The sequence below is a fragment of the Bos taurus genome, chromosome 12 (genome assembly GCF_002263795.3).
Source record: "Bos taurus isolate L1 Dominette 01449 registration number 42190680 breed Hereford chromosome 12, ARS-UCD2.0, whole genome shotgun sequence".
In the NCBI taxonomy this organism is placed as follows: Eukaryota; Metazoa; Chordata; class Mammalia; order Artiodactyla; family Bovidae; genus Bos; species Bos taurus.
This window is the reverse complement of record NC_037339.1, coordinates 85,429,636-85,572,257: the sequence shown is the minus strand read 5'-3', so window position 1 is coordinate 85,572,257 and position 142,622 is coordinate 85,429,636. Positions and strand designations below refer to the sequence as shown.

General features: G+C 54.4%; 2 protein-coding genes and 1 long non-coding RNA gene across 13 annotated transcripts; 1 reads left to right on the top strand and 2 right to left on the bottom strand.

Annotated features, from left to right (window-relative positions):
- The first annotated feature begins 16,155 nt into the window (after positions 1-16,155).
- LOC112449145 (uncharacterized) lies at positions 16,156-17,951 on the top strand. Its single transcript, XR_003037640.2, has 2 exons — positions 16,156-17,000; positions 17,654-17,951. It is a non-coding gene; the product is annotated as an uncharacterized lncRNA (long non-coding RNA).
- A 1,918-nt stretch (positions 17,952-19,869) lies between these two features.
- On the bottom strand, positions 19,870-29,966 carry TEX29 (testis expressed 29). Its single transcript, NM_001076461.2, is given in 6 exon segments — positions 19,870-20,036; positions 20,751-20,914; positions 21,670-21,739; positions 28,198-28,308; positions 29,706-29,800; positions 29,880-29,966. Coding segments are annotated over 5 exon segments (444 nt in total). The 5' UTR covers positions 29,764-29,800; positions 29,880-29,966; the 3' UTR covers positions 19,870-19,995.
- A 4,605-nt stretch (positions 29,967-34,571) lies between these two features.
- ARHGEF7 (Rho guanine nucleotide exchange factor 7) lies at positions 34,572-137,184 on the bottom strand. 11 transcript variants are annotated; one of them, XM_024999877.2, is made up of 22 exons: positions 136,822-137,184; positions 108,706-108,792; positions 96,018-96,102; positions 93,096-93,226; positions 87,688-87,889; positions 81,361-81,449; positions 70,923-71,017; positions 70,622-70,717; positions 63,024-63,146; positions 58,998-59,136; positions 58,263-58,322; positions 57,436-57,582; positions 56,436-56,522; positions 54,048-54,126; positions 53,735-53,874; positions 51,570-51,794; positions 49,838-49,931; positions 48,129-48,218; positions 45,446-45,622; positions 37,946-38,045; positions 37,701-37,755; positions 34,572-36,862 (listed from the first exon to the last, which is right to left on the bottom strand). In XM_024999877.2, exons 1-22 carry the CDS (start codon positions 136,984-136,986, stop codon positions 36,740-36,742), a joined length of 2,589 nt encoding a protein of 862 aa, XP_024855645.1. In that variant the 5' UTR covers positions 136,987-137,184; the 3' UTR covers positions 34,572-36,739. The 11 variants fall into 11 exon arrangements, with proteins under 11 accessions (XP_024855645.1, XP_024855650.1, XP_024855647.1 ...); XM_024999882.2 differs by lacking the exon at positions 136,822-137,184 and adding an exon at positions 108,975-109,033; XM_024999879.2 differs by lacking the exon at positions 45,446-45,622.
- Between the last annotated feature and the right edge of the window lie 5,438 nt (positions 137,185-142,622).

Sequence of the window (142,622 nt, the reverse complement as noted above, 5' to 3'; positions counted from 1 at the left end):
GGTTCCTCTTTCAGTATCCTATCATTTTGCCTTTTCATATTGTTCATGGGGTTCTCAAGGCAAGAATACTGAAGTGGTTTGCCATTCCCTTCTCCAGTGGACCACATTGTGTCAGATCTCTCCACCATGACCCACCCGTCTTCAGTTGCCCCACGGGCATGGCTTAGTTTCATTGAGTTAGACAAGGCTGTGGTCCTAGTGTGATTAGATTGACTAGTTTTCTGTGAGTATGGTTTCAGTGTGTTTGCCCTCTGATGCCCTCTTGCAACACCTATCGTCTTACTTGGGTTTCTCTACCTTGGGTGTGGGGTATCTCTTCAGGGCTGCTCCAGCAAAGCACAGCCATTGCTCCTTACCTTGGACGAGGGGTATCTCCTCACCGCCGCCCTTCCCGACCTTCAATGTGGGATAGTGCCTCTAGGCCCTCCTGCGCCCGCAGAGCGACGGCTCCTCGGACAAATATTATATATATATATATATATATATATATATATATATATATATATATATAAATTGCATTTTATATATATATATATAACTGTAGACAAACATGCATATCCCCACACACACGTTCTATTATTTTATTCCTCCAGAAAAACTATTGAAAATTAGTCCCTGACTGACACACGAATTTACACATTTTTAATAAACGTGACTCTTATCTTCATCCTCACAGACACCTGGTTTTACTCACTTGAGAGCCACCTGGATAGATTTGTTCATCACTAAAGTCCTCCCTGCCCCACACATTTCCAGCAGCTGCATCGAACTGTACAGAAACGCCAGTTACTCAGCCAAAGATCTGCTGATTTTCCAGATGAATCAGCTTGCCCACCCTTCTCCAGTGTTTCTTCTAAAATCCCTTCCAACGTGGCCCAATGGGAACCACCCTCCTGAGGTCCGGCCCCGGCTGCCCTGCCCTCCCCTGGTCAGGCGCTGGGCGCAGAGGGGCATGCAGAGCCCAGGCCCTCCCGTGGGGAGCCGCACTCCCTTCATGGACGTGCAGAAGGCGGCTCCCAGGCAAGCGTGGCCCCAGCCACGGTCTACACCTGGCAGTCCTCACGGATAATGTCATTAGCAGGAGAGTCCTAGGCTGCACACACAGCATTTTCCACCATTTATCACAATGTTGATCTTTATTTTAAATATAAATCAGGCAATCATTTATGTCTTTTATGTTCTTTGTATTTATTCAAGAATATTTAACTGTAGACAAAAGGTGACTTATTCATTATTCATCCTGAACAAGGCAAGTATGGCAATTTGAAAAGGCTGACATTTGAGCTTTTTGCCAACACTCGCAAAATTATATCCTTCCCATTGTAAATCAATGAAGTAGAATCATCGTGCACAAAGGAATTAAATTGCCTTGTCACTTTAATAAGGCCACCTTATACACAACCTTCCGCCAGCGCCATTGTGCAGAGAGATGGCGCCCGTCCCCAGCCGCCCGGGTCTCAGCTGGCTCTGCGATTACACGAGCATCCTCCAGGTCCCTCTCCTCCCGGGAGACGGTGTCAGGATGTCACGGGCACAGCTCGCTATCAGCGACGTGCATGCCTCTGAGCAAATTAGCACCCAGCTACAGCCGTGCTGCGGGCATTCTGTGAACTTGGCCCTCTCCTTGGGCCCTCCGCTCTCATCTGCCTCCCACCCACTCCTTGCACCCACACACACACACACACACTTACAGAATCACACATACACTCATGCCTCGAGAAATAACTCTACCAACTCGTCCTTGTTTTCACCGAGAAAGGAGGCGTTTTTGTAACAACTCATGACGGCCCTTCAGAGGCGGCATCTTTGTTGCTGTTCAGTCGCTCAGTCGTGTCCGACTCTGCAACCCCACGGACGGCAGCACGCCAGGGCTCTCTGTCCTCACCATCTCCCGGAGCTTGCTCAAACTCACATCCATTGAGTCCGTGATGCCGTCCAACCATCTCATCCTCTGTTGTCCCCTTCTCCTCCTGCCCTCAGTCTTTCCCAGCATCAGAGTCTTTTCAGATGAGTCAGCCCTTCACATCAGGTGGCCAAAGTATTGGAGTTTCAGCTTCAACATCAGTCCTTCTGATGAACACCCAGGACCAATCTCCTTTAGGATGGACTGGTTGGATCTCCTTGCAGTCCAAGGGACTCTCAAGAGTCTTCTCCAACACCACAGTTCAAAAGCATCAGTTCTTTGGTGCTCAGTCTTTGTGGACAGTTGAAAAAGAGGAAGGGCTGGGGAGGTAAACGTATAAAGCACAGGAGCAGCTGGACGGCGGCAGAGAAGGCAGGTCCGAGTGGCTCAGGAGATGAGAACATCCTCTCTCCCTGCTCCCCAGCACTGAAGTCATCCCTATAGAACAGAGGTGGTGCTCCCCAGTGGAACAGGAAAGGCGTTGATGGCAGACTCAAGGCGGCAGTGCATTTTTGGAGGATGGAAAGCAAATTCACAGTGGCCACTGACAGAATACAGCAGTGATGAAACCTGGGTGCCGTCAGGATGGACAAAGCAACAACACTTGGCTGCTCCCCAAGGACCCCCGAAAGGCTCGGGAGCGGGGACACCCGAGTCTCCCGAGGGGGGATGTGGACTGTGGAGGGCAGGCCCCTTCCCCACCTTGAACAGGCAGGAAGCCGCCCCCAGCCCACTGCAGCCGGCTCTGAGGAGGCGGGATCAGTAGCTTCTGCGATGCGGGAGCACAGGCACAGCCGGGTGTGGAGTGAGACACCGTCCTCACAGCTGGCACAGCAGGGCGAGCGCACGGGGGGCCCAGCGTCCTTCTCGACGGCCCCGGCCCCAGGGCCAGGTCTCATCCGGCAGGAGGCAGGAGCGCTGTCTGGGAAAACCCACACGCCAGTTTATTCAGGCGTCTCCACCAACTGCGCTCCAGCCCCCTCTCCGTCCAGACCTATATCCGGTGTCAGAGTCTCCAGGCCCCTGGGGAAAGTCCCTGACACAAAACCCAGAGGCAGGAAGGTGGGAAAGAGGGAAAAGAGAATTAACTCAGAGGAAATAGAAATAATAAAGGCCGCAGGGGACACATCTTTAAAGTACAGTTAACATCAAAGAGATAAGAGACATTGATTTTATGGACAAGAATAGCATGCCATAAAAACACATTGTTCAGAAAATGCAGAGAACACTAAACCTTTTTTCCTTTTCAACTGAAGGAATAGAAATAGAGAAAATCATTTGGATAATGAAAAATACAGAGATGAAAGTTCAGAGAGAAAAACTTCAAAGATTGATTCAGGAATTTTAATACCTATTTCCAGTTAGAATTTTTTTTTAATAAAAGAGCAGATAAGGGTGATGAGATTGCCCCCAACCCCAAGAGCTGGGGCTGAGCCCTCTTGGGATGTGGTTTCTGCCTCCCAGGACAGAAAGAGGCTGTGCCTGGGGCCAGGCCTGCCCCCTGATGTCCTAAATGGGGGCCTGGGGCACCCACCTCCCCCTCTGGGCCTCGAGTGTCACACCCCAGGGCTGGGGTCAAGGCCAGCCCCACACCTTGCAGATGAGGAAAGGAGGGTTCCTCTGAAGGACACAGGACAGCTGTCCCCAAGAGGAAGACTTTCGCTTTGGCTGGCGTAGGGCAGGGGTGGAGTCACACCTCCTGGGCGAGCGAGCGCGTCTGGGGACAAACCGAGGGGCCAGCTCACCCAGGAGGTCAGAGGGAGAGGAGTCAGACAGCCAAGCTAATACAGACAGGGGGTGATCCAGTGGGTGGGGGGAGATGAAGGCGTCATAGAAGTGTCCACATACAGGCCGACCATCGATGCAAAGAAACAAGTTACTGGCAGAAAAAGAGAAAAGAAGGAAAGCAAACAATTAAAAATAAATAGAACGTGTCACAATACACACAGTAACCACAACACTTCACCACAGAATACGACTGACTCAAACGTGACACTGAAAACTGAAGGTTTCAAATGCTTCACAAAGTAAAATCAAACCGCACGTGTATCCAGGAGACGCAACCAGAACAACGTGTCTCCTTCTGCCAAAAGGGCAAACAGTTTCGGCAAATGCACAGGCGAGGAGAGCTGTGAAGGGTCATGTGGGATTCCGGGGCAGAAACGGCATTAAGACAGACGGGAAGGACGCCTTGGGTGCTTAAAGCGACGACTCACGATGCCGAGTCTGCTGTGAACACCCTCGTGAAGCACAGGAACCACTGTGATGCAGGAGCGTCGAGACGCAGAGAAGGGAACCGCTGAGCTCCAGGAAGACCGCTCCTCTCGGTCCAAGAAAGGTCAAAGGGCAAAGCATCAGGAAGGAGACAGAGATCCTGGTGACGAGTAAGCTTCAGCTCTGGACACAGGACACGCTCCCTCTTGAACCCTCACGAAACAGTCACAGAGACGCACCACATTTAGCCACAGGGAAGTGTTTAATAATGAAATATAAACATAGATGTCCATTAGGAACACCCAAAACCTACAGCACAGAATCTTAAGTGCTGTACCAAAAAGCCCTTTTTTCTTTTTCTTGGGGGGAAAAAAAAACTCTATAATAAAAAACAGTAATTAGCTGAAAAATACAAATAAAAATTGTAGGATTACTAAAAATCAGGGGCAATAAAGTGCTGCACACCAGAATGTATGCTGCTGCTGCTGCTAAGTCACTTCAGTTGTGTCCGACTCTGTGCGACCCCACAGACAGCAGCCCACCGGGCTCCCCCGTCCCTGGGATTCTCCAGGCAAGAACACTGGAGTGGGCTGCCATTTCCTTCTCCAATGCATGAAAGTGAAAAGTGAAAGTGGAGTTGCTCAGTCGTGTCCGACTCTTAGCGACCCCATGGACTGCAGCCTACCAGGCTCCTCTGTCCATGGGATTTTCCAGGCAAGAGTACTGGAGTGGGGTGCCATTGCCTTCTCCACCAGAATGTATGGGATACAGTTAAAACAGTGATCAGGAAAAATTGTGTAACTTTAAAAAATTATACCAATAGAATAAAAGAATAAAAATAAAGGAATTAAGTTCCCAACTCAAAACCTGGAAAGACAGCTATAAAATAAGTCAAGAAAAAGCAAAAGGAAAAAATACTAAAGATAAAAGTAAATGTGACAGAATAGAAACCAAATTCGTATTTGCTTAACATTTGCTTAGTAATTCTGAACATGACTCTTAATAGAATACAGTAGAAAATTAAGCAGAAGTATTAAATCAAAATGTCGTTTCTCTTAGAAGAGATGAACACATACTTCTATAATTTGCCTAAACAAGAAAGTAAAGAAAAAAAGAAAGGGAGAAATAACAAAGAAAAATATGAGCATAAAAAACTAAGAACTGTTTTGTACAACTCCATGCAGATTGATTTAAAAATACAGATGAAACAAACAACATCCTGGTTTAGTCACTCAGTCGTGTGACTCTTTGTGACATGACGGACTGCAGCCCGCCAGGCCCTTCTGTCCATGAGGTTCTCCAGGCAAGAGTACTGGAGTGGGCTGCCATTTCCTTCTCTAAAATAATATCCTAGGAAAACACAATTTTCTAAAATTGACCCAAATAAAGATAGAAAGCTTAAACAGACCTACTCCCAGAGACAAAATACAGAAAGTTATCTAAGAGAACTGTTCCTTTAAAAAGAAAAAAATCTCAAAGGTTTATTGGGAATCTATTATATAAATACAAAATAATCTCAACATTATTTAAATTGTTGCAGAATATAAAAAGACAGAAACCTTCAAATTCTTTTTTGAAGCAACTATAATACTGATCTCTAAACCAATAAAGATAGCCCAAAAGAAAAACCAGAGACCCATATTTCTTACAAGTATCAATGCAAAAAATCCTTCAAAACTTATTAGCACACAGAATCCAAAAACAGATTAAAAAATAATACATCATGTGTAAGTAGAATTTATTAGGAATGTGAGACTGGATCAATATTAGAAAATCGATTAATATAATTTGCCACATTAATTAACAGCTTTAAGGAAGAAATGGTATGATTTTCTCCATAATACTAAAACAGCCTTCAATAAAATTCAGCAATTTCAATAAGAATTCATGGACATTTCGCTAAATACACAGACACACGTACAGACTTAGACGTGTGTACAGATCTATCTCCATTTGTATCGGCACGCATGTGTGCTTGGTCACTTCAGTCATGCCCAACTCTGCAGCCCTAAACACTACAGCCCGCCGGGCTCCTCTGTCCATGGGATTCTCCAGGCGAGAATACTGGAGTGGGTTGCCATTTCCTCCTCCGAGGGATCTTCCCAACCCAGGGATCAAACCCATGTCGATGTCTCCTGCATTAGCAGGCTGGGAAGCCCACATTTGTACTTAAATACACACATACACACGTATATACATGGACTTCCCTGGTGGCTCAGACAGTAAAGCGTCTGCCTACAACGTGGGAGACCGGGGTTCAATCCCTGGGTCGGGAAGATCTCCTGGAGAAGGAAATGGTAACCCACTCAGTATTCTTGCCTGGAATATCCCATGGACGGAGAAGCCTGGTAGGCTACAGTCCATGGGGTCGCAAAGAGTCGGACGTGACTGAGCGACTTCACTTTCACACAGATACACACGTATATACGTGGAAGTGTTAGTTGCTCAGTTCTGTCCAACTCATTGCGACTCCACATGCACAGATGTAAAGTCAGCCTGCAGGCTATTACCTTTCTTAATAGGAAAACAATAGAGGTATTTCCCACTAAGGTCAGAAAGAAGGCAAGAATTCCCATTCTCCACACTACTATTTTGGAAAAGGAAATGGCAGCCCACTCCAGTACTCCTGGAAAATTCCATGGATGGAAGAGCCTGGTAGGCTACAGTCCATGGGGTCGCAAAGAGTCAGACATGACTGAGCGGCTCACACACACACACACACAATTTAACTCTATATTGAAAATATAATGAATATAATTGGATCAGGAAAAACCATTACAGGGTTAAAAGTTTGGAAAGAAATAAAACTTTATATGCACATGAGGTAAAAATATACTTGGAAAACCAAAGAGACTCAATAATGAAAATAACAAAAACAATAAAAGAATTTTTTTAAATGGGAGAAGGTAAAATGAATCCCCAAAACCAACAGCCTGTGTCTGTGTGTGTGTGTAATGGGAGAGAAACCCACTATTACAAAGGCAACAGAGAGGGTCTAGTGCTTATGAGTTAACCTATCAAGGAATATGCAGAATGCTCGTGAAAATAAGGTCGAACCACTCCCGCAGAGCACAAAAATGACTTGAGCAAATGAAAAACAAATCCATTGTTCTAGCAGAGGATAATTCAACATTATAAAAAAACATCAATCCTCCTTAGAGACACTATATAAATTTAACAAAATGGAAATAAAACTCCCAGTAAGTTTTTATTGTGAACTTACACAAGTTGATTCTACAGTTTAAATGAAAAATTAAGCCTTCAACATAATTATATTGCATATTATTCAAATGTAGCTAATAGCTAGGAAAATTCTAAAAGCAGAGCAGTGAGGGAAGATTAATCCTACTCGATATTAAAACGTACTAAAAAGCCTCAATAATTAAAACCGTGATCTTGGCAAATGAGCAAGCCAACCAGTTGAACAACGAGTCCAAGCAGAGAGCCAAAGTCGTATGTGAATACAGTTCATGGTGAGGGTGACATCTCAGATCACTGGGAAAAGACAGCGTCTGTGATAATAAAGGATGTTGCTGACGCACAGCATACCTACGGTCCTTCTCCCCATGTCCTCTGCCTGCATTTTGTCTGTGGAAAGACTTGAGCCAAAGAATAAGCTTAATCAGAGAAGTGAGGACATGCAGAAACAAAGGGACAGGGTCAAAGCAGACCAGATAATAGCAGTGTAGTCAGCAAGCAAAGTGAGGGTCTTCAGTGCCTCCTCAAGGGCTACGGATAATATTCTGAGCCATGCCCTGTAGATACTGCAACACCAGGGGGAAGAAGTTAATGACATGATGACCAGACTCAAGCCATGACATAAGCTGCCGCGATTCTGGGAACGGGCCTCAAGGAAATGGGAACAAGATGACCATGGCCCCGAAGACCAGCTGTTCTGAAGACGACCGAGAGACACTGGGCAGACCACCGATGACTGGTTTTGTGGTGACTGTCAGAGCTGACTGTGCTGTTTCTGCATGGAGCCCTCTCCCTCAGTCTATAAAGCCCTGGACCACTGGCTGAGGTTGGCGGGGGTGAAGGTCAACCTCCAGACAGGAGTCTGCCCTACCCGCCCCCATCCCCAGTTGCCAGCCTCCAAAATAAAGCAAACTTTCCTTTCCACCAGACTTGCCTCTTTCCCGGCTTTTGAGCAGTCAAATGGACCCCACTTTCAATAACATTGTGATCATTGTGTAGCTGTTTAAAAAAGGCATAAATGAGTCTATCCTTCACACGATATACCAGAATAAAGACCAAAGAGACTGGTCATCTACATAGGAAAACTTCTAGAAGAAAATATGGGTAGATTCTTTTAGAAAGATGTGAAGGAAACTTTTTAAACTATGATATAATGTATATGCAGTAAAAGCCACAGCTGGACCACAAAGCAGGCTGAGCACTGAAGAACTGATCCTTCTGAATTGTGGTGCTAGGGACTGCAAAGAGATCAACCAGTCCACCCTAAAGGAGATCAACCCTGAATATTCATCGGAAGGACTGATGCTGAAGCTGAAGCTCCAAGAGTCTGGCCACCTGATGCGAAGATCCAGCTCATTAGAAAAGACCCTGATGATGGGAAAGATTGAAGGCAGGAGGAGAAGGGAACGACAGAGGATGAGATGACTGGATGGCATCACCGACTCAATGGACATGAGTTTGAAGAAAATACAGGAGATGGTGAAGGACAAGGAAGCCTGCTGTGCTATGGTCCATGAGGTCACAAAGAGTCAGACACAACTGAATGACTGAACAACAATAGAGAAATTTCCAGGATATACTTTAAGTTATAAAAGCAAAATACAAAAGATTATAAAAAAGGATACTACCTTCTGTGTACATACAGAAGGAGATTAAATAAGAAATACAGGACTTCCCTGGTGGTTCAGTGGTTAGGAGTCTGCCTGCCAGTGCAGGGGGCACGGGTTGATCCCTGGTCAGGGAAGATCACACATGCTGAGGGACAACCAAGCCCGTGAGTCACAACCACTAAGCCTGTGCTCGAGAGTCCGGGCTCCACGGCGAGAAGCCTTCACACAGCAGTGGAGACCCAGCACGGCCAAAATACAGTAGATACATAAAGGAAATTTTCAAAGAAATATATATATCCTGTATACATCTATACTCTCAGATAGAGACACACACATATATACATATGTACAGAAGGGCGGCAGCTGCGACGGACGGCACAGACCGCGGCCGAGAGGAGCTACCCCACGCCCGAGGTCAGGGGCGACGGCTGCGCTTTGCTGGAGCAGCCGTGAAGAGATACCCCACATCCAAGGTAAGAGAAACCCAAGTAAGACGGCAGGCACTAAGAGAGGGCATTAGAGAGCAGACACACTGAAACCACAGTCACAGACAACTAGCCATCTGATCACACGGACCACAGCTTGTCTAACTCAGTGAAACTAAGCCATGCCCTGTGGGGCCACCCAAGACGGGCGGGTCATGGTGGAGAGGTCTGACAGAATGTGGTCCACAGGAGAAGGGAATGGCGAACCACTTCAGTATTCTTGCCTTGAGAGCCCCATGAACAGCATGAAAAGGCAAAAAGATACGACACTGAAAGAGGAACTCCCCAGGTTGGTAGGCACCCAATATGCTACTGGAGATCAGTGGACAAATAACTCCAAAAAGAATGAAGGGGTGGAGCCAAAGAAAAAACAATACCCAGTTGTGGATGTGACTGGTGATAGAAGCAAGGTCCGATGCTGTAAAGAGCAATATTGCATAGGAACCTGGTCCATGAATCAAGGCAAACTGGAAGTGGTCAAACAAGAGATGGCAAGAGTGAATGTTGACATTCTAGGAATCAGAGAACTAAAATGGCCTGGAATGGGTGAATTTAACTCAGATGACCATTATATCTACTACTGTGGGCAGGAATCCCCTAGAAGAAATGGAGTAGCCATCATGGTCAAAAAAAGAGTCCAAAATACAGTACTTGGATGCAGTCTCAAAAACGACAGAATGATCTCTGTTCGTTTCCAAGGCAAACCATTCACTATCACAGTAATCCAAGTCTATGCCCTGACCATTATCACTGAAGAAGCTGAAGTTGAACGGTTCTATGAAGACCTACAAGACCTTTTAGAACTAACACCCAAAAAAGATGTCCTTTTCATTATAGGGGACTGGAATGCAAAAGTAGGAAGTCAAGAAACACCTGGAGTAACAGGCAAATTTGGCCTTGGAGTACAGAATGAAGCAGGACAAAGGCTAATAGAGTTCTGCCAAGAGAACGCACTGGTCATAACAAACACCCTCTTCCAACAACACAAGAGAAGACTCTACACATGGACATCACCAGATGGTCAACACCGAAATCAGATTGATTATATTCTTTGCAGCCAAAGATAGAGAAGTTCTATACAGTCAGCAAAAACAAGACTGGGAGCTGACTGTGGCTCAGATCATGAACTCCTTATTGCCAAATTCAGACTGAAATTGAAGAAAGTAGAGAAAACCACTACAGCATTCAGCTATGACCTAAGTCAAATCCCTTACAATCATACAGGGGAAGTGAGAAATAGACTTAAGGGACTAGATCTGACAGACAGAGTGCCTGATGAACTATGCATGGAGGTTCATGACATTGTACAGGAGGCAGTGATCAAGACCATCCCCAAGAAAAATAAATGCAGAAAAGCAAAATGGCTGTCTGAGGAGGCCTTACAATCGCTGTGAAAAGAAGGGAAGTGAAAAGCAAAGGAGAAAAGGAAAGATACACCCATTTGAATGCAGAGTTCCAAAGAATAGCAAAGAGATAAGAAAGCCCTCCTCAGCAATCAATGCAAAGAAATAGAGGAAAACAACGGAATGGGAAAGACTGAAGATCTCTCCAAGATAATTAGAGATACCAAGGGAACATTTTATGCAAAGATGGCCTTGATAAAGGACAAAAATGGTATGGGCCTAACAGAAGCAGAAGATATTAAGAAGACGTGGCAAGAATACACAGAAGAACTGTATAAAAAAGATCTTCATGACCCAGATAATCACGACGGTGTTATCACTCACCTAGAGCCAGACATCCTGGAATGTGAAGTCAGTGTGCCTTAGAAAGCATCACTACGAACAAAGCTAGTGGAGGTGATGGAATTCCAGTTGAGCCATTTCAAATCCTAAAAGATGATGCTGTAAAAGTGCTGCACTCAATATGCCAGCAAATTTGGAAAACTCAGCAGTGGCCACAGGGCTGGAAATGGTCAGTTTTCATTCCAATCCCAAAGAAAGGCAATGCCAAAGAATGCTCAAACTACTGCACAATTGCACTCATTTCACACACTAGTAAGGTAATGCTCAAAAATTCTCCAAGCCAGGCTTCAGCAATACGTGAACCATGAACTTCCAGATGTTCAAGCTGGTTTTAGAAAAGGTAGAGGAACCAGAGAGCAAATTGCCAACATCTGATGGATCATGGAAAAAGCAAGAGAGTTCCAGAAAAACATCTATTTCTGCTTTATTGACTATGCCAAAGCCTTTGACTGTGTGGATCACAATAAAATGTGGAAAATTCTGAAAGAGATGGGAATACCAGACCACCTGACCTGCCTCTTGAGAAACCTGTATGCAGGTCTGGAAGCAACAGTTAGAACTGGACATGGAACAACAGACTGGTTCTAAATAGGAAAAGAGTACGTCAAGGCTGTATATTGTCACCCTGCTTATTTAACTTCTATGCAGAGTACATCATGAGAAAAGCTGGACTGGAAGAAGCACAAGCTGGAATCAAGATTGCCAGGAGAAATATCAATAACCTCAGATATGCAGATGACACCACCCTTATGGCAGAAAGTGAAGAAGAACTAAAGAGCCTCTTGATGAAAGTGAAAGAGGAGAGTGTAAAAGTTGGCTTAAAGCTCAACATTCAGAAAACTAAGATCATGGCATCTGGTCCCATCACTTCATGGGAAATAGATGGGGAAACAATGTCAGACTTTATTTTTCTGGGCTTCAAAATCACTGCAGATGGTGACTGCAGCCGTGAAATTAAAAGACACTTACTCTTTAGAAGGAAAGTTATGACCAACCTAGACAGCTTATTAAAAAGCAGAGACATTACTTTGCTGACAAAGGTCGTCTAGTCAAAACTATGGTTTCTCCAGTAGTCATCTATGGATGTGAGAGTTGGACTATAAAGAAAGCTGAGTGCTGAAGAATTGATGCTTTTGAACTGTGATGTTGGAGAAGACTCTTGAGAGTCCCTTGGACTGCAAGGAGATCCAACCAGTCCATCCTAAAGGAGATCAGTTCTGAGCATTCATTTGAAGGACTGATATTGAAGCTGAAACTCCAATACTCTGGCCACCTGGTAAGAAGAGCTGACTTATTTGAAAAGACCCTGATGCTGTGAAAGATTGAGGGCAGGAGGAGAAGGGGACAACAGAGGATGAGATGGTTGGATGGCATCACCGACTCAATGGACATGGTTTTGGGTAGACTCCGGGAGTTAGTGAAGGACAGGGAGGCCTGGCGTGCTGCAGTTCATGGGGTCGCAAAGAGGTGGACATGCCTGAGCGACTGAATTCAACTGAACTTACAAAAAAAAGTCAGTTATAAATGTAGGAGGAACAACAGAATTAGAATATCTGCAACCACAGTTGAGGATGACAAAAATCATGGGTGAAGGTTGTTGGGGGGCTGGATGTTCACACAACTTCAGTGTCTCACCCCACAGATTTCTTATCATTTTCAGAAAGGGGCACGCAGCTTATGCTGGGCAAGCCTGGTAGTCATCTCAGCCAAGTGATTAGAGCTAGACAATGCAAAAAGACAGGAGGGACACAGATCATCTGTGCAGCCCTCCCGCCGAAACGTTCGACCTGAACTGAATCCTGAGGAAACCAGCACGCAGTCCAGGCCGTGGACACCACTCAAGACAGCTCAGCTGGACTGTGTGGTGTCCATGTCGTGAGGGGAGGGGAAAAGCGGCTCGAGACTAATGGAAATGAGAGAGGTGTTAGAACAGCCATAACACGATCCTCAAGGGTTTCTGGATTGAAAGGGTACGTGAAAGGCATTTTGGGGCTGACTGGGAAAACTGGAATACAGAGTGTTTCTGATGTGCAGGGGCTGGAACAGCACTGGCAAGTCGGGGCAGCCTCGTTCCTGGGAAGTTCACGCTGCAACACCCACCGGGTGAGTCAGGATGGTGAGAGAGAGAGAGGCAGAGGGCACAGGAGAACACGGGCATCAGTGATGCAGACAGGGTGCTGGGAGGAGGGGCACAGAGGCTACGAGCGGGTAAGCCTGATCCTCCAGGACAGGAAGCCAGTGCGCAGGGGACAGAGCTGCCGCTCCAGCCACACGGCAGCCCTGGGTCGAGGCCCAGCCCTGCCGCTTCCTTGCTGTGTCTGCACCAATGCCTTAACTCCTCTGGGTCTGTTTTTTCATGGGTTCACAGATAGTACCTGCTTCCTTGGGTTACTGAGAAAATCAGGAGTTAAACGGCGAAAAGAGCGCTTCCAAGACCTCCTGGTACATAGTAAGTGCAGGCGAAACAGCTCCTCAAGGAGACTGTTTAGAAACAGGCAGGAAAACCCCCAGGTGGCCCTGAAATGGTGGGCAGTGGCCATCCCGGGGAGGTCTGGGGTGGGCAGGACGCGTATGTCCTTCCGAGGCACGCAGGAGCATGTGCGTGTTACACTCGGCTCCCTCGTGGATCTGATGGAGGGTCGTCACTAAGAAGGAAGCAGAGTGGGCCTCAAGATGCAACTTTAACTCCGTGTGGCTAGAGACAAGCTCTGAGACACACCTCTGTGTGCTTGTCTCCCTCCTGGAAAAGGCAGAGGAACCCAGTTCAGAGGGTTCTTACTCTGAAAAAACAACAACCTACCACCCAAGAGCGGTTACATAAAACTCCCAAGGGTCAGTGGAAAACAGCAAGAAAGCATGATCCGTTGTGTGACCCGCCCCGGGCCCTAGCAGGACGCCCACGTAGCAGGACGGTCCGCCCTCCATGGGCGCCGCACGTGGGCTTTGGGGCTCCAGGGCCCCTCTGCCCGCAGGGCCGTCTTACCCTGGGGCTCCAGGCTTCCTCCAGGCCCGCCAGGAGCAGGGCGCCCGTCTCCACCTCAACCCCCACCGAGGACCGGGAACCGGCAATCAGTCACTCCCAAGAGCCACTAAGGCACACACTGCAACCACTGACCCAAATACACATACTTTCTCAAATTTGAAGCACGCATACACATGTATCACAGTGTGAGAACGCTTTCTCCTCCCAACATGCAGTCCTGTTCTGAGAGTTTCCTGAAATTGCAAGCCTGAAAACACGCAGGCACGGGGAATGTGTTCTTCCCATCGCTGACTTCGCTAGGTTTAGTCGGAAAATGTTAATACTGAATGACCTTTCTCTGAAGGGTATTTTAAGGAGACAAAGCAATTTTCCGTAATATGGTTACCATAGTGATTGGCCCTTGAAAAGGCGGGGGGAGAAATGATGTACATCTGCAATCAACAGTCACTGCGGCAACAAATGGTTCGATAAAGCAACACAGGGATTAATGTGAAGCAGAAGAGATACGCAGGGCTTTTTAAGTCACCAGAAAAAAGCAGCAGCAGTGCAGTGAGGCACAAGGCCTTGGTAACCAGCAGGGACCTCTGCTCAGGCGGAGGGGAGGCCCTGGGCAGGTCCCCTGCCCTCCTGGGGCAAAGGTGTCCCATGGGGGCCAGCGGGGGTGGAACCCTGCGACAGCCTCCTGCTGCGGGTGAGGGAGGAGCCCTCTGCCCCCGTCACAGCCGAGTGTGTCTGCGGCTGGACCCTCAAGTTGAAGCATAAAGGGGGACCCACTAAAGGAACCCAGGGTCCTGGGAAAGACGGCCGATCCCGGGTCTGGACCTGGATACTGCATTATGTCAGAGAGCAGGAAGCTTCTCCTGGAGCAGTGGGGACAGGCCAGGGGCACGAGCTGCCTGCAGGGCTTCTCTGGCTGAATACGGAATTCACACATCAAAGTAAGTGATGGTGGAAACAGAACTGCTGTTCAGTTGCTAAGTCATGGTCAACTCTTTGCAACCCCATAGACTGCAGCACGCCAGGCCTCCCTGTCCATCACCAGCTCCCGGAGTTTACTCAAACTCATGTCCATCCTGTCGGTGATGCCATCCAACCATCGCATTCTCTGTTGTCCCCTTCTCCTTCAATCTTTCCAAGCATCAGGGTCTTTTCAAATGAGCTGGCTCTTCTCATCACGTGGCCAAAGTATTAGCGCTTCAGCCTCAGCATCAGTCCTTCCAATGAATATTTAGGACTGATTTCCTTTAGGATGGACTGGTTGGATTTCCTTGCAGTCCAAGGGACTCTGAAGGGTCTTCTCCAACACCACAGTTCAAAGGCATCAATACTTCAGCACTCAGCTTTCTTTATAGTCCAGCTCTCTCACATCTGTACATGACTACTGGAGAAATCAGAGCTCTAACTATGGGGGCTACACAGTAACAGAGCATAGCCCTTTAAACAATCGCACCATGAGTTCACGTGGATATGGGTGAAGGAATGAATATATAAATGGGAATTTTAATGAGGACACTTACCTAATTTCAGAGTATTTATATGCAAAATACCAAAAAGGAGAAGAGAGGAACATGAAACGGACATGCCTGGGAGGTGTCATCCTAAGTGGTTAATGATAACAGACAGCAGTCACGGGGCTGCCCAAAGGTGACTCCTGGGAGAGGTGGTGTGATGAGACCCGGCCCTGCTCCACGCAGCCTGAATGTGCTGTGAGGAATCACCAGATGAACATGCAGGAGGCACACTCTTTAGTAGCCGGGCTGTCATCTTCAAGAGAGCCTCTCTCGTGGTCTCCTAGGACGTCCGAGGAGGCTCCAGGGTGAAGGAGCGTCGCGGCTCAGGGGGAGACGAGCTGAGCCGGGTCCTCCTGCCTCCGCTCCTCCCCGCCCTGCTCGCCTGGCCCGGGGCGGGCAGGGCCAGCTCTGCTCTTACACGCACGCCCGGCCTCGACCCAGCTGGCGCCGACACAGGGGCCTGCGTCTCTAACGGGTTCCCTGGCGGAGCACACGGGGCACCCAGGGCCCGAGACGGCGAAAGTGCAGTGGCCTCCTCTCCTCACAGGTCCTCTGACGGCCCCGAGGCCAGAAGCCCAGCACGAGCCTCTCCGGGCCACAGCACGGGCATCTCAGGGCTGCGCCCACGGTGCCGGAAGGGGCGGGCCCTCCCGCTTCCGGCTTCCGGAAGCACTGCGCCCGCCGGTTCACCGCCGCTCCACCGCGCGTTGGACGACTCGCTGCCCCTCCTCGAGGGGGCGTCGCCCTCTGACCCCACCCGGAGAGCCCCGGCTTCTCAGGACCCCCGTGGACACTCAGGACCACCTCCCGACCTCAGGGCCCGTAACCGTCACCCCGTCCTGGGCTCGGCTGTGGGCGCCTGCGGGCCGTCTCCCTGCCCCCTCCCCGGCCTGCCGCCCCGCTGGGGACGGTGTTTCCCGCGGGAGTTAGCAGCTGTGCCACCACCGCCGTGTCCCCGGGCGGCACGTCCTGCCCCGGCATCCCCGGGGGAGCTCTGGGTTTCGTCTATCTCACCCAGAGCCTGGCACGTGCAGAGGCTTCCTGGAAACCAAATCCTTCATTCAACAGAAAGGACTGGTTTCCGTGCTCCCTCAGGATGAAACTATGCGTGGGCTGTCGGGTCAGGCGGGGCTCCCCGCGGCCCAGGCATCTCCACAGCCTCGCCTGCTGCCCCTGTGACGCCCCAGACACCCCGGGCCAGTAGGCCCGGGCTGAGCATCCAAGCTCAGCCACTCACTCTGGTCCCTCTCCATGTCCAGACGCGTCTGTGACCGGGAGACACGACGCCTCTCCCAGGGCGCCAGCCAGGCTCCAGAAGGAAGAGGCCCCCACGTCCCAGGTGGCTCAGCTGGTAAAGAATCTGCCTGCATTGCAGGAGACCGGGGTTCGATTCTTGGGTCGGGAAGATTCCCCTGGAGAAAGGAACGGCTACCCACTCCAGTATTAGGGCTTCCTTAGTGGCTCAAAGGGTAAAGAATCTGCCTGCAATGCAGGAGACCTGGGTTCAATCCTTGGGTCGGGAAGATCCCCTAAAGAAGGAAATGGTAACCCACTCCAGTACTCTTGCCCAGAGAATCCCATGGACAGAGGCGCCTGGAGGGCTACGGGCCATGGGGCTGCAAAGAGTCAGACACACTGAGCAACTTCACTTTCACATTCACACTTTCACCGCATGGAGGGGGCACAGAGCCTTCTGCCCTCAGAGTGACCTTTATCCTAAGTGTGTGCATGCGTGCTCAGTCACTTCAGTCGTGTCTGATTCTGTGACCCCAGGGACTGTAGCCCACCATGCTCCTCTGTCCATGCGATTCTCTGGAGTGGGTTGCCATGCCTTCCTCCAGGGCATCTTCCCTACCCAGGGATCAAACCCGCGTCTCTTGTGTCTCCTGCATTGGGAGGCAGGTTCTTTACCTCTACCAACAGACCCCCACTTAATTCCTAAAACCACACTATGGAGACGAGAGATGAGGATTCATTTTTAAAACCCACTTGCTTGCAACCTAGAGACAAGCACAAGAAAAGCCAGACTAGAAATCATCACGGGAGCGAAGGGAGAGTTTTGAGCCAAAGAAAACACTCTGACTTGAATTCTCTTCTTTGTGGAGAACCAACAGCAGCCTCTGTGTGGCTCGGACCCGGAAAGCTGCCACGTGCCGGCGGAGGCACGGCCACGCCCGTGTGCCCGCGGAGAAGGGGGCGCAGGCTGACTGCGTCGGGCGCTTACAGGCGCTGGAGCCAAATTAGGACTTATCAGCACGTTCATTATCTAAAAATAAACCAGCTTTTCTTTGCTTCATCAAAAGATCAGATTATAGAGTACGCTGCCTTACTTGGAGAATAAAGTGTTTTTATTCTTAGACAGTGAGGACAATGAGAACTGTTACATAACCTGTCAGCGTGTGGATGGGCCGGTTACGGAAGCGGGTTGTTCCCTCTGATGAGGGCTGTCTGGCTTCCCCGCTGTAGAGGGGCAGTGGATAGCCGCGGAGAACACACAGTCCCGAGATTTAGGATGCAAGACAGGGCGCGGCTCTTGCCAGTCTTCTAGACCGGTGGCTCTCTGCAGGATGGCCGCTTTCCCTCAGACACCCGAGACCAGGACTGGTACCCTCTCCACCCAATCTGCAGCCAAGGGGCCGCATTCTGTGCATTCACAGAGCAGGCCTGCCCCCCTCCCCGCGCCAGGGCGGGCGTCCTCCTGACCCCAGCGGGGAGCAGAGCTGAGCCCACCTCCCACCCAGGGAGGTCACTGTGGTGAGGAAGGGGTGGCCACACCGCACGACCGGAGGGACCAGCCGTCCCCTCCAACACCAGCCATCATCCCGGGGTCCCCGGAGTGCCCGTGCTCCAGGCCAGCTGGCTGCACCCTCGGGGGCCTTCACAAGCACCCTCGTGGCCCACAATCTGCTAGAACAAGTCACAGAGCTCAGGGAAGCACGACTCCCACGATCACAGGTTCAGGAAAACAAACGGATGCGTCTCTTCCTTTCTAGCCAAGGCAGGCACACGAGATGGGGTGGGAGCGTCCACAGGTGGTGCAGCCCTGTTGTCAGGACACATCACCCCCTGCCTGGTTGACGGGGTCCCTGCCCGAGGCGCTTGGCTCAGCCTCAACCTCTGAGTGTGTGCGGTGGCTTCATCACAGACGTGGCTGAATCGCTGCCCGATCTCCAGCCTTCTGTCCTCCCAGAGGTCAGGCTGAGATCCAGGGCTGGTCTCTCTGTGGCCAGTCCCCCACCCGAGTCACCGTGTGGGTATGACCTAGGCCCAGCCCCCTCGCCCCATCACAAGACACGCCTATACTTGGGACACTCCATGGCTCAGCAGGGACCTCAGGCGCCAGGTCTCTCTTTGGGCTGAGGCCAGGTTCTCTACTACCCAGCTGGGTCCTGGTCAGGTTCCCCAGAGGAACAGAATCAGCCCGAGACCGACCGACCGACTGACTGACAGGAACTGGGGGCGGACACATCCCGAGAAGCGCCAGCAGCCCTGGCCCAGCAGAGTCTGTGCCGCCCACGCCAGGCTGCGTCCGTCAGGCCCAAGACCGGGGCAGAGCCGTCTCAGCTTGACTCCGAAGCAGGAGAAAGATGATGTCTCGGTTCAAAGGCAGCCAGGGCGGGCATGAGGAATTCCCTCGATGGGAGGGTCAGCCTATTCCTTCCTCCTTCTGTTCAGGAAGGACCGCAGAGGCCCACCCAGGGAAAGAATCTGCCCACCATGCGGAAGACCCGGGTCCCATCCCTGAATTGGGAAGATCCCCTGGAGAAGGGAATGGCACCCCACTTCAGTATTCTGGCCTGGAGAATCCCACGGACAGAGGAGCAGTCCACAGGGTTGCAAAGAGTCAGACACGACTGAGAGACACTTACACCTTCACCCTCACTAGGGAGGGGCTGTGGTCCCCTCAGTCCACCTTCCCCACCCAGAAACCTCATCCAGAAATATCCAGAATAACATATGACCGTGTCCCTGACACCCAGCGGCCCGTCAGGCTGACATGTAAAATGGGCCAGGCCTGACTTCCCTGTGGGTCTGAGTGACCACCCGTCTCGAGCCGGCAGCCCACCCTGGGTGGGGGTGAGCTGGCACCGTGGGCTGCCTGGCCCAGGTTGGAACAAGCTGAGCGTCGAGAACGCAAGCTCCTGGGGCCCAGTCTCAGCTCAGGGGTTGCTCCCTCCTGAGGCAGAAAAACAAGCTTTGGGGACCCAACACAGAGCACAAGCATTTCAAAATACCTTTATTTTCTCTCACCGGTGGTCACTCTACAAAATATTTCGGCCGTTCCCCGGCCGCCCCACCGCGGTCAGAGTTTTCCTCCCGTCATCACTCAGCCTCTGTCTCGCGCCTCAGTCCTCTGTTTCCTCCTCCTCTGTTACTATGAGACTCGCTGGATTTAAAGATAAAACAGAGAGAAGTGGGTTTTGAGTGGGACTCTCGGCCACCCAAGGGGGAGACCCTCCAGGGCCTGTGGATGCAGCTGCAGGGATGCGATTCACTCAGAAGCGTGCTTGGCAGCTGGGTCTCTGCCTCCCCCACTGGGGTCTCTCCGCTGAGTCCTGGGGCCAGAGCCTCTGCAGCCCCCGAAGAGCACCCCCATGGGAGGTGAGCACCAAGCCTGCAGGCCCCCCAGGGCTGCAGCCAGGTCCCAGAGGACAGCCAGGCAGCCTGCTCGCTGCCCCTTGGGACAGTGAGAGCCCGAGGCTGACTCCCACCGACCACGGCCCAGGACAGCTGGTCACCGCAGCCACGTCTCCTCGAACCTGCCAGGGGCTCCGGCCAAAGCTGCCTGCCTGGCAGGACGTGTCCCAGGCGGCGGTGCTCTGAGACTGCCGGCTTCCAGCCAGCTCCTGAGAGAGGTCAGCCCACCGCCCTGCGCCCCCTGCCTGCCAGGCCTGGGGGCAGGAAAGGGAGGACGTTGTGGACGGAAGCCACGCCACGGGCGGAGCCCACCTCACAAGCCCACCCTCCGGGTCAGAGAAGACAGATCCTGCTCCTGTTCAGGCTAGCAGGCGAGCAGCACACGCGGGGCCGGGGTGGAGGCCGAGGGTCTCCAGCAGAGGCGCTCTCGGCAGAAGTGAAGCCGGCTGGCCCGCCGCCTTACCGTCCTCCCTGCCGCTCTCCTTGGACTGCGGCCTCTCCACGCTCGGGGCCTTCGAGCCCGCCCCCGCGCTGCTGGGGGGCTGCGTCTCCACCTGGACGCTGGACTTGGCCGACACAGGCGCCTCCGTGGGGACTTCCTTTTCTCTCCGGCTCTCCTGGATGACTCTGATGGGCAGAGAGAAAAGGATGGGGACCCCGAGGGGCCGCCCGGCCTTCCACCGGGACACACCCGCAGCATCACAGCGTTCACGACCCTGCCCGCGGGTTTGAAGGAGAAATGCTCTGTCGCCTCAGCTTTGTTTCACACAAGCTCCAGACTCACCGGGCGCGTGGCACCCAGGCTCCCACAGACACACAGGGAGCGGGCCGGGTGTGCGTGGGCCACGGTCACGGCCAGGCCGGGCCACAGAGGTGCCACCCGGCTCCACTTGGAGGAGGAACATGCTTTTTCCTCGCCGTTGGATGGAGTGGTTCAACCAGCCTCACCGGCTTCCATTCACGGGACAGGGGCCGGGGGCCCGAGTGCAGGCTGCAGTCCGGCCCTGCCTGAGGACCTGTGGCAGCTGCGGGGCCTGGAGGGCGGGTCCTGACCACTAACACGCACCCCCGACGCATGCCTGAGCACAAGCCTGCCGCGCAACAGCGCAGGCCGAGGGTGGGGCCTGGCGGCCTGCAGACCGCGCTCACTGGCCGTGAGGCTGAGATGCGAGGAGCCAGGCTGGCACCAGCGTCCTTCAGTGCCGCTGGCATCAGCCCTGAGGGTGCTGGGCAGGAAAGCGCGCACCCTGGCCGGCTCATGAGCAAAGACGGCCCTCCTCGTCGCCCACACCGCAGCAAGTCTGGGAGCCGCCCGCCCACACAGCACCCTGTTCCTGTCCCCTCGGGCCCGCAGGTGAGGTTCAGAGAAGGAAAGCGCTGACCTGTAAATGATGGTGATGACAAAAGCCCCAGCGATGATCACGATCAGGGCGGAAAACACCTGCACGTAACCTGGAAAACAGTTCCTGGGCGTCACTGCGGGCCAGCGTCTCCCCAAAGCCGCCTGCTTCCCAGCGGCGGCCACGCCCCCCGCCCGCCGCCGGCCACGCCCCCAGCCCGGCTTAGCCTCTGCCCCTTCCTCCCCCGGAAACGCATCCAGGGACCCGAGCTGGCCCTCGTGAGGGCCCCCTAGAACCGTCCCCTGAGGACAGTGATGGGGTGGGCCGTCCATCTGTCTGGATGTCTGTCCAAACATTCTGTCCATCTGTCCTCCAGAATCAGCAGCACCCAGCCTCCTGGGACCTGGGCTGCCCCCTGCCCTGGCCTCCCTCTGTCCTGGCCTCCCTGGAAATGGTCCCTCAGTACACAGGTCAGTTGTCCCAAGACATTAGGAGGCGCTTTCAGGTGACAAATTGCACAGGTCTGACTGCAAATTTCAGTCTGACTCCTTTATCCATGAGGGGTGGCCACTGCCCCCAGTGGCTCCCACCTTCTCCAGACTAGCCCCCAAAGGAAGGCCCGGTGCTTCTCAAGGTGACTCAGGGCAACCATGCCCCCCGAGTGTCCCTGTGCAGGAGCACCCCTTATGGGTGTGAACTCTCAGCCCTTGTCCACTCCTGGGAAGGAGAGGGAGGGAGGAGTTGGGCGACCCCCAGGCCTTCCGGGGCGGGGGGTGGTCCTCCACCTTGGGGGCCCTCTCGGTGCCCAGGCTCACAGGCGGGTCCAGGGGGCCAGCCTTCCCTACGGACTGATGCTGGGCCTCCTTCCGCCAGCCAGCTCGGGACTCGGACGACTGAAGGGCAGGACCCACGTCCCCGGGGCCTAGGAGCTCCGCGTGGAGGCACTTGGACCGTCTCCCCCTGGTTCTGTCCGCGCGTTCTCGTGAGGCTCAGGCCAGGATTTTAAGGAGCGAGGCAGGCAGGTGGGCCTGCACAGTGCCCTATGCAAGGAGCTTGAGCCCTGACCCTGGCTGGGCCATCAGTATGCTCAGCTGGCCTCCTCGCCGACCCTTTACCCTTTCTCCAAGCAAGGGAGCAGCCGGCTGGCGAATGCCGACCCAACGTGTGACGTGACCTCTTCAGTTCCCTCGCTTCCTCCTTCCTCTGAGCCGTCTGCCCCTGACCCAGTAACAGCAGCATCAGACAGCATCCTCGCTGCTGGTTCCCTGGGGCCGCGGGGTCCCAGATGTGAGGCTCGAGTCAGGAAACGGAAAGGGGCGACGCCACCCAGCGCGGTGAGCAGGGGCTGAGTATGCAGCAGGCTCTCACGAGCGAGTTCACAGGCAGAGGGCGTGGGGGTGCTTGGGGGCAGCCGCCGCCCCAGGACCATGACCGGCTGGGAGCTTCTTGCTGGAGGCGCCTCCTGGCAGTTGGCTTCTTTCTGTCCCCAATGCCTTGGCTGTGGAAAGGCGTTCCCCTGGGCTCACCTCCTCGCCTCCAGGACTATGATAACCTGCCTCATGTTTCTTACCCCCAGTATGAACGCAGTGGTGTAGACACTCCCGTGGTGACCTCTGAACTGGGCACTGCAGGGGGACGCGACCTCCAAGGTCAGGGTCACTGCGGCTGCGGCCCAGCTCATGGTCCGGCCGCTGGCCTCGGGGAAGAGCATCTCACAGCATCTCACAGCTGCGAGCTGACCTGTGGCGTGGAGCAGGCTTCTGTGCACACCCAGTGCTGCCCCGCAGCAGACTGAGAGCCTCAAAGCAGCTCGTCCAGCCCCGGGCTGGCCTCAGACAACCACCCCCTCCCGAAATCTTAAATGCGGTCTCGTGAGCCACCTGAGCCCAAACCACCCAGCCAAGCCTCTGAATTGCTGCTTAAAGCCATTAAGCTTGGTAATTTATCACCTGGTGATAGATAATACGGGGCAGTTCCTAGACCTCCGTGCAGTCAACGCGCTTTAAACGGTGTCGAATGAACGGAACTGAAACCAAGCCTAAGAGTGAATTAGGAGCTTCCAAGCGAAGAAGAGGAAGCCCCTGGGGCTCAGATGGTAAAGAATCCGCCTGCAGTCCCTGCGTCAGAAAGAGCCCCTGGAGGAGGAAATGGCCACACACACTCCAGTGTTCTTGCCTGGAGAATCCCATGGACAGAGGAGCCTGGTGGGCTACAGTCCACGGGGTCACAAAAGAGCTGGACATGACTGAGCGACTAAACCACCACCCAGGGAGAAGACAGCAGCCCACATGTTCTTGCATTCCCAGAAGCAGCTGTTCCTTAGTGTGATTTGTGTCCCGTTTCATGAAAGAAATTCAGAATCTATTTGTGTCCTGGTTTATGAAAGGGATTCAGAATCTAAATGTAAGTGGATCCCTGTTAGAGAGACACGTGGATTTAGTTGGTTAAAAGTTTTAGTTTTCAATTGTCGGTTGTATCTTCGGTATCTTGGTGCAAGTACTTTTCTTTCTTGAGGTCGAGCTCTTGAAGGCAGAGACTGAATCTCAATGATTCTCTCTGCACAATCTCCAGCCAGCATCCATCAGTGGCAAGCAATATGTGCGATTTATCATATAACACATATTATGATTGATCACTCAGAAACAGCAGCAATTGAAAAAATATCTTGGCAAAGCCTCCCCCAGATAGTTAAACAAAAGTTTTGAAATTGTCTCAGCAAGTCCCACAAAGTAACTGAAGTCACATACTTAGCGGAAAAAAAAATGACAGGTTAAATGGTGTACCTGAAACTCAAGCTGAAGACTGAAAGCAAGTCATTCTCTTTGAGTTCCCATTTCTTTCTCAAAGATCTAATGCTAATTCCCCAAGTTCACGTTCTTAATAATACAGATTATGCCATAACACGAAGTGCACTTCAAACCAGTCAATTTAAGAAGTTGGTGAAAGGTTTTCATAACATGGAATTATGAGCACAAAGAGCTCATAATACCCTGTCACGGAACACTACAACTTACAGCACAAAGGTTCACGTGCCTCTTAAACGAGAAAATGTCAAAGAAACGAAAAGTACCGAGGGCACAGTGAGAGCCCAGTGCAGGGCTCGCTGCCCAGGCTCTGCCCACAGACGGGCCACGCTCGCAAACGCGAGGGAAGTCGGAAGAAAGGCCCAGCTCACACGACTCGTATGTTATAACCGAAAGGATGGAAAGAGGCTCAGTCCTCGCCTCCATGCAAAAAATGACATACCCACTTGTAGAACAATGAGCCCTCTTCAAGGACAGAAAATTCCTGGGTTTGTGTTCTTTTCTAGGTTCCTTAGAGACACCAGTAATTTAGGTGCTGAAAAGAATAAGGCTTATTTTTCAAATAAGTGATAGGTGATGGTACCAATTTACACTATGTCTCAAATACAAACATTTACAAGTGGCCAGCTCCCACCACGAAATTCTGATGAGAAGATGCTCAGAGACGGAACAGATGAAAGAAGAAAAAGCATCAGCTTGAGTTTCTGTTCTCTCGCTGGCTGCGATCTTCCTTGAATGATCCGTGTCACTGCTTCATGCTATTAGGGCTCCATTTCATTAGGATGTGAGCACACAGGGATGATTAACGGCCAAAACGACGAACCGATGCTGGGAAAGACTGAAGGCAGGAGGAGAAGGGGACGACAGAGGATGGCATCACCCGCTCAGTGGACATGAGTTTGAGCAAACTCCAGGAGTTGGTGAAGGACAGGGAAGCCTGGCGTGCTGCAGGCCATGGGGTCGCAGAGTCAGACACGACTGAGCGACTGAACAGCAGCAGTGATCTGTCCTGGGACTTGACCTGGGAATTTAATGTCTTTTGCATCTTTATATATAGAAGATTGAAGAGCAAACCCACTACCCTTGGGTGTTAAAGTTTCCTGCTTTTAGGAGCTTCCCACGGTACACGTCTCAGAAAAACTAAGCCGCATATGGGCTTAGGACACCAACATCCTCTAAGAAGAGAAACTCCATGATGGAGACGAAGTGAGCCAGACTGGCTGCTCTCCACAGAGTGAGATGTGTCCAACCACCAAAACCGCAAAACGGCAACAAAAGGATGGAAAATGCCAGAAGCAGCAAATTACGGTCGGCTGGAAGCAATCAGAGGCGACTGTCGAAACCACAGCGGCTGACGTGGTTGACAGCAGCTCGGGGCAAACAACAGGCTGAGCAGAAAGCTTCGCGGGAAAGCCTGGGGAGCGGTCGTCTCCAGGGAGACTTGGAGAGCTGTGATGCGGCCCTTGGAAGGCAGGGAGCAGCCCTAGGCGAGCAGAGGCGGTCCCAGGCTCACCCTGCTGGCTGAGCTTCAGGTTCCGTGCAAGCAGGAAGCGGAGACTAAGGCAGAGCTGGGGACCACCTGGGTGACACGGGGTCCCGGCCCACACACAGGGCCCTTGGCGGAGGCTGGGAGATGATTATTTCCGGGCATCTACGGAGGTTTCTGTCCAGACACTAGCTGACCACTAGGCTAACCAAAGAGAGTCTTCAGTGAGCTTCAAAGAAAACAGACGCTACAGAATCCACTTAGAAAAGTACTGTTAGACAATGACCCAGCCCCAGCGAGAGGTTTAGGAGAGGTTTAGGAGAGGTTTAGGAACCTGGTTTTCAGAGTCACCACATTATATAATTTAAATGTCTGGTTTTCAACAACAACAAAAAAGATATGACACATGCAAAGTAACACGAAAATATGGCCATTGTACATGATATGAAAAAGGCCATCAATAGAAATGGTCTCTCAGGAAGCCCAGATATTAGGCTTACTGGGCAGAGACTTTATTTTAAACAGGCTCAGAGAACTAAAGGCGGCCATATCTGAAGGACAGAGTATGAGAATGATGTCTCACCAACAAAAAGAGAGAAATTATTTAATTAAAAAAGGAACCAAATAGAAATTCTGAGGTTGAATGTATAATCCTGGAAACTAAAGTCTCACCAGAGGAGCAAACTGGTCGATTTGAGCCACAAAAGAAAACAGTCGGCAAAGCCAAAGATAGGTCCACCAAGAGCGTGCGGTCTGAGGATCAGAGAGAAACAGAGTCAGGACGAATTAGCAGAGCCTCAGAGATCCTGGGACACCAGCCCAGTCGTGTCCAACTGTGCGACCCCACGGCCTGCAGCACGCCAGGCCTCCCTGTCCATCACCAGCTCCTGGAGCCCACTCAAGCTCATTCGTGTCCATCACGTCGGTGATGCCATCCAACCACCTCAGCCTCTGTCGCCCCCTTCTCCTTCTGCCTTCAATCTTTCCCAGCATCAGGGGCTTTTCCAATGGAGTGTCCCAAATATACAGCCTCTTTTCTGCCTCTTTTTTGAGCCAAACTGATGCCTCTTTTGACCTAAGTACCAAATCTTCACCCCACGGGAAGACACTGCTCCCCATTTGACTGAACCCAGATCTTGCCAATGCTTTAGCTTCTTGAACTGTTTTGCCTAGAACATCACTTTCTTGAAGGCGCTGGAGTGACGTTTTAAGTGGGACTGCCTGCCCCCTGGGGCAGTGGCTTCCAAGCTCCAGGAACGAGAAGGCAGGTCTTGGGGGTGGGGGGCTGAGCCCCCCTGGGACCAGAGAGGAGACCTGGCGGGCTGCAGAGCACAGCATGCCCCCCGGGGGGCAGGGGCCCGGGATACATTTCCCAAAGCGTCCGAGCTGTTGAGGGTCCGCAGCCAGTGCCCGGGGCTCTTTCCTGCGTCTGATGAGTCCTCCTGCAGACTGCCTGTTCCCGAGACCGTGTGCCCTTCCCCAAAGTCCTCAAGCCCTCACCCCTCCTTCTAAAAGGGAGGCATACGGGCCAGGAAAATGCATGTACCACCAAGTGGAGCTTGAGGGCTCAGAGACACTAACCCACATGAGCAGAGGCAGAAAATCCAGAGAGCGCCGTGGCAGCGTCCCTTGGGGTCCAGGCATCGTGGCTCACCTCCTCCTCCCCACCCCCCACCTGCTTCAGGCCGCCCCCCGAGTCCTGCTTCCCGGGGTGCCCTCCACACTGCCTGGCCTGGGGGTGTGGCCACTCCCCGGCTCAGGCCCCCACCCTCCCGGGCATCCCTGCCAGTCTCACCCTGACCCCCAGGTCCGTCCCCGGGCTCAGGATGGGGAACAGAGTTGTGTCGGGTTGACGTCTTATTCTGACCCTTGACGGTGGCCCGTCCTGGGCCCTTGCGGCCGCGACCCCCACCGGGTCAGGTGTGTCCCTGCGCACCGTGCAAGGGGCCCCGGCCCGAGCCGGCTCTTTCTGTGGACCCAGGGGCTCCAGCTCAGCCTTCTACGCCCCCAGGATGGAGGGAGCTCAAAGAAACCCCTGCAGTAGTGCGTAAGCCCTCTGGGCAGTGAACGTTCCCCGTGGATGAAGGCCCCCAGCCAGCCCCTCCAAGCACTCTTTTCTGGGTGGCACCAAGCAGGGTGATGTGGCCAGGGGACGTGGAAGGAGGCCCGTCCAGCAAGGGGGACCGGGGCGAGGCGGGCAGGCCGTCCCAGGCCCGCAGGGCTCTGCCACCCCAGGCCCGCGGGGGCTCTGCTGTCCCAGGCCCGGGGGGGCGTACTCACTGGGCACAGCCTTCTCGTAGCAGATGCCTTTATAGAAGCAGCAGCCAAGCTCCTTGCAGCGATCCCTGCTGACGTTGTAGTCACATATGTCGTACAGCGGGATGTCGCACACTGCAAAGCAGACATAAGGAGGGCATCCCCTGCGGCTGCAGCCCCCGTGGACTCCGAGGAGTGCAGGGCAGGGACGCGCGGTGGGTTTTGCTACGATTTTCACTGCGTGTCACACAGACCTCACTCTGAGAGTCCGATCTGGAAAGAAATGCAATTTCTTAACAAATTAGCGTCAAGTTAATTACACAGGATAACGCGGGGTCCTCCAGTGACTAAGAACTAACGCATCTCGGCAAGAGCTCGCCAGGCTCCGCGCTCCACAGAGAGACCGGGAATGAAGGTCTGACACCATGGGCGCCGGGAGCTGGGGCAGGAAGTGTTACCAAGTCAGGTGTAAGCACAGGGTGTGTGAAAGCGATGATGCCGTGGGTCATTTCAGAATTCAGAAGTCCTCTGAGAAGGACAGAGCTCAGGGCCCGGGGCAGCGTGAGCTGCACGGACGGGCAGGACCCTCGAGGGCCACAGCTGCCCCACTGGTCCCCTCCCCGCCCTCCTCCGGTCTGGCTCCTGCAGTCGGGAGTCCTGCATCCTGGTTCCCAGAGGTGAAACCTGGGCTTAGAAAGAGTCCAGAACCAGACATGTGCCTTGGGTGTGAGAGCCGCTCACGTCCTGCGGGCCTGCATCAGGGCTGCCCAGACAGACAGGTGGCGGGGGCTCCCCAGATAGAAGGGAGGGGGTTGGAGGGGGCGGGTTCCCCAGACAGACGTGGGGGACAGGCTCCCCAGACAGACCTGGTGGGGGAAGGATCCCCAGGGACAGGCTCCCCAGACAGATGGGGGGATCAGGCTCCCCAGACTTGGGGGAGGAGGGCAGGCTCCCCAGACAGACCCAGGTTGGGGGGCAGGCTCCCCAAACAGATGGGGGAGGAGGGCTCCCTGGACAGCCCAGGTGCAGGAGGTTATCAGGGTACCCCGTCCCAGGCAGAGAGCCTCCTGTGGGGGGAAGCCCACTCGGGACATCCCTGGGAAACCAGATGTAAGCCATCTTAGGGGGGTCTCCTTTATGTCCAGTCTCCACGGCAGTGAAGCGAGGGTTTGGGGACGCCAACAGCTCCGACCTGGCCTTCCTGCCTTGCTGCTGCTGCTGCTAAGTCACTTCAGTCCAGCCTTGGGACCCTCTCTGACCTCACCTCGGCCCGCGGCCCCGCCCTCCAGCTCAGGAGCGCCCCGCCCTCCCAGTGTGGAGGCCGGCCCCCAGGTCCCTGGGCACGCTGGGGCGAGTCCTCCGAGGGGCCCCTGGACGGGTCACTCGATGGAGAAGGCAGAGGTGTGGGCGTGGTTGGAAAGGCCCGGCCCTCAGGGCCCCTCGCTGTCCGCGTGTCCCCCGTTGTCGGGGATGCACAGTCCCCGCCCACCCCGGGCCGGGCCGGCCGCCGCCCCTGCAGGCTAGCTAGTCACCTGCAAATTTCTTCAGGAGGTGCGAGGGGGACTTCTTGAACTCGGGCGCATATCTCATCGTAGCAGCTGAAGGAGGGCCGAGGGGTCACGGGAACCTGGGGAGAGAGCTGGTCAGTGCGGGGCCCCGGCCTGGCCGGCACGGGACGGGGGCGGCCGGCGGGGGCCCGGGCCCACCTGGCAGGCATGTCCTGGCCGAGCCCCGGCCACGCGCCTCGCGACACGCTCCACGTGCACAGCAGTGCTCGGACCAAGCAAAGGACTGCCCAGCGCCCCACCCACCTCGGCACCGGCCAGGGCAGGCCCGCCTGCCGGCTGTGACGTCACACAGGCCCCGTGACGTCACACAGGCCGAGCAGGGGGAAGCGGCCTGCGGACCCCGCCCCGAGCCCCTGCCTGCACGACGCCCGTCCCGCTGCCCAGCCAGTCTCCTCTGCAGAACCGGGTCCCGCAAGGCTGAGGCCCCGAGGCCCTGGGGCGAGGCAGGCCTGGTGAAGCTGAGAGCCCTGGAGGACCCGGCGTGCCTGTGGACGGCACGCAGTTCAGTTCAGTTCAGTTCAGCCGCTCAGTCCTGTCTGGCTCTTTGGGACCCCGTGAACCACAGCACTCCAGGCCTCCCTGTCCATCACCAACTCCTGGAGTTTACTCAAACTCATGCCCATTGAGTCAGTGATGCCATCCAACCATCTCATTCTCTGTCGTTCCCTTCTCCTCCTGCCTTCAATCTTGCCCAGCATCAGGGTCTTTTCAAATGAGTCAGCTCTTTGCCTCAGGTGGCCAAAGTATTGGAGCTTCAGCTTCAACATCAGTCCTTCCAATGAACACTCAGGACTGATCTCCTTTAGGATGGACTGGCTGAATCTACTTGCAGTCCAAGGACGGCAGGCGAGGGGAGGCCAGAGACCAAGCAGGAGCAGGCAAGCGGGTCACGCGGGGCTTTGGCCTTCACACGGCGTGAAGCCAGGCGACAGAAGAGGGTCTGTGCAGAGCAGAGTGAGCTGTCTTCACAGTGTCATCTGGAAGGACCGTCAGGAGGCAAGAGGCAGCCTGGGATAACATGATCACCCAGGGAAAATTAAACGAGGGCCACGACCAAACACGTTTCGTGTTGTTTTAATTACAGTTGGTGACTGGTAGCCCGACAGGACTTGGCAGGAGGGGAAACCAGGCTGGAGGGGCGGGCCCTGGGCTCCGAGTGGACAGGCAGGCTAGCACAGGTGCAGTCCGGCTGGGACTGCAGTCCCCAAGAAGCTGCAGGGCGGGCCCTGGATGGAGCGGCCTCGGTGCGTGGGTAACAGGGGGTGCGGGTGGGAGAGGGGGTGTCAGTGTCGAGGGGAGGGGGGGACAGAGGGGAGGGTGACCCAGAGGAGGACAGAGAGGAGGGAACGGTCGGAGGATAAAGAGCAGCTCCGGCCCAGCGGGTGAGGACAGGAGGGAGCAGGCAGGCAGGCCGAGGGTGGACGGGAGGCTCACGGGGGGAGCCGCAGCCCATGGGGAGCAGGTGCCGAGTCCAGGGAAGCTGAGGTCACTGGAGGTCAGGGCCAGATGTGACGAGGCGCAGGGAGCCCCGGGGAGGGGAGCAGGCAGTCGGTCGGCCGGGGCCGGGTCAGGGCCTCTGGGGCGGGACCGCCTTGACCAGCGCCTGGCAGAGCACCGAGCTCGCCCCCGCTCTTGTGAGATGAATAGGCTTTGCTCCCCCGCCCCCCTAACCACGAGACCCAGCCTCTCTCACCCCGCTTTCCTCACCTGAAAGCAAGGTGATGATACACACACAGGCACGAGACTGTCCCGTGCTGGGTGCCCAGCAATGAGCCCACGTCCAGGGGCTCGGAGGGTCAGGCTGGGCATCCGGCAGCGCCTGGGGCCAGGCAATCCCTTATGTCCAGTGGCGCCCAGGGCCACGCTGCCATCCACTGGGTGTAGCTCAGGCATCTGGAGTGTATGGTCCAGGGTCCACAGCATGCCATCAACCCAGGGAGACCCCTGGCACCGTGAGCAGGCACCCCCACCCTCCCAGAGGGGTCTCTAAGCCACCCCAAGCCCAAATTTGCCTCTGGACACGTCCCGTCCATGGAATCTCACAACACGCAGACTTCGGTCTGGTGTCTCCCACCTGCCGCGTTCAGGATGCATCCAGGGGGCATGGGTGCCAGACCACCCCCTTCACGGCCCCACGACAGCCCTCCACGTGGCAGACCTTCTGCTGATCCGTCCGTCCACTGATGGACATCCGGGCTGTCCCACTTCTTTGCCCGCTACGTGTAACACCGCTGTGGACGTCCACGTGTGGGTTTTGTGTGCACGTGGGTTCCCACCTCCCTCGGCCACCTCCCTGGGTCAGGCAGTGGCTCCAGGCTCAGATTCTGAGCGGCCGGGCTGTCCCCAGAGCGGCCATGCCAGTTCACACTGCTGCCAGGAGTGCTGGCAGCCAGGTACCCTCCTGGGAACTGACTTCACACCACCGTGCAGTAGGTTCAAGTTCACCGATGGACCAGCTTCCCGGGAAGCAGTGGGCAAGGTCACATGCGGCCGTGTGAGGGCTGGGTCAGCACAGGGAAGCCGGGGAGGTGAGGGCGCTCAGGAGAGACCGCCAGGGCAGGGCCAAAGTGCTGGCTCAGGTGGGTGGGGCAGGGGGCGGGGTCACCACAGCGCTGGCAGGACCCAAAAAGAGCAGACAGACCATCTCCCCCCTCTGCCCGGGGATCCCAGGGTCTGTTGCCCACTTTCCTGACCGGCCAGGCCGGCCTGCAGGGGTCCACGGGGAGCTCATGCGGGCCTGGGCTGGCATCTCCTGTTATTGGCCGAGCCTTTTCCTTTGTGACGCGATTTTAGCCGAGAAGAAGACGCGGTCTGTCCTGGACCCAGAGGTCTTCCCGTGGGAACCGTGGGAGCCGCCCTGGCTTCTCTCAAACAGAAGACGCTCCTCCCTGGTCAGTGCCAGGGAGGGGAGGGTGGGTAGCTGGGAACCTATCCACATGCAGGTGGCCTCTGCGAGGGGAGGTGCCCCAGGCCAGCAAGGGGACAGGCCAGTGCTGGAGCTGAGTCCACATCCCCCGGGGACAGGTCGAACGGTATCTCCTGGAAAGTCCATTCCAGTCCTGACCTCGAGTACCCGTGCACGCGCCCCCGACTGAAGCTGGGCCTTTGCAGACGCCGTCGGTTTGAAGTCTAGCCCAATGTGACAGGCTTCCCTCCAGGGAGAGGAAACAGAACCACAGGAGGAGAGCCCAGAGTGGACAAACGGACTCATGCCAACAGAGGCTGAGCCCGAGGCCCCGGGACATGCCACCACGGGGGCTGGAAGCGGACCCCCAGGGCCAGGCCTCCAGAGGGACGTGCCGCAGACACGTGGGCTCCAGCTTTCAGGCCCTGAGACCCTGAGATGAGGCTCTGCCGTCAGAACCCACCCAGTTCGCCGCCCCTGCCACAGCGGCCTCAGGAAACCAGCGCCGTCATCCGTCTTGCTGGACAGTAACCAGGGAAGGGAGCCTCAGACTCTGGCAGACTCTAACCCGGCTCTTACGGGAGAAGACAAACCCAACGGCAGGGGGTTAGAGGTGGGGGGCCTGGGTCCCCTCGTGCACCCCACCCTCCCAGCCCAGGACAGCAGTCCCACGGCTGACCACAGGGACCCCCCCCAGCATCCACTCCTGCAGGGGCGCCAGGCGCAGGGGCATCCCAACTTCACCCCTCTTCCACTTCGGTGCCAACCATGTTCGTTCACAAGTAAAATCGAGTTAAATACTGCATCTAAGACAGAAACTTAAATGGGGTGACCGCAGCCCCGACGGAGCCCAGACCAGCGCCCAGCGGTGTGAGGAAAAGGCGTCTCAGTTGTCCCTGGAGGTCCAGTGGCCAAGACTCCATGCTCCCAAAATGCAGGGGGATGGGTTCGATCCCTGGTCAGGGAACTAAGCGCCCGCACACAGCATGGCGTGACCAAACAAAAAAAAATTTTTAAACTGAGCCAGAGGCGTGTTGGCACCATCTGCACTCGAGGAAGCCTTCCCAAGGGCAGACGCACCGCCACGTGCCTCCCTAAGGTCTGACCCAGAGATGACGACAGGGGCGCCTGGGCCGTCTGACAGAACACGTCCTCGAACGCGGAGCCCCGGGCCCTGACCCCCATGCCGTCAGCTCCGTCCTCTGTGGCGGAAGCTCCGGGAGGGGAGAGGGGCGGACGTCCTGGGAACACTGCCCCCCAACCTGGCCTGGCTGCTCCCCAAACACCTGCCTCCTCCAGCAGGACGGAGTGGAGGGAAGGGCGAGGCCACCTCCTCCTGCCACGCGACTCTGAGGGGCCCACAGGGTCCAAGGCAAGGCGTCTGCCGTCCATCAAGCCCCACATAGGGTCGACCTGGACCTCCTGGGGTGAGAGCCTTCAGCCCCCAGACGGCAGTCTTTCTTTCCCGTTTCCTTCCCCCAGACTTGTTCTCATTTTTCATGGGTGCTAAATCGCTTCAGTCGTATCCGACTCTGTGACCCCATGGACCATACCCACCAGGCTCCTCTGTCCACGGGACTCTCCAAGCAAGAGCACTGGAGTGGGCTGCCGTGCCCTCCTCCAGGGGACCTCCCCGACCCGCGGATGGAGCCTCCATCTCTTTCGTCTCCTGCATCGGCAGGCAGGTTCTTTACCCCCAGTGCCACCTGGGAAGCCCTTTTCCCAGACTTTGTTTTCTAACTTATCTTCAAATATTCCCAAACTCTAGATTTTAAAACATAAATGTGATATTTTCCAGCATCAAAAATTCACACCAGAATTTTAAAATACAAAAAAAAAACCAACCAAACAAACAAATCCAGAAGGATAAAGGTAACACACACACATGCAAAAAAAAAAAAAAAAAAAAACCACAGCCAATGAAGTGATGTGTTTGTAACATAAGAAAAATAGTCAGTTTAATAATAATTACAACAGAGCGTGAGTAGTCAAGACCAGGACACCGGGGGTCGTTCGTGGACCACCCCCACGGCTGTGAAAGGGGGCCCTGCGCGTCCTACGGAAACACGGGTGCGGGCACCGGGGCCCGTGGGGAGTCCGCGAGGATAGCTCAACCTGCTGCAGAGCACGCCTCCACAACAGCTCTGGTCCGTCCCCTCCCGCCCGGGCAAGGACGTGGCTCCGTCTCCTCGTCCGTGGAAGGTGGGGCAGAGGCGACTCCAGCAGGCAGACGGCCCCTTCCTGACGTCCCCTGGGACCCCGAGCTCCTCGAGGGTACCCCAAGACACGGGGGCAGTCCACTGACAACAGGGCAGGTCTGTAGGAAGAACTGCTCAGATGCATCGTCTCTGCTCCCTAGAAAGCTTAGTAAAAACCCTGGGGCCCGGGAAGGATGCGTCACACAAGCATGTCAACGGCCACCCCTCGGGAGGAGGGCTGAGAACACATGTGTGCCCCCTCGAGGCTCAAGTCAGCAGTTAAGGCAGGTTCTGCGGGCGCCCCGTCGGGCTGAGGGCGGCGGCACCACCCGCAGCAAGCGCTGGAGAGTCAGGTGAGGACGTGGTTCCTGAGTGAGAATTCGCTTGAGACAGCAAACTCCAGCACACGCGATCGGATTGTTTCCCACCACGAGGTCTCACGCCTCACCAGAGAGCCTGCTTTGAGAACGGGGCTCACCAAACACTCCCAGGGCCACCTTCCCCAGCCCTGCCGCTAACCAAGAAAACAAAACGCAAGCACAGGCAGCCGGCAGCTCCCGTTACAAGGTCAAGGCCGTCAAGGCCCCAGCCTCCCCCGAGCAGGGGAGGCTGAGGGCGGGGCCGAGGCGGACCGGGCGCCCAGATGAGCAGCTGCTCCGGCTCAGGGGCGTCCGGCCGACGCAGACACAGGAGCGCACGTCACAGTCGCGTCTGATGCCACACAGGCATTTCTGAGACGCCCCTGATCCAGGGGCTGGGGCTTGGGCTTTTAGGGACACGACACTTGTCCTCTCCAAGTTCATCTCACTTTACAAATGACCTCTTCAGAAGAGCGGGGCGGAGGAGCAGGTCCCGTGAACTGGCTGGACCCCGGGCGGGGCTCTAGGCACGAGGACTGGGCCCCTCCTATGGGCCCTGGCCATCTGGACTTGGCGTGGGGGGCCTGGTCTTGACCCCCACTCCTTGGGGAGTCTCGCGTGTTCTATTGCTTGATTTGTGCATAAACAGTTCAGACACTGCCTCCTCAGTGAGCACGGAAGGCCTGCCCGTGCCCGACGGGAAGACAGGTTTTGGGGTCAGAGTGGCCTCACGCAGAGAGGCCACCTGCGCCCAGCAGTGCGTCCTCACGGGCTGCAGCAACGTGCAATAAATAACACACTTTATTTACAGGCTTCAGGGAGCTGCTCCTTCTGGGAGGACGGGACCATGCACCTGGCCCAGTTACCAGGCCAGCCCCAGCCAGGCACCCTCCGCCATGCACGTGCTCACACGAGGTGGGCGTACACACAGCTGTCACGGGGCCCAGGGGCAGCAGACGTGGTTCCCGGGTTCGGGGCTGAGGCCAGGCCCCGGGTTCAGCCCCAGTGCTGCACGTGGACTGCGACCCCGCTCGACCGGGAGCCTGGAGGGTAGACGGGGCCCCTGCAGGTCTAAGCAGGTGAGCCACAGGCAGACACAGCGGGCGGTGTTTCTGGAGCACCGCAGCCCAGCAGGCACCCCCAGAAACACCTATGTGTCTGCAGCCTATGGTCCCCACGAGCGGTGAGCCCCAGGGCACGGGAGCAGAGAGGTTGAGTGCAAAGGGCCTGCGGCCCAGCAGTCAGCCCAGACGGAACCACCTCTCTGCGTTCAGAACGGGGCATTTACAGGGAACGCACACCTAACATTGACACGTGTTCACTCGGAGCCCGCAAGTCCAGACACCGTCACCGCGCTTACTGCAGAACGAGGTGCTGGGTGTGGGGGGGACGTGGTCTGGGCTCGGCCTGGAGCTCACGGCCGCCTGGCTGCAGTCTCCACGCACGGCCCCGCCCGCAGCCTGAGCGTCAGGGGCGGGGGTCGAGGGGCTCCGGCTCAGTCTCGGAACCGGTCTTAACGAAGCACCAGGACGCCCCTCAGAGGTTCGTCTCATCCCAAGCAGGGTCGTTCATGTTCTTGAGAACCTTCCTCACCAGCTTCTCCAGGTCTTTGCGGGCTCTCTGCTCCTCCTCCAGAGACTTCTTCATCTTCTTGTTGTCCTGCGGGTGAAGCAGACCGTAGGAGGTTAACCGCCATTGGCACCAAAAGGGACCCCTCCCCAAGGAGATGGGGCCCTGCTGAAGGAGCCCGCCCTGCACCACGGCCAGGGGCATGGCTGATGGGGCCCCCAAGGGTCTCAGACGCAGGGCAGGTCCTGGCAGATGGAGCAGGCCTGGCGCTCCGCTTACCACTGTGAACCAGAGAATCTACAGAACAGAGCGCGAGAGCGGCCGCAAGGAACGAGGCAGGGCTCAAGTCCCTCCCACTCTCCCACGCCCGCGACAGTCTCCACGGCACCAAGAAGGGGGCACAGAGCCCGGTGAGTCAGGGGCCCCGTCACCCCCACCACGGCCAATGCCAGCGCGGCCCCTGGGCGGGCAGAATGGCAGGCAGCCGGCCGGGGGCAGCTCTGGGTGCATGGCCGGTCCCCTGCCGTCCGTCCAGCCCGGGCCGGCCGCGAGCTGAGTCTCGCACACAGAAGCCACTGGCACAAACAATGCCGCTCACACACGCCTGCTTGGCGAGGCAGCCTAGTCTAACCGGCTTTTTGACGGGTCTTCTCAAGAACCTGGACCATGCTCCACCTGGTGACAGAGAACAGTCTCTGCTGGCACCTAACACCAGGGCAGTGGAGAGAATGCTTAACAAGTCGCCTTAAAGACGCACGTCCTGTCGCTCAGGTTCCCAGACCCCCTGCTGATCTGCTGCTGAGACCCAGTCCCCGGGAGGAGGCTCCCGTGCTGGCCTCATGGTACTCGTGCACAGCTGGCTTCAGGTCTAACGCTGTGGTTTCCTCGTCGGCCCCGTTAAAATGATTACAGATAGATGGCAACGCACCTGTCGTAGCTCCTGGACTTCATCTTTTAGTGCGTACACAGTGTCGACGAGACTCCTAGACAGAGAGGGGGCACCCTGAGCGAGGGTTGCGAGCACCCTACTTCGTCCCGCGCCCGCCGCCCGCCCTCCTCGGCCCGCACACCTGGGCCCAGCTCCAGCAAGGCCCGATGCCACGCACGGGGTATGGACCTCAGCCAGGAAGCCCTCCCGCCACAGACACTTTAAAACACTGAGACACAGCTTACTTTTCTTCTATCACTGTCTGACCATTACTTTTAGTCTCTTCAACTATAATTTTCTCTTCTTCTGGAAGCAAAACTTGCGGAGCAGATTCTTTGCGTGAACCTGTCATCGTTAAAAAAAAAAAAAAAAAAGAAACCCACAGGTAAATACCACGGCAGAACTAAAAGAACTTGACTATACAACACTACTTGATTATTAATATTAAATTCCAGGTGTTAATTCCAGTATGTTAAGAAATACATACTCTAGATAAAATGGGGATGGGTAACCTTTACCAACTTCCTCTCCCTCTGTAGACTGAAGCCAAGCCTTTTCAAGCCCCATAGCACGACAGGGCAAAGAAAAGGTTAGCGGGTTTTTTTTTGTTTTTTGATGTTTTTTTGCAATTTATTGAGCTTCAGTTTTTGGATCTGGATTATGGATGGTTTAAAAATTTTCAACACGTAGTAAAGTTGAAGATTCTGACCATATTGACTTGGGCATTTTGGAGGAAATAAACTACTGGGGGATATTCAAATCAATCAAATTTTGTGCCATTTTTTCCAAGAATCTTAGGAAGAACCATCAGATCACGCAGAAGACATATTCCTATATTTATCAAATCAGTGAACTGGTCCTTAAAACATTTAACTCCAGAGCAACAGCTAAAAGTGTTATATAGCACATGGTTAAGAAAAAGGTTATTACTGATCTTATGAAAACTGTATTTACATTCCCTGGAATATAAGCATTTTTCCACCAAAAGGAGGAACACTGTTTACAATATTAGAGGAATATTTATGTCATTTAACCAAGACCCAGCACAAAAGCTTACCCAGGACAGTGGCCAGAGAAACCATTACTGCAAAACAGGCTCTTCAGAAATTAACGAGACTCAAACCTCATTTAAGGGTGCAGGGAAGAAAACCACCTTTCTAAAGTTACACAACACTGACGTGCACCATTCCGCGTTTTGAAAATGACGTCAGATGCACATCCAAGGCAGGACGCAACCCACCGTGGCCCCTGCTGGTGGTCACTGTGATAAACGCAGCTTTCTCGCCAATACCATCCACCTGGCTGTTTGGTGCACACGCTTTAACCACGGAGACGGCGCTTCGGCGCGCCCGACCTCGTCTTCCCTGCTTGACCCTCTGTTCGCCTTCCCAAAGGTCCGTCACACTGGACGAGGGCCCCAGGCATCCTCACGTGGCGGGAGCGTTCGGTACAACACATGCTTTCAGGATGGGACTTAACGGTCCACCAGCATCTCATCTACCGCAAGCTCTCCCTCCTCTGAAAGAACAGGGCTCATGGCGGCTGTCGACGCTGCTGACACGGGGCTCCCACGACGCTCCTGACGTGGGGACCAAGCGCCCCCTTCACTCCTGGGGAGGCCAGCGACAGGGAGGAGGGTCTGGTTCACTGGGCCGGGTGCCCCCGCTGGCTGCCGTGTGGGCGTCTACAAAGCCCGGCTCCAGCCCCGTCCTGCAGACAGGAAGGCCAAGCTAAACCACAGCGTCTGGCCTGAGAGGGAGGAGGCCACCCGGCCCGGGGAGGGACAGCACCACTTTACAGCGCCAACGTCGGGACGGAGAGTCTCCTACACCAGCCAAGGCACGGCGTCTACATGGCCTAGGACGTCGGTGTTATAACCACGGGGACTGCTCGGAACCCTGCCACGGCCGGAAGGAGCTCCTGTGCCACAGCACGTCTGTATGTGAACTTGTCAGCTGCTGTTCAAGACGACCCTCCACTAGTGACTCTGTGCTCACACCGAGACGCGGGTCCCGCAGTGACGGCTCCAAGGGAGGGTGGGGGCGGGCAGCGCCCAGCTCACACCCCGCCCGGCACAGCGACCGGCCTGCAGGCTTTTCAGGTCCTCCAAGCCCTGGGCCCGGGGAGGGACACGTCCTGAAAGGCTTTGTCCTGCTGACGGCGATGACCGGCTCCAGGGGCCTTGTGCGGGGCTGCGGCCACGCTGTCTTCCGGGCCTTTCTCAGCACACACTTCTGGGATGTCTGGGCCACGTGCAGAAGTACTGCTTAGGGAGGAAACGCACACGGGAAACAGGACTGAGGCACAGAGGCCGCTGGGTTAAGACTCTGAAGGGCCAGGTGCCCGGACTTCCGACACCAACGCCAGCGTTGGTCATGCTCCTGCTGGGAGGAGGGAGAGCGTGCGATTTACCCTGAAAACAGGCAAGTATTCCTAAGGACTCTGCTGTGTGGACCACACGTCAGGGAGCAAAGGGCTCCGCTTGGTTTCCCTGTAAACAGAAGCAGGTGGGTGACCTGGGACCCCGGCGCCCCCGGGGGTCCCCACTGTTACCTGCTCTGCCCCGGAAGCTGTGTGCCGCAGTCGGGCCAAGGGCCACTAGGGTGGGCCGGTCACGGGCAGCCTGTAACACGTTTCTTCACCAGAACTAGCTAATGAGACAACAGGCTGAACGTGTTTTCTCATGTAAGTGCTTTAGGAAGATTAAATTCTATGTTTCTCAATTATTTTTCCACCTTCTAGCTTCGAAGCCTAGGCAACCTATTTACATTGCGCGTTGGCAGCAATGAAGTCTTCCAATGATACGCAGAACAGGAGCGCGGTGGAGGGGGCGGCGGTGTCCACTCTGAGGAGCAGGGCTGTGCAGGGGCTGGGGCTGCGGGCCTCGGGAAACTCCAGCCTGACACCGAAGCTCGGAGCCTCAACTCCATCAGCCGCAAAAAGAGAGCAAGGCCCACCGCCTCCACAGAGGCCACTTTGACAGCTATCTTCTGCCAGATGACTTCGTAACCACACCCTCCACGATGTGAGGTGACTGTGAGACCTGATCCAAGAGCTGCACGTGCAAGAAGGACCCCGTTCGCATTTCGGCAAATGCACTGAAAGCGCGCGAGAGCGGGAGAAGGCTACGTGACGGACAGGAGTGTCAGTGGCTGGGTTCCTGAAACACACCGACATGAGAAGGCCACTGAGGCCGTGCGTGGTGCGCCAGGAGGCTTGTGCGTGGAGATTACCCCTCAGCCTGCACGGAGCTCCACGGGCTGCCTAGTTTGAACATACTCTTGTGAAACAACTGAAAAAAAATTGCAAGTCTTTCAGCAAAACAACAAAAGAATATTCTCCAGCCAAGCTTTTAAGTGAGTCAACTGTTTCTACAAGAACAAAGCTCTAGAAAGTAGGCAGATTTAACAAGCTTTCTCCAAGATCAGTTCAGTATGTTTAAAGGCATCACAGCAAATCTCTGAATTAGTTAGGCTGGAAAAAGAATTCCATGGCAGAGCCTTCAGAGATGGCTGCCACTGTGAAAGCCCCCACTGGGGGCTGAGCCACAGGAGCGTGTGCTCACGGAGGCTGAGACACAGGAGCGTGTGCTCCCGGAGGCGCCAGCACACAGGGCCTGTGTCTCCCCAACTCTGTGCTCAACACAGGCTCTGTGTTTCCAGGAGACCACCAGGATTCTGCAGCGCCTCACTGTGGAAGATGCTGAAAGCTGTAGCCACTTCCTGGAGGTTCACAGTGCTTAAGATTTCCAGCAAAAATACCCATTTAACCTGAATTCAGCACTCCCTAAATCTGAGTGCTGAATACTTCCTCCATCATCAAGAGGAACATTTTGCAGCTTTCTGGCTAACATTCTGAGGAGTGTGAGCCAGCACACGACCCTGCACGTGTCTGTGAGTACACACACACGCACTGCGTGGATTTGCTGTGGCTCAGCACAGGGGTCTTTCCTCAGGGCAAACCCGGCCGACGCCGGCCGACAAGCATTGCCGCCAGCAGGGGTCGCTCTGCGCCCTCAGCTGGGGGTGGAGCAGGCGCTGGGGACCCGAGAACTCCCTGGGACGGGTGACCTGGAAGCTGGAGACCCACTGAGCACCTGTCCCGAGTTTGTCACAGGTCCCCAGGGGGCCGTGGAGCTCAGCTTGAGAACACAGACGGGTGCAGCACCCCACCTCGTGGACAGAGGGCTTGCCCGGACAGCAAGCAGAGGGCCTTGACCCGGGCGCTGTCATGGCTGGCAGGCCACCCCCGGTGGCACCCCCGATGGCCTGCAGTTCCAAACCCAGGGGCTGCGTTGTGCACGTGGGTCCGGGCTGGGGGTCGGCTGCCTGGAGACCCTGAAGACCGTGGAGGGTCTTTCAGAAGCAAGCGTCCGCTTCTCTGGCCAGGGGTGGAGTACCTTTACAGCACGGTTCACATGACTTCTTATAACTCACAGAAACCGAAGTAACTTTCAGCATAAGACAAAATGCGAACATTTAAAAAATTCTACTTAGTAAGATCTCTCCATCAGGCCACTCTGTTATTTCTGGCTGTGATAAGGTTCCAATTCGTTTTTCTCAGGAAAACACAAAAGAAAAACACAAGGCCCCCTTCAGAGAAGGATGCACACCCATGCACCATCTGCACCCTGGCCTGTCCCAGACCTGCCACAGGCAGTTCTTTCCCCCCTGTCCTGCTTTTCCTGGTCAGCTGGACATGCACTCTACAAATAAAAACTTAAAACCTGAGACCTTAGTCTACGGAAAAAAAACACTGAAGGGTGGGCTTTTTTCCATTTATGCGCACCCCTGACTCCACCAAAAGAGACGAAAGAGAGAACTCTTCTTTCTGAAGACAAACCTCCCAGTGAGCGAAAATTTCTTTAAGAAAAGAATTAGAGGGAAATAGATGACATAAATATGAGAAGAGTCGTCGTGCATCATCTAAAACATTTTTACCCTGAGAAAGTGCAGGCTTTGCCACCGAGGCAGGTACGAGGCGAGCACCGCCCCGCCGTCCTGCGGAACATGCTAGTTCCAAACAGCCAAACCACAGTAAACTGCAAATCCTGCTCCCCGACCCCAACCCCCCCATGTAACAGATATTAAAAGCCAGAGGCTAGCAAATGCAAAATTTATTTCAACTGTACATAACAGACGTTTCTTTTTGAATATAAAACAAACACTTCGTTGCCATATGCAGCCACAAACAGGAGTATGCATACTGTACAATGAACACTCAGGTACACGTCCGACTGGGTCCAGCGCGGCAGGCGCCCACGGAGAGCGGCCCTCCCGCTCACAGAGTGAGCACAGCACGCAGACTCTCTCCAAGGTCTTCACCGCTATACACACCCCTGTGTTTTGGCAGTTTTACGCAGAACACATGATACAGCTCATAGACCCGTGGCATCAGTTCAGTGGGAACACCATTTGAGCCGCTGGCCAAGGGTCTGGGAATGGCTTAAACCTACCTTCTAGCTCAGATTCTTCCCCCTTTCGTTATAATACTAACTGTACACAGAGATATTACAGAATGGCAGAAACACAGGTACTGGTTCAGCACGACTAAAGTTCCGCAAAAGTGGAAACACTGGCCATGGCACTCCTTCGCCTCAGCCCCGTGAGAATGGCTTTCAAGCCAGTGGTACGAACACTTCCAACTACGTCACAAGGGCAAATGGTGCCAGACTTCAGAATAAACCCAGACAGACAGACAGCCAGGTGGTCATTCTGTAGTGATCTTAGTTAGAATCAACAGAAAATCATTGTCAAAATGGCTTTAATTGGCACAAAGAGGAATTATGGGAAATAGGAAAACTTTGGTGTTTGGAACATCAATGTCAGGACAACCCATTTGGCGTTCAAGAGAAACCCAGGCGCACAGAGCACACAGCCTGCAAACCCGCGTGCTCCGAGCCCGGCCCGCCCCACTCACAGGCTCTGAGCAGAGAGAAGACCTGCACTGTGAGCGTCTGGAGAGCTGTGACATCGCCTGATGTGACGTGCAGGAAAACAGGCGCTTCTGAGTTCACTGCACGACACAAAGCATGTGAGCCTCGCGGTGACCGTACTTCTCCCATAACTCCATTTGCTACTTGGCTGAAGGTATATAATCTCCTCTTTCCCACAGATGAATACTGGGCTCCGACTAATTCTAAAAGTCTGCTCCTCAACTTTCTTATTTACACTAACTGATACAAAAATATGAACTCTCCAGGTGGCCTAAGCAGTTCAGTAGACACTCGGGGCCAGACGGACGTGTGCGACTCCTGGTTTTCCTAACGAGCCCCTGCCTGTGGCACTGGCCCTCCAGCACAGCCCCTGCCGGGACCCCGGGAGGGCCGCAGGGACCAGCACCGTGCACAGGGGACCAGCTGCCCGGGCATGGGGCACGGGGCACAGGGCACCGGCTCACGGCCACTCCGTGCAAACAAGATGGGAACCCTGCACACCTGGTGCCGGCAGAGGCGGGCGCTGAGGGCACAGCGCCACAGCCGCCCCACGGGGAAGTGGCGCCACCCCCACTGTCGCGGCATCTTGCTTTCCGAGGCTGGCTTCGGGCGTCCCTAACGCACAGCTGAGTGTGAGGGGAGGGGCCTCACCCTCCCGCCCAGCGTGGACCACGTGTGCCCTGGTGCCACAAGCGCGTGCCATGGGGCACAGTCAGTTTTTCGTGAAGCAGGAACCAATCCAAGGGAGGGCAGTGAGAAGCTCCCACAACAAACCCCAGGGAAGCAGGGGCACCCCCAGATCTGAGATATTCTCATAAGCGTGCTACACGGCACCTTGGTAAACTCCTGGGGACTCGCATCGCCCTGACAACCGAGAGTGAGGGCCATGTTCCACTGGGGCTGTGAAGGGAGTGTCCCTGCATCTGAAAACAAGCAAGTGTGCCCAGAGGCCGCGGGCTCGGACCTGGGAGTCAGGGCGGCCAGGCTTCTTGGGTACGTACACAGCCTGACCTACGCGCTCGGAGGCTGGACTCCCGCCCTGCACTTCAGGGGCACCGGCTTGCCAAGTGCCTTCTAAGAGAAACTCCTCCAACTAACAGAAGCCTGGGGGGTGACGTGCAGGAGTCTGGCCTGCGGGGAAGTGGGGCCCGGAGCTGGCCGTCTGCGGGGTGTGGACGTGCCCCTCGCGCGCCTGTGCAGGCCCGGAGCTCACACCCGCCGCGCTGACGGAGGCTCCTCCCGGGCACCCAGGGCAGCCGAGCACTCGGCCGTCCGGTCTGGACTCAGCTCTGGAGACAGGGCTCTTCTCGTCTCTCCACAACTACTGGGCCGCCGCGTCCCGCACACACAATTACGGCCCTGTACGGAGGCCAGAGTCTCCTCCACGTCGCTGGCACTTAGAGCACAAGCCTGTGTGGTTTCAGTATAAAATACAAAAGCGTTCATACAGCTGTACCTAAAAAGAAACAAGACAGTCGCTACACTGAGAATAAAAACCCTAACCATATCACGTGGAGCTGTGAGACCTCCGCTGCCCGTGGACAGAGGACCCTCGGTGTTGCTGTGTGCACACACCACTGCTTTCAACAGTCAGTCGCTTGAGTGGACACTCCACGTGGCCAGTAAGCCCCACAAAGTACAATGGGAAATATCAGAAACGCTCCCCAAAGTTGTTAAAATATCACATAAAAGAGACAAGAAACAGCAAGAAAACATCTAAGAAAAGCAGGCTGCGGTACAACAAGCATCGTTAAGAAAAGCTGAGAAGTGCGTTAGTTCTGGTGAGAGATATATGAGCAACAGCTCTTACGAGATGTAGAACCCATCCTGTAACTATGGGCTGTCCATATACTGTCATAGTCAGAGTCTTCCGAGAAGTCTGAAGGCTCCACACGGGAGAGGCTGCTGCGACGACCCAAGGAGTCTAGACTTGACTGGTCGTCGTCAGCCAAGACGTGATTATGCATCAGGTCAGTGCCTTGCCATGCTAAGACGGGTGGGGGTGGGGGGGACGGGGAGGAGGGGCAGGCAGAGGAGGGGCGAGCAGGAAGACGGCAGGAAGAGCCACAACCAAAACATGGAACAAACGCAAAAGGAGACGGGAAGAGAAGGGAGAGAGAAAAGAGCGTTAGAACACGGCAGCAACACGCGCGTCTCCTGATTTACGGCTGGGTTTCATCTACTGACTTACTCATTAGCACCGCCCTTAGAACACAGCTAGGCTGATGATTATTTAAATAATCCTATATCACGATACCATTTCCAAACTGCTCCTTTTTAAGCTTACTGCTATTAGGCCCTCATTTATGAAATCTTTTACGAATTAAGCCCACAATCACAAGAAAATTCTAAAGACATTTGAAAAATAACCAATTCCGCTGCGCATTAAATTAACAAATAGTCTCATTTAGGACACTATTTTAAAAGTAAAGTGGTTAACGTGCATATACTGAATGCAAAACACTTCCCCAGGATTCTGACTCACTTCTTCAGCCAGACTAGAAACCACCTCAACAATGGGGGTCTAAACTTACCTTGTGCAACTTTAACGACTGCGAGAACTTCGGACAGAGACGGTCTGACACGGGCCAGGGCCCCGCCCCTGCTCCCCCACCCTGCAGAGCACGCAGGCCCAGCCGGGAGTGCCCACCCACACGCATCCAGGGCAGTGGTCGCGCGGGAAGACACGTCTGGCCGGACGCCATCAACCCTCATGCTGACCATCCCCCTGACGCGAGGGGAGCCGCGAGCGGCGGGCCCGGCCGGGAGGGCGGCAGTGACACTGAGGCCACGTGGGCGACGCGGGCGTCCAGCAGCCAGGCGCGCTGCACCCAACTGAGCCAAGGCGGGGTGCGCACGTCCATGATCTCTGCTCCACGGGGACAGAGCCGCCCTGCATGCCAGGCCCCAGGCTCTGCAGCGCACCACCCAGCCGGCACGAAGGACACAACTCCCGAGCCCCCTGTTCCTGACAACCCTGAATGAAGGCCAGTCCCGGGCCTCAGGGCGGTTAGGCCGTAACATCAACTAAAATCAAAAACCACTGTGCTGGCCAACGTCCAGTGCTCTGCCCGCACGGCAGAAGTGGACACACAGGCAACGTGGCGGGACCTACACACGCCAGGGCCCTGTCCCCGGGGGCAGAACGAGGCCCACACGAACACACAAAGCTCACACCACTAGGCCCGTGCACCTGAGATGGCCAAGCTAAAGCTGCACTTCATACAGCTGATGTGGAGATGAGTAATTTTTAAAAAATCTCAAACTCAAAACCCAAAAAACTACAGGCACAAACAGCCTATCACCCAAAATACAGTCTCAAATAGGAAGCCGTCCTGTCCTCAGGGACGACGGTCTGCACTCACAGACTCCAGCCCTGTCACCTGCAGACTCCCTTCACACGCACACCCTGCTCTTCCTCACCTGCTCTGGGCACTGGTCACTACGGACAGGCGTTCTCACCAGACGGGGTGCAGAACAGACGTCCCAACATCACCGGCAGGACGTGGAAACTACGAGCCAGAAGGAAGGTTCCGGATCATCTGCAGCTGTACCAGGGGCTAATCCTGGTGGCCCTAGCCTCAGGCCTGCAGTCACGTTGAACAAAAGCTAAGTTAAAGCACCCGGCAGCTCCTTTTTCCACATCTTCTTTTCTTTCCAGCGTTTTTTTTTTACAACAGACGTGACACCGCTCGGAACCACCAGCTTACAGCGCAGGCGGCACAAATGAGATGGCGAGCGATTCACGAGTCGGGACGGAGATGGGACCAGAAACACGACGTCTGATAAAGGCCGGCCTTCACGCCGGGATCCGCGACGTCCAGTCCGAGGCGGGGAGCTCAGCCCCTTCTCCTCCTGAACAGACCACACCTGACTATATCCACCCTGCACTCCAACTCTCAAATGCTCAGGAATTTGGGGAAAAAAAAAATCCACTTTTTTCCTGTTCACACAACAGATTAAGATTTTTTCACATAAGACATTATAAATAAAATGCAGGTACACTGAGAGGTACTGAAATTTACCCAGTAAACTCACTGGTGTCTACAGCAAAAATTCTAAATGCAATCATTGGGGGGGGGGGGGGGGGCGGTGAGTTGCTATTAAAAAACAGAAACAAAAACAACTCTTACTCTAGGCTTGTGTTTTTGACAATAACTCTAAGAAACTCTTCCTTCAAACCACCTACACACCAGTGGTTTAGGCAGCTTGACCAACCGAGCTGAGCGCGCGTCGCAGTGCCCATCACAGCCGTCCTCTCCAGGCCCCAGAACTTCCACACCTGGCAGCTCCCTCCACGCCAAGGTTCCCCAGCGGGGCTGTTGTCACTGACCACTCAGACCCCTTCTCACGACTGAGGGACGCGGGCCAGGCCGCAGAAGCAGCCTCGCTAGGGGTCACGCCGAGAGCCTGCACAGCTGCAGCCGTGTCCTTCGGGGCGAGATCTTAGCACAACGAAGCAGCAGCGCGGCGGTGGGCTCCGCGGCACTTACTTGAGTTGAGCGTCTGCCGCGTCTTGGCGCTGGTGCAGTAAGCCTCGATGACCTTCAGGATCTGGGCATCCTCCTCCAGCGCAGCCGTGCCTGCGAGGGACACATGGCCGTCACCGCCCAGTCACCAGCACAGCCAGGCCAGCCACTCCGCCAGCAGTGCTAACTGACGGCCCCTCCTGTGGACTTGCCGCCAGATAAACTCCAGTACTTTGGCCACCTCATGTAAAGACTTGACTCATTGGAAAAGACTCTGATGCTGGGAGGGACTAGGGGCAGGAGGAGAAGGGGACGACAGAGGATGAGATGGCCGGATGGCATCACTGACTCGATGGACGTGAGTCTCAGTGAACTCCGGGAGTTGGTGATGGACAGGGAGACCTGGCGTGCTGCGATTCATGGAGTCGCAAAGAGTCGGACACAACTGAGTGACTGATCTGAACTGAAACATTTCTCGATATTCACAGAATATTTATATTCCAAAGGACGTTTACTTCTATGTACTTTTTATCTACAGCATATCTGGCAAAGAGCTAATATCCAAACATATACACACACACACACACACACACACACACACACACATATATACACAGGTATATATATGTCTGTGTGTGTGTATGTATGTACACTTATACATATGTATTGTCTTACTAATCCATAGGAAAAAGAGTATCCACCCCCCCATCCTGAACATGAAAAAAGAAGCAGAAACAATTCATAAGAGATCACAGAAAGAAAAATGTTCGTCACCAAGAAAAGAAGTGAAAATTAAAACCAGGGATGGTGTTTTCACGTATCGCCTGAGAAAATCAGAAACCATGATTCTCCGTGTGGATGCAGATATCAGAAGGAGCTTCCTGCACCCACACGCGGGACGCAGTGAAGACAGGACAGCCCCTGAAAGGCCATTCGACCCTATTTACAAGCACTTCCCTGAGCCACAGATTCCCACCAGAGAGTTAATCTGGGAAATTCACAGAGTGTAGCCCAAAGAGTGCAGGCATGGCTCCAGAGCTTGGCCTGAGCTGGGGCCCCTCCAGACTGGCCTCACCTACACCCGGAGGCCACCTGGTGGAGGACAGAGCCTGCGGAGCAGCAGCGTCTGACGCTGCTGGTACCAGGCTGCCCTCACACCCCGCGTGCTTCATACAGCTGTATGGTTAAATTCTGCTATTGTTCTAAATTTTTCTATATTTTCTAGAATATTAGATATATATTCTTAAAGGCTCAACTAATTTTTAAAAGATGGGAAGAATGGAGGACTGAGCCACTTATAAGCTGTACCAAAAATGCTTGGACAGCATCTCATGATATTAAGATTGACACACGCAAGGAAGGCCAGGTGCTCCCTCCTAAGAGTCAGCGTCACACAGAGGGCTTAGGAGCCACCAAGAAACTGTCACCAACTGGACCAGTCGTTTAACAGGCTTCTGTGAGAACAATGTTTAACTCCCTGAAGGATCCGCTGGGAGTCAGTGTCCACGGCAGGGCACGCTCACGGGGGATGCTGCCAGCGCCGCTAATGCAGCCGGCACTGAGGGGGGCTGTGCTGCCCCGCTCTGACGTCCTCGAGAGCGGACCTGAGGCTGGGCACTGGCTCCCCTCTGTGGCTCTGGAAAGCCCTGCCCCCCACCCTCGAGGCCCCGCCTCCGCGCCCTCGTGGCCCCGCCTCCCACCCCGAAGCCAGGTGTGTCCTCGCAGGCACTCACTTTTTCTCAGCGCGAACTCCTCGTCCGAGGGCTTCCTCTCCGGCTTGCGCTTGGGCAGCAGCTTCTTCATGGTCTTGGGACTCTTGCTCAGGTCCTGGGGAAGGAGAGGAAAAGGCTGGCAGACCCTAGTCTGGAGTGCGGCACGGCCGCAGTGGAGGGGGAAGCCAGGAACACTCCAGCGACCGCCCCGCACACGCTGGCCGCGCTCTGCCAGCTGCGGAGCGCTGACATCCTGAGACACAGGCTCTGACGGCCCTCCTCCACCTGGACCCGCTGGGACGCCGGGACCACCCCCAGGGAGGCGCGGCAGCCGGCGGTGCGGGGAGGAGAGGGCAGCTGGCTGACACCTGGGCAGGGCGCCACGTGCGCTGCCCACTCTGGGGCAGACCCCCCCTGATGCAGCCAACCAGAAAGAAAGGAGGAAACCGTCGATTTCTAAATGAAAGGTGAGGGAAAACAGTTCCTTTAGGGACGGATCCGAAGCCTCGAGGGAGAAGAAAATGGAGCAGAATCAGCCCACGGGCAGCACTGGCGCCCCCCTCCGCCGGCAGAGCTATGTTCACAGCCCCAGCGTCCGTCCCTCCATCCACAAGACATCTGGACCCTCAGCGAGGCAGGAGGAACAGCAAGAACAAGCCCATGCGGCCGGCAAGGTTTTGACTGTCAAGCACATACTGAACACGAATGTCAGAAAGGCTAACTTCTGCATCACTGAGTCACATTCGCCGCTGGTGAACCTCCCGAGGCCAATCGGAGGCTGAGAACGGGACTAGGGCCATGGGAGGGATCAGGCTGACAAGCACCAAAAGAATAGCCTGTGTTCCAAAGGCATCTCTCCAAATCTCAAAGTGAAAAGTCCCCAAAGAAATGAATGCAGCCGGTGTCCTGGGGCACCGGGGGCGGAGGGAGGCCCGGAAGCACTGCCCGCAGGCGGCGCCGAGTGCCGGCCTTGCCCCAGGACCCCTGCACTGTGACCAGGCGGCCTGTGTGCTCAGCACACTGGACATGTCCACGGCCACACCCGCCAAGCGTCTCTCTCCTCTACCCTACTCCCCCTCCCCTGTAATGAACCCGCAGCAGGGCGTGGCCACACCCTGCAACACTCAGCTAGGCAATGAGGATGCCAAAATGGGCCACCAGGAAGATACATGTCCTAAAAACCAAAGTTCACTAGCAAAACCCATAAAGGATTAACTGTAACTTATGTTGTGCTCTTCTATGTACCTTAAAATTCCTCCAGCAAGGATGGAGGCAGGGTCTGCCCCAGGTCCTTCGGCAAATGACACCTCGTGGAGATGCAAACCCGCGCAAAGGTGCTTCACCAGGCTCACAAACCGGCCCCGCCCACCAAGCGCATTGTCCCACCCACCATGCTCACAGCCACACCCACATCCCCACCCCGCCCACCGCATGAGCCACACCCCCCCACTCATAGCCACATCCACACTCGAGTAACTGAACTCGGCTCACACTCGAGCTCGCATGTGTGATCACCACACTTGTCAACCGGCTTCCTCAAAGCGCAAACACTGCCCCGAGCCTGTCCCTCTCCCTCTGTGATGAGCACAGAGGGGACCCCAGCATGGGTCTCCCCAGGACTCCCAGGACCCTGGAGCACAGGAAGCGTAACTAAGGATTGAAGGCAGAACCTTCCATTCTGAAGAGGCTCATCGGCTCCACATCACAGACACAAACACGGGGCTGTCACATTTCCACACTCACTAGGGCTCACCTCCTTGTAGCAGAGGGCAGCCGAGGGCCGCAGGGGGGGTGCAGGTCGCAGGCAGCTCAGGCTCCAGGGCTTGGGGGTCTTCGGAGGCTCCAGGGGCCCCCAGTTGATGGTGGTGTGTGGAGTGCCATGGTGGGAGGGGTGGGGCAGCGTGTGGTAGGCGGGTGTCAGTGGCGCGGGCTTGCTGTCCGCATGCTTGCTGGACGGGGTGATGGAGTGGGAGGGGAGCTGCCGGGGACAGAGGGAGAGAGCACAGCGTGTTCACCGAGGACCCAAGGCCAGCCCAGCCCTCCCAGCACAGCAGCGCCCACTTGCTAGCGTGCATCCTGAACCTCTAGACGCTCGGGTTACTGGCCGCCAGGCCGAGCATCCCCCACACCCTGCATGAGGCCCGCTGAGCTCAGAGCAGGAAGCAGCAGGTCGCTGGGTCCAGACCCAGAAATCCATCAACCGCCTTTACTGTCATGCAGTCACATTTGCAAAAAAGGCATTTCATTTAACACAGGTATCAGGATTTTATAAAAGAATGGGCATTCTCTGCACTGGGAATGTGACTGGGGGAGGGTAATTATTACCTCACCAGCAAAAGTAGGGCCTAATCCCTGTTTTTGTTTAAACCTGGGACACAGTCAGGCCCATTCGTGTCAATGGTTGCTTTTATATTATAAAAGCAAAATACAATTGCAACAGAGACCGTACTGCTTAAAAACCAAAAAAATATTTACTGCCTTTTTGAAGAAAAATTTTAAATCCCTTGGGTAAAACATTTTCTCAGAAAAATCAGCTTTAATCAAGACAAAGTTACATAAATCTAATTTCTCAGAAGGACCTTATTAATGGGGTTTATACTCCTAGAAACTCCAAAAATATTTCATCACACTGACAAATAAGAAAATGTTAAACAATTCACAATTAGCCGGTGACCTCGAATTAACCCAAAACAATACGCTATGCTTAACAGGAGAAATAGTCAAGTTGTTCAAGGTCATTATTCAGAAGAAATGAATAATATTTGAAACACAGGCTTTAAAGGGGAGCCTGGGCTCAAGCTGAGGCCTGGGGCTCGAGGACAGAAGCAGTGGACTCTGCCATGACCACATAGCTGCCCTGGGACCAGAGAGGCCAGGGTCCCGGCACAGGGCTACCTGAAGTGGGACTTTACAGAGGTTAGTTTCAGGCTGTTAACCTGAGTGAGAAGGCACTCCCTTTTGATGTACACACATGTACACACCTATGCCCTCGGGATAAATTTAGTCCCGTGAAAGCTAAGCATCTCTAGCATACGTTTACAATATGGAAAAGTTGTCATGGCAAAACCATTCAAAATGATAGCTGAAGCCAATGAATAGTTTTTACCCCCAAACTGCTGAGAAATGGAGTAAGAAGCTGCACCGGTGATCAGTACACTATGCCATGGCCACAATCCCTGAGACGGTCCTTCAAGCCAAAGGACAGCAACCACAGGGTGAGCCACGTGGTAAAAGCCCCAGGAGAGACCCTCACAAGCCGGCCGTGCTGTGAGGTCCTACGTCATCATGAAGAGGGCCCCTCGTTCATCAGTACTCGCTGGGAAAGATGACAGGTGTTCAGATGACTCAATACCAGTATCTTAAACATGCAATACCAGTAAAGACTAGCTTTAAGCACTGACGCTTCAGTACTGATATATTTTGTAATGTTTAAGTATCTAAAAACTCGCAGACCTGCTGAAATTTTCTAAAAGTAGAAAATTCAGATTTCTTAAAATGATGAGTCAAAAATTACACTTTAATGCCTTCAGCATGAATCTGGTCCTTTTTGTCATAAGTATTGTTTGGTTTTCATTTTTGTTTTTGATGAAACATAATAAATGCAATTAAAATGCTCAGAAAAGCCCTCTGTGGGCCGGTGGTTCTCAGGGTTTTGATTGAGAGCCCCGAGGTTAGTGTTCACGGCCACCCTGGGCAGGGCCGCTGCCTAACCGGGTGCCACTGGGCGCCTAACCAGCGAGCCGTGTGCGTGCATGTGTGCGAACTCTCAGGAGGCAGATGGGCAGGCCTGGCTCACAAGTGGGTCCCTGTGAGACGGCCACAGCCCACGGGGGATGAGGACGCGTCTGCAGAGAGGCCTGAGGCCCAGCCACGCTCTCCTGGCCGGGGTCTGCGGGCGGGGCGGGGCGGGGCCCTTACGGTGTGTGACGGCACCGAGTGAGGCTTGCTGCTGGGGTTCCCCGCCGAGGCGGCCTTCGTCTGCTTCTGCAGGCGGTCCACCCACTCGTGGAGGTCCTGCTGGTTGCTGCAGGACACCAAGATCCGCTCGATCATGCTCCCTGGAAGAGAGAGACACTGGCTGGAGGCGGGGGAGGGGGCAGAGTGCACACACGCGCACCCCAAGGAGGCCCAACAGCACGCCCATGCAGCCCCCGGGGCTCCGTGGGGCCTGCACATGAGGGCTGCTGCCTCGGCGCCCGAACAGAGCACACCCACAGTCTGTGCCTATCACCTGATATTTCAAACGCGTTTCTATGGTTTTCACTGTCCTCAAGCTTTGTGATTGTCATTCCTGTCGTTGGTAGCTTTCCCTAAAAAAGAGCCCCCCCACAAAAAGAAACAGTCAGTGCTTTTCTAGTGAAGGAAGTACCGTTATTAAAGTAAATATTAAACGGTTTTAGAAAAGACAGAGGAACTGTCTTTGTAAAGCAAACTCTCTTGTTTGTACCAAAAGCATGTATAATACAAAAACCTCTCCCTTGAATAAGAAATTATAATACTATAACCAAGAAATGAGCCAGCAAAAAGGTACAGGGCTGCAAACCAGAACAAAAACATTTCATCTGATGAGTTACTCTAAATATAAACAGCAAGACACAAAAACATTATACACTATGATTAAAAAAGAAAAAAACTAGGGTCCACGGTGGCTATTTTAAATGATGTTGTTTATAGAAAGGAAGCAGAGATACGCCTTAGAGAAACACAGGGGAAGCTCCACGTCTGAAGGCAAAACAAAGGCAACTGGAGCCGGAGGAACCGTGTGAGGGCCGCGCCTGGTCATCGGCCACAGGACGGTCCGTCAGCAGCTACGCCGAGCGCTGCCCACAACGCAGAGCAGAGCGCCAGCCCGCCCGCTCTGGGACAGAGGGCGTGAGGCAGGGAGCGGAACCAGAACTGGACCTCGGAGGGACCACCTCAAATAACAGCCACCAGAGCTGTGAAGGCCAAGCGAGTCCGCAGGGAGCGTCTCTCGGGTCAGGGCCAGAGTCCCGAGAAGCAGGACCCTGAGCAGGGGGGCGGCTCTAAGACCACAGGGCTCCAGACTCCCGACACCCGGGCAGAGGCCGGGCGCCGAGACCATCACACGGTCAGGAGCCTGTCCTGCAGTTGGGAGGGCACCATGCGGACAAGTGTGGGCACTGCAGACGCCCTGCCGAGGGGCCAATGGCACCGGGGTGACCAAGAGCTCAGAGAAGCCCGACAGGAAACACAGCTGCGTGTCCCTGACCAACCTGCAGCAACAGCCACGGAGGACGGGACAAGCTCACTGTGGCCGGATGTGGGGCAAAGCCAGAAGGGAACACTGACATGCGTGCACTGGGGATCACAGCACTAGGAGAGAAGCCCCCAAGACGGTCCACCCAGGGGGAAAACAGGGCCCTGCGGCGGCACGCTGATGCCAGCATCCTGGGGCCTGAGGCCGCCCCGGACACCACCGCAGCCCCACAGGTCACCACAGGGCCCTGGGCCTTGGGTGGGGGGACCTTCGAAGCCAGGGAACGCAGCCGGAAAGGACCGAGGTCTAAAGCAGCAGCGACCAGCTTGGGGAGCCCGAGCAGGTGCTCCCCCAGCCAGGCATTGGCTCAACCACAGGCTTAGAAAATCAGGAGGCAGTCCTTTCCTAGGCTGGCCCATGTCTATCTGCTTTCTCGCACCTAAAGTGCTCCTTTCAGAACAAGTGTGTGATGTCAACTCCTCTCTGGGCTGCAAAGCTTTCGGAGCAGGTACAAGCCAGCCATGAACGCTCCGGACTCAGGACCCACCAGAGGGCTTGCTGGGGACAAGACAAACAGCATGCCACGTGTGCAGAAATGCAGCTCCGAGCAAACTCAGGCTGACTGCTGTGGGAATGGTTCCTGGTGACCAGCCAGGCCTTGAGGCATCGATGGAAGGGCCGCAGCTTCAATAACCACACAGGAAAAAAGCAGTCAACTTTGCCAGAAGCCCCTCCTAGACACAGAGAAAAGCTAAGGCACGTAATGGGCTTCCCTGGAGGCTCGGATGGTAAAGAGGCCGCCGCACTGCGGGAGGCCGGGGCTCATCCCTGGGCTGGGAAGGTCCCTGGAGGAGGGCAGGGTAGCACCACACGCAACAGACAGAAACGCAAGAGCCCTGCCCTGTTCTTCTTAAAGCAGTCTCACATCTTCGCGAAGAAAATCAGAAAAGCGACGAGCAATAAAAAAGCTAAGTAACGCCCCAGGCGTGTGCCCGTGACTGCTGAGTCGAGTGGGGGCCCACAGACCACCTCAGCCACACGCGTGGCGCCCCCAGCCGGCTCGCGGTGCGGCCACCTGCCCTGGTGGCAGGAAAGCAGCAGAACGACCTGGAGGGGACCAGCTGGCCTGCACCCCAGCAGTCTGAGTCCTCAGGGTCAGCTGTACAGACACCAGGTTCCTCCTCTGTTTGCTTTGGATTAACACAAAGATCCTAATTTGCACAGTCACATCGAAACACACAGACGGAGCCGCGTGTGCGGACGTGAAGGTAACACTGTACGTAGGACACTACACACAGCACACGGACAGACACACGTAGTATTTAATACAAAACTCAAAACGAGCCTGAAGACAGCTCTCAGGCCCACAATACACAGATGTGAATCTAAAGCGTGCTTTACCTGATATATGAAGCCACTCATCCTAGAACTGGCAGACAGCATCAGCAAGATGTTTGGAAAGAGTAGAAGATATCTTTCATTCTTTTCCTAATGTAAAAGAACAAATTTAAATAACTGTATTAAAAACACATATTTACAATGATGAGAACAAATATTTACATTAGGTCTTATGAAACAGTAGCTTCCCTGGTGGCTCAGACAGTAAAGCGTCTGCCTGCAATGCAAGAGACCCGGGTTCGATTCCTAGGTTGGGAAGATCCCCTGGAGAAGGAAATGGCAATCCACTCCAGCACTCTTGCCTGGAAAATCCCACGGAAGGAAGAGCCTGATAGGCTACAGTCCACGGGGTCGCAAAGAGTCGGACCGGACTGAGCGACTCCACTTTATGAAACAGGGTGTCACACTTCACGTTTAGGTGTTTCTTTTTACCAAATTTAAATTAAATGGAAACAAAATTATGAGAAATTTGTAAGACTCACAAGTAGCCCATGAAACATCTTTTTTTAAAAATCTGAGTTTAGCTCTTCCATTAACTCCTCATTAGGCAGGAGTTAGAAAAACAAGTTTTTTCTGTGGTTGAGAGAAAACCGAAGAAAAGAACTTGTGACCTTTCAGTGGCAGTGGGAGATCAGGTGGGACCTTCAGGCTGAAGGCGGGGAGGACAGAGCAGGGAGATCGCCTCTGGCCCACCGGCGGATCCTGGCACTAACCAACCGAGAGCCCAACACATCTGCTGTCGTCATCCCCCCGTGAGCTCTGCCCAATTTACATGAAAGGCCAACGAGCACTGCTTATGTATTAAATCTCATTTGCTGCAATCGGTTAAGAAAAGCCCCAGAAAGACCACAAGTGAAGCACAAAGATGCCCAAGAATCTAAAAGGAGACTCAAGAGAGAAACACCGCCCACAGCAGTGAAGGAACTCGGGGGAGCCGGCAGGTACAGGGGCCCTGGAGAGGGGTCCCCCAGTAGAAAAACGCAGGGAGCGCTGGAGGCGGTACCTCACTGCCGGCGCACTGGATCAGGACCTGCGACATGTAGAGGACGCTGCCCAGGGTCTTGATGTCCTCGCCCTCCCAGCTGCGGATGGCCTCCGTCAGGATCTGCAGCTCCAGCTCCTTCCTCTTCCGTACCTCCTGACACTGCGCCTGGGGGCACAGGGGGCCCGTCAGGGAGACAGGCTCCCGGCCGGGCTCCTGGCTCTACTGCTGCGTCCCCGGCTGCTTCTTCAGACAGACCAGCTAGTGAACAACTCGCTTACTTCACGAGTGCGGAACCAAGTCAAGAGAGACCCACAACAACACAACAGCTCTAGAATGAGAAACACTGGTTTAGAAAAATACAGCAAATCCTGTCGCTTTTAGAAGATGACATGTGGACTGGACAAGAAAAATATCCTCTGGTTTTACTAGTGAGTGCCAGAAGACCTGGAAGAGGGAAAAAAGGGTGAGTTCCACTTGTGCTATAAATAAGACACGTCCTCCAGAAACTCAGTCATTAAGACAGCTTGACAGCAGGTAAGGAAGAGGCCCAGCGCTCCATTTCACACATCAGTAGAGACACTGAGATGAGGCTAAACCATGTTCTAAATCACTGACGTGCACGACGGCATCATGTGGTGCCGTGTAAACATAAACACCGATCCTTTCATCTCTCTGATGTCCACAGGGCCGTAATGCAGGAATATTACGTGTACCAGCCGTGGAATAACTATGTTATTTCTCATTTCTCCAGAATAAATCCAAATTATAGTTCACAACTAATTTCCTGCATTCATTTGCCATAATAAAGTCTGAAGGAAAAAAACCATCACACACTTATCACTTACTGAAAGGTTTTTGAAGGCAGTCATGGATTTCTGAATATCTTGTCTGTCTGGGTGATAATCCTTTGAATAAAAGAAACACACTGTGAGCTTCCATAATGAACGCTTGCTCTTCGACAGGCTCTCTCTGGAGGCTGGCTTGGGCCTTCCCTGCATTTCCAGCCTGCAGCCTGCCCCTCTGTCTCAGTGCTGAAGCGCCTCTGCTTGGTCTCTGAGGGGACCACAGAGCGGCGGACAGTCTTCTAGACTCTGCCCTGGAGGAGGCCGGCCCAGCCTCGCCCACCCCAACCCGCCCTGCTGCTCGGACACCAGAGGGCAGAGGGGAGCAACGCAGCAGCAGACCGCCTGCCCTGGGGAGTGGCTCACCACAGCCTAACTAAGCCAGCAGCCTGAGCCCCAACTTCTGCCGGGCCCACAGCCTGTGTTCCGAAAATAAGATAAGTACACATCATTCGCTGATTCTTTTCCTATTATCTCTCCATAACGTATACACTTAACACTGTAGGCACATGCTCCTGATGTGACCCCTCAACACCACGGACGTTTCCTAGCTACTGGAAATCTCCCCGCCAGCAGGGGTTGGAGCAGACGCCTCTCTACAGAGCTGGGATACGCGGAAACAACTTCACAACCAACAAGTCCCTGTGAAACTCTCCGAAGATACAGGCCAGTGGTAATACCCTCTCCAGGGCTGGCTCCTGACTGCTCTTCCTGGCGTGGCCAGCGGGGCAGACGTACCTCCATGTGTCTCTCCAGCTCCTTGAGCAGCGCGGGGTACTTGTCCAGGCGCATGAACGGCTTGCTGAGGCCGGTGGTCAGCACGAGAATCCCCGGGCTGCTGGCGCCCTTCAGCTCCATGAACTCTCCCAGCTCCTCACTAAGTGTGAGCAGAGAGAGCAGAGGCCACTGTCAGAGCCCAAGAGGGCCGCGCGCCTGCCCCCAGCCCCCAGGACGACGACGGACCACGCGGTGCCCTTGACCACTTAGAGGCCACAGGCTTTACAGCCAAACGTGTGCCGCTTATTTCTAAACAGCAAAGGGAAGACCCCCCCCCCCAACAGTTCACGTCAGGGCCCTCAACCTGAGCAAAGCCCCGTGTGCACTACACAAACAGCCATGGTCTCCCAGCAAACCATTCAGGAAAGCCCCCTCAGCGAGCCACCTGAACACAGAGAGGTCTGAAAGCGGGCGGTCCTTGTAGGGCAAGAACAGAGCCCGGTCAGCGGTCCTTCAAGACGGTAAAGCCTTAAGGAGGCGTGTCATGAAGACAACCACCCGACTCACGGTGCTGGCCCACCAGGCGCCGCAGCCCCTGAGCAGCAGCGGCACGAGGCAGAGCCACTGCCCCTGGCACGCGGGCGTGCAACCTCCAGAAGCACTTTCGCAGCCTCGTTTCACTCCCTGGCACGCACGCAGGCGCACAACCTCCAGAAGCACTTTCACAGCCTCGTTTCACTTAACCCTAACAACACGTGAAAGTCGTCTGCATTTGTGGACGAGGAAACCGAGTGCATATCCAGAAACGAGGCAGCTGCCGAGCAAGCCTTCCCGTTCACTCCTCCTCTCGCACCCCACCTCCCAGTACCAAGCTCCATGGGGCGCGTTCCCGGGCCCCAGCCTCGAGCCCGGGCCGCCCTGACTCCGCTTCACACGAGCACCCAGGGAGGCCCAAGCTCCGTCACCCACACGTCTGTGGCTCACGTCTGTGATGGGAACTCTGCGTTTCTGCTTCTCACGGGGCAGATGACACCTGGGGTCCCTGGGAGGACGCCGTCTGTGGCCCGCACTGCTGACGAGAGGTGTCCCTCCAGACACGGAGCGAAGGACGCCTGGGCTGAGGGCGGGCGGCAGAGGCCGCACCCCTCTGGGTCCCCACGTCTCCCACTGGGAGGAGCACTATGAACGAGGCCATAAAGTAAATACGAAAATCCTGAAGCCCCGGCCCATTGGTGCGGGCCACCTGGACCCGCCTCGCATCACCCCTCCCCGTTAGTGGCGCTAAGAGAAAGTTTGACTCCTGTAAGTACAATCCAATCAGGGGCCTTTTCTACCACAAGAAAAATAACAAAAAACGTCTCTTTGGGCCATTTTGATAGTTTAGTATTACATGACATTTTATAACTATAGTTATGGCAGACAATAATTAATAAAACTAAGAAATTATTCTTATCACCCACCCACCTACTCCTAAAATCCCCTACAACTAAAAATTTACGTGAATTTTTGCAAGCAAAAGTAACTTCTTTTAATATCCATATGACAGCCTTAAAATGCCAGACAGGTACATCGTTAAGAAATGAAACAAAACCTTTTCTAAATCTTTACCGATCACTGTATGGGCTTCCCAGGAGACGCTAGTGGCAAAGAACCCCCTGCCAATGCAGGAGACGTAGGAGACTTGGGTTGGATCTGTGAGTCGGGAAAACCCCCTCCAGGAGGGCACTCCAGAATTCTTGCCTGGAGAATCCCATGGACAGAGGGGCCTGGCGGGCTACAGTCCACAGGGTCCGCGAAGAGTCGGACACGACGGAAGCGACTCAGCACACACTTGCTTCATTTCTCAGGTTTTAAAAACTTTAGTACCGTGATAAAACAGCAGGTTATAGCTTTTCTGACAAAACAAAGGCCCTTTCAGCTTAACTTCTACTGATGCCAGCAACCCTCACACAGCGCTTCAGCCTCTGTATTTACTCAAACGACACTGTGGGCTGCGAGACGGTGCCGGAGGAGCACAGAGGCCATCTCAGGTCAGCGCAGCAGAGAGTACCAACCACTCTGCTGGAGAAAAGGGGACGTTCTACACACCAAATCATGACACCCCTAATGCATTCGCAACAGGCAGCCACAGGCCTATGGCGTCGACTATCAAACGATAATGCAAAAGGCAGATATCCGTTATAATTCAACAGGAGTGGAGGTTTCATAGATATGTTTTCCAGATTCACACTCAAAATTCAAACTAACACAACACAAGGATCCTAAGACTAAAAGTAAGACTTAAAAACTGCAAAACACTGTGTTTAAATCAATCCCTGAGAAAGTATATTCAAGCAGAAAAACAGATTGATCCACCCCTAAGTGGTGGTTTCACGACCTCAATGAGAGGACAGAGGCCACAAGCAGGACCAGGACAGAAGGGAAGGGAGGGCGGGCTGGCGGAGGCCACCAGCCCAGGCGGCCAGCTCTCAACCCCGACTCACGCTCCGGAGGCCGGTCTGAGCTGCGGGCAGGGTGGGCACTGCCACGCAGGGGCCTTAGGACGGCACGTGGGCAGCGCATCCTGCCAGCCGCCTCGCTCGCCCATCCTCGGCACAGTCCCAGGGCCTGACTGCCCACCTCTCCCGCCTCCCGCCTGGGACACGCCACGTGGAGGCAGGCAGGGGTCCCTGAGCACAGGGGACCCCAGGCGTCCCGCCTGGACGCCCTCCTGCTCTTCTGGGAAAAGCTGCCCTGAGGTTTCAGCCATGACACAAGCAGTCATTAAAGCAATTATACAGAGAGGAACACAACACATGCTCACAAGCGTTGCCCTGAACGTCTGAACGGTTTTAAATGTGACCTTCAGGACACAGCTTAACCCCCAGGGGGCAGGCCCCTGACCGAAACGGTGGAAGGAGAGAACACATTTAAAATGCCCTGAATTCACCCCAGCCTTCTATCTGCTATTCATCTCTCCCAGGACTGCGTCAGCAATTCCTGAGGAAGTTTCAGAAATTTCACATTTCAATCCCTGCATCTCGCTCAGGAGGAAACGCATATAAATCATTGTTCCCAGGAGTAGACGCTCAGCTACTCAGGGATTCTGCTTCCCACCAACAGGACCAGGCGCTTCCAGAGAAGAGGGGTGATCTCCGAGGGCCACAGGCCCTCCCGAAGGCCCACACAACCCGGCCACAGGCCGCCTCGCCAGAGTCTCATTCAGTTACAAACAGCCCAACAACGCCTGCTTCCCACCACAGCCTCCAAGCTTCAAACTGAAATATTACGTTAGGAGTAACTTGAGGTTAAATATTTAAATCAGGAGCACGGTGGCGTTTACCTTGCTGCGACTCACACAATTTCTTCATTTATGGTTTAAAAAATGACTGAACTGCTACTTATGGCTGAACTACTGTTTTCAGAAGGAACCATAAAGTTTTTTGAATCTTTAACACAGATGCGTGCTCCTCTGGGAGCAGAAGCAGAGCCTCGGTGCCCACCCCGTGTGCAGGTCAAGCCCCGCGGTCCTCCCTGCCGCTCAGGAGCACGGGCTCCGTACTGCCCAGGACGCACCGGCCGTGCCTGCTCAGATGAGCAGAGAGCGGCCCGCTGCTGCTTCCCTGGTTTCCCGGCTGCAGAGCGGGAGCGCACGGCCTCTGGCTCGGCACGCCCTACAGAGACGGACGCCGTCTCCCGCAGCAAAGCCAGCTCTGTCACACACGCTCCAGTCTCACGCACTGAGCGGAGGTGATGCCGGCAGCCCGGACCAGCCCACGGCCACCCTCCAGAGCTCCCACCAGCTCCCCTGACCTCCGTTCAAAGCGTCTAGGCTGAAGAGGAGACTTCAAAACACTCCCGTTTCTATTATAAGCGCTAACTAGATTTTTAAAGCCTGACATCAGTCCTCCCCAGACACTCACTTGGAGGATAATTAAACTTATCATTCTTGAAAAACACTCAATGCCTGCACCGCGTTCCAAGTAACATTTGACAGAAATGAGCTGCCCGGAGGGAACCCCAGGACACGGCCACCCCCCCACCTGGGAAGAAGTCCATGAGACGTACCTGTGCTCCGTGAGGACGCTGACCGCCGACGGGTGGTTGGCACAGTATGTCAGGTACAGGGTCTTCATCTGCGGCATCAGGCTGAGGAAGCAGCCCCCGACCCTCTGCTGGGCCTCCGGCATCCTGCAGACAGCGACACAGAGCCGCACTGAGTGAGCATCGCAGAGCGGGCCCCAGCGCGTGGGGCAGCCCCAGACAGCGCGCCTGGCACCCAGCCCCTGGGGAGCCGTGCGGCGGAAAGCAGGCCATCCCCTCCTCCAGCATCCAGACGCCAGGACCTGCACGCCAGCCCCTTCCTCGGGCACCAAGCAAATCAGATGTCCAGGAGCGTTATGTCGTGTGTTAAATAAGGAGAAACATAACGTGTAGTTACTTGGTCGGTAAGGTTTCCTGCTGAAGTAGCCACGAGATGAGCGCAGGAGAAGCCCCACGACCGGCTTCCCAGGTGGGAGGAGAGACGAGTGGCCCGCAGAGCGGGGCGGGCACCCTACCGGGCGAGGGAGACGGTCCCGAGCATCGGGGGCCGCAGGACCCTATAGCCTGCTCCTGAGCAGGCCCTGCGTGTACGCGAGCGCCAGCGCTCCGCTCATTCACTGGGACTGGGGTCAAAGCAAGCGGGCGTCCGCACTGGTGGCAGACTGCTTCCCAAGCGTGAACCCCCAAGTGGGTTTTAACAGCCCTCAGAGATTAGTCACAGTTTCGCATATCTGCAGGATAAACAGTCACTGACTCAATAAATTAACTTCAACCATTCAGTCAGGCACTGGGAACACATTAAAAACAGAGAAGGAGCGAGTCTCTACCTTAAGGGTGACTGCAATCTTTGGGGAGATACAAACCCAGTTCAAAACTAAGCTGAATATAACGGAGAGCGAGCCGAGGCCTCAATCATACACACTGCAGGAGCCCCCAGAGGGAACAGGGCGCACCCCAGAGGGGAGAGGGTGCACCCCATAGGGGAGAGGGTGCACCCCATAAGGGAGAGGGCGCACCCAGAGGGGACAGGGCGCACCCCAGAGGGGCACAAGGCGCACCCCAGAGGGGAAAAGGGTGCACCCCAGAGGAGATAGAGCGCACCCCAGAGGGGAGAGGGCGCACCCCAGAGGGGCACAAGGCGCACCCCAGAGGGGAAAAGGGCGCATCCCAGAGGGGACAGAGCGCACCTGAGGGGACAGGGCACACCCCAGAGGGGAGAGGGCACAGTCCGGGAAGGAGACAGGGTGCACCCCAGAGGGGCACAGGGCACACCCCAGAGGGAAAAAGGGTGAACCCCAGAGGGGCACAGGGCACACCCCAGAGGGGAAAAGGCGCACCCCAGAGGGGAAAAGGGCGCACCCCAGAGGGGAAAAGGTGCACCCCAGAGGGGAAAAGGGCACACCCCAGAGGGGACAGGGCGCACCCCAGAGGGGACAGGGCACACCCCAGAGGGGACAGAGCGCACCTGAGAGGAGAGAGCGCACCCCAGAGGGGAGAGGGCACACCCCAGATGGGGAGCAGCACCCCCAGTCACCAGGAAGCAGGCATCACATGCTGCCAAGGGCTCCCTCCCCAAAGGTTCTGAGACCAACTGCTATCTACCAGGACCCGGACACCGGAGACACACCCACCCCGAGACACTGACATCTCAGCAGGCAATGGTCACGCTGGGACGCCAGAAACAGGCAGAGGCCGCCTTCTCCGGCGAGAGACCCAGCAGGGCCCCCATTGCCTGGCTGCGCGGCTGAAGGCGCCAGCAGTGACGGGACGCCACGCTCTGGCCGAGAGGAGCAAACCACTGCCGCGGCGGGGCACGGGAAGCCTGCAGACACGCTGTCTACCTGACGAGATGACGGGGCCGCACGCCCTGCTCAGCGCGGGTCAGGAGCTGCTGGGACGGCCTCGCCTGCCTGGGCCAGACCACAGCGCCACGCACTCACACTGCAAGCTGGGTCAAGGGGCTTTAATCTGCTACATGTCCATGAACTACATACGGACAATGACTTCAGTATATAAGCTTTTCTTTCTTTCTTCCCATCAAGCTTGGCTCTAGAGTTTTACTACCTCTCTCAACCCAACTGTGCAAGAAATCACTACACTCACCACCATCCGTTTATGAAACCTTCATAGTTCATCAACTCGCCAACCTGAACTAGCAGCCGGAGCTCAGAAAGGTTACGTGAGTGGTCTTAATTGGAGTCTAGGTATTATGCCAATACATCTCACACGTAACGCCGTGTGGATCACCGAAATAATGGAACATCCGACACTCACAAAGATCATCCAGGCAGAACGTGACTTAAGAGTTGAGAGAGGATTTTCATCGTGGTTCTCTCTTGTGCTTCCAGAGGCGGGTTTGGGAGCACACAAACGTGCGGCAGAGCGCGGGGCTGTCCCGCACCTCCTGCAGCCTTCTGGTGGCCCCACACCAAGCTGTGACAATTAGTGCCGGGTCAGAAAGGCCTGCTACTGCGGTTCTATCATTGATCTGATGATGGGGGGAGGCGGGGGGGCGGGTCTGGTAGGAAGCGTCATCAATCAAGGACCTGCTAACAGGCAAAGAGTTATCAGTGGTCAGATACCAGGTGAGGAGTTATAGATGGTCTGGTAACAGGCGAAGGAAACAGGTAAAACCACTAGTCCATTCAGCTATGACCTAAATCAAATCCCTTACGATTATCTAGTGGGAGTGACAAACAGATCTAGGGGACTAGATTTGATAGACAGAGTGCCTGACGAACTGTAGACAGAAGTTCATGACATTGTACAGGAGGCAGTGATCAAGACCATCCCCAAGAAAAAGAAATGCAAAAAGGCAAAATGGTTGTCTGAGGAGGCCTTACAAATAGCTGAGGAAAGAAAAGAAGCTAAAGGCAAAGGAGAAAAGGAGAGATATTCATCTGAATACAGAGTTCCAAAGAATAGCAAGAAGAGATAAGAAAGCCTTCCTCAGAGATCAATGCAAAGAAATAGAGGAAAACAATATGATGGGAAAGACTAGAGATCTCTTCAAGAAAATTAGAGATACCAACGGAACATTTCATGCAAAGATGGGCTCAATAAAGGACAGAAATGGTATGGACCTAACAGAAGCAGAGGTTATGAAGAAGAGGTGGCAGGAATACACAGAAGAACTATACAAAAAAGATCTTCACGACCAAGATAATCATGATGGTGTGATCACTCACCTAGAGCCAGACATCCTGGAATGTGAAGTCAAGTGGGCCTTAGAAAGCATCACTACAAACAAAGCTAGTGGAGGTGATGGAATTCCAGTTGAGCTATTTCAAATCCTGAAAGATGATGCTGTGAAAGTGCTGCACTCAATATGCCAGCAAATTTGGAAAACTCAGCAGTGGCCACAGACTGGAAAAGGTCAGTTTTCATTCCAATCCCAAAGGCAATGCCAAAGAAAGTTCAAACTACTGCACAATTGCACTCATCTCACACACTAGCAAAGTAATGCTCAAAATTCTCCAAGCGAGGCTTCAACAGTATGTGAAACAAGAACTTCCAGATGTTCAAACTGGATTTAGAAAAGGCAGAGGAACCAGAGATCAAATTGCCAACATCCACTGGATCATGAAAAAAGAAAGAGAGTTCCAGAAAAACATCTATTTCTGCTTTACTGACTATGCCAAAGCCTTTGACTGTGTGGATCGCAACAAACTGTGGAAAATTCTTAAATCCCAGACCACCTTACCTGCCTCCTGAGAATTCTGTATGCAGGTCAAGAAGCAACAATTAGAACCGGATATGGAACAATGGACTGGTTCCAAACTGGGAAAGGAGTACGTCAAGGCTGTATATTGTCACCCTGCTTATATAACTAGCATGCAGGATACATTATGCAAAATACTGGGCCGGATGAAGCACAAGCTGGAATAAAGATTGCCAGGAGAAATGTCAATAACCTCAGATACAGAGATGACACCACCCTTATGGCAGAAAGCGAAGAGGAACTAAAAGACTCTTGATGAAAGTGAAAGAGGAGAATGAAAAAGATGGCTTAAAACTCAACATTCCAAAAACTAAGATCATGGCATCTGGTCCCATCACTTCATGGCAAATAGATGGGGAAACAATGCAAACAGTGAGAGACTATTTTCTTGGGTTCCAAAATCACTGCAGATGGTGATTGCAGCCATGAAATTAAAAGACCCTTGCTCCTTGGAAGAAAAGCTATGACCAACCTAGATAGCAAATTAAAAAGCAGAGACATCACTTTGCCAACAAAGGTCCATCTAGTCAAGGCTATAGTTTTTCCAGTGGTCATGTATGGATGTGAGAACTGGACTCTAAAGAAAGCTGAGAGCCAAAGAATTGATGCTTTGAACTGTGGTGTTGGAGAAGACTCTTGAGAGTCCCTTGAACAGCAAGGAGATCCAATCAGTCAATCCTAAATGAAATCAGTTCTGAATATTCATTGGAGGGACTGATGCTGAAGCTCCAATACTTTGGTCGCTTGATGCGAAGAACTGACAATGGAAAAGACCCTGATGCTGGGAAAGATTGAAGGGGGAAGGAGAGGGGGACGGACAGAGGATGAGATGGTTGGATAGCATCATTGACTCAGTGGACATGAGTTTCAGCAAGCTCCGGGAGTTGGTGATGGACAGGGAAGCCTGGTGTGCTGCAGTCCATGGGATCACAAAGAGTCAGACATGACTGAGTGACTGAACTGAACAGGTGAAGAGTTATCAATGGTCTGATACAGGTGAGTTATGAAAGGTCAAGTAACAGGTGAGGAGTTATCAATGGTCAGATAACAAGTGAAGGGTTACCACTGGTCTGATACAGGTGAGTTATGAATGGTCAGATAACAGGGGAGGAGTTATCAATGGTCTGATACGGGTGAGTTATCAATGGTCTGATACAGGTGAGTAGTCAGTGGTCTGACACAGGTGAGTGGTCTGTGGTCTGACACAGGTGAGCAGTCCATGGTCTGACACAGGTGAGTTATCGATGGTCTGACACAGGTGAGCTATCAGTGGTCTGACACAGGTGAGTGGCAGTGGCCTGGTGCCCGGCGGTGACACAGGCAGTGCCCCGCAGCCTCCCCAGGGAGAGCCCCACTACAAGGCGGGCGGGGACGCCCAGAGCCCTCCTCCTTCCCCAGAGCAGAGAGGGGTGAGCTCCAGGAGAGCCCTGAGCAAGCAGAGCTGCCGCACGATGGCCCCTCATGGCACGTTTACTCCCGGTGGCACTGCTAACTGCAGAGAAAGGTTCAGGGTCCAGCAGCCACCGACTTCCCGGGGAGACCAAGGGCAGCACGAAGGTGTGGCCGTGACCTGAGTGAGCCTCTGCATCCCACCTGAGTCTGTCCACTAAGGACTGAGAGAGGCGTCCCCGTGAGGGGACACGAGTGCCTCCACACTGGAGCCTCAGGGCGCTGGCAGCGCCTGGACCCCAAACCCTGAACACGGACGACTTCCTCAAGGATGCCAGAGGCCCGGGAAGGTGGCAGCACCTGAGGCTCCGCCAGAGGAGCCCCCATCAAGCAGCCAGCAGCTCCAGCCCCCGCCTCAAGCCATCCACTCACATCCCCATGTGCCACTGGAGTGCCTTCCCTTCCGAACTTCCTAGACGTGCAAGGTTCTAGAGCTGGAAACGTTTCCGTGGAATCACGCGGTCTCATTCAACAAGTCAAGAGGTTCCAGCAAGAGCCACTCGGGACCTCCCAGCTGACACGCGGGGGCCGATCCTGACGCGGGGCCCACTGTGCAGAGGCCCCGCTGGGGTCAGAGGCGACGACCACGCTTGCCGCCCCAGTCGCCTCCTCGCCAGCTCAGTACGGACGGCCCAGCAGAACCAGAGGGTGCTCTGCGTCTCAGCCGGCCCATTCTACAAGGGTAAATATCATCTCTGGATCCCCCATGTTTCTATTATTTGGATGGTTCAAAATACAACTTTCAGACAAAATAAACTCTATTCTCTAGTTCAAATTTGTATTTTGATAATAATCTAAAACAAATACTGTTTTACTGTGAAAATGTTACAGTAATGGTCCACTGTCTACAAAGATGAATTTATTTATATCTTAAGACACGCCCTATAAATAACTTTGAACTAAATACACAATGTTTGTTTAACCAGTAGCAATTATTTCAAATGTTTATTTCAGTATTTTCTTCAATAACCTGAAGCCCTACAGAATACAAGACAACTAACGGGAACTCAGCCTACAGTACACAGAGGAGTCTGCACCTAAGCCGAGTACAAGCGAGCAGGGCAGCGCACACACCATGTGTGGCAAAGGCGCCAGGGAGACGGGCTGTGCCAGCACGGCCCACGCCCCTGGGGTGGAGCGACCAGCACGACTGCAGGCAGGCAGCAGCAGGAAGCGGACCGAGTGGAGGGGAGGGCGGGGAGGGCTGGCGCACACCGCCTCCCAGGCGCCCCCGACGGAGCGGGCCTGCCGACTGAGCCGAGGCCCGAGCAGCAGAGCGGGCGGGAGCCGGGTGTGGGCAGTGCTCCACAGACGGCCGCCACGCGGGGACCGACCTCCTTCCTACCTTAGCTCCCCCACCCTCAGGCCACCCCTGTGGCCCTCGAGGCCAGCCTGTGAAACACAGCTGGGAACAAGCACAGGAATAAGCAGGCACTCCCCAGCTTCTGAGCAGAGCTGAGGCTAGATGCTGCTGGGGAGATGGACGGGCAGAGGGCCACCCGGAAGTCAGGGCCCCATCAGGAGGCCCGTGCAGGACACAGGAGGAGAGGCCGGCCTGAGCCAGGGCGGGGGCAGCGCAAGGGCAGGGCAGTGGCTGCCACAGGAACCAGCACTCTTCCAGGACAGAAGAACACGCGGGAAAGTGCGCCAGGTTGAGTGCTGGGCGCAGGGTGACCTGCGAGGGCGGGGGCCAGGAGAGTGAGTGAACGAGTGGATGACCGACCGCACAGTAAGTGATGGAGAGGCTGGGCCCCGACGAGCGGGGCCGGCTCAAGCGGCACGGGCTCTGGGGCAGGGCGGCCGCCGCGGCCTCTGCCTGCGTACTCCCATCACCGCAGCGCTTGGCCGTGCTCCCCTGAAATCCACCTTCAGCTTTCCTCACAGCGTTTCCACGCTACCGTCTGAATTGCCTCCACCGCCGTAACCAGCTGCCTCCCTCCCCGCCTACAGCTCCGCTAGGCCAGGGGTCACTTCTGTCTCGTTAACACGTGTCCGGCGCGCTGGCTGCCGCCTGAGTAAGCAGAGGACGAGTGAGAAAAGAGCCGGAGAAAGCTGGCCGTGCGTCCGGCCCTGAACCGACCTAAAGCCCGCGTAAGAAGAGCTGGCGCGGACAGAGACAGACGCGCGCCTGTGAGCAGCTCGCCGTGGCCCCGACCTCGGCAGGGCCGGCACCGAGCCGCACTGCTCCCTTGCGGGCTCCCTTCATTCCGCAGCCGCCACCCCAAAGGGCCACCGCTCACAGGAAACCTCTCTCCCGGCTCCGAGCAGTCAGTAGATCCCACTGAGGGAGAGAGTCTGAAATACACTTTACTATAAAGGTTGATATACCCCAAACATTCGAAATAACCCAGTATCCACCTTTGGAAATGTGAAACCTGAAGGTAAGTTAATCCTGACCCTTCAAATACCAGTTATATCCATCTGAATTTTACATTATTAGCCTCTTACTTACTTGGTGCATTCTTCTAAAGACTGTACAAGCATTTGCTGGAAAGAACATATTTCTTCTAGATTTCCCATTAAATGTGATGTGTTTGCTGAACTCAACCTAGAGCCGAGAAAAACAACAGGAGACACGTGTGAGCGGTCTTACACGCGCGCCCCGCCCCGCCCCGCCCCTAATACACAAGGAGCTTTCTTGTGTCTTCAGCTGCATTCTGTCCCAGCGTTTCAGCTGCTGTTCTCTGAAAACACGAGGCAACAGCCCAGGGGACCACTGTTGCAACGCTTGACACAATTACCATCTAACTTACTTCTCGCTGGTCTGCAGGGGCCGCAGATAGGTTGAAAGCACAGTCTGAAGTTCTTTAGAATATTCATTTTCTGTTTCCAAAATATTCTGTAGCACCTACAATAAACGTAAGTATTACTTGACATTAAGATGTATAAGCTTTGGAAACTTCATCACTCCTGTTCAGTTCACACTGCTGCTTCTATGTAACCCTGGCTTGTTTAATATCATCACTCCCTGTGATTAACTAGTAAATTCAGGTAATGAGTTATTATCGAGGCTATCCAACTGACTTCATCTTCCTGCCAAGCACATTTAACACAGGTACACCTAGAAAGAGGCCTGAATGCATTCTATCCTCAGATAGTAATGCTAAGTCTGTTTAGACAGAAAGAAGGAACCACTGACAGTCTCGACAGCATGGAGGCGTGGATGAGTCTCCACAACACGCGCTGTGCAAGAGAAGCTGTTCATATACCCCATCTATGGGAAACCCAAGGATGGGCCAAACTGATCTGTGAGGGCAGGGACGGGGGGTGGGGGGACAACAGGGAAAGGGACATGAGATCAATTTCTGGTATAACGGACAAGTTCTGCCTCATGATTTGGGTGGTTGTTACACAGACATACACACCGGCTACAGCTCGCCGACTCACACCCTGAGCATCTGTGCACTGTGACGCACGGAAAGTGTACCCACTAAAAAACAAACACGAAGCTCACCCTTAGAGGCGTCTGGTCATTCTAGGTCACTTTCTGGGCACTGCAGACCTTCACCAGAGACGATGACCGTCTCAGACCATCCTATACATGTTACAGAGTAAAAGTCCACCAGCATAAAACCACCACTGTATGCAGAGATGGGAGAAAAACTATGAATCAACCTTAAAATTAACATGTTTCCTGACAGCCTGCAGTAAATACAGACAAAAGTAGTTAACAACTGCTAAAAACCGAGAAAGAAATCTAAGTGTAAAACAGCTGAGCTCAAACAGGAGCCCCTTTCCACCGCAGTCAATGGCAGGAGCACCGGCCCCTGGGGTGGGGCTGGGCGGGCAGCTCAGGTCTGCAGGGGGAGCCTGATGGATGGATGGAGCCTGGAAGGCTGAGCCAGTGCCCCACCCACAGCACCTCCTATCCAGAGAAAACCCTCCTCTACACAGGAAGAGGAGAGCGGGGAGAGGTGAACCCCTCTGAACCCCTCTCCAGCCTCAGGCTGAGGGCTGCCTGGGAGCAATGAGCCCTCCTCAGCCATCTGCTCCACCCACTGTCAGAGCCAACGCCTTCTCCAGTCATGATGTCATGCCACGTGCATTTTCTGAGGAGCTACTACCTGCACTAAACGCGCTGTCTCCCAAAACTAACACAGCATCCTAAACTAATCCCGAAGAAGAAATTAGACAGAACAAAGACTCCAAATATGCTCGGTTTTCTCCCCTGATTTTCGATAATCAAAAGGTATGTTTAAACATTTAAGAAAAAAGTAATCATGAGCTAAATTTAGATTTCAGCATTGACACAAGCAACCGGAGTCGCTGTGTGCTCACTGGGGGCCTCCCCGTTCCGGAGGGGAGAAGGGCCATTCGGGAGTGCAGGGCCTGAGGCGCCACCGCAGCCGACGGGAAGGGACCAGGCTCTCCCACACTGCGGCAGCTCTGGGCTCCGCTCAGTTTCGCCCCTGAATGGACCTATTCACGGATGCCAGCAGACGGGGAGGGGCCGCTCTGGGAGACCCTGCCTTGTGGGGAAATGTGGGTGTCGCTCTCACAGTTACGACGCCGCCCCTCCGAGAACACCCAGTGGACCCGAGTGTCAGGGGACTGGAGGATGGGGGCACCGTGTGACCCTGCCTCCGCGTCACCAGGGGGTACGCTTCATCCATATTATCCACATCTTCTCCTTACAAAATGGCCCGAAGCAAACCAAGTACCACGAGTGGGTCCCTGAACTAAAAAAAAATTTAAATGTGTCACAGACAAGTAAGACAAAAAGCCCCTACTTAACGTGAAAACAAAGGCTCAGCTCAGACTCCACGTCTAAGAGCAAATACCAGGAACTATTAGCAACACTGCTAAGAACACGCGTGGAACCCGACACACCCGCTTTACAAACACCAACAGCTCCCACGCGACAGCGGCGTCAGGAGCGTGAGCGCGACGCAGTTGGATGACCCTCCTCAGCCGCGGCGCCGCGTGGGGCGAGCAGACACGGAGTGCCCCGAGAGCACACCAGGACCCACGCAGAGCGCGCTGCCCGACTGCCTCTCCTGAGACGACCCAGCTGGTAACCGCATCTACTGGCTGCAAACACGACCTTCAGTTAAGTGCTCAAAACAGGCTCTAGAGCAACCCCGCCCAAACCACCCAGGCCACGCTCCTTGGCTTCCGCAGACGCCGAGGGACCCCCACCAGCGCCGGCGTCCTCGGCACACCCCTTTCCGAGCTCGCAGCATGCCGGGGGCTCCAGCCATCACCTGTCTCCCCTTCCTGGACTGCTGCACGCTCTGGCTGCTGCAGGACCCCATGGGACGTCACGGCCCAGCCGCCAAGGCTCCATCGCATGCAGGCGGGTCCAGAGAGGGCCGGGAAGAGCAGCCGTCACCGGGCACCACGAGGAGGGCGGGCCGAGAGGCACGAGCTCCCCCCGGGGCGGGAGGCGTGGGGTGGGCTGGCCAACAATGGTGCCCACAGGGGGACCGCATCGGGCAGCTCACAGACAATCCCTGGCTGTCAGCCGCGGCAGCAGAGCCAAACAAAGGACCGACTCATGCCCTGCAGCCCACAGAAGCCCCTTCACCCCTGCCGGGAAAGGAGCTCGGGCGCCGCTCGCCTTACAAGTGAGTCCCAACTGCCACTGCAAATTCCGTGGGCGCCCTATGTTCCGTGTGTCGTTGACAGTCCTCTGAAAATAACTGATTTACACGTAACAGCACATGTAACATGAAGGAAACTTTTCAAGATGTGATCCAGACACAGTAAAACATTCCCATCACAAACTACACCCAGGGACTGCTGTCGCTGTGCTCCGCCCTGTGCTCCCAATGCAGGGGCCTGAATTCGATCCCCGGTTGAACTCAAGACCGGCAGAGCTGTTCTTACCCTCTCTGCCACCTAACTGTAACCCCCACACCACAAGGGGGATTCACCATCGCACATACTCTTCCAGCCCACTCTATTTAAACTGTTAGTACTTCAAATTTCAAAAGGTAAATTACTAGACAGGACCCCGCGGTTAATGAACTAGAGCCTGGAGGAGAGGAGAGGAGGAGGGCAGCAGTACCGCTGAGGCAGCCATTCCTGCAGCCCCCCGAGCACGGAGCAGAGGCCTCGGGCCCCCCCCGGCCGTCAATGACCAGGGCAGCGTCCTGATTTCTGCGTCCTCAACGCTTCATGACGTTAAGTCTCAAGAAGAGTCGGGGGTGGATATAAAATGTTTATATTATTATGCCATTTAAAAGGAGCTACGTTCTTACAGTATTTCTAAACTTGGGGATTCACGAGGCTGTGGGATGCTGAAGATCTACTGTGCAAGAGCTCAGCAAGAAGCTGTGGGCCCACTCTGCTCTGTGTCGCCCCATGTTGGGGGCCAGAGTGAGGTACTCCGCCCGTGACAAAGGTCATGAGGAAGGAGGCTCGACATACGCAAAGGCGGGATCGAGCCTCAGGAGTCCCCCTGGAAATCCTCGAGCGTCTACCCCCATAACCAGAGCCTGCCAACTTTACTACTTTGTGCTCTTACCTACACCTCTGACTTTACGCGGGGCTGTCCCCCACCACCTCTTTCGGAGAAGGAGTTAACCTAGAGCTCCAGTCAATAAAAACTCTTGGGTGTGACAAGAGTGTTTTAACCTACAAACTCCTCTGAAGGTTCTCTAGCCTGCCTGACAGGCTCGTCGGGCCACATGTGATTGCTCACAGCCTCCCAACCGTGAGAGGCACGAGATGCTTTAAACCCTCTAAAAACAGGTTCTTTAGAGAAGTTAGAAAACTATAAGTATAGTGGGCTAATTAGAAATTGTATTGGTGAAGGGTTTTTCATTTGTTGAGCCAACGTTTGTTGCTAAGTCTCCACATCCCCTGCCCTTACACACATTAATGAATATATAGAAGGAATAAGTATTAACCTTTGATATTAATCACGTTAGACCTTAGGCTAAGTAAATTCTTTCCTTAACTAAAACCCACTACACCCTCACCCTGTAGGAATGTAACTTTATTTGGGTGGCGTCTGTTTTGAGAATAATCAGCCCTGGAGAAATAAGTGTCCTGATTGACTGACCGCTGTCACAAGGAGAGGGTCGTAAATTGTCAGCAGGCCCCCCTGGCCAGAAGATGATGTAACACCCCTAAGACCTCTGTATACATTTGTCTGAAGCACCTGATTTTAATAAAAGTCAGGACTGCTGTCCCCACGTGACTTTTGTATAACATCTCAGTGTATAAAAACAGACTCTGGAAAATAAAGAATTGGGATCAGTTTCTCGAAATACTGGTCTCCCCATGTCGCTCTCTCTCTCACTCTGGTTGAGTCTCCATCTGGAGCGCGGAACCCACCATGCTTACTAATTATGCCTGGGCTTCTAAGATCCGACCTGGGAGGCCTCAGTGTCTCCTCTCCTTCGGGAGAATGGAAGGACGCCTGCGGCCTATGTAAGTGGTGAAAACTTCTTGTCTTGAAGTTTTATTGGTCTCCCGCGTAAACCAAGCTACTCAGCCTCTTTTCTCCACTGAATTTTCCTACTGAGCTATCCTCATCCTATTACTCTTTATATCTTTGATAAAATATTTAAATAAATAGGTCGCCGACGCCGTCCCCGCTTCGAATACCCTGGATCAGCCGGGGCAGGACCCCGGCAACCCCAGAGCCAGCAGACCCCGGCCTGAACCCCAGCCCTGCGTGTCCTCCCTGGACGGCACACATGTGTGGGTCTGCCTGCTTTCTTCACAAAAGGGGCTCTTCCTGGCCTGTGGCAGAGGCGCAGAGAGTCAGCTCCCTGACTCAAGGCAGGAAGGAGCCTCACAGACAGCCTGCCCAGCCATCCCCACGTGGCACAGCTCGCTCTCCCTCCACTCACAGGCCCAGTCCTGGCCACCACCAGAAAAGCTTCACCTTGGTCTTCATCCACAGGAAGCGGGGAGCAGAGCCTGTCCGAGCAGCAGGCGGTCAGTGTGGACCAGGGCCCAGGAGCAGGGGCAGAGGCAGCAGGCGGTCAGTGACCGCGAGGGGCCCGGAGAGGAGGGGCAGCCCCGGGTGCACATGGAGCAGGCGGCCCCGTCCTGGGCGGTGTGCCAACGGCCTGAACCCGTACGGGCCGTGGGGAGACACTGACCAGTCCTGGGCAAGGTGGAAGAGGCAGAGGCCATGAGGAACGAGAGCAGCCAAGGCTGGGCTGGCTCAGCTGTGGCTCCACGTGAGCCTCCGGCCACCAGGCCTGGGTTCTCCCGGACAAGCAGGCAGAGGCTCTGGGCAACCCCAGGAGCCAAGGGAACGCGTGGGGGCAGGTCCATCTGGAGCACAGGAAGGGTCTGTGGAAATCTGCTAGAGCACGACGGGCGATGGATGTCGACTCTAACATGCACTATACTACTACTACTACTGACACGGCCCTGAAGACAAAGCCACTACGCCACACGACACGGAGGGTCATGACAGCCTGCTCTCTTCCCAGATGGACACAGTCAGGAAAGCTCGTTCTCTGATGCTGACGGGGAGACTCCTGTCCCCTAGAAGAGGTGCCGGAAGACTGTCCACCCCCTAAGGAGTGGGCATGTGGCTTCTCCAAGAGAAGGGCTTCCCCTTACTTCCCCTGGCCAGGGGTCTGTCACCAGGCGGAAAGCAGTCGACTCCTTTCACTGTCACACCCACCAAGCTCAGAGAGGTCACACACTCGCTCCCTTTAATTACACGATCCCGTCACCCTTGACTACCGCCCTGGGTAATTAATCCTCAAATGGGATGCCCGTCTGCAAACTGAATGGTACGGTGGCCTCAAATGCTTCTGAACACACTTCCTGATAACCATGGGTCCCTAGGACTGCAAGCAGATCCAACCGGTTCACCCTAAAGGAAATCAACCCTGAATAGTCATTGGGAGGACTGACGCTGAAGCTGAAGCTCCAATACCTTGGCCACCTGATGTGAAGAGCTGACTCATTGGAAAAGACCCTGATGCTGGGAAAGACTGAAGGCGGGAGGAGAAGGGGACGAGAGAGGATGAGATGGCTGGATGGCATCACCGACTTGATGGACAGGACTTAGAGCAAGCTGCGGGAGACAGTGAAGGACAGGGCAACCTAGCGTGCTGCAGTCCGTGGGGTCACAGAGAGTCGGACGCGACTGAGCGACTGAGCAACAAAATAACCATGAAAACTTCTTAAGACCAACACTTACGAGGCACCTTAAGGCCAACCGCTAACGCCCTTAATGCTACAAGGCCAAGGCCAGCATTACCAACGTTCTGTTGCAGAGATGGCCGTGCAAGCAGCAGGGGCTCCCCCAGGCAGCCCACAGCAGGGCATCCAGCACCGCACACAGGGCCGGACCCCCGCCAGTCACCCAAAGAAGGGCGCTCCTGACTATTCAGTGGCTGGAGGCTGAAACACGTCTCACAGCAAAAATAAACTGTGCTGCCGGGCTCTGTCACCAAAAATGGGTCAGCCCTCCGTGTGAAGTACAGTCACGGGGTTTCTTCTTCCACTGAGACCCTCTGTATCTGAGCCCCGACTCCACCACCCGAGGTCTCGACTGCCTATGACATTCCAACCCAGCCTGAGCTCTGGGCCAGAGCAGCCCCCACCCCCGTTACCAGCGTTACCAAGGAGCACGGTTCCGCCACATTCCCTGCACACTGCCTTCTGCCCTCAGGGACAACACTGTTACACAGCAGATCACACTACCTGCATAATCTCATATTCTGTTCACTGTACTTAACGTGAAAAAATGAGCTAACATTGTTTAAAGCCCCCAGTGCGCCTGTAAGAATTAGAAACGGACCCACCACTGGCGTCTGAGGCGTCGGTGCACGGCTTACACACTTAGGCTGCTTGCGGCTTACTGCTAAATAAAGCATCCTATGAAAATATCCTCGCACAAACATCTCTGAAATCATCTCAGATAATGTTTCTGGGGTGGATTTCAAGAAGCAGAAACACTACACTAAAGGCTTGAGTGTCTTCAGCATTCTACCAACAGTTTCTCTTTTGAGAAACTCTCTGGTTCTGCAGGTGAGGAGCATGAGGGTGGCCGTCCATCAACAGCAGGTGAATCCAGAGACCGGGAGCCAACAGCGCCTCCCAGACCCACCGGGGGCGGCAAGGCCACGCCCCAGGGGACGCTGTGACTGTGCCCGCCAAGGCATTCAGATCCCTGGGGGCACAGAGTCAGGTGGGAATCCCCCCCACCCAGTCTGGGGCAATTTACCTCTAGCAGCTCAACCAGGTACCCCAAGTGAGTATCAGAGAAAAGTCGACCCGGATGATTCCAACTCTGAGACACTGGGAAGATCGGGGTTCCCAGGGGTCGGGGGTAGGGCTCAGGGTGGCAAGGAATGAACAGGCACAGAGAATTTTCAGGGGTGAAACAGCTGATGCTATAATGACGGATCCACAGCAGGTTCAGTGAACGCTGCAGTGACCCCTGGACTCCGGATGGCCAAGTCAGCGCAGGCTCTCCTGGTAAACTGTGTCCCGCCTGCTGAGTGGTGCTGAGGAGGAGGGGTTCGCGCCTGTGTGGGGCAGGGGCTACAGGGGGCTAGCTCCCTCTCAAGGGCACGGTCAACTTAAACTGCGCTGAATAATAAAGTCCAGTTTGACAACGTGTCCAAAGAACTAAAGAAAACTATGCTTAAAGAATTTTTAAAGTATGAGAACAATGACTCAAATATAGAATATACTGACCCATAAAACAAATGGAAATTATGAACTGAAAGGTACAATAAATAAAATAAAACTTCACTAGAGGGGCTCAAGGTCAGAAAACTGTGCAAACACAGAAAGACCCACAGAGGTTTTACACTCCCTAGAATAGGGAAAAAAAAAAAAGAAGAAGAAAAATGAACAGCACCTCGGAGACCTGGGTGACACCCAGTGCTTGCCAACACATGTTCAGTGGGTGTCCCAGAAGCAGGGGCAGGGAGCAGCCCGAGGACAGCGGTGAGCCACGAAGACCTTGTCCTCTCCCCAGGGCTGTCGTGGCTGGTCTGGACCAGAGCACAGCAGCAGGGGACACACAGCCTCCCCACGCACGCCTCAACCTCCAAAGCTCTGCATTGATGCCTCCACCGCCGACACTCCCCCACCCCAGCTCTCCCCCACCTCTAACACTCCCCCACCCATGGCTCTCCCCCAGCCATGGCGCCCCTCCACCTCTAACATTACCCCGCCCACAGTAACCCCCCACCTCCGACACTCCCCCACCCACGGCAGCCCCCCACCTCTGACATTCCCCCACCCACGGCAGCCCCCCACCTCCAACACTCGCCCACCCCGGCACCCCCAAACCTCTGACACCCCCCACCCATGGCACCTCCCCACCTCTGACACCCCCCACCCACGGCGCCCCCCCACCTCTGACACCCCCCACCCACGGCGCCCCCCCACCTCTGACATTCCCCCACCCTGGCACCCCCCCACCTCCGACACTTGCCCACCCTGGCACCCCCCCACCTCTGACACTCCCCCACCCTGGAACCCCCCCACCTCCGACACTCCCCCACCCCAGCACCCCCCCACTTCTGACACCCCCCAACCACAGCACCCCCCCACCTCTGTCATTCCCCCACCCACGGCACCCCCCACCTCCGACACCCCCCCACCTCCGACACTCCCCTACCCACGGCTCTCCCCCACCGCCGACACTCCCCTGTCACTGACCCCAAGTCTCTCCCGTGACATCAGCCCGCACTGGCCTCACTCCTGAACGCTACTCATCTCTCAGGGGGGTTAAAACACCTGTAACTTGTGCAGCTGCCCATGAAGACACAACACGAAGGAGTGTGAAAATTTGCACACACTGTCTCTTCTGTTTGGCCTGCGCGTGCTGTGTGCCCCACATTTACTTTTCTGTGTGATTTATAAACATGGAATCCAGGCAAGCTGAAACTGAGTCCTGGCTTCGTCACTAACTACATTGTTCACTTCTGTAAAACGAGAGACGGTCCACCAACACTGCACGCTGGTGTCCTAACAACCACAGTTGAACGCGTGCTGTTCACGCTCACAGCTCTACGTCAACAACAGTTTGGACGTGAGACTGAAGTCAAGGTGTCCCCTCACCCGATTCAGAGTCAGCAGGCCCTGTGCACGGGGCTCCTCGCCCTGTGTGAGCGCGATTAGAGATGGATGGACCTCTGGAAGGGTGCTGGTCACGCTTCAATCCGAAGAGGACTACACGCCACTGACCGGACCTCCAGAAAGCACAGCCACCTGGTTCCACACCTCACCCGACGAGAATGGGCTCCTGGAGATGAGAACGGTGCCGCGGGCCGCAGCGGGAGCCCTCCAACGTGACCCCGGGGGGACGCAGGCGGGAGTCCTCCAATGCAACCCTCGGGGGGATGCGGGCGGGAGTCCTCCAACGCAACCCCTGGACGGACGAGGGCAGGGGGTCCTCTGACGTGACCCCCTGGGGGATGCAGGCAGGGGTCCTCTGACAAGACCCCCGGACGGACGCGGGCGAGAGTCCTCCGACGCGACCCCAGGGGGAACGCAGGCAGGGGATTCTCCAACTCGACCCCTGGACGGACGCAGGCGGGAGTCCTCCAACGCAACCCCCGGATGGACACAGAAGCAAGGGGCTCCCACTCCGGGACGTCACTGGGAATCAGAATGGCACTCCTTGCCCCCTGGAGCCTCCCCAGGAAAGAAAGCAGCGTCTCACCCAAGAAAGGGGAAGAGAAGGCGGGCCCACGAGTCCACAGCAGATGGAGCAGCTAGGAGCACAGGGCGACTGGCCAGATGTGAGGCTCACTATCACGCTCATTTCTCAAGCTCACAAACTGCTCAGGTTTCAAAAGGCAGCAAGTTTCAGGATTCTGAAACACCTGTCTTCACTATGTACAATGTCCAGATGCTCACCTCTAATTTCGTGCTATTCACATATATACACACATCAATCCCAGGAAAGACTACGGTAACACACAAAATAAACTAAACACCGTACTCATCTAGAGAACTGACAACCTACTCTGAATATGAGCCTAAGGGCACTTAAACCTTTCAGTCACATTATGCACCTTTGTAAAATCCCAAGTTGAAGACTGGAAACCATATGGGGAACTCACCACAGCACCAGGTCATGCAACAGCAACAGGCACAGCTGCGCACACAAACGCAAACACGTGAGCGTGCCACAGAACCACCCCGGGAGCGGGAATCCACGGGGCCGGTGACCCCCTTCTACACGGCAAGCTTCAGAGACGTTGAAAAACCAGTTATTCTTTGAAGCGCCCCTCAGTCACTCACCACATTGTAGTAGCTCTTGTTAATGGCGGTCGTATCGAACCCTTTGGGAGGGCTCTTCAAGGTTCCGGACTTGGGCGACACGGGCTTTTCTGAAATAAAGACGGAGGGCAGGTTCACTCCCAGCTCCAGCCAAGACCACCGAGCGCAGCAGCCTGCACGGCCCGGCCTCTGGCTCCGACTGAGCCCCAGACCACAGGGAGGGGGGACAGAAGTGCATGCGGCCAGGAGGCCCCAGCCCCCACCCCCTCCTCACGGTCAGCTCCCGGGGCTCAGAAACCCCCACGACCCGGCCTCCCCACCCAGCCCAGCCTCCCAGCTCAACGCACCCCTCACAGATTACACACGGCTGCTGTCAACACACAAAAGAACCCATGAGCCACGCGTCAGCTCAGGGCACAGTACGGGGGAAGTCCGACCCCAGCAAATCAGAGGAAAGCGGGCAGACACCCAGCAGCATTAAGACACCAAGACCCCCAGTCTGAGCGTGTCTGGAGGGACCCAGGTCGCAAGAGTGCAGAAGGCCCGCCCAGACGGGCGACAGAGAAGGAGAGCCCCAGGCAGGGCGGCGAGAAAAGCCACTCTGTCTTCAGGACCTCCAGACGAGAACCAAGGAAAGGGCCACCGTCACTGCAAGGATTCAAGTACATCACAGGACTTTCACCCAACGCCACTCAAGCAAGACTCCTTCGTCACGGGTGCTGAGGGGGCGCCTGCAGCTGCTTCTGGGGCCCTAGATATGTGTGCCCGTGTGTCTGCCAGGCACTGGTTCTGCGAGGTAGGTGTGTCTGTAGCTGAGGTTCTGCAGGGGGGTGTCTATCCTGGGATCTCCAGCTACAGAGGCTGGTAGCGGCCCACGGCTGGCGAGGGGAGAGGGGAAATTCTGACAGGCGTGGCCTCGGGGGCTCGGTTTCCGCCCCCCATGTCCTCCCGCACCCCCTCTGCCCTCCTCCACAGGGCCCTGCCACAGACAGCTGGCGGTGTCTCTGAGCACACCTGTCCAGAACCTCTTTCTGGCAGCATGGCCCTCCAATCCCAAACACCGTCGAGCTCCAGGTCCCAGATCCCAGCTGCTCAGTACTTCCATGAGCTTCTCAGCACCAGAAACCCATAAAAAGCCCAAAGCAAAAGGCCTATCTTTAGCTGTGGGTCCCCCTCCTCCTGTGGAGCGGCTGACCTGAGTCTTCCTTCAACGCCTCTCTGTAAGGGTTTCCAAACGGGTGAAAATACAGAACAAAACAGAAGGTGCTGTTCCCAGCTGAAAGACTCTCTCTATCCACGGGATGGAAAAGAGAACTCAACGGGAAACAAGTGATTTTTAAGCCATGAGACACACAAGGAGGAAAACTTCCTCTCAATTCTTATATCTGCATCTCAGCATTTAACTGTGCAAGAAAACCTGATGTTTCCATCTGAAGGAAAAAAATGCCTTTTCCTCCTTAAAATCTGCCATCTGGAGGAAGCATATGCAACACCAGTAAAGGGGAGACAGCTGAGCCTAACCACAGCCCTGGGATCAAAAAAAAGTCACAGAAGGCACACAGCAACACAGGTCAAGCAAGGCTAATTCGTGAGAGACTTGAATCTGCTTTCAATTTCTTTAAAGCAAATCATCTGCCAACTGCCTCATTTTATCAATACTTAAGTTTAAGACATACCTCTCCACATCCCAGTTAATAGAATTTAATCTACTATGAGAACTATAAAGAAGACGTTTTTCAAAAGCAAGCTACAGGCTAACGTTCTACAAAAGAAAGAGGCAGGAGAGACCCAGACAAATCACGGTTTAAGTCCAAAGAGGTTGTCTTCTCTCACTCAAAAAAAAAGGAGAGCATACAATGTGTTGGGCGCCAGAAGAATCTCCTGGGCTGGGAGGTGTCAGGGACACACTGTGTGAGGCGCTACCTGAGCCGTCACACGGAGGGGCCCCCAACGTGCCCTCTGCAGAAGGCTCGGTGCCCCCTGCAGGAGACCCGGGAGGGCATGGGCTGGCGCTGCAGGGACAGGCTCCAGGAGAGGCGTCCATGGAGGTGCAGGCCGCAGAACCACAGACCTGCAAGCCTGCAGCACCTCTAGAGAGAATCTGGACGTGTTAACGCAACACGACAGAGGCCAGTCACGTAACAGTTTCCACTCGTAACAGAGGAAAACGCACAGGAAACAGATCTTAAAACACGCAGCTTTCCTAGCGTCCTAAGGAAAACAAAACATTCTGCGGCCCATCCAAGATCTAAAGACAAGACTCCACGCCCTGTGAGGAGGGCAGGGGAACCCCAAGGATGGAACAGCGCACCTTTCAGAGCAACTCAGGTAGCCTGTCCCCGCTTTCACGTAATAATCGTTACAAAGCACTGATAACAGAATGTAGACACAGATGTGCTGACAAAAGGGGGCTGGGGACCCTCCCACCAGGTGCAGAAAGGACCGAGGGCTGCAGAGCAGGGCAGCATGGGGCTGTCCGGGGCCGCGCTGCAGGCAGTTCTGGCGCCGAGCGGCCCGGCCCTGAGCCCCGCACGCCTCCTCAAAGGAAGCCAGCCAGGGAAGCCACTCTGAGGTGGGGGACACAGCCGGGGAGAGATCAAATGGAGGCAACCCGCCCAGCGTGTGATCCAAAGCCACACCTCCTGAGGACCCTTGGGGTTTTCCAAGGGCGAGAAGGCTCTCAGGGACCCAGAAGCCAAGGTCAGCCGTCTCTGCAGGAGTACTTCCGCGGCCCAGGGAAAGGAGGCACCCACTGAACAACCAGCCATCAGAGAACAGCCAAACAGAAAACAAGCTCATCAAGAACTCGGGCGTCAAGTGAGTGTAAACAGGAAACACACAAGGGGACCAGTCCTGAGATGCAGAAATACCACGGCCATCTAGGAGGCTTATCACACGCACGCTGAAAACGCCTCCAAAGAAACTGGGGCCCGAATGAGTGAAAAGGCACCACGAACACGAAGGACATCTGGAAAAGAGGGAAACAGCCTCTAGAAATGAGCCCTGCGGTCTAAGATGAAATCCTGGTGGACAGGCAGGGCGGAGGGAAGCGGGTGGGGAGAGATCTGAGCAGCGGGCTGCAGGTGAATGTGGGCCATACATCATGAGGAATGCCAGGACATCGGGTCAACGTGTCAGAGACAAAACCCGACCGGGCCCACGTGGCCCTGGACTTGGGGCTCCTGAGCCCGCGGCGCCCACGTTCCACCCGCTGGAGGGCAGCGCCAGCGCTCCAGGACGAGCCTCCTGGCGGCCGGCCTTCCACCCCGCAAATTCAAGAAACCATCGCACATGTGTCTGTGTGTGTAAAACACACATTAACTGCGTGAATAAAATGAGTTCACATACCAAGAGTCTGCAGAGAAAATGTTCGGGGACGCTGACATACACCACGCTGACATACACCTTCCGTCAGACAGCACATACTCAGGAAGGACTCCAATGCGTCCGCAGAGAACTCTGAATATCCTCCTGCAGACCCCTGCAAGAGGTCTGAGGAACTCGATCTCTGAGGGAGCGTTCCTGTCTTCACAGGGACTATTTCAAACCAGAAACCACACTCGGGCCCCAGGCGCAAACAGAGCACTGCCGTCTGCAGCCACAAGGGGGCAGGAGAGCGCAGCCACGCGTTTGCCGGAGAAGCCGGACAGAGCTCACCGGAGACACGCAACCCCAGGGGACATCACAGAGAAGGAGACCTCAGCTTTGTGTATTCAATAAAAATATCTGTAAACCAAATCAAAACTTAACACAGAGAAAAACTCCTGCCACAACGGCCACTTAGAGGAAGGAGTCTGTATGCTGGGACCTGGCACATTTTGTTCACAGAAAATGAAGGATAAATTACACTGCAAATCACAACCTTTATGTCAAACCTGTTCTTTAAAACAGAGAAATCTATTCCAAAATCACAAAGTCATACAAATTACCAAAAAAAAAAAAAAATGCAATTACACAAGTGTTACCATGACGCTGGATTTTCATTCTTAACTGTTACAAAGCGAAACAGTAAAAACGTGGTTTCACGTCTCTCCTTCTCAAACGCCCACATTTAAAATCAGGCAGGCACAGCTTTCCACAGAAAAGAGTCAAGTAATCGGAGGACACTAGGAACGGAAACTTACGCCTCAAAGCAGTTATTCCTTTAGCTCGACAATCAAATAAAACAACACCCAGATTAACAGACGGAGAAGGCAATGGCAATCCACTCCAGCGTTCTTGCCTGGAGAATCCCAGGGACGGGGGAGCCTGGTGGGCTGCCGTCTATGGGGTCGCACAGAGTCAGACATGACTGAAGCGACTTAGCAGTAGCAGCAGCAGCCTAACAGATGACTCATTTGAGCAAATACGCCATTCTCTATGTTTCAAAACTAAACAGGAAAACAAGGAAAGTCTTCAGTTACTTGAGTCTCAGTGCGGCTTGGAAACTAGGGATTCCATGTGAGCCCTGCAAGGAGCTGTGTGACAGCAAGGCAGCTACACACATACACCTAAAAGGGCCTCACACACACACACACACACACACACACGACTAAGTCAGAGAAACAGGAATTACAGGCAGAACAAAGTGATGCGGTTACTCCTGACACAGGTACCTCATAAAAATGAGATGGCTGGTTCTTAGAGCTGTGTCTGCCCGCTCCCCACGGTGCTAACTGCCCCCCCAGAAATAGGGTAAGAGTAGAACACGCCTGCCAGGCTGCGGGACACCCAGAGGCCACCACAGACGACACTGACCACACGCACGTCCACCTGAAAACAACCCCATCTTTGCAGTGTCATTTCTAAAGGTTAACTCTGGAAACTTCAGGTAGAGAAATACCTGGAAAGGAAACATTTGTACTCATTCATACTTTTACTATGATGCCTCAATATCAAACCAGAATATCCATTTAAAAGAGATGTTCACAGTAGAATTCAAGAAGCCCAGACCCAACAGATGTCTACACAATCAGCAGAACCCACTCTTTACGGCTTGTTCCTTTGCCAGCTCCGAGACCCTCTCGGGACACGCCCCTCAGCCAGCACTGTGATTCTTGAGGGTGTGCCCATCACCACCTCTGTGACCCCTGGGGCAAGCCCCTCCGCCAGCTCTGTGGCTCTTGAGAGCGTGCCCATCACCAGCTCTGTGACCTCCTGGATCCCCTTCGTAAATGGAAAGACCATGTCACTCTCAACCTCGCCCCACAAAGGGCCCAGCGCTCTCTTGGCCCCAGAAGGACTGCTCGGCCTCCCCAGCACTCAGGCCCAGGGGCCAGAGCCAGGGCTGCCCCCGGACAGGCTGGCGGTGACTGGCAAGTCCAGCCAAGCTGCAGACTAAGGCACATTTCCCAGCAGCCGTGTCTGTAATGCAGGCAGCTGGACGTCAGCGCCGTACCCTCGGCTGGTTCTGCCCAGGGACAGATTAACCGGAGGGTGTTCAGAGGAGGGCATTATTTGCACCCTATTTCCTGAATATTCCAACAACACTGTCTTCTGGGGCTGTGGTGAGGACTGAAAGTCACATATAAAAAGGACTATATATAGGAAGCAGAACACAAAAGCTTGGCTATTACTGTTAACTGTATTCTAATGATAACATTCAGAAAACTGAGATCATGGCATCTGGTCCTATCACTTCATGGGAAATAGATGGGGAAACAGTGGAGACGGTGTCAGACTTTATTTTTCTGGGCTCCAAAATCACTGCAGATGGTGACTGCAGCCATGAAATTAAAAGACGCTTACTACTTGGAAGGAAAGTTATGACCAACCTAGATAGCATATTCAAAAGCAGAGACATTACTTTGCCAACAAAGGTCCGTCTAGTCAAGGCCATGGTTTTTCCTGTGGTCATGTATGGATGTGAGAGTTGGACTGTGAGGAAGGCTGAGCACAGAAGAATTGATGGTTTTGAACTGTGGTGTTGGAGAAGACTCTTGAGAGTCCCTTGGACTACAAGGAGATCCAACCAGTCCATTGTGAAGGAGATCAGCCCTGGGATTTCTTTTGGAAGGAATGATGCTGAAGCTGAAACTCCAGTACTTTGGCCACCTCTAATGAAATGTACCTTATATAAATGTGTAACCACAAAATAAAAACTAACAGACGTGACAGGTTTCTCCTCACAAACGGTGAAGAACAGAGTGAGTCTGTTTTCAACCGCTGGTGTCACGACGGCAGGAGACGCTGGCCTGAGTGTGGAGCCCCTTCTCCGGCCCCCAGTGTGGCCAGGCTCTCACCCTCCGCCAGGGCCGGACCACGCCCAGCCGGGCGTCCCAAGCCCATCCCCGCCCCGGCCCCGCCCCCGGCCCCGCCCCGCCCCGCCCCGCCCCCGGCCCCGCCCCGCCCCGCCCGCCGACCACTCACCGCTGGGCTTGACCTCGCGCACGTAGTTGCTGGGGAACCAGCCGGTCCTGCCGTTGTGCGTGCCCTCCCACCAGCCCCCCTCCTCCACCCGCGTCACGTGGATGACGTCGCCTTTTGCGAAGGACAGCTCGTCTTCATTCGTCTGCTGGAAGTTAAACTTGGCTCTGACGACCAGCTGATTGTTGCTGTTGTCGGTCATGTCCTACAGGGGGAGAAGGGAGGGAGACGTCATGAAGACAACGGCGTCTCCGTCGCTACAGTCAGACCGGGTGCAACTCAGCACCACAGCAGAGCCGCTCGGCACACGCGGGGGTCGGCTGGAGACACGGGAGTCCCTGCCCCGCAGCGCGCCCCGACCACCACCCAGGCCCCAGCCCGGAGGAAACCCCGTTAACCGCGGCAAGGCCTTACTCGGGCCACGTTTGCCCGCACGAACACTCCACACACATGCACAGGCCCCTGCGCTCCACAGCCTCGGGGCAGGAGCCAGGCCCTGAGTCTCACTGACCCCCGTCCACAGTCAGGGTCCAGCAGGAACCCCGCAGACGCCCGGTCAACGAGCCTGGCCCCAGAACCACAGCCTACGACCCTCAGCCAGGACCGCGGCCTAAGACACAGATGTGAGCAGGATCCCGCATCTTCCAACATGCTCTCATAGTGTCTTAAAAATCAAAGATGCCCCTTGTTCCACGAATAAACAAACTCGAGCTTGACTGAGAAGACACAGATACCAACACTGAGGTGAAGCTCTCTCAAAACAGACGAATAAAACAGGAAACCTCAGAAATGGGGCAGAACTTACAAAACTTACTCAAACTGACATAGTGAAAAACAAAGAAAACTATGAGACCCCCGGCGACCTGTGAGAAATGACAAAGATCTGACATTGGAACCAAAGTCTTGGAGGAGAAAGGACACTGCTAAAAAGGAGTCTAAGAAGCACAGCTCAGAGTGTCCCAGGTGTGACAAAAGACACAAGCACACACGTCCAGAAGCTGAGTGAACCCCAAACAGGAAACAACTCAAGGTATCTGGACCAATTCACGTCATACCTAAACGTCAGAAAACTAAAGACAAAGAGTTTAGTTATTGCAGAGACGCAAAAACAGCACCATTACTCAAGACATTAGTGTAAGACCACTCCGCCAAAACGGGACTAACCGAGAGAAAATGAGGATGGAGGCAGTGGAGGGGTGGACTCGGGTCGCAGCGAGCCCACAGGTACTGGTCAGAGAGGCCGAGGGGGCGGCCTGAGGCCTCACACGCTCCCGGGGAAGAGGAAACGGAGACACCCTGAGCCGTCTGAAGGCCCAAGAGGAGAGTCGGATAAGGCAGGAGAGTAGACTGCCATCTGCCAGAGGCACACAGAACACTGTCCGGGAAGGCCAGGCCCCACTGAGCCTGAGCCGTAATGATGCCGCGCTGCAGCCGCCGCCAGCACAGGGGCCTCGGGAGGGGCTGGGGCGGGGAGCTCGACGCCGTTCTCACTGCAGGCGTCCACAGCCGCAACGCTGTGCTGTTGAACAACAGGCTTTACACGGGGCGTTTATTAGAGACACAGCCAGATACCTAAGGAACCTGCAGAGAAACTGAAAGTGGCGTCTGACTGACTTTCCCCTAGGAGCAAGTCCCAGAGAATCTCCTGACTCTCCACTGGGTGCGTGTGTCACCAAACAGGATGAGAGACAGACAGTGCCCAGAGCTCCAGGAGGAGCTGACGTGAGGCCTGAGAGTCCACGTGGATTTACCTATTTAAACATACACTGGTTATCATAAATCGTGTTTACTTAATAATTCAAATCAATGCATCAATCTTCATCTACTGAATTAGACACTTAATGTAAACTTAATATTTAATACCTAAAGTATTGAAAGGTGATGCTGTGAAAGTGCTGCACTCAATATGCCAGCAAATTTGGAAAACTCAGCAGTGGCCGCAGGGCTGGAAATGGTCAGTTTTCATTCCAATCCCACAGAAAGGCAATGCCAAAGAATGCTCAAACTACTGCACAATTGCATTCATCTCACACGCTATTAAAATAATGCTCAAAATTCTCTAAGCCAGGCTTCAGCAACATGTGAACTGTGACCTTCCAGATGTTCAAGCTGGTTTTAGAAAAGGCAGAGGAACCAGAGATCAAATTGCCAACATCCGCTGGATCATAGAAAAAGCAAGAGAGTTCCAGAAAAACATTTATTTCTGCTTTATTGACTATGCCAAAGCCTCTGACTGTGTGGATCACAATAAACTGTGGAAAATTCTGAAAGAGATGGGAATACCAGACCACCTTGACCTGCCTCTTGAGAAATCTGTATGCAGATTAGAACTGTATCCAGTTAGAACTGGACATGGAACAACAGACTGGTTCCAAATAGGAAAAGGAGTATGGCAAGGCTGTATATTGTCACCCTGCTTATTTAACTTTTACGCAGACTACATCATGAGAAACGCTGGGCTGGAAGAAGCACAGGCTGGAATCAAGACTGCCAGGAGAAATAGCAATAACCTCAGATATGCAGATGACACCACCCTTAGGGCAGAAAGTGAAGAGGAACTAAAAAGCCTCTTGATGAAAGTGAAAGTGGAAAGTGAAAAAGTTGGCTTAAAGCTCAACATTCAGAAAACGAATATCATGGCATCCGGTCCCATCACTTCATGGGAAATAGATGGGGAAACAGTGGAAACAGTGTCAGACTTTATCTTTTGGGGCTCCAAAATCACTGCAGATGGTGATTGCAGCCATGAAATTAAAAGACGCTTACTCCTTGGAAGGAAAGTTATGACCAACCTAGATAGCATATTCAAAAGCAGAGACATTACTTTGCCAACAAAGCTCCGTGTAGTCAAGGCTATGGTTTTTCCAGTGGTCATGTATGGATGTGAGAGTTGGACTGTGAAGAAAGCTGAGCGCTGAAGAATCGATGCTTTTGAACTGTGGTGTTGGAGAAGATGCTAAAGCTGAAACTCCAGTACTTTGGCCACCTCATGCGAAGAGTTGACCCATTGGAAAAGACTCTGATGCTGGGAGGGATTGGGGGCAGGAGGAAAAGGGCGCAACAGAGGATGAGATGGCTGGATGGCACCACCGACTCGATGGATGTGAGTTTGAGTAAACTCTGGAGTTGGTGACGGACAGGGAGGCCTGGCGTGCTGCGATTCATGGGGTCACAAAGAGTCAGACACGACTGAGCAACTGAACTGAACTGAAAGTATTCAATAAAGGGATCTCTTATAAGCATCTGGAGAAACCCCGGACTGAGCGCTGTCTCCTCAAGCTCGGGGTGAGGGGCACCTGAGAGGTGTGGACCCCGCAGGGAGGCTGCCCTCACCCTGGTCAGACGCAGCCGCCCGCCACACCTCAGGCTGTGAAGCAGCGCCGTCTCCCCCAGCCGTCCACTGTGATCACAGCACTCTCCTTTCTGCGATGTCCCCTGGCTTTGCAGAGCCCGTCGGGGTGAGGGCTTCCAACAACGGAACGTGACACGTAACAAAGTGAGGCGCAGAGCAGCCCGTGAGGACGTCCAGCTGCCCCGGAGCCCTCTGCCTGCCCACCTGCTGGGCACACACGGGTGGCACCGGGGTGGGACGGGGCAGCAGCGTCAGGAGGTGGCAGAAGACATGGCCCACAGCGTCCCGACAGGCCGGCCAGGCCAGCACCAGGACGCCTCCTGCTTCAGGCAGCGACATCCGCGAAGCCCCAGACGGCAGTGTCAGCGGAGGGCAAGGCGGTCTGGACCCTTCGCTCCTGAGGCGCTCTCAGCCGTCGAGCACCCCCACCTTGGAGGACGACGTGGGCCACGCCGCGCCAGCCCGGCCCTCCCCGGGGGCCGCCACTGCTGGCCCGGCCGCAGCAAAGGGAGGCTTCAGTCAGGAGCGTCTCCCCTCGGGTTTCACCCTCCCCTTCAGGTCAGGAGGAGTCTCACCACGCTCCCTCTGAGCGGCTCACCGTGCCCACCACACAGCCGAGCTGGGCGCGGGCTTTCCGTTTCTGGTGTGACAAAACTTCTCTGATGAAACACTAATCCTACACTTACTATGATCTCAGCAACATTCATCATAAAGGACATTTAACTGAGTAAAATTCTTCAATTGCAATCCAATCCTCATTTACTCAAAAACAAAGCAAACAAAAAAAACAGATGACACACGCCATCAGTGAATGGGTCAGGCAGCAGATTTCTCTGCCCAAAGCGTGGTGACTTTTCTTGCATCTTCCACGTGTATTTCATGAAGCAGCTATTTTCAAGGGATCTGGACACCTTCCTTTCTTCCTTTGGCCCACGATGCTCCCAACAGGGCCCTCTAAATCCCTCCAGCCCCGGAGGGGTAGACGGTGACACGCGTCAGTCCCCGTGAAGCGCTGACCAGCCGGCACCGAGACACCGCACCCGAGGGGCACTGTGCTGTTCACAAGGTCAGAGACAGGGCTCCGGGGCTTCTCTGAGGGGAAGGCAGCCACGCACACACAGCAGGAAGAGTCAGCCTGAGCGCGAACAGTTCAAGAAGAGGTATAAAAATTATACCCCTTCTACAGTTTTCCATTTTTAACAGTGCTTCGCGACCTAACTCAGATGCATCTCTCTACAAGGCACAGCTCCAACCGGGCCAGCTTTCTCTCTCCAGGATCCCCACGTGCTTACAGAATGACATCCCCCTACAGTAAGCAGAAAGCCCTGGCCTCTCAAGACTGGAAGAGTAGGTTCTCTTCAGACTCACGTGACACGGTCGCTGAGTTTCCAACATAAAATGATGGCTAGGATGTCGCATGAGGCAGAGTCACAGCAGCGGCTGATGAAGCCAAGGGCCAGGCCGGTGTCCGCCCCGGGGGGCTCGGTGGTCCTCACGCGGACACTCCCCCTTGTCAGCGGACATGGTGGCTGCCCCCACAGGCTCCGCTCAGCCCTGCGCATCATGGCCCTCGGGCCTCATTCCCGGAGTCTGTGCTCACAGCCTGTCTCCTGGGGTCTGTCCACCCCAGGGGCCCCCGCTTCACCAGCGCTCACGAGGGGGCCCCTCTCACACGCTGCAGCCGGACTCCGCAGTGTGCAGTCACACGCCCATAAAGAGAAAAACCACCTCGAGGGTCTTCCACGGTTAGCCTTTTCTTCATCATCTAAGTACGAGACATGGATTCTTGTGCCCCAACTTCTAATCGTGTGTAGAGCAGGAAAGAAAACACCATGCAAGTGATGAGGAAAACACTTCAAAGCCCACATCCGTCCAGATAAACAGAGCTACATCTTGAAATAAACCGACATGAAGCGAGACCTGTGATAATCTGGCGATGAGCAAATGCCAGCCCCGAGAGCAGGGGCAAGGCAGCACAGGCACCTGCCCCGTGCCAAGCGCCTCCCGAGCCCCGGCCCACCACCATACTCCCACCGCCAGGACCCATGCCCACACTTACCAAACTGCGGTACTGGCCCTGGAACAACTGTGAAGTCCGGCCGTGCGCAGGCTGTGGTCCCAGGGAGTCAAAGGACTTGATCCGGTGTGAGGAGGGCCGGGCGCACACGGAGTCACTCCCCAGGCCGATGTCTGCAAGGTCGTCAGGGGGCAGGCTGAGTGCCCTGCTGCCCACCCGCCCCTCGCAGAGAGCAGAGTCCCGGACCCACCCGCACGCACCCCCGTTGCCCTTCCCAGGAACAAGCAGCACAGGACATGTAACAGTTCTGTCATCAGGCAGTCTGTTCTGATCCTTTCCTCTCACCTGGGAAAAAACAGGCCTCCCAGTGAATTCCGAGCACCGCCCAGGCCTCGCCCCCTGCACCCCTGCCGCACGCCTGCCCTCGGGCCCAGCGAGCTCCAAGCCCCTGTGGGACCGTGCAGAGAAGGAAAGACGCTGACGTGCAAGAGAAGCCCCTGGCCCTTCTGGCCAGAGCGGCCCCTCAGAGGGCAAGTCCCCCTGCACGAGGGCAGCCACACCTTCCTCACCTCCCAGGGCTGTGAAGGACCAGGGTGTCAAGGGCACCAAAGGCTCGGTCCCTGCTGGGGGTCCGGTCAGGACCACATAACCCACCACCACCCAGCACGTGTAGGTCAGCAGCCTGTTTCACAGATGCAGCGGGATCGTGAAAGCGAGGCCACAAAAAGGCTTTCCAGGGAATCACTGCCCTGAGACGCAGGCCCTGGCAACATCCTGAAGCTGCGTGGGGGCCTTCCATGAAAACATCCCGAAACTGGGGGCCTCCGGGCCCGCTCTTTCTGGCAGGTCTGTCTGGACTGGCTGGCACAGTGTCTGAGGAAATGCTGACTTAGTCATCAACAGCTGAGAGCCAGAGGACTTCCCAGGGAAACAGAGCTTTCCAGCTGCTCTCACAGCGCCCAGGAGGGTACCACATGGTGCATGCTCCCCGACTGCCCAGAGCTAGCAGGGCCCACGCATCTAGGGCTCCTGCCCTAAAACCACGTGGACACTCAGTCCGAAAGCCCCTCCAATTCTCAGGCCCAGATGAGCGCTGGCGGCAACAGCCAGCGCTCACCACCACCGTGGGGCGGGGACCTGGGCAACTACAAGTGCAGAGCAGCGCCCAGAGGACACGCGTGAGGAAGCTGCCCAGCAGCTACCCCTATACCCAGGGCACACTCAGGACTCCTTCCTGCCCCACCGCCAACCTTTCCTCTGTCCAAGAGAAAGGCAAGGATCCGTCCACATGCCCGAGAACACTTCCTTCGAGTGCCAGGAGCAGAGGGGAGCCACTGGCAGGCCTCTCTCAGCAAGGCCGACAGCAACCCTGAAGGGCAGCGTGCGTCTCACACCTGCCGCTGTTTAGTCGCTCAGTCACGCCCGACTCTCTGCGACCCAGTGGGCTGCAGCCCACCAGGCTCCTCCGTCCATGGGATGTTCCCGGCAAGAATACCAGAGTGGGTTGCCATTTCCTCCTCCAGGGGATCTTCCCAACCCAGGGATCGCACCCAGGTCTTCTGTTTGGCAGGTGGATTCCCTACCACTGAGCACCCAGGGAAGCCCTTCTTACACTTGAGTTGGCCCTTATGGCTGACATCTGCAAAGGCACGGCCATATGTCACACTGACTTCAAAATCAAACATGAAGAGCAGTAGCCAACAAACGAGAGGCAGAAAGTTCTCACTTGACAAGGCTCTGGCCTCTTGTTTAAGAGCTGAAGAGAGAAGCACCGAGTTCACTCCAGAATGTCCCAGCAGCTCTTTGTAAAGAACAGCGCTCTGCGTTCTGCACCCAGGGGCATCAAGAACACACGAGAAACACGTCTTCACCTGACGGGGTGAGAGCGATGGCACGGGTGCCCTGGAGACACGGCCCCGGCCCCGGCCCCGGCCCGTGTCGAGCCCCGCACTCCCGCCACAATGACTGAGCATCGCCACCTGGCAGATGGAGCAGAAGCATCCTCCGGGGCCCTCTTCTCACCTTCTGACCCTGGAAACGGACACCTCCAGGGCGAGAGCTGACCTGCCGTCTCTCCCCCAGCCTCGCATGAGGTCTGTATCTACCGAAGCTGCTCCTGCCTGCGGCCCGAGCGCACGTCCAGCCCCAGGACAGAACGTCAGCCGCGGCCCTGGCAGCCGGGGGGCACCGAGGTGGGCCGGGGCGTGGAGTCCCGGGGGAAGCACTGCTATCAGAGCCAGCCTGGCCACACACGGCCAGCCGCCCCCTTGCTGCGCGTGCTCACATCAAGCCCACCCCTTCACTGGGGGGGGGGGGGGGGGCCCAGGAGGCAGCATGCTGCCTGACGGATAACCTCCTCGAAACGCCACAGACCTCCTCCTGCAAGGCCTCCTCTGGGTGGAGTGCTGACGCCCGTCTAGGAGCCCACTTCTCCTTCAGGATCCAGACTTTCACCCTCGTCTACACTCACTCACCTGGGTCCTAATTCAGCGTGACCCGAGGTGCTGTCACTGCAACAGCCAAGAGTCTCCACTGCAGGCCACGGTCAAGCACGGAAGCCCCGCCTGGACCTGTGGGGGCGCAGGCTACTCTGGGTGGCGGGGCAGCCCCCTTAGCAAGCAGGCGACGCCAGGGCCCCGGGGGTGGTCCCTGGGGCCCGTTCCTCCCCGCACAGTGAGGGGGACAGAGCCCCCATCTGAAGGGCCAGGACAGCCCACGAGTGCGCCCGTGGACGAGGCCCCTCTGCTGCTCGCTCAGGCAGAGGAGGGGAAGCACCGAGACACACGAGGACCCGAAGAGGAAGAGCTGCTCTAACAAGGAAAAAGGATACCATCACAGCAAAGCCACAATCAAGAACTTAGCGAGATCCTTTCTAAGCTCGGTAACGTTCACCCTGTCTGTGACAGAAGGGCAAGGTCTCTACACCAGCTCCCCTCCTTTCAAGTTCAGTAGAAAGACACTTACCTGCTGTTACTTTATTCAGCGTCACTAGGGAGCTGAGGACCTTGTTGAAATTCTGCCCCTGATACAAATCGTTTGCATCAAACGTCTGCAAGGGAAAGAGAACAAGCAGGATTAGCCGAGCCCGGCACCAGGGCGGGACGTGGCGGTTCTGTGCAGCGGGAGGAAGACAGCGGGCTTTGCAGGTGAGACCCGGGCAGGGGCACCCCAGGAGCTCAGCTTCCAGGAGGCCAGGCCACTCTGCTCCTGGGGCTGAGTCCATTTCTGAACCACCCTGCCCCACCCTCCTAGTGACGTGGGGCACTCCTGGCACTCAGAGAGGGCTCTTCTCCTTAGACTGAGGCCAAGGCCGCCAGGCACACCTACAACACACTTCCTCTCCGGGTCACAGCCCAGGCCAAAGTCAGGAGCAGCCAAAGGAAAGCCCAGACACCAGAGTGGACACAAGGGTCGAGGGAGAGGAAGCGGGGAGGCAGACTCCAGAAAGAGGGGCGCCTCCACCCCAGAGACCAGGGACACGACCGCCCAGGAGCCGGAAGAGAACGCGCGTCGGGCTGCCCAGACGCAGCCCATGGTCTCGGACGTGTGCACAAACACCACGGGCTGAGACACACACGCCTCACTCCCAAACGCTGTCTGAAGATCACACACAGCTTTGGATCACTAGATAACAACTCCTCCCCACCAAGAAATTCAACCATCAGATGATCCACAACTCTGTGCCAGAGAAAGTAGAGAAAGAAAATTCTTTCAGAGATGCAATTAACAGAAAGATGTGTTCATGTGCCAAAATGAAAACTAGGGCTACACGCTTCAGAGATTCTCTCACTGGGCAAAGATAAACTCCGGTGGCCAGCCACCCCAGGAATGGCTTCCTCTGCAGGCCGCCTGCCACCTCTGCCCCAGCTGGTTCACGGTTCCTGCGTCTCACATCCTGCCAGGAAGCCCGGCTCCTCTTCCTGCCTCCCACCCCCTGCACAGCTAACTCGTACTCGCCTGGCTCCCGCAGCCCTACTCCCCCGGCGGACTCAGCACAGCCAGCGAGGCCCTGGCACACTGCACGGTCCCTGTGCGGGCTGCCCCAGAAACTGAAACCCGCGCAGCAGACCTCACACCCCACATCCAGAGGACAGCCCGCATGCAGTAAGAAGGCACCGACCCGCCCGGCTCCCACCATCCCCACCTCCCCCCCCACAGCTCAGAATGTCTCTGTGAGGACAGACCCAGGACACAGGGCTGCTCCAAATCTTGATAGTCACTGCCGCCTCCAGTCCCGTCTCCTGCTTTAACTTCTGAGATAAGTAAACATCCTCGTGAGGTGTGCTTATTTAGACATGAACCAAAGAAAGAAAACCCAAGAGTTGAACAACCAGCTCCAGAAAGGAGGCCATTAAACCCAAGTTGAGAGAAGAACGCGAACAGAGCTGGGAGAGGGGAAGAGATTCGTGAACTCAGACACCCAAGCACTCTGCGACGCTGCTCACGCCTTTCTCGTGGATGGAGCAGGAGATAAAACATTCGTGATGCCAGATCCTGCCCACCTGTGAAAACAAGTACCCCTTAGGACAGTCCCTGGAATCCCCGTGTGACAGACTATAGTTAAGTCAGAGGAGCCGTGATCCAGGCGGACGTGTGCAGCTACATCTGCAGTGGGCTGGCTGAGTTCTTTATTAAAAGGAGGGCCCTGAATAGGCCTCCGCTCCCTTCTGTCAGAACACAAAAGTTCCTTCTCCTGGAAAAGGTGGAAGGAGGCGGTCTCAGCTCTCAAATCCTAATTCCGGAGCTTGGAAAATTCAAATTGTAGTATTCTGCAAGAAGAAATATACATAAAAGTATTTACTAACCTTCATCGTGGTGAGGCAGAGAGTCACAAAACCCAGAAAAACAGGATGTTGAAAGCTGAAGTTTCCTGTTATTCCAGAACTATATATCTTACTTGGACACCCGGAAGCGTCTGGTTGGCTGAAGCAGCCCACCAATGGGCTCCAAAGTGATGTCAGAACTTAAGTGAATTCACACACACGCCACACTTCTCAACAGGAAGCTACACAATGAGACCAGACAAGCGCCTGCCACCGAGAGGGAGACGCACATTCTGAGTCAACAGATGTTTTGACTAAAGGACTCCTCTAGAGAAAGATAACCAACTACTTCCTGAGACAGGAGTCTATTCAACAAAAGAAAAAACCTTAGGGTTCAGAGAAAAGTGGGAATAAGGGTTCACACAGCTACCCCGGGGCACTCACGCTTCGGAGACAAGCCCGCCTGCCCGTGGGCCCTCTGCTGGTGGCCACCTCAGTCCGTCAGGGCCCCGAGGCTCCCAAACAGAAGGCCACCCGCCCAGCGTCCCAGCCCCACCTGTGCAGCAGAGAAGGCAGGTTCTCGAGCACCCAGAACCCGGAGCCGCCGAGCGCACTGGCCGTGACGCTGCACGGGAGGGCTAAGCCAGACCATCACTCGCCTGAGCCAAGCTCAACCTCCCAGCCGTCACACTCGCTCCCTACACCACCCTCTGACACGCTCTTTCCTCACACTTAGCATCACACGTGGTTCAGGCTTGTTCCCTGAACTAACACCGGACACAGGAGGGCCCACCCGTCCCCAAGGAAGAGATGAGGCGCCACACGCCAGCCGCCACCAGCACCCACAGCAGGGCGATGCGGGCAGGGTGGCCCGCCCACCAGAGCAGGAGCTCTGAGGCCCCCGGCCAGAGGATGACCACGCTGCCCTCCAGCTCCCGTCTAACCACAGTCTCCCAGCCTCTACTCGGCCCCTCCCCAGACGTGGGGTGGGCGCCCCCAACTGCTGCCCCACCGCCAGCCAACGAGAGTCAGCACGAGCAGCCACTCTGAGCAGGACGCTGCCCTAACGTCCCAACAGAAGCTTCAGGAACCTTCCGGCATGAGCAGGGCACGGCGCTCAGGAGCTGCTCCCCCGGCCTGAACCCCAGGATAAAGAGGCCACTCAGTACAGCCACGCCGTCTCCGCAGCCAGCACAACAGCAGGACACGCCTCCCGAGTGGTCAGCCACGGGGTCGTGTGGGCTGCTGGTGGGCAAGCCTCCTCTGGGTGAGAGCGGGACATAAACCCACGTCTCCCCTAACAGAGCTGGCTCCTGAAGAGAGAGTACAGCTGCTTCACAGGCCTGCTCAAGGAATCTCTCAGAAAGACCCCAGGTCTCCGGCTAGCCCTCAGAGGGCTTGGGCTCTCTCAGGAGACGTCCCCTCTCCCCCGCGCGTCAGCACCTCTGCAGGGGCCACGCGAGCCGGGAAGGAAGGTGGGGTCCGGAGATGAAGGGAGACAGGGCGCAGGGCACTGGCCACGTCCAGGTACCTGCCGACCTAACAAGTCCTGAGCACAAGCTGTGCTCAGGAGCCCGCGGCCTGGTGGGCACGTGGCTCGGTCTCCCGGGCGGGCCCCAGTTGCCAGATGCTCCGGGGAAGGGCCATGGCCCCGCCTTCAGGAGGGAGGGTCCCTGTGGGAAACCCGCCCCAGGCCCACCATGGGCTCCAACCTCCTGGGCCACTCTCTCCTCCTCAAACCCAGCTGCCACTCCTGCTAACAGGGCCTGTGGAGCGCTGGCACGCCTGACAGAGGCCGGGGGCACCCCACCCGCAGGGTGACGGCACCGTGCCCAGCTCACCCATCCGAAAGGCTCTCCCCACCCCAACACCAGCGAGCGGCTTTGCCTTAGCTTCCAGGCTCACAGATGGTATGAAAGCCAGGAGAGTCTCCCATATAATAACAGAAAAGCAAACTTCACATAATGTTATACTTCATGCAACAAAGATCTTGTCAGTCAGGAACCTTCCAACTGTAAGCAAGTGAAACCCAACTCAAACTGGCGTAAACAAAAAAAAAACAATTATCGGTTTGCATAAGTAACGAGTTGAGAATGGCAAGGACCACGGGCATGAAATCAGAAGCTTCTGGCCATCTCCTGACTGGGCTTGTCTCTGCGTGGGCTGCAGATCAGGAAGGTCCTTCCTCACAAGGCCACGAGGCCACCAGGAGACCCCGGCCACAACCAGCAAGTCCGCCACCTCGGCCACACCTGTGGGCCCTGCCGGAGTCACAGCCAAGAGGCCAGAGAGGCGGGGCAGCACAGAGAGCCAGGCAAGGCCAGGTGATGACACGCAATCACCTCCTGGAGACCTGCCTGCAGCTGTGGCTCAGAGAAGGCAGGAAAGGTCGCCCCGGGACTGACCGCCAGACCCAGGAGCAACCCAGCAGCAGCGAGCTGCTCCCGCCAGCGCTGCACACACACACCCCCGCCCAGTCTCACGAGACGCCACAGCCACAGCAGACTCTGACCCGCCTGATCACACCGCTGCAGAAGCAGACGACTCACACCTCAACGACGCCACCACGGCTGAGGTGCCAGAGAGAGAATACCAGGCAATGCGGAGAAGCCCTCCTTCCACCAGCCCTCAGGGAGAGGACCCCCACCGCAGAAGGCTGACACAGCTCCGTCCCAACGCAGGCAGCTTCAGCATTCCAAATGCAACCAGCCAGGTCAGCTCCACTGATGAATTTAGGAGGAAGTTATTTTTGACACAAGAAATTGTTCCTTCTGGCACAGCTCTGGAGTGTGGCTCTCGAAGTTTAAAAATATAATCTTGCCCTATCACATTGTCAAGTGGAATTTGTGATTTTAGAACAAGATGAGTAAAAAAATGAATCTTGAATGAGTTGTGCTATTTAAGTTTAATGCAAATGGTCCATATTGCTGGGGATATGTGCAAAGCAGAAATCCAGCAGAGAATGTTCTCTTTCTCGGCTTCTGCAGACTCTGCACTTAATTCCACCTACTCCTACACCCTAGGGATAAAATTAAAGTTCAATGATGGATTCTATCCATACGCAGCACTTTCACCCTACGTGCCCCCGTCTCTTTTCCCTTAAATGACAATTAGATCATATTCAATTCTTCGGATTCCACTGTATCAACACCTAAAAGACGAGGACAGGGACCACTTACTCAAGAAAAGAGACACCGAATATTTTAAGCATTTCCAGGAAGGGCTGGGGCAGAAGGGAGCACAGAGTCCTGAGGAGCAAGGCAGCAGGACCCACGTGTGAAAGGGCCGCGCCGTCTCCGCCCCCCGTAGGCGCAGTCATCCCAGACAGACGCCGCCAGGTGTGAAGACGCGCACGAGCAGCCTCTGCAGCCCCTGCAGCCCCAGGCGCTACGCTGCGGACTTCACCCCAACCTCACCTCGTAAAGGGGAGACCGAGGCTCCAAGAGGCCTTCTGACAGAGGTTCCAGATGGGAGCAGAGCGCTGAGCCGCATCAGTCGCTGGGCCCCCCAGCCCACACACAGGTCAGCGGGGCAGCGCCTGCAGAGGAGGGCAGCTCGGCCCCGGCCCATCTGCCCGCCGAGGGCTCCACGTCCGGAGGACAGTCGCACGGCGCCAGACAGAGAGTCTGAGCAGGTGCACGCCAAGTACTCAGGCTGACGGCTGGTTTAGGCGCGGAGGCTTAGAGCCAAAAGGGCAAGGAGCACACTGTGTTAACACTCAAATCAAGTCGTGCCAAAACCCAAACCGTGAGAAACATGTCAAGACAGCAAACTTCAAGTACACATTAACTCCCATCCCTCCCAAGCTTTTCACTGAGATGACAGAAAGGGCAGACTTTACTAATAGAAAACAGCAATAAAGAATCCACTGCAGGGCTAAAGGCGGGAGAGAGGGGCCACGAGCCGTCAAGATGAGGCTCAGGGAATTCTTGTGGGGGATCCACGGGGAACAACCCCGGAGTCTTCAAAACCAAGGGAGTCACCAAGAACAGCGGTGGAGAAACTGGAGACTAACGGCACACGTCCTGGTGAACGCAGCGCACGACCCCTGGGTGGCACCTATGCTGAAAGAAACGCTACAGAGGCGCCCTGCAGACCCCGGGGACGCATCAGGGACGGCATCGCCAGAACAGCGTAAAACGACAGGAGGGCCTCGTTCTGAAGACGTGCGTGCTGCGCACATCCTGGAGTATCCCCGGGGGTGCTGTGCTGTGCTCAGTCGTGTCCGACCCTCTGTGACCCCAGGGACTGCAGCCCGCCAGGCTCCTCTGTCCATGGGGTTCTCTAGGCAAGGATACTGCAGTGGGTTGCCATGCCTCCTCCCGGGAATCCCCCGACCCAGGGATCAAACCCAGGTCTCCTGCGCTGCAGGCGGATTCTTTACCAGCTGAGCTACCAGGGAAGCCCACGTGAGGGTTAAATAGTTAGCTCAGGAACCACGGGTTCACACACAACTCAGCGACCGAACAAGGCAACGTCCACACGACGACAGTGTGAAAGCACAGGGCATTCACCCTCGCCTCCCGATTGTTCTGCTGACTGTAAACTCTTCAAAATGAAACAGGGACTGATCACAAGGTTCTCTCTTGCACCCCCTCAGCAGCCCCCCGGCTCCACACGTCAGCAGACAGGGGAGCACTTCGCTCATCACACACAGAGCCTTCCTCCGCAGGCCTCAGGGAGCAGGACTCAAACCGGCCACCCCACAGGCCGCCTGTCCATTTGGTTGCTGCCGCTCAACATGCTGCAAGTCCTAGCGCAGCTGGGCTAGCCCGTCCTGCACCGGGAAGAGTGGAGAAGCGCAGCAGCTCCCTCTGTGCCGCCTCCGCCAGGCAGGCTCCCTGGCTCTCCTGCAGGCTTGGGGGAAACACGTGGCCCCCTCTCCCGGCCAGACCACTCCCAACGTCACCAACCCCTCATGCCAAGCACACACCAGGACTTCCCTGGTGTCCAGGGAATAAGAATCTGCCTGCCAATGCAGGGGACATGGGTTCGACCCCTGGTCTGGGAAGATCCCAAACAACCCAGAACAACTCAATTCACGCGCCTGGAGCCCGGGCTCCATGACAAGAGGAGACGCCCCAACGGGAAGCCTGTGCACTGCAACAAGAGGGTCCCTGCTCGCCGCAGCTAGAGGAGGCCTGTGCACCGCATGGAGAGAGGGTTCCCGCTCGCTGCAGCTAGAGGAGGCCTGGACACAGCCAACAAGACCCAGCACAGCCAAAAGCAAACACAAAACTTAAAAAATAAAGGACCCACGGGGGAACTAGTTACAGCAGACTCCACAGGGGACGCTGGAACCACAGTCCTATACAGAAGCTCCGCAGCCCATGAATGCCAGCCCGCCTGCCTGCTTCTCTCCCTAGAGCAGGAGCGTGCGCGCCGGTCACCCCGCAGCGCAGGGGGAGACACCAGCGGTCGTGGACAGGAGACCCGGCACCACTCAGCTCGAGGACCAGGCACTCCCCCAACTACCAGGGAAAACACCCAACACACGCCAACCTGAATAGGGTCCAAAATTTGGGTCAAATTAGCTCAGAAATGCATATTCTGGCTAGAAAGTTAATTTTTTCTTAACATACTGAATGCAGATCTCACATCTAAATATGGTCTGAGAGGCCTCGGGATTTGTCTCGCTTTGCAGTGATTCCCTGGGAACCTGTCCTCTCGCTAGTTCCCAGGACTCAGAGGAGCTCCGCAGGGACACGAACCGCCTCAGGGCAAAGAAGGGGGGCACTTTGCCTTCCTCAGACCAACGGGGAGAAGCCTGTCAGGAGGGGGGGGGTCCCTTCCTCAAGATCAACAGGCATTTTCTTGATTTGTTTTTACATGAAAATAGAAAAGTGACAACTAGAAGATATTCAAAGTAGTCTGTTTTACTGGACTTGAAAAAAGGGGGAAACGGAGTAAAAGAGGGGAATGAGATCAAAAGACAGGCCCCTGAGGGGCTAGAATTCTTGTGCCCAGAGAAGCAGGCAGCCAAGTGTGAGTACGGGGGGCCATTCACGAGCACGCAGAACACAGTACCAGACAGCAGCCGTCCCCCTGCTCCGCGGTACCCCCCAGACCATCCCCCCTGTTCTGTGGTCCCCCTAGACCATCTCCCTGCTCTGCAGTCCCCCCAGACCATCCCCCCTGCTCCATCCCCCTAGACTGTCCCCCTGCTCCACGGTCCCCCCCTAGACCGTCCCCCCTGCTCCATCTCCCCTAGACCGTCCCCATCCCCCCTAGACTGTCCCCCCTACTCCATCCCCCCAGACCATCCCCCCTGCTCCATCTCCCCTAGGCCATCCCCCCAGTTCCACGGTCCCCCCAGACCGTCCCCCTGCTCCGTGGTCCCCTACGAGACCTGGAATCCACCCACCACCTCGGCAGCCACGGACAGCCATGCCCTCCCGATCTCCCGCCAAGAGCGCAGCCAGCCACCATGCCGTCAGGATCTGCAAGGGAGCCGGGCCTCCCTGCAGGGCCGAGAGGCAGGAAGCTGCAGAGACTCCACCATGTTTGTGGTGGTCTCTTGGGCAGCTACAGAAACCAGCAAAAGCTGCGATTCCAGCTTGGCTGGTCCAGTCCAGGTGCAGCGTGCCCAAGAGGACGCAGACAGTGGAGCTACAGGGACCAAGTTCAAATCCCGGCGCTCCTGCGCTGGGCTGTGACCTGAGACCCTGTCATCCCCTCCTCTGCAAAGTGGGGAAAGGGCCACCCTCTCCACAGGGCGCCTGGGCAGAACAGCTCGGCACACACTCTACTCAACATGTCAGTCCTGTTCAACTTCAAGCTGACGTGTGTCTCCAGCCTCTTCAAGGAGGGAGACTTCAAGGGTCCGATGTGGGTGCCACCTGCCTCGTGAGGTGCTGAACACTTCCAGTGCAGCCGATTCAGAGCGAGAGACGCTTTCAGTGAGAGAAATACACTTCAGATTTTAAAGACTGAGTGGGAAAAAACAAAGTAACATCAACAATATTTTCATGCCAACTACACCTTAAGATAAGAACATTGTGGGTACACTGTAAGGTTAAAGACGGTGGACTAGTAAAATGAACTTATAAGCACCTACAAGATGGTCAGAGAACAGCTATGCATTTCACCTACCAAATGACTTTTTAATTACTCACTGTCTCTCAACTTCTTTAAAAGACAAGTTCTGGCAAAAACATGAATGATTTGACTTGAAGAGTTTATTCGGTAAGTCAGTCAATAAACACCACATCATTACCTACCACCTCCAGCTCACCACAGAGTCAGGAGAAGAGATGACTAGCTAAGACGACAGACTGTGTCACCCCAAACACACCTGCAGTGCAAAGCGCCAGCACACAGCTTAACCATCCATCTGCATCCAGGTCAAAGGTGGTGCTAAAACCTGGGTGGGGCACCTCATTCCCAGGGAAAGGACTATACACTTGTCTTTGTTTCAATTAATTCTGAAGCCTACATCAACAAGTTTCAAGTTTTCACACGAGCGTGTTTTAGTTCTTCCAATAGTATTTTTCGATAGTTTTGGACAAAATCTCAGTCATAACCTCGCTAAAAATCTAGACGAGAACGGAGCATGAGGACAAAGAAGTTTAATAAGACTCTGCCCTCCAGAAATACACAAGGAAGATGAGAATTTTCGAAAGACGTGAGGCGCATTCTTTCCCCACCTCATCAGCCCATCAACCCAGTCGATGACAACCCTGGAGGGCCCTACTAACGCCTTCCCGTTCTCTCTGCAGGGAGAAAATCAAAGCTCCATCACTCACACAGCGGGAAACGGGCACCGTGGTACACAGTCTCCAGACTCGCTTCCAGCAAGAACGCCCCCTTTACAGAGCGGCCGTGGAACACCCCGGCCGGCGCCAGGCTCAGAAAACGAAGCGCCTCGCGTAGGGCCAACGCCAGCTCCGCGCCCCAGGTCCCTGCCCCGGTCCCCCAGGGCCCGCACAGCCCTGCCAGCCCCCGACCTGCCAAACCACCCCTTCTGGAGTATCCCTTACCAAGCCCAACAGCAGCCTTACGGTGAACACTCACAGGATTAATAGTGAGAACTGACGTCAGACTGTGGCTCCTTCCTATAAAACGAGGACGAGGACCGGCTAACTCAACAGACTAGGGAGTAAACTAAGGCAGCACGTGCGAGTCCCTCAGGAATGCAAACAACCTGAAATCGGGCAGGTGGAGGCAGGAAAGCTACACACACGGCTGGTCAGCATGAGCAGTGTTCTCACAACGTCACAACGGCCGGGGCAAGCTCTGTCCCTCCACAGGCACCTGGGAATGGGGGCTTCCAGACACAACATTCTTGAGCTGGAGACGCTCACAGTGCCTGGCTCCTCTCGTCAGCAAACTCGACTTTCCCAGGAAAGTTCCCACTTTCATTATCAAGGCATACATAATTCTAAATAGCGTTACTTTACATTCTTATTACACTATTAGAAACATGAGGGAAAAAAATCTAAATTCTTATTAAATTCCATACTATTGAAGGAAACAAAAAAAGTCAAATAAGATGCTTACTGGGTAGCAAAAAAAAATCATAAGCAAAATGAAAAGATCGAAGTCACATAGGCTGTTTTGCTAAACATGGTTTTCCAATAAGTTTTTACATTTTCCAAATTTCAAAACGTTTTCTAACCTAAAACCTAAATTGTTTTTCAAAGCTTAACAATAAATGCAAACTGTACAATAGTCCTTTAAAATTAAAACTCCTTTCATGATCAGAACCACTCACTGGGGGATAATACTTGATTTCCACACTATATTAAGATGTGTACACATGAAAATAACTGAAAAAGTGATTATGATGTTCCATTCCTCTTTTCCTTTAAGAAATCTGTGGATAATTTATAATGGTGGTAAACAAGAAAATACATACACCAAAAATAAGCAGTCTGTTACAAACACAATTCAGTCTAAACCTCTGGAAAAAAGCACCTTGACCCTTTACATAAAGAAAAAGCTAATCCAGAATTCAAGCTATCAATTTTGGGTTTCAGATTTGTAATTTCAAAAGCTTTTTGTCAATCTCTCATCTTCCAGGACTTTGTGAAAACAAAGCATAGAGCTACAAGGTATTTCAGAAGAACAAAGCCTTTCTCTGCTCACTCCCTTCCACATGTTTTTCTTTAAAAACCCTGGGAAATGGCCACACTTGTGTTGCATGTGTGAGGCTGTCTTCCAGGAGACAGGCCTGTCCCTTCATATCACGGACGAGAACAAGTCTGGAAGCCCACCTTGAGTCCATACCACACAGGTTCCTTTTTCAGAGTGCTTAAACAGTGCATGGGCTTTCTGATCTGCTTTATTATTATTACCTCTCATTTAATTGAAAGTTTTAAGTATGACTTATAATTGAGCTTGAAAGAATGGTAACTAAACTTGTCTCTATATTAACTTTACTAGAAGAGATATTCTTAAAAATTTGCACAAAACAAGTCAAAATTGATTTTTCTACATAAAGTGAAACATCTGATACCAACTACAACTTCAAGGTCAATCAGTCACAAGCATTTACGGAAGGCCTACAAAAAAGGCCTACAAAACGCCAAGCGCTGCTCTAGACCCTTAGGGTGCGTTAGTGAACAATGTCTCTTCTAGAACGTCTTTAACGTCTTTAAATAAGCTCTTAATTTTAAAAAACAGTAAATTTCAACATAAACATTTTTTTTTCAACAAAAACATAAAAAACATAAAATTTCAACGGTAACCTTTGGAAAACTAAGGATGGGTTTGTTTGTTTTTTTAATTCAACTTTTTAAAAAAAAATTCTTTCCTTAAAAACTTACACTGAAATGTCACATTATATCTAAGTACAAACTGAGTTTCAAATTTAACGATTAAAAAAAAAAACCTCAATAGTTTGGAAAGGATAATAAAATTCCACAACAACCAAGAAAAAGCAAAAACTGCCACAAACATTCATTATCACAGCATGACAGGGAACTTCGATGAAAAATGACCAAGCGGACCCAGCAGAGAAAAAGACCCTTCTGAAACAATGTCTCTCCCACTCCTGAACCGCCACATCTCTGCTCTGGAATCGCCTCAGGGTCTGATTTCCTCACAGATATCAAACACTATCAACTTAGTGATAAAAACAGTACCAACAGATAAGCTTTCCATAGAATCTTCCTCAGATTTGACGGCTTCCAGATTTATCTCCCAAGAAACAGAAGAGGCTGCCCTTTCAGGAGGAGAACCCGCCGCGGCTCCTCTGAAGATGCTCTCATTCACTGCTGCCTAGGAGCTGGGCAGAATTCATCCCAGCACTCAGATCAGGAAACAGAGGCAGAGAGCGCTAAAGCCACAGGTAGAAGAGGCAAGATTTAAACCCCCCAGCACACACAAAGCAGCCGCATTTCTGATCTAAAGCACTACCCCAGGGCTTGGGGGGTGGGGGGGAACCACATACGGGAACGTAACATGAAAAAGGGATTTCCAGAGAGACGCCGCTGAAAGACGGTACTTAGCGTAGAGACTAAATGCTAAGCAACGTGGAAACGACACCTCCGCCCAGCAGGCTCCCCGAGACGCAGGCTAACGTCTCCAGCCTAAACGCCCAGTCAATGAGAGCCAGCCGACCGACTGCCCAAGGGAGACTGGGAGCGCGTCGAGGACGAGGAGGGGCCCGTTCTCTTTCTCCGGGCTCGGCCCGACACCGGCCTGGGTTCGCGAACCTGGACGCGGGTCCTCCGAGCATCCCCAGCGCAGAGAGGACGCTGAGCCGGGTACCAAGGAACCCTAAGGCGCCCCCGACGAACGAGCGCCTGTCACCTGCCCCGCGATCCACCAGAGCCCCTCTCCCCTTCGCGCAGGGCGAAACGCGGGGCTCGTCCCCGCCCCGACACCGCTCGCGCCCCCGGGCGCCGCCCGCGCGCCCCCCCGCGCCCCCCGCGCCCCGGCCTCACCTCCAGCCGCAGGGACGCCCCGCAGCCTCGCAGGAACTCGCGGATGTTGCTCAGGCACTCGCCCTCGCTCCGGGGCTCCGGGTAGACCTGCAACACAGAGCACAGGCGCTGAACGCCGCGCGCAGGCCGGGCGCGCCCCGAGGCGAGCCCGCCGCGGCCCCCCGCGGGCGCGCCCGCCCCTCGCGCAGCCAGGCCGGGCGGCCCTGGCGGCCCGGCGCGACCCTGGCCGCCCCCCGGCGCCCGCGCGCCCGGCCGCCGCCTCTCCTCACCCTTTTTCCTTCCTCCCGGCTGCACCAATCTCCTCAGGCCCCTTCCCTCACCAGGAAGTGGAGCGGCGGCGGAAGTGACGTCTTCAGACCGCGCCCCGGCCAGCCCCCCTCACGCGACCCCTTCCGGCCTCCGCCTCGCTGGCGCGGCCTCCTCGCCCTCGCCTGGCCCTCAGCCTCGGATGCAGCCCACCGGACGCGTGCCACGCGAGCGCTCCTCCGTCCCCGAAAGCTGGCGCTTTTCCCCGACGCGGCCCCGCGGACGCAGCCCGCCCGGCCAGCGGGGACCCGGGACAGCTTGGCCTCCGCCGCTTCAAGCAACAACGAAGGGGCTGGCGAGAACCTGTTTTTTTTTCAGTTCTTCCCCGCCCCCGGCTCGAGGGGAGAAGGGGGCTAGAATTCTACTAGATGATTTAAACTAATTAGCAACGTAAATTATGCATGTTGGGATTAAAGCGCAGTGTTTTCTTCTAAACATGGACCATGTGCTACTCGTCAGCGCGAAGGCTGCTGGAGATAAATGGTGGCAACTGCAGCCTCCATCACAGGAGACGAGCGGCGAGGGCTCCCGCAGACAGACCTTCGGTGCTTGGTCCAAGGCAGAGCTGTAAAGGCCACCGCCACGCGTGTAAGGAGTTACTAACAACCTCCCACGGCAAGAAACAAAGGACACGAAGAACAGCACCAATTACGCAGAACAATCAAGGGAGAAGCCTGAGACTTCAGCAGAGCTTTTTGTTGTTCTGAACGACACATGAACTGAAGTGTCATCGGGAATTCGAGCATTCAGGACGCTCAAGACATTTTTGTCCTTCTGTCCTCTAGGGTGAAATCTCGACATTGCATCAGGCCTCTCACAGGAATACTGTAGTTTCCTGTCAAAGTGCTCAGGGCTTCTAAAATTACAAAAGAAAACCAGGGTGTTAAGCAGTGCAAAGATGGAGGAAATGAGACTCTTTTTTTCCTCTTAAAGTTTAAAAATTCCTAGAGAAGTGCCAACATGTTTCCCTCCAAATACTGAACAGATTTGTTTTTTCCAGTGGAACAGCAAAACCAAAGCTGCCTTCTAGCCCCATCTACTCCTTCCTCGCACGCCCTCACACAGTCAGTCCTCATTCGTGGATGCCGTATTTGCAAATTGGCCTACTCGATAAAATTTATGTGTAACCACAAAATCCGTATTTGCAGTACTTTCTCAGCCATTTATACATGTGCAAGGCAGCAAGAAATTTGAATTTCCTTATTCACACGTTCCCAGCTGAATTTGAACAAGAGCATGCTATGCATCTTACATTAGCTCATAATGGAAACAAATGTTCTTTCCGATATCTACTGGTGCTATGTTTTTCACTGTTTTTTGGGGGGGTTTTTTTTGCTTTTTCTTGGTGATTTCACTATTTTAAATGGCCCCCAAGCATAGTGTTAAAGCACTGTCCAGTGTTCCTAAGCACAAGAAGGTTGTGATGTGCCTTACAGAGAAAATACATGTGATAGATAAACTTCATTCAGGCCTGAATTATACGCTACAGGCCCCGAATTCAACGGTAATGAGTCAACAATACGGTACATCTAGAAAAAGGAAGAAGATATTCGGAGATAACATAAACCCACTCTGGAAAGTGCCAAAGTAACCTTTATAGTGCATGATGTAACTGTGGGAAAGATGGAATAGCAACTAAATTTGTGGATTCATGAGATGACAAGCAATAAAAAGAGCATAGTAGACAGCATTGTTGTGAGGCTGAAAGCCAAAGAAATGCACACTTATCTTACCCAGGGCCAAGACAATGTTAAACCCTTCTCAACTAGTGAAGGTTGGCTTGCACAATTCAAAAGGTGATACCACATGAAAAATGTTAGACTTGCAGGCAAGCCAGGTTCTACAGATCAGGAGGCAGCAGAAAAGTTTAGAAAATACCTGCTAAGTGTTATATATTAAAAAGGTTATACAGAAGAGCAGGTTTTCAGTGCTGATGAAACTGGCTTATTTTACAAGAATGCTGGCAAGTGAGCCTGTGAAATGCAAATGGCCTCCAAAGCTCCTGGCTTTAAATCATTCAGAGTGGGTAACCTTGCTATTATGTGCAGTCGCCAAGGGTGACTAAGAGAAAACCCCTCATGGTACACAGAGCACAAAGCCCACGAGCATTCAGAGGGAAAACCTTGAACCATATGCCAGTCCATTGGAGATAGAACAAAAAAGCATGGATGGCATCTGAAATATTTCTGGGAAGGTTCCACAACTGCTTCCCAAAAGCTGAACACTATCTCCATGGCAAGAACCTTGCCTTCACGGTTTTATTAATCTTGGATAATGCCCCAGTTCATTGCCGTTAAGAGCTCAAAAATGCCCACCCTGACACAGAAGTTGTCCTCATGCCCCCAAACATGGCATCTCTCATCCAAGCCCTCAGTCAGGACATGATAAAAGCTTTCAAGGCACATTACGCCAGGGAGCTTTAAGCAAGGCTTTCGAGGCTCTCAGCACCAACAAGGAGACCACCATACTGGAGTACTTGGAAGTCAGTCACCATACGCAACATTATTGCATATCAGCACAGCCTGGGACAGTGTCAAACAGGCTACCATCAGCAATTGCTGGGGAAACATTTGGCCAGACTGAAAATTTTTGAAGGTTTTGAAGATGTCACAGAAAATATGAAGAATAGTGTCAAAAACATAACGCATATTGCACAACAAATGAGTGGAGAGGGTTTCCAAAACATGAAGGAAGGCGACGGAGGCAATTTGGAGAGAGACAACAGCAGAACCCACCAACCAAGCCTCAGATGAGACGGCAGAATGAGGCTTTGAAGTCAGTGATGATGCAAATGGCCTCCAAAGCTCCTGGCTTTAAATCATTCAGAGTGGGTAACCTTGCTATTATGTGCAGTCGCCAAGGGTGACTAAGAGAAAACCCCTCATGGTACACAGAGCACAAAGCCCACGAGCATTCAGGCAATGCAAGTCAGCCTGAGACTGCAAGAACCGTCCGTCTTACAGCAGCCAAGGTGGCAGGATGGCCTTCAGCCTTGGAAGAAGTTTTCAATGACGTGGAAAATGGGGACCCTGTGCCCAAACACTGCCTCACATTTAAGCACCTTGCCTCAACTGCATTCATTTCTTATGCCAAAACATGTAAAGATATGAGGCAAAAAGCCAAGCAGACAGAGCTGAAGCAATTATTTCAAGTCCGATTGGGAGGGAAAGTTGTTGACACCATCAGCAAGCAGTGAAGGCCAAACTCCTGGGGCAGGACTGCCAGGCCACCCTCCTTGACGTCTTCCTCTCCTGCCCAGGGAGCTTCACCACTTTTCCTGAGTTTCCAGTGAAGTAAAAAGAAGTTGTGTCCGATCTTTGCAACCCCATAGTCCATGGAATTCTCTAGGCCAGAATACTGGAGTGGATAGCCATTCCTTTCTCCAGGGGATATTCCCAACCCAGGGATCGAACCCAGGTCTCCCGCATTGCAGGCAGATTCTTTATCAGCTGAGCCACAAGGGACAAGTTTCCAAGGGGCAAGCCAACATTGAGGGGCTTAACTACATTGTGCACTGCCCTGCCACATGTCGCACAGCTCCATCAACAGTGAGGTGGTTTCTGTACATTTGTAAATGTTTAGTCTTCAGTTAACGCTGTTTTGGAGGTTTTCTTCCTTGTGTTACACTGTACTGTCCAGTATGCATGTGTATGTGTGTGTGAGCAGTGGACATGTGTACTTTTTAGAACAGTCACCCTATGGTGACATTAGATAATGCTATCATTGAAATAGTGTTTTCTTTTGAAGATACACAGCATGTAATTATTTGTAAATATACATATATATGTTAAATAAGCCATCTTTAAACAGAAACATACCCAAAACAAGATTAGGTATTGATTAGTTGACCAAATGTTGTGACCCTAGTCTCAAAGGAAACTAACCCCGTATTTCTCCAGGAACAGTGGTTCAGTTGTTGCTAATTCAGTGGTCACGGTGCCCTTGTAGAATGCAGTTACCACAAATAATGAGAATTGCCTCAACATTTAAAACTATTAATCCATAAGGATCTGTTACGAATTCTCTGAGTTCACAAATGATGTAAACATATTTTTCATAAAAATTATTGATTACAAAATGCGAATTATTATTTGAAAATGTATCTCTTAAGGCAATGTGTTTTAAATGTTTAGTCTTCAGTTAACCCTGTTTTGAAGGTTTTCTTTCCTGTGTTACACTGTACTGTCCAGTACACAGTATGCGTGTGTGTGAGCAGTGGACATGTGTACTTTTTAGAACAGTCACCCTATGGTGACTACATTACATAATGCTGTCATTGAAATAGTGTTTTCTTAGGAAGAAGGTTTTTTTAATGGGTTTATTTACCATGGATGATCACTTACTGCTGGAAAGAGATATGGACCAGCACCAGTTCTATTCTACTGGGGTTTCTTATGCAGACACTGAGAAACCTTGTTCATAAATTAAGTGCATGGAAATGGATGGAGTTTTGTTAGGATGTAACTTGATTCTCTGAAACCTTCTGAGTTACATAGCCAAAGTCCTGATACAATCGGTCATAAATAAAAACTTTACCTCATCAGCTAACAGCTTGATTGGGGTCTCCTTCAATTTCTGTGAAAGCTTAAGAAGTACAACCCTGAGCTGCAGCCCATGGTCATCAGAGTCACACCCCTCCCAGCACCAGGGCTCTCTGTGACCCAGCCAGGAAGCCCCCCTCCCAGCAGCGTGCACCTTGGGGACAAGGGTGAAGTGGGGGAGGGCCGTTGTCGTGAAAGGGGAAGGGCCAGCTGGGCCAGCGCCAGGGTCTCCTCGTGCACGGGCAGCTTCCCGGCTCGTCAGAGTCGAGCACAGGTGCACGCTGAGGACCTAGAACTGGAAATGTGACGGTGGTGCTTTAGTTGTCGTGTCTGACTCTTTGTAACCCCATGGACTGTCTCCCACAGGCTCCTCTGTCCATGGAATTCTCCAGGCAAGAATACTGGAGCGGGTTGCCATTTCCTTCTCCATGATGATACAAAAGGCAATACTTAAAAGCCACCACCCACCCATATTTTGCTGAAGAAGCTGTATGAATGGTAAGTGAGCACATGAAAAAGTGTGGTGCATCTTTAGTCATAGGCGAAACGCAATTAAAACCACAGATAACACTCTCCACCCGGCAGACTGGCGAGATGGAAAAGGCTGGCAGTCTCACACACTGAAGACGGGGAGCAGTCGGAGCCCCACGCCTGATGGTGGGGCGCTCTGGGAACTGCAGTCTCTCAGAGTCAGACATGCCTGAGCCCCAGCAGTTCCTCCCCGAGGCATTTACCCAAGCGGGATGGAAACACGCCCTCCAAAAGCCACGTTCGAGGATGTTCCCAGCAGCTTCATTTGCAGCCACCCGAAGGCGGGCTCCCCTGAGTGCGTCTCCCCAGGCGTCCAGAGAGGTGCTCCAACAGCTGCCCTGTGCGTTGTCCAGCAGTCCTCTCCCGAACCTCCCAGCACGACAAACTCCAGGCTTTTCCACCACAAGCTGTAATCTGGCAGAGGCATGCTGCTGCTGCTGCTAACTTGCTTCAGTCGTGTCCGACCCTGTGCAACCCCATAGACAGCAGCCCACCAGGCTCCCCCATCCCTGGGATTCTCCAGGCAAGAACACTGGAGTGGGTTGCCATTTCCTTCTCTAATGCATGAAAGTGAAAAGTGAAAGTGAAGTCGCTCAGTCGTGTCCGACTCTTAGTGACCCCATGGACTGCAGCCCACCAGGCTCCTCCGTCCATGGGAGTTTCCAGGCAAGAGTACAGTCCCAAAAGCATTGTGATTTCCCTTTGAAACACTGCTTTTGTAGTCCCTGTCTGATAAGGGGCGTGTGTGATGTTCTGAGAATCTGCTACAAACTAAATCCCAAGGCAGCACTGAGGTCAGAAGTCAGACCTCAGCACCAGCTGCTGGGCTCCCGCCTCCCCAACTTCTACCACCCACCCCACAGCCAGCACAGCCAGTTCCACTCGCAGTCAGGATAAAGGCACCCTCAGCGCCTCCTCTCCAACTCTAAAGGCATCCAGAGTCTTAGTTTCCAAAACTGCCACCAGGAAGAACAGGCCGTCCTACCAGCAAGGAATTGCATGGGTTCCAGCTAAGATGGAGGGTACAGGAAACTAACAGCTGGGGGACACCCCGCTGCCTGGGAACCCGGTCCCCAGGAGCGGTGGCTTCCTGGGGCGCCTCCACGGCCTTCCCCGCTGCCTGGGACCAGTCCCCAGGAGCAGTGGCTTCCTGGGGCACTCCACGGCCTTCCCTGCTGCCTGGGACCCCAGTCCCCAGGGGGAGTGGCTTCCTGGGGCACCTCCACGGCCTTCCCCGCTGCCTGGGACCTGGGTCCCCAGGAGCGGTGGCTTCCTGGGGCGCCTCCATGGCCTTCCCCCGCCCCTACTTTGTAAATAGTCTCTTCGTTAAACACTCTTCAACCATCTGTTTAGCGTCATCTGTTTTTCGCTGGGCGCCTAGCCCCAGTGAGCCTCCTGGTGGTTCAGTGAAAAACAGAACACGGTGTCACAGCAGAAGACGAGAACCACTCAGGGAGAGGACTGAGTCAGCCACAGACCTGCCGCAGGCCAGTGCGCCGGCCCACCGCACTGCTTTCAAAAAGAGGCGGCTTTGATCCTGACGCCACAGCCTCCTGGTTACAGGACATGTCCTCCTGGGGGCACATGCTGCCTCTGGGGGCACATGCTGCCTCTGTGTTCAAAGGAAAAAGCAGGAGGAACATGTGCGGGTGTTCAGAAACACATAGCCTGTGGTGGAGGCACACGGAGGTAACGGGCTGCCGCCTGGGAGGGGAGCGGGGGCCCACAGGACCGAGGCGCGGGGGCCTGCTTGTCACGCTGTGCCTCTCCGCACCCTTTCAATTCTGTCCCACACACAAGTATTATTAAATAAACACATTTTTTAAAAGAAGAACACTCCAGTCTCATGTCCTCCACAAATAAAGTAGCCCTTCAATTAAAAAACAGCCCACAGAGAGCCCAGCTGTCAGTGCGCTGGGGTCCTTATAAAGCAGATCTCGACCCGCCCTGCCAAAACACAAGGCCATGCTTAAAACCCTAAATTCCCCACCCAGAAGTCAAATGGGCACTGAGGGGCTTGTCTAACTTGTAACAACCCAGTAGCCATTGCTTCACTCTGACTGGAGTGTGGCTGTCTCCTGCTCAGGGGCCATGCTCATTCTGCACCCAGAGAGGCTGAGGGGAGAGAAAACAGGTCAGCAGAGCCCAGCAGAAGGCCACAGGGCCCTTCCTCCAGTCCCACAGAGGACAGTGAGGCTGCTGCAGCGCCTGGGAACTGCCAGCAAGTTCCAGAGAGTAAACAGCTCCCAGGGCACACAGCCTGGGGTCGCAGGTCATTTAGGGGAGCCATCGGAGCCTTTGATAAAACACGGTTTCCTCTGCTTCCCTTCTTCAACACAAGCCCTACTCCGGGTGGATGCTACGGTCATCTGAGGAGCTGGCCAAGCCCAATGGGCGGCCAGAAACATGAATGCACCAAGTGCAGCCTTCCCAGACGTGAGGGGTGCCGGGTGGGCACCGGCCAGACTGCACAGCCTAAGTTAGCTCGGGTGTCCCCCGAGGCTCGCTTCCCACAGACTCCAAAAGCACATTTCAAGTCCCTGAGAGATGGTGGCGACCATCCCAAATGCATACCAATGCCAAAAATGGATTTTTTACAATGTGAGCACAGACATTCCCCAGATAACCCGGGCTAAACTCCTCCACCACAGTTGTATTTGACCCTCGCAGGAACGTCAGATTGACAGGCAGGTGTACAGTTACAGCCAAACAAGAGCAATCTGAAAACCAGCACGCCACCTGCCCCGTGTGGCTGTGACCCACACACAGCGTGGCAGAGGTGCACAGCCAGGCCACCGTACTGCCTCATTCCTTCCCAACACAGGAAAACAGGAGCCCAAGTTCACAAGGGCTTCCCAGGTGGCGCAGTGGTAAAGAAGCCGCCTGCGACGCAAGAGACGTGGGTTCAATCCCTGCTGGATCAGGAAGATCCCCTGGAGAAGGAAATGGCAAGCGGCTCCAGTAGTCTTGCCTGGGAACTCCTATGGACAGAGGAGCCTGGTGGGTTATAGTCCATGGGGTCACAAAGAGTCGGACACGACTGGGCACACCAAGCTCACAAGGCAACTTAAACCAGGCCTTGTACTCAGACGTTTGTCTTAACTCTGAAGTCTCACCCGTGCATATGGATTAGCTTCCTTTTTCTTCCCCTCTCACTCTCCTGCTTTCAACCCAATGGAAACAGGCATTTTGGACCATAAAGAAAGCTGAGCACTGAAGAACTGATGCTTTTGAACTGTGGTGTTGGAGAAGACTCTTGAGAGTCCCTCAGACAGCAAGGAGATCCAACCAGACCATTCTAAAGGAAATCAGTCCTGAAAATTCATTGGAAGGACTGATGCTGAAGCTGAAACTCCAGTACTTTGGCCACCTGATGCGAAGAACTGACTCATTGGCAAAAACCCTGATGCGGGAAAGGTTGAAGGCAAGAGAAGGGGATGACAGAGGATGAGATGGTTGGACGGCATCACCAACTCAGTGGACATGAGTTTGAGTAAACTCCAGGAGCTGGTGATGGACAGGGAGGCCTGGCGTGCTGCAGTCTACGGGGTCACAAAGAGTCGGAGACAACTGAGCGACTGAGCTGAGCTGACCTGAACCCAGAGCCACTGCTGGTTTTCTTCGGCTCCATCACTGCCCTGTTTCTGGTCCTTCCTGTTGGTCTCCTCTTCCACCGCACACACTTCAGGACGGCTGGCCACGCCCATGCCTGTGCCCACGGGTGGAAGAGCCCGTGCAGAGGCTGTGGTCCCCGAGGGGAAGGTGCCGTGTGCCTCCACAGTGTCCATGCAGCAGCTGGGGCTGAGAGTCCATCTCACTGTTCACTGAAGCAGGGTAGGTGAGGTGCGAGCAGGGAAGCTGGAAGAAAACCAGAGGAGCCTCAGGAACTGCAGACAGGCTCATTCTCCCCTGACTGGCATCGCAGCCGTAGCAGCAGACATGCTGTGTTCTCCTGGAGTTGACGCAGCAAACACAGCCGCAACAGGGCCATGACACGGGCCACAGCGTGGACCATAACGCAGCCCCAAGGCTTCACGTGGAGCTTACATGTGCCTACAGGACACACGTGGCCCGTGGCCAAGCGGGTACATTGTGACACGCACGCGCAGTGCTGTAAGGGATCCCGGCTGCTACATAACCACGTATTTACAACACGTGGGGCGAGAGGGCCTGACCACCACCATCTTGCCTAATTTGCTGTCTCCCTACAGAGTCCCCGGAGAAGGCACTGGCACCCCACCCCAGGGCTCTTGCCTGGAAAATCCCATGGATGGAGGAGCCTGGTGGGCTGCAGTCCATGGGGTCGCTAGGAGTTGGACACGACTGAGTGACTTCCCTTTCAATTTTCACTTTCATGCATTGGAGAAGGAAATGGCAACCCACTCCAGTGTTCTCGCCTGGAGAATCCCAGGGATGAGGGAGCCTAGTGGGAGCTCCCTAGAGGGAGCCGTCTATGGGGTCGCACAGGGTCGGACACGACTGAAGCGACTTAGCAGCAGGAGCTAGAGTCCCCGGACAGGAGCCAGCCCTCAGGAGCAGAGCTGCCTGCTGCCTGAACGGGGCACTGGGGGCGGCAGGTCTCACAGGTGTACTCTTTGCCTCATGGACAACCCAGCCTCCTTCCTTCGACTGAAATGCCTCAGGTTAAGGTGTCCCGTGTCTGCAACCACTGCACTGTCCACCCCCCTATCCTCAGGTGTCCGGGAGGGGTCCAGGCTGCCTGCCGTGGCCCTGATTTACTGCTGTGCCCCCTCCAGCCTCTCCCCACACAGTGAAACAGGGGCAGCAGTGGGGCTTTGGAGCAGCACCAGCCTCCTGCTCAACCAGCCCTCCCAGCTCGAGACCCCGTCTATCACTTTTAAACAGCCTGAGAAGCTGCACTGAAGCCTCTGGGCCCGAAGACGGGACACTCTGGAGATCACCTTGGAGAAGCTTTGTTTTCACCCACAGGTTAGCATGGGGGAGGTTTGAAGGCATGCAGAGGGTGCTGGCTGACTTTGCAGAGAGCAGCCTTCACCCGGGGAAGAAACCTAAATACAGGGATAGGAAACAGCTGAAGACACCCGCTGGCAAGTGCGCCTCTCCATAAATAGCAGCTGAGACCCTCCCCGGAGGGCAGGCCAGGGGCGGGGCGGCCACAGCCGGAACACTCCGGTCTCGGAAAAGCCTCTCACGTGGAAGAAGCCAGCTGAGACTTCATATTAACGGCGAGTAATAAAAAGGTGATAAAAGATCGTTATCGCCAAGAGGCTGGAGTATCTGCAGACCACTGGCTGAGTCATGTAGGGCCGTAGCTGTCAGACGTGTAGCTGGAAGACACGTTTTCAAACGGTCACAGACCTTGCTAGCTCAAAGACGAGGCTGCCGTCGCAGACTCCGGACATCTGGATCCTCCATGCCCCTAGAGCTGGATACGTCCCGTACACGTACGATTTACCGGTCACCTCACCCCTCGGCTCAAAACACTCAGCAGCTCTCCATTCATTCAAGGGTAAAAGCCAGAGTACTTTCAGAGAAGGAAAAGATTAGACACGGACCGGAAGAAGAGCTCATTTGCAAAACACACGTCCAGTCAAGGCCTTGTACGCAAAACATACAAAGAAGTACTAACACTCAACAAGAAAACAGACGACCCAGTGAAAAAATGGGCAGAAGACGTGACCAGTCTCCTCACCAAAGCGGGCACAAGACGGTGTCTCGCGGTGTCTCGCTGTTCGCTGAACCCAGGACAGGGAAGGCAGAGCTGGGAGCAGACGCCAGGAGCCGTAGGAATCGCAGACACGCTTTACTGGCAGCAGCGAGGCAGACATCTTCTCCTGTCTAACGGCCGACACAGCAATAGCGACAACTACGACTCAGCTCAAGGTCATTCTGTCCTTGACTCGCCTCGCCTCGCCCGCAGGAGCTTTTCAGGCGGTGCTTATCTTACAGGTCATTGCGCACGTACCGTGCTGTAAACGATCTTGGCCGTTATATGACCACGTATTTACGAAACGTGGGGCCAGAGTGTGAGGACGTGGGGGGAGAGAGCCTGACCACCACCATCTTGGCTAATTCGCTCTTTCCCTACAGGTGGCAACGCAACGGACAGATGAAAAGGTGCCCCACGTCAGCTGTCATCAGGGAAGGGCAGCTCAACACTGCAGTGAGACGCCCCTGCACACCCGTGAGGTCCTCGCCAGCCTGGGGCGACAGCAGCCCCATCCCTGCCCGGCAGGAACTCGAGCCAGACACCACGGAGACGGCTCCTTACAAAACTGAACATGCTCCCACCCAAAGTCCAGCAGTCTTTCTCCTTGGGTAAATTCACTTTACCCAAATGAGTTGGAAACATGTCCATGCAAAGACCTGAATATGAATGTTTATAGCAGCTTTATCCATAACTGCCAAAAGCTGGACGTAATCAAGATGCTTTTCCGTAGGTGAGTGAGTAAGCGGACTGTGGTCCATGCAGACAATGGGAGATCACTCAGTCATAAAAAGAAATGTGCAGTCAAGCCACAGGAAGGCACATCAGAGACCTCAATGCACATGACTGAGTAAAGGAAGCCAATCTGAAAAGGCTACACACCATGTGACCCTACGCGATGATCCCGGAAGAGGCAAAACTGGCAGGGATGAGGGGAGGGCGTGGGATGGACAGGCAGAGCGCAGAGAAGACTTAGGGCCGTGAACCATCCCGTGTGACAGCGATGATGGACACGTGCGGTGTCCAAGCGCACGACTGCACAGCAGGGCGAAGCCTCACGCCCACCATGGACTTTACTCAGCGTATCAGCACCGCCTCATCCACTGCAACAGCTGACACACGGTGATGCAAGACGTCAACAGCAGGGGAGAGTGGGGAGGGCTGGATGGAATCCTCTGTGCTCTCTGCTCAGTTTTTCTAGAAACATAAGACTGCAAACACAAGCTGGAATCAAGATTGCCGGGAGAAATATCAATAACCTCAGATATGCAGATGACACCACCCTTATGGCAGAAAGTGAAGAGGAACTAAAATGCCTCTTGATGAAAGTGAAAGTGGAGAGTGAAAAAGTTGGCTTAAAGCTCAGCATTCAGAAAACGAAGATCATGGCATCCAGTCCCATCACTTCATGGGAAATAGATGGGGAAACAGTGGAAACAGTGTCAGACTTTATTTTGGGGGGCTCCAAAATCACTGCAGATGGTGACTGCAGCCATGAAATTAAAAGATGCTTACTCCTTGGAAGGAAATTTATGACCAACCTAGATAGCATATTGAAAAGCAGAGACATTACTTTGCCAACAAAGGTCCGTCTAGTCAAGGCTATGGTTTTTCCTGTGGTTATGTATGGATGTGAGAGTCGGACTGTGAAGAAGGCTGAGCGCCGAAGAATTGATGTTTTTCAGCTGTGGTGTTGGAGAAGATTCTTGAGAGTCCCTTGGACTGCAAGGAGATCAGCCCTGGGATTTCTTTGGAGGGAATGATGCTGAAGCTGAAGCTCCAGTACTTTGGCCACCTCATGTGAAGAGTTGACTCACTGAAAAAGACTCTGATGCTGGGAGGGATTGGGGGCAGGAGGAGAAGGGACGACAGAGGATGAGATGGCTGGATGGCATCGCTAACTCGAAGGACGTGAGTCTGAGTGAACTCCGGGAGTTGGTGATGGACAGGGAGGCCTGGCGTGCTGCAATTCATGGGGTCGCAGAGTCGGACACGACTGAGCAACTGAACTGAACTGAAGACTGAAAATAAAGTCTACTGAGTTTTTAAGTCAGTGACCTTAAGATGGCTGAGCAGGCCTGCACAGGCAGCTCTTCCATGCCCTCCCTGACCTCACCAGCCAGCCACTACTCTCCCCCAACCCACAGTGAACTCTGCTGTTCCTGGAATTTGCCAGCCAGGCTCCCACCTCAGGGCCTTCGCAGAGGCTCTTCCCATTGCCTGAAACTCCCTTCTCCCCGACATCCAGGTCTTGCCTTTGCTCTTATACATTGTCTTTGTTTAAACGTCACTTCCTGGTACACCTCCCTACCGTCCAGATGTGAAACTGCATCACCCTAGCTGCTGGCACCCCTGCCCCCGATGTCTCCATAGCTCCAGCACAAACACGGGGTGCAATCTCGTGCGTGCCCAGAGCGCCTCCTTGCACGTGGAACACACATTGCACACGCAGTCTGTGTGATGAGAGCTGGGTCTCAACACCTGGCGCACAGAGATAGAGGCACTGAGCATGTTACGTGGTAGGTGGAGTCATGGTTTCCAACTTCACTGGCACTATGGTTTACTCATTATTTAGGGCTTCCCTGGTGGCTCAGATGGTACAGCGCCTGCCTGCAATGTGGGAGACCGGGGTGTGATCCCTGGGTCAGGAAGATCCCCTGGAGAAGAAAATGGCAACCCACTCCAATACTCTTGCCTGGAAAATGCCATGGATGGAGGAGCCTGGTAGGCTGCTGTCCATGGGGTCGCAAAGAGTCGGACATGGCTGAGCAACTTCACTGGCACTAAGGACCAGAGCCTGTGACTCGAATTGGTACCAGAACCACTTGGGTAGAGCTTCCAAAAGTGAAGGTGAGTGATGCTGACAGCACCTAGAACCAAAAAGTAAGGCAGCTGGTGTAACACGAGAACTGAATATTTGACACAGGAACCATGCTTTAAAAAAACACACACACATGGAAATATAATATCCATAGACTAAACGACACAGACGTAAGAGATGCTCTGGGTTTTAGCATAAACCCGTAAGCCCTTTCTGTCGAGGCTGACGGATGCATGCTGTTACCAAAGGCCCCGCCTAAGGCCAGCCGCCAGCTGCCACCCAGCGCTCCGAGGGCGGCCAGCACGAGGTCCGGGCTCCGCTCCCCTCCGTAAGCACCAGGCCTCGGTCAGCCGGGCACCGCTAAGCACCAGCCTCTGGCTTCAGGGCTGGCTCCCTGTCACTCAGGATGATCGCTGACTCCACGCAGGGCCCATAACCAGCTGGCCAGCTCCCCCAGGCCTCACCTCCTGCCCGTGAGGCGATTCCAGCCCCCTTCACCTGAAGGAGATGGCCCCTGAAGGTCACCTTGGCAGCACAGTATCATCTAGAAAAGCAGCGTGCTCTGACGGCACTTGGGTGGCGGGGTTGCAAGAAATCAATCGTTTTCCTCGGTGTTCAGTGACAAAGTGCACTTTAAATGGCCTCTGTTGTGCAGTCACTAAGCTGTGTTGGGACTCTCTTGTAACCCCATGGACTGAGCCTAATGGGCTCCTCTGTCCATGGGATTTTCCAGGCAAGAACACGGGAACATTTCCTTGTCCGGGGGATCCTCCCGACCCAGAGGTCAAACTCACATCTCCTGCATTGGCAAGTAGATTCTTTACCACTAAGCCACCAGGGAAGCCCTCTTAATTGGCTACTGAACTGAAAAGCACAGACTCCTCAGTAGTGGTGGAAAGCCAGCACAAGCCACAGACCCCTACAGACCTGCAGAGAGAAGTGGTCCCCAGCCTAAGGACCCAGGCCCACCCCCCGTGGGAGGCAGCAGGAGAAGCCACGGCCCTGCGGACCCCCACACAAAGAGTGTTTTCACATGGACCCGGACGCCGCCCAGCCCCAAGCCCACACCTCGGCTGATCTACCTCTCCCCTTAAAAGCCTCAGTTTTAGACAGAGCCCTTACCTACAAGTGTCTCCATATCCTTTGGTAGCTTTTAGTGACTCATCCTCTTATTGAGCTACAGGTCCTCCTAATGCTAATATGAATATTTCAAGGATCCTGCCTTAAGTGCCCTGACTTAAGTAAAACAGTCATCAAATCACAAGCAAGCCTCCTGAGCTTGGTCTCTTAATGGAGATTGTGTTTCTCTTCTGTTTTATACAAGAATTTCTAGAAGTAAACAGACAGGTGAGGAATCCCATTTTGCAGATAAATTCCAAGTGCCCCTTCCAATCCAAGGCAGGATTTCTTTCCAAGCGCTCTACCTCCACGTTGCAAGGCTCCAAAAGCCACCACGAAGCAGCCTGGGGTCTGCTCTGTCCTGAACTAAGAAGCACTAGGTGAGGACGTTCCCCAAGCACAGAGGTGGGAAGCACGCCAGGTCAGCAAGCAGCCCACGCTCCCCTGTGGGGCAGCCGCCAGGGGCTCACACCTCGGTCCCCTGTCCTTGCAGCGCCGTGCGTGTCATCAGGCTGGCCCCAGGTTATAGCACCGGTGGGCTGATGAGCTCGGGGGCCGTGAGTGGTCCTGAAATGTGCCCCCTGGACCAGCAGCATCAGCACGTCCTGTGCACCCGTGAGAAATGCCCACCCTCCACAACCTGGACTGTGAAATCAGAAACTCTGGGTGGAGCCCAGCAGTCTGTATCTTCACAAGCCATCCAGGAGGTTCTGGGCAGACTTGCGTGTAAGAACCATGTAACCACCTATGCCAAAGGTGCAAAGAGAGGAACCACCACTGAAACACAGGTACTGCCAACTGCGATGTCAGCAGCTTCACTCATAACTTTGATGTAAAATTGTAAACATTTTTATACAAAAATTCATTGTTGGGCAGCTATGCTTCCAGCTCTAAGAAAGGAAAAGGAAACCATCCCAAGCCAGAAATTTCAAGGCATAGGCTCCTCAGTGGAAGTGAGAGGTGGGGGAGAGAGGGAAGAGACATCTTCCTCCAACGTCCTTATCAACGATACTGTCCCCACCATGTGCATGCACACTCGGTCGTGTCCGACTCTGTGCGGCCCCACGGACGGCAGCCCACGAGGCTCCCCCGTCCCTGGGATTCTCCAGGCGAGAATACTGGAGTGAGTTGCCATCTCCTCCTCCAGGGGATCTTCCTGACCCAGGGACAAAACCCACATCTCCTGAGTCTCCTGCAGAGGCAGGTGGATTCTTTACCGCTAAGCCACTTCATCCTCTCAAAGGAAAAAGACTAAGGAGGAAAAACACCTGATGAGCCCCCATCCCCCACACAAGGAGACAGACGGGCGAGTGTGGGCTTATTGCTTTGAACAGGAAAGTGAAGTGAAGTGGAAGTCGCCCAGCTGTGTCCAACTCTTTGTGACCCCATGGACTAGTCCATGGGATTCTCTAGGCAAGAATACTGGAGTGGGTAGCCATTCCCTTCTCCAGGGGATCTTCCCAATGCAGGGATTGAACCCCAGTCTCCTGCATTGCAGGTGGATTCTTTACCAGCTGAGCCACAAAGGAAGCCCAAGAATAGTAGAGTGGGTAACCTTCCTTCTCCAGCAGATCTTCCCGACCCAGGAATCAAACCAGGGTCTCCTGCATTGTAGGCAGATTCTTTATCAACTGAGCTATCAGGGCAGCCCTTGAGTGGGAAAAACAACACCCGAAAGCTAAACATTGCTTACACTCATTGTGGTTGTCTAGGGACAGTATTCCCAGTAAACACAACTTGATTTACTTTTATCTCCCTTCATTTATTATAATATGTATAATATATATATTATTATATATGGGAGTGTTTTCTACATGAGAAAGAGACCAAGGCCCAGGAGAGATGTGCATATATTCATAAAATTATAAAACAAATAGTCTTTGACTTGAACCTGAACTTCCTAAAAACTGTACATTGACATCCCTAAAAGGCCTTCCCTCCAATGGATCTGGACTCTCAAATGTCGGCAGCACGTAGAGACGGCCTAGAGTGGCAGGTTCTCAACCATCCCTATCTTTACCTAAAAAGCCATTCACTGTAAAATGAATCAAAGCGGGGAGATTCAACACCTGACATAAATTCATTTATGATAAGACAGGGGTTTCCCTGGCAGTTCAATGGTAAAGAAGCCACCTACCAATGCAAGAGACAAGAGTTCAAGATCCCACATGGAGAAAGAGCCCACATGCCGAGGAGCAACTAATCCCAGGGGGCCACGCCTCCTGAGCCCGCGCCCTAGAGCTTGGGAGCCCGCATCTCCTGAGCCCGCGCCCTAGAGCCCGGGGGCCACACCTCCTGAGCCCGCACCCTCGAGCCCGGGGGCCACGCCCTTGCCCTAGAACCGGAGACCGCACCTCCTGAGCCCACGTGTCACAACTCCTGAAACAACAAGAGAAGCCGCTGCAGTGAGAAGCCTGGGCACCAAAACTACAGAGTGGCCCCCGCTCGCCGCAACTAGAGAAAGCCTGCATAGCAACGAAGACCCAGCCCAGCCAAAAACAAACGTTAAATTCTTTAAAAGAGATTTTCAAAAAAAGATAAAACAAATTAATTAAAACAAAAAAGTTGTAAATCTCAGAGGGGCTCAGACTGACCACTGCTCAGCCTCAACACACTAGCCGGACTTGAAACCGTGTTAAAACATGTAGGAAGTGAGGGAAAAACCACACAGATGTGTTTCCCTGAAGCCACTGAAAGGAATAGAGTTTTCTAAAATCTCCTTTATCAAGAAAAAAAATTGCTGAAGGTCAACGTTCTCTTAATAAGATTTCTTAGAGTTGATGAGCATCAGGCTGTGAAAACCCGCCCCAAGTTCACGCATCCTCGGATCCCGTGGGCCCCCGCTCTCTCAGCCCCACACTCTGCTCCCCGACCTCCGGGTCCACGCTGCCCCGGTTCTGACAACACCCCCAAGCCCCTACGCTCAGCCCCTCCCCGGGCACAGGTGCCCTTGTTAACATCACCGACCACTAGGCTGACTGCTCCGGGTCTTCCCCCCATTCTTCCTCATCAGTCTAAGAGGGTCATCAATTCTGCGGATTCTTCTCAGAGAATAAGCTTTGGGTTTTGCTGTCTCTGGTAATTTTCTGCTTTCCACGTCACCGGTTGGTCTTCGAGTTCTTCATTATTCTGTTCTGTCTGTTGCTTACTTTGGGTTTAACTTGACTTTATTGTTCTAGCTTCTTAAGATGGTAGCTGTGTTCCACCCCACAGAAGACTTAAAGCCTGTGCTGGGTGAGTGCCCTCTCATTCCCGGAACATCGTTCTAACTATTTATAAACAGGATGCCTAAGACTCACACCCAATTAAACAGTTACTGTGAGTTATCTGAAGACCCAACCTGGGCTCGCCGACAAGGCAGTTACTCGGGTTCAGTCTACATAAACGTGCTTGGTCAGAGGTCAGAGGAAGGAGAAACAGAACTTTCCTCCCCGTTCCTCTTCCAGAGATGAAGTCCGGGAGCCACTCGGCTGCAGGCTCTCCCCACTCAGAGGCGTGGTTTCAGAGCATGCTGCCCTCTGGAAGCTTAACCTTTGCCAAGAGGCTGCTGAGAATCTAACCCCGTTCTATTTATGGGGCTTGTTTTCAAAGGAAACAAAAATGCCTTAACAAATAGGAGAACCACAACCAGAAAACTTCACGTTTCCATGAGAAATCTGTTATGCACGTCGCTGAACAAGGCAGTTCTCCAGCACCGCAGAGAGATGGCCCTGCGGTCACCGGAGAAGTGGAGGCTGAGGGGGCGTGTGTTCCACGCCTCTGGCTCCTCCTGAAGGCCAGCAACCCGGCCTGGGGGCCAGGACAAGGCCTCCACAGCGCCCAACTTTCTGTCAGAATTTCTACAACATTCTTCACAGAGTGAAGAAGAGTCATAACCTTTTGGTATGCATTCCTGGATCAGGAAGATCCCCTGGAGAAGGGAATGGCTACCCACTCCAGTACTCTTGCCTGGGAAATCCCGCGGACAGAGGAGCCTGGTGGGCTACGTCCATGGGTCACACAGAGTCGGGCACGACTGACCACACAGGCACACACAGAAACAGGCTTTCTTCAGAAAGTCTATATTCCTAACAAAAGACTCCTGAACAAGTTTACTAACTTCAGCTGGAGTTAAAAGTCTCTTGTGAACTTATAAACAATTGTGTGTCAAACGTTTTAATCAGATCTTTTCAACAACTAAGATGCGTTTGTTACTCAAAGTGTATTCTCCTCTAAGACATCACTGAGCATAAACACATTATATTTCAAAAGTTAGAACATTAATTTGCTAGATTAAATTGAAGTAATAAAAAAAAATTTTAAGTCCCCCCAAAAAAAGTCTCTTAGGAACAACTTAAGCCATCTCAAGCTCAGGGAGTCGGTGGGAAAGTGTGTTCCCAGCAGAGACTTAGCAGTCAGACACCCAGGATGGAGGGGAAAGGGCCACCACAGGCCACAGGGTTTGCAGATAATCCAAACCAGGCTGTTCTAAGGATTTCTGCTTGACTGCTAAAAAAACCACGCTGCCAGAACACGACTTCTGCCAGGAGCTGCGACTTCCAAGCAAACCCGGACACCAGGGCTCCCGTGTTAAACAAACCATGAGATGTAAGCAGGAGAGGCTTCCCATGCTGCACTTCTTTTGGTTCTGAATCATGTGCACCTTCTTTAGAGAAAAGATAGGAACCTTATCAGTTCCTTTTTAAAGGCTGCTCTCGGTGTAACAGCAATTACGGTCTCGCACAAAACACCACTTGAGCTCTCAAGCCTTGTACCGCGCCCACCGCCACGGGAGGCTGCAGAACAGGCAGCCAGGAAGCCTCAGTGGCCGCTGAAGCGAGCTTGTGCTTCTGTGCTTGGGGCCGCGCTCGGCTCGCCTGGGCTCACGCGGCAGCGGGGACCTCTGATCAAGGTGGCAGCTCTGCTGACCTCGCCTGGACTGGCCCATGAATGGGGTCGGAGGGCTGCGGGTGGGCCCGGGGGGCTCAGCAGGCACAGCTGAGCTCCTGGCCCTGTGGTCTTGCATCCCGCAGCATTTGGGGCCCGGGTGCAGACAGCCTCTGACAGAGCGTGGAAAGACACCAGGCCTCCTGGGAACTGCTGCCTGCCCCTGTCTGCCACATCCATTGCCAGAACAAGTCAAGGTCAGCTCAGATGCAAGAAGTGAGGAACAGGCCCCACCCACCCCTCGATGAGAAGAGCTGCAGTGTGACCTGACAACGGGTGAGGGGCGTGGCTGCAGGGGCGCAGTGAGGAGCGGGGGGGGGCCGGGCCTCCTCCATAACCTACCACGGCCCTTCTCTAATCCATTGTGTGCCCTACGAAGCTGACCTCTGTGGAGGCTGACCTCTATGCCCATTGCCCCAGCACAGTCCTGGAGACCCCATTCATTTAGACTACAGTGTGAATGACTCCCCCCAGGCTGTACAGTGCACAACTTACTCAACCATACGGTGCTGCCCTCAGCGAACCCATCTGTAAAATGATGAGTCTGGGCCGTGTGGTGTCTTGAGAATGCCTTCCACTGAGAATTCACAAATGCTTTACACTTCAGACCCTACGGTTTCTCTTACGACTTGCCTGAAAGGGCAGTATAGAACACACATGTGTGTGTGTGTGTGTGTGTGTGTGTGTTTCCACGTATATGATGGGTACACTAGCATGCACACAGTAGGAACATAACAAACACGTCAGTTACATATGTTGACATTAGAATGAAGATTAAAATAATTTTGAACAAATGTGTTGGAAATGTACAAACATCCCACCCCTCTTCCTGGATTACAGAAGTATCCCACAAAAGCAAGACTGAGAATTACCAGTTTGGTTCATAAAACGAGAAATACAGAGCTAAAGTTAGACAAAAAAACGTAAAGAAACAAATGATCTGACCCTAACTTGGTAGAACTGAGGAGGAGAGGAAACATCAGAAATCGTACCCAAGACACACACGCCCATGACAGCCCGGACGCCCTCCCAGTCCAGACACAGGCGGTTGGCAGGCCTCACTGCCCATCTGTGGCTCTGGGCCCTTCCCATGCACGAAACCCTAGACGCACGAAACCCGAGCCCCCAGCCAGCCCTCTGGCCCCTCGGGCCAGCAGCTGCGTGCGCTCAGCAGCTGCTCGGGGATCTGCAGCTAAGCAGAGGACCCAGGAACACATTCTGTGGTCCCACCGCCCCAGACAATGGTATCCATGAGGGTGAGAAGGAAGGGCCGCCAGCACCCTGAGATGGCAAGAGTCTGTCCAGTTGTGAGAATAAGGACATACTCCCGGATGTGGGTGGCCTTAAGTCCAAGTCCTGGCTTAGCGTTGTTCTGGATGTAGCACAAGTTTCGGGTGTTGATCTATAAAAGCATCACCTACGAGGACCGGGTGTGCACCCAGCACTGCACACGGCCCCTCAAGTCCACTCACTCACCCTAGGAACAGCGCTACCAGCCCATGAGGACGTTTCCTCCAGACAGCAATGGTTAACCTTGATCTTCTCTCTGTCGCTCAATCGTGTCTGACTCTTTGCAACCCCATGGACTGTAGCCCGCCAGGCTCCTCTGTCCATGGGAATCCAGGCAGGAATACTGGAGTGGGTTGCCATTTCCTTCTCCAGGGGATCTTCCCGACCCAGGGATCAAACCCACGTCTCCTGTGTCTCCTGCATTGCAGGCGGATTCTTTACCCATTGAGCCACTGGGGAAGCCCTAATCTTGTTTTTAGGAGGAAGAAAGTCAGGCTCAGAGAAGTCGGGCAGGTTGTCCAAAGTCACACAGCAAATGGACGATTCTGGAGCACATCCTGGGACCACCCCACGGTATAGGCCCCAGGGGCATGGTGGGTCTTGGGAACCACTGGGCCTCCCAGCACCCGGCGCTGCCCTGGGCAGAGGTGAGCTCCCAGACGGCGTGCTGGACCGTGGCCACCTTCTCCTGAGCCCCGTGCAATGCCAGCCCGAACGTCTAGAGACAGTCCCACCAAGTAAGTGTATTACACACACACACACACACACACACACACACACACACACACACCGTGCAATGCCAGCCCGAACGTCTAGAGACAGTCCCACCAAGTAAGTGTATTACACACACACACACACACACACACACACACACACACACGGCATTGTTTTAAATCGCAGCTTAGATGGATTCTGAGTGAACTCAGGGTCCGAAGGCCCAGGAGCCCCAGCGGAGGTTATCAGGTGCCAGAACGACAGCTGAACACTCGTCCGTGGGGGCGTCCTCTGCAGGGCCGCCTCTCTCGGAAGACTCGTCCCGGGGCCGGCTCTAGCGCCCCCCTTCCCCGCCGTTGCCCCCCGGCTCCCACCCACCCAGGCCACCCACCTGCGCCTGCGCACGGCATCACACGGCCCCTTCCCTCCCGGGACGCCCGGGGACGGCGGCCGACCTAACCCTGCGCTCTGGTCCGCTGCGGCCGCTCGGGTCGGCGGCCTTCCCGCCCTGTCTGGTGACCCCCGAAGCAGACGGGGGCGCAGCCGGGGCTCACCAAGGCCACCTGGAAAGTCCCGCCTGGGGCCGCGGGCACCCCCGGGGGACGCCCCCAGCCCCTGCCAGCGGGGGGCCTGGGCTCGGCACCCTGCAGGGCCTCAGGGTCCTCCCTGTGACGCGGGGGCCATGTGGAGCCACAGCAGTTCAGCCACTCGGGGCGCTCAGTGCTTTCTGGAAAGGAGGCGCATCTGAAGGTGGGCTGCGCTTAGAGAAACGCGGGAAGAAGGCCACCGCGGTGCCACTGCCATCCATAGCACAAGGCCCCAGGAGAACACAGGCCGCGCCCTCCCGCCCCAGCGCCCCGAGGACAGCTCCCCCTTCAAAAGACCAGCCTGTGGCCCTTCCCCAGCGCCGCAAACCCGTCACTCCGCACGCGTGTGCCTGTGCGTGCGTGCGGGCGGGCGGGCGCGTGCGCTCTCGGGAATGCCGGCGTCGACACCCCAGCACTTCCAGAGTGCCTCTCTGGAGATGACGGGAGGCAGTCCCAATTGAATGGAATTTAGTTGTGTCTGCTTTGTTCTGAGTGAAGCAGCAAGCGCAGTTATGGCTCCTCTCTTTGGTGCTGGGTAGTATCTGAAAATCTCTGCTTCAAAGGCAGATATTTCTTACGACAAAAGGAACTATCCTGAAATCTCAAGCAGTTTCATTAGAAGCAACTCAATACAGCCAGTAATTCCCTCTGCAAACTTTAAAGATGTCTTCTCCTTACAAACACAGTAAGTCATGCGTTCTGGAACCTTTCTCTCGGAGAGCTGCACCTGCGACGAGCAGGTGTTTGTGGCAGCTACAGGGCACGGGCTTCCAAACCAGCTGGTCCGGAGTAAGGCCCTCACACCACACCACACCACACCACACCACACCACACCACACCACACTGCCGACCACATCCTTCTCCGGGGGCCAGAAAAAAGACACACTTCTCCGGGTGGATGCTCAAAACCGCTGGCTGTCCAATGGCCACTAGGACTATATTTTTCTTCTACCCCATCCCAACGCAGAATCTCAAGAATGAGCAGAAAGCAAGTCAGGAATCAATTAGGAAAATGCAGTTTCTTCCTGCCTTGCCGCATCAGAATTCACGGATTCTCTGCAAGCCTGCGGAAAATCAGGACTGCCAGATCAGTTTGCTGTTGCTGTTGAGTCGCTGAATCGTGTCCAACTCTTCCTCGACCCCATGGACTGAAGGCCGCCAGGCTCCTCTGTCCATGGGATTCTCCAGGCAAGAATACTGGAGTGGGTTGCCATTTCCTCCTCCAGGGGATCTGCCCCACTCAGGGATCGAACCCGGATCTCCTGCATTGACAGGCAGATTCTCTACTGCTGAGCCACCTGGAAAACCCCGATCATAGTTTGGGAAAATAAACACCATACTCCAACCCACGCCTTGGAAAACTCAGTAGAGGCTGCACAGCCCAGAGCGAGTCCCTTCTAGCTCCTCATTCCCCAGCCCCTCTCTGTCCACACCGGACATTCTTTCTGACTTTTCCCTCGGCCCCACACTGCTCTTGGTTTTAGAATTATGTCTTCTCCTGGACTCAAAGCCTTAAGAACTTGTTATGCCGTCTTTTTTGCCTCCCATAGCACCTTGCACCTGCAGGCACATAAGTACTTAATAAGCTGATCTGGTCAAACTTACTGCGCAACTTGTTATGGCTTGGGTCATGACCCCAGAACTTCGTATGTTCCAGCCCCAAGCCCCAGGGCAGAATGGGACCTTATTTGGAAACAAGGTCATTGCCAATGTAAACAGTCAGTGTTATCCTGGGATGGCGGCCCTCATCCACTGACCCGAGTCCTTATGAAAGGGGCGTCCAGACACAGTGGAGACCCCAGGGGCTGCCATGGGCAGACTGGACCTGTGCTGCCATAAGCTGGGAGCCAGCAGAGACCTCGGGGAGCGGGGGACAGACCCCAGCCCCTGCAGAGGGCACGGCCCTGCCCACCACGTCCCCAGGGTGTGAGAGCATGCAGTCCTGGTGTGTGAGGCCGGGTCTGGGGGTCTTTGCTGCAAAGTCCCAGGAAGCTAACACACAGCCCAGCGGCTCACACGAGTCTGGATGCACACCACACCCCGGGCACCGGCAGGGCCACAGGGCAGTGTGTGTGACTCCACAGATACGCGTGGCGAGAGGGTCTCCTGGCCACACTTGGTGGCTTACGGTGTGTGCTGTGTTCCTGGGAAGAGAGAGGGGGAACTGGGTCCCTAAGTGTTCGAATCGAGCAACGTCACCTGCGGCAGTAACAAGCGACACTGAAGCGGCCCGGGGAGGTCCCTGGCGGTGCAGTGGTTAGGACTCTACACTCTCACTGCCCAGGGCCAGGGTTCACTTCCTGGTGGGGGAACTAAGACCCCACCAGCCACGAGGGGCATCCAATAACCAGGTAAGTGAGTAAGTAAAGCAGCCTTTCACGACTCCTGTTAGCCGAGTGTGTCTCCTGGTCATACAGGAGTTTCAGAGGTTGGGGCGTGATGGCTTCTCAATTTCAGCCCCTCTGACTACATGGTTCAGAGTCGGTTACACTGTTACCTAAGGAGCTGGGCAGAGAAGGCAATGGCACCCCACTCCAGTACTCTTGCCTGGAGAATCCCATGGATGGAGGAGCCTGGTGGGCTGCAGTCCATGGGGTCGCTAAGAGTCAGACGTGACTGAAGCAACTTAGCAGCAGCAGCAGCAAGAAGCTGGGTGCCCAGAGGGCTCCCTGGACCCTGCACCCTCCGTGTGTTTCTCATCACGGGAGGAATGAATGACGGAAGCAAACAGTGTGGGCAGGGCAGAAAAACATCCTGGCTGTTACCAGACAGAATCAGAGCAGTAGGGGCTCACCCAGGGAGACCGAGGAAAGCTCAGAACACCCACTGTTCTCCCCTTCGGCAGAAAGGACCCCTCAGCAGTAACAAACTGCATCTCTCGCTTGAACCGCTCCTGGCACGTTTCTGAGCCCCTCCTGTCCCCGTCTGACCTTCCACCTAAAGAAAAGCAGGCCACATGAAGAGAACCTCAACAGAAAGCTTTGCAAAGTGAGCAGAACAACCTGAACCAAGATGAACTTCCCTTTCTTTCCTCACCCTCTCGCCAGCCCTGAAACAGAACAGAGCTACCGAAGGCACGAAACACCCTGGGACATGCTTTCTTAATGAAAGGCACATGGGAAAGCCGAGGCGCCCCAGCACTCTTCCCGACTCTGTGCCACGCTCGCCTCCATCTGATGGCTCCTTGCACATTTTGTGAATTTGCAAAAAGTTAAGTTGCAGGCTGCTGACACTCTGTTAACCAGTCTTCCATGTGTTCGTGTGGCAAGCTGGGGTCAAGAGCCTTTCGATTCCATATGAATACTCGGCGAAGTTTCCAAACGTTCCTTTTTAAGGAAAAACAACGTCCTCGGCCTGGCGTTCCCACACTGGGGTGAAGGGTGCTCAGCGTGTGTGCTTTCTGGCAAACAGGAAAGTTCTCTGCTGTGCACACAAACATGGGAAAGTTCAAGTAAATAACTGTCTCAGGAAATGGAAAATGCTCGTGAAACTTCTGAAACCCAGGGTTTCCAGGGGCAGAGAATGGCTAATATTTTACTCCCCAAACCTACCTTTATACCACAGAGAAGTGGTCGCTATGTCTATACTTTGCGACTTTGACGTTGAACTTGCACTGTGGCTGGGTCCCTCAAAACAAACCAGTCGGGGCCTCGGGGCGGGGGGCGGTGATGAAAGGGTGGCTGCCCTATAAGAAGTTCCCAGACGACCACGGTTTCAGAGCATGTTGGCTGGTTTCCGTTTGGCTTCTGCAAATTAAACGTTAGTCATTCCTCTCCTTGTTGCTTCTGAGAGAAAAGGACTGCTACGGTTTTCTAAGAAAAACTTTCTACAATTTAAAAGAGAGTGATTCCTGAAGTCCGCCAGCCAATATGAATGCAGTTAATATGCCAATAGCGTATGCATTGATAATGACATGTTTTTAATCAAACCGCTTCTGAAGTCTCTTAAAGCTTTACTCTTCGGAATGGAACCGTCTTTTATATAAGCCTGTTTTGGTTAACTTAGCATGCATTTTCAATGCTTCTCAACATCTGTCTCTTATTACCAGAGGTCCTGATATCCAGATGACAACAAAGTATTCTGAGTGCCTTGGAAGTTAGTCTGCTCTTTATTCCTGTCTTGAATCATAATTTTATTGTGACACCAGGTTCTCTGAGGAGCAACATTTTTACTCCCTGGACAGACAGGGGGACAGCCTTTCTAAAATGCAGATTCTGTTTGCACAAATGTGTTCCATGTGGGAGCCTGGATGGGAGGAGAGTTTGGGGGAGAAAGGATACATGTGTGTGTATGACTGAGTCCCTTTGCTGTCCAGCTGAAACTATCACCGCATTGTTTATCAGCTATATTCCAGTATAAAACAAAAAGTTTAAAAAAATACGTTCCAAGTAAGAAAATACCTGAAACTAGTTAGTATGTGTCCACAGTTCAGACGAATAGTCTTTTCTGACCTTTAAAATGTGGTGCCAGAACATGCACGAACTTAAAAGATTCAACACTTTACTTTCTAAAGTCACCTAATTCACATTTTATTGTTAGCAAACTAATAACTGTACCGTTGGGGCCAATACACCCTATTTAAAAAATTAAATAATTTTTCCAAGTTATGGTGCACTTTCATTTCTACATTTAAACCATTTAAGAAACTGTTGATCTTAAAATTATGTATTTGGGGGGGAAAAAAACTGGGGTAAGACTGTAGTGTTTCTGCAACACAGTGATTCACCGTCTTTAAAAGCGCCCTATCGGCTCGGCCCTGCTTTGTCAGCTGAGCCAGGGGAAAGCAAAGTTGAACACTCAGAGCTGCGGCCAAGGTTCACACTCCAGCCGCGAGGAAACCGCAAGTCACGGAGAAGGGCAGCGGGTCTGCGGGACTCGGGATTCTGTTCCGAACCAGGGATGAGCCTGAAAACGCATCCTAGGACTTGCGGCCGGCCCTGAAACGCCAGGGCTTCCCGACCCCGTGTGCGGTCCTCCGGGTTTGGAGACAGGAGAATTCTTCCCTGGGGAGGTCAGCACACCATCTCCCAGCCCAGCTCTCCGCGACTGATAAACGATCTTTTAAAAATGCAACTGGTCAGCGAACCAGAGGCCGAAAGTCTCACACGATACCAGCAACAAAAGCTGTTCAAACAAAGCCGGGGAGGACGCCCGCGGGCGCCGCAGCCCGGTTTCGGCTCAGGTCGCCCCGGAGCGGCGCCTCCTCCTGCGGGCGGGGCTCCCGCGACCCCCGGCCTCCCCGGGCCGCTCCCCTCGAACGCGGCCCCCCGTCCCCGCCGGCCCCGCACACAATGGCGCCCCGAGCCCGGGCGGGATCCCGCCGCCGACTCCCCGCGCCGCCCGCGCGCCCCCCGCGCGCCCGGGCCCGCGCACAAAGGAAGCGCGTGGGCTCCTCCGCGCGCGCGCGCGGCCACCAGGTGCGGGCGCCGGCGACCCCGCGCCCGCGCGTCTCGGCGCACCCCGGGCCGCGGCGGGGGCCAGGTGGGGCGCGGGGCCTCCGTACGCGCGGGGCCTCCCGCCGCCCGGGCCTCCCTCCGCCCCGGGCCTGTCCGCCGGGGGTGCGTGCGCGGGCCGGGCCGGGGGGGCACTCACTTTCTCGATGGTGCCGGGCAGCAGGCGCTCCAGCAGCCTGCAGAGGACCACCCCATCCTTCAGAGACGCCTGCAGGAAGCCCTCTGGGTCCGAGATGGTTTTCTTGGGCGACTCCAGCACGCCCAAGGTAATGAGCCACGTAACGGTCTGCTCGGCGGAATTCATCGCGGCGGCGCGCCCGGCCTCCCCGCGCCGCGAGCGCGTCTCGGCGCCGTTCACCTCGGAGCGGCCGCGGCCCGGCCGGCTGCGCCCACCGCCCCCTCCTCCCGCTCGCCCATGGAGAGCCCGGCGACGGCGATTGGCTCGGGCGGCGCCGCGGTCCGGCCGGCTCGCGCTCCCTCGCGTGCGTCCTGGCCGACTGTCAAGCGCCTTTTCATTAGAGGCACATGAACCTGCGGCGGCCGCCCGGCGCCGCCCCCGCCGCCGCCTCCCGGCCCCCAGCCGCTGCCGCCGATGACATCACCGCGAGCAGAAGAAAGACGCCGCGCCGGAGCGGGCCCCGCGCCCCGACCCGGGGCCGCCCGGACCCGACCCGAACCGAACCCGGGCTGCGCCGGCCCCCGCGTTCGGGCCCGCCGCCGTGCGCCCCCGCCGTGCGCCCTCCGCACCCCGCCTGCGGTGCGCGCGCGTCCCCACCTGCGCCGCCGGGTGGACGGCCCCCGCCCCAAGGGCCCGGTGACCTCCAGGAGGCGACAGCCCGCCGGCCGCGAGAGCTCGCCGCGCCTCCCCGCCCGAGGGCCGCGCGCGCCCTTCCCCGGGTGCGCCCGGAGGGGCCCGGGGCAGCCCCCTCGGAGGGGGAGACCCGGGCAGGGCTCCTCTCGCTGTCCTGGCCCTTCTGCTGCCTCCTTCGCTCCTCGGGAGACGCGGGACCTTTATTTGTATTCCTGATTCATGAATGTTTAAATGATTAAGTGCTTCCCAGAAAGCTCTTTTTATTTTTGCCAGTTTTATTTCAAGAGGTCGGGGGTGGAGGGAGCTGAAAACGAGAGGTTTCCTTCTCTGCGCTACCTTGCAAGCCAATAATTACAGAACACAATGATAATTAAATCTGTAACCAGATGGGTCTCTTTCGGGGAGGAATTGATTTCCCTGCTGCTGGGCTCCTTGGGGACATGACTGGCCGGAGCGCCGTGTGGCTGGTAGCAAGCCTGCCCCCAGCCGGGAGGCCCGTCTGCCCCGCTCGGGTGACCTCCCTGGCCGGGGTGCCGCGGGCCCACCCTCCGGGACCAGAAACCTTGGAGCCACCGCACGTTAAATTGATGGTGGTGTTCCAGACACTGTGGGAGGAAGGTCAAGAAAACAGCAGAACCAGAGCTGGTCTGCACAGATGACTGGGAAGGAAGGACTGAGAGCTGCTCAAGTCCAAACGGGCCACTTGGCCAGGTCACATGTGGTTGAGAGATGCTCAAAGGCCCGGCTATGAAGCAAGTGGGCCAGGCCTAAGGAACGCAGCCATCTGACTGTTCTAAGGAAGATGCTTCTTCAAACGAGGAATGACAGTGCACTGTACATGCTGCGGAAGGGAACGAGCCTCTCCTTAAAAGAGGGACCGTGAAGGTGTCCATGTGTCCGTCTGCACCCTGAGTGCTTTGCCTGTTTGCTTGTTGTGACTGCCCCTGGCAATTTAAAAGTGTCATCTACAGAGAGCTCGCACTTCCCCGGTGGCAGAGCCGCAGGAGATGGGGGTTCAATCCCTTGGTCGGGAATATGCCCTGGAGGAGGAAATGCAACCCACCCCAGGATTCTTGCCTGGAAGATTCCACCAACACGACTGAAGTGACCGAGCGTGCACGTGCACACACGAGCTTACTCTGTGCCAGGCACATATTGAAGGTATTAATCCCATTAGTGACAAAAATTAGAAAACATGAAGATAAAAAAAAAATAACAGGCTTGACTTTCCTCTTCCTCCTTCTTCCAGAGCACTTCTTTTGCAACTGTGAATTGTATTTATTTCCAGCTTCGAGTTAAGTGGTTAAGTTTTCTTTCCAGATGTGAACCGAGTGGCTCAGACAGCAGCGTGAATTCCGGATTTTAAGGGCCGTGTGTTTGGTCGCTTCCTGGGCTCCTGGCGTCTGCTCTGTGTGGCACAGTCACTGCGGCAGCCTTGGGAAGGTTCCGTCCCACGAGTGGTGGGACGGACTCAAGCCTAGGTTCTGCAGCTCCAGGGTCCACGCTCGGCACCTGCTGTCCAGACCACGTCTGTCTACAGTTTCTACAAAACAGGACAGCTCCCAGCTCCGTCACGTTTTCTGCCCAAGGACACTTTGTCAACAAAAGGGTGTTCACCCAAGAGTAGCTGTTCACTGAGGCTCCTGTTTGCTCTCATTACTGCTGAATTGGACGCATGATTTAGAGTAGAGTCATTACAATTCCAGATGCGTTAAATGACGTCCGGTGCTTTTAATCTGGAAAGCGGGTTTAAGGGTCAACTTGACTCAATCAAATGGTCCTGCAGAAAGGTGGCTCCAGGGAGTGGCCTTAGGTAGCCACGGAACTGGCAGGCAAGCATTATCAGAAGGGGGACCCAGAGGCCACCTACTCTAACTGACCTCGGAAGTCCCTGAATGTTTAAATGCTCTATAGCAACCAGAGGGATTCTGTTACTTTGGATGTACGTTCGTTTCAAAAAAGATTATTTGGAAAGCATTCCAGAAAGTAACACTGCTCAGACCTACGTGTTTTTAAGGGTATAATTGTGCTGGCTATCCAAGGTGGGCATCCAGTTAAGCTTAACATTTTTCCAAGCTCCTGTGCCAGAGAACTCTTTGCTCTTCTGGGTTAGTGCCAGTTAAGAATATTGCTGGCTGAGGATTTGGCCTTGTCTGTGAATGCCCTTTGATGTACCCCGAAAGATTGTGGAAAGGCTCTCCACACAGGCCCAGGCCCCTCGGTTTCCTCGTTTCTCATGAGGACTTGAGCTTCATTCCCAGCTTGGCTGTCTGTTCATCCGATGGCCACATACAGCCCACTGTTAGAGCTTCCCCGACAAATAGCCCCAAACCTGGAGCTCCCACAGCTCAGCTGAACTGTGCTAACTCCATTTGTTAGCTTGGTGCTCGGAGGATGGTGTTACAGCAATGTTAAAACCTACCCCAGCCCGAAGCCAGACAGACAGATGGCTGTTTACCTAGCCACCACTCCCCGTAGAGGCGCTTTTATTGAATTGGACGGTCATCTAGACTGAAACACGCAGTGGGAAGCAGTTCTGTGAAGCTCACTGTAACTAAAACAGTATACTACTTATTTGGCTTAAATGTGGTCAAATGCTAAAAATCAAAGACGCAAAGCAGGAAAATATACTTTCTGGACAGATACAGCTGAGCAGTTACTCAGGGCAGGAAGACATTTACAATTACAGTCATGGTGATACCTAATGTCGACAGGACGCTCATCCTGGTTTGGGTCCCCAGAGCAGATCCTGCACCAGCTTGGATTCAAGTAGTTCACTTGGGGAGTGACCCCAGGGAGGACACGCGAGGAAGGGAGGACATGACCACATACCGCTTTCCATAGCAGCTGCGCCCGTTCACAGTCCCACCAGCAGTGCAGGAGGGCTCCCTTCCCTCCCCCATTGTTTGTAGACTTTCTGATGATGGCCATTCTGACTGGTATGAGGGCTAGCTCACTGTCGTTTTGATTTGCCCTCCTGCAAGAGTGGACGGAGGAGCCTGGTGGGCTGCAGTCCATGGGGTCGCAAAGAGTCGGACACGACAGCGACTTCCCTTTCCCTTTTCACTTTCATGCATTGGAGAGGGAAACGGCAACCCACTGCAGTGTTCTTGCCTGGAGAATCCCAGGGCCGGGGGAGCCTGGTGGGCTGCAGTCCACGGGGTCATGAAGAGTCGGACACAACTGAGCGACTTTACTTTCACTTTTCCCTTTCATGCATTGGAGAGGGAAACGGCAACCCACTCCCGTGTTCTTGCCTGGAGAATCCCAGGGCCGGGGGAGCCTGGGGGGCTGCCGTCTGTGGGGTCGCACAGAGTGGGACACGACTGAAGCGACTTGGCAGCAGCAGCGGCAGCAAGAGTATATTAGACCAAGCAGCCTTTTGAAGGCAGATGTGTGGTTGGTTCCCTCCAGGGCAGAGGACAAATTTTCTCGCTGACCAGCAGATTATAAATAACGTTTCCTCCCGGATGAGGTTTGGGCGGTTCACTTGTAGTCCCTTTGAAGATCAGGGTTTGCCAGCCTGGGGTTCTCAGCTGTGACACAAGCCCCCCCGCCGTGTGTGGCACCCAGCTGAGCCCACCCGTCTTTGCCCTGGACTTGGGATCCGGGGTCCTGGTGAGAACTTGAGGCTGCGCTGAGTCACGCGGCCCTTCCTCACTCTGACCTGGGAGTCTCGTGTCTTCTCCTAGCAGCCACGAAGCTTTGGCTTAACTGCATTAGCTTTCAAATGGCTAAAATCTCAGATCCATTATACTTCTTCATGGTCCTTTACTCATTTCCCAAAATTAGTGATCAATTGCCCTTCTTTTTTCCCCTCTGAATATGGCTTTCACTGTGTCCCATGAGTTTTATTAGATGGTACTTTCTTTTTCATTGCTCCCAAGGGGACTCGCAATTTCCCTTCTGATTTCCCCTTTGAGCAAATCTTTCCTAGGAATATGTTTCCTAATTATCAAGAAATTGAAAGTTTGTTGGCCACTGACTCTTAGTCAACTGAACCTATAAATCTCTACTTTTCAAAATTTGCTAAGATTTTAAATGTGCCGTGAACATAAAAGGATCCGTTTTCTCTGTTCGAGAGAGAATAAACTTCTATTTTCCAGGTAAGGTTTTTGTGCTTTTTTTAAAAGAACTTTTTATGCCAAAATAATTTTAGACCTACAATAGGTTGCAAAAATAGTACAGAGGGCTCCCAGGTAGGCTTCCCCTGGCTTCCTTCAAAGATAATGTATCGCACAACCAGAGAACAGCTCAAAGCAAGGGAGTCGATGCTGGTTCAAGACTATTTGCTGCTGCTGCTAAGTCGCTTCAGTCGTGTCCGACTCTGTGCGACCCCATAGACGGCAGCCCACCAGGCTCCCCCGTCCCTGGGATTCTCCAGGCAAGAACACTGGAGTGGGTTGCCATTTCCTTCTCCAATGCATGAAAGTGAAAGTGAAGTCGCTCAGTCGCGTCTGACGCTCAGCGACCCCATGGAGTGCAGCCTACCAGGCTCCTCCGCCCATGGGACTTTCCAGGCGAGAGTACTGGAGTGCGGTGCCAGTGCCTTCTCCGAGACTGCTGGCTGAACTACAAGTTCACGTGTACTTGGCGTGTGCGCCTCACAGCCCCACCTCGTGTGCAGGCGGCGTCGTCCCACCCAGACAGGTGCAGAGCTGCCCGTCTGCAGGGTTTGGAACGGGGAGAGGGCAAAGCTCTCCATCGGTCTTGCTGAAAGTGGGGGCCTGAAACCGACAAGCAGTCCCTGCAGCCAGAGTCCCCGCTGATGTTCCTGGGGAGTCACCCCTGCCCCGCTGAGATTTTGCGTCTTGCCCCAACCCTTTCTGTGAGATATGTCCGATCCTGAAAGATATAGACGTTAAAATCACATTTTCCCTAAGTCTCAAATCACTGAAACATCTTATGTGAGATGTTCAAAGCACGGGTGAGTTGAAACCGTATCTCCTTTTCACAAATTCTGCCTTCAGTCAGTTCATAATGTTCACCTTTGTCCTATTTCTTTTATGCTTATTTTCCATGGACATGATCAATTTCCATTCCTGTTTCCTTCTTACTTATACTTACCTGATGACTCTTTCCCTTTCATTTTCAACCTTTCTTTCTCACTTTAAGTTAGATTGTGCCAA

What these genes read in the sequence shown, in the direction of transcription:
- ARHGEF7 (XM_024999877.2), bottom strand. Translation starts at nt 136,986, where the DNA reads ATGAATTCCGCCGAGCAGACCGTTACGTGGCTCATTACCTTGGGCGTG. An exon ending in TCCAGTGCGCCGGCAGTGAG is followed by an intron (nt 56,523 to 57,435) that starts GTACCGCCTCCA and finishes CTTTTACATTAG; the next exon opens with GAAAAGAATGAAAGATATCT. An exon ending in AAACGCGTTTGAAATATCAG is followed by an intron (nt 53,875 to 54,047) that starts GTGATAGGCACA and finishes TCTCTCTTCCAG; the next exon opens with GGAGCATGATCGAGCGGATC.